At 43.5% G+C, this 136,525-nt stretch overlaps 1 protein-coding gene and 1 pseudogene across 7 annotated transcripts; both read left to right on the top strand.

Annotated features, from left to right (window-relative positions):
* The first annotated feature begins 27,857 nt into the window (after positions 1–27,857).
* MCHR1 (melanin concentrating hormone receptor 1) lies at positions 27,858–125,231 on the top strand. Of its 7 annotated transcripts, XM_033929686.1 has the most exons (4): positions 27,905–28,038; positions 33,216–33,260; positions 100,955–101,018; positions 117,020–119,408. In XM_033929686.1, the coding sequence occupies exon 4, from the start codon at positions 117,058–117,060 to the stop codon at positions 117,967–117,969; it is 912 nt and encodes a 303-aa protein (XP_033785577.1). In that variant the 5' UTR covers positions 27,905–28,038; positions 33,216–33,260; positions 100,955–101,018; positions 117,020–117,057; the 3' UTR covers positions 117,970–119,408. The 7 variants fall into 7 exon arrangements, 5 of the variants coding, with proteins under 5 accessions (XP_033785575.1, XP_033785577.1, XP_033785576.1 ...); XR_004537980.1 differs by lacking the exons at positions 33,216–33,260; positions 100,955–101,018 and adding an exon at positions 124,998–125,231 and having other exon boundaries at positions 27,858–28,038; positions 117,020–118,428; XR_004537981.1 differs by lacking the exons at positions 33,216–33,260; positions 117,020–119,408 and adding an exon at positions 101,916–102,791 and having other exon boundaries at positions 27,913–28,038.
* On the top strand, positions 71,571–73,767 carry LOC117355775 (annotated as a pseudogene).
* Positions 125,232–136,525: the final 11,294 nt, after the last annotated feature.

Genomic DNA, 136,525 nt, shown 5'->3' with positions numbered 1-136,525 from the left:
CTTGCAACGTAGTGCCGATGGTGCGTGTGAACGCATCAGTGTCTCTCTTTCCACTTTTGGCGCTTCTGTTTATTATATCTTCTGCTTGAGCTACTGGGCATGTGATGGAAGGACATTGCAGATGGTAGGAGTCTGATCAGCGGGCAAGACTTGTTGCCACATCAAAGGCAGACAAGACACAAGTGATGTCATTCAACATGACTTCATTTAAATGCAAAAGAAGCTTCTGCAGTTTATTTTTAAACATTGAATTCAGTTGCAAATTGTCTAAGATGTTACATATTGATAGTAGCATTTTATAGATGCTGTTCCATCTAGTTGGAACAGCCTGTTTATTTAGTTATTTATTTATTTAAAGAATACAGATTTATTTAAAGAATACAGCTCCGGAAGAGCGTTCCAGTTTTCTACCACTCTCTGGGTGAAGAAGAACTTCCTTACGTTTGTATGGAATCTATTCCCTTTTAACTTGCTTGTAGGCTGCAGAAAATAATGTATGTTGTATGTGGACAAGATATTAAATGTAGATAATGGTGGTTGGATGTCACTTTAATTTTATGAATGTTTGCTACTTGGAAACCACTTAGAGCTTAGGTGGTATACAGATACCACCTAAGCTCTAAGTGGTTTCCAAGTAGCAAACATTCATAAAATTAAAGTGACATCCAACCACCATTATCTACATTTAATATCTTGTCCACATACAACATACATTATTTTCTGCAGCCTACAAGCAAGTTAAAAGGGAATAGATTCCATACAAACGTAAGGAAGTTCTTCTTCACCCAGAGAGTGGTAGAAAACTGGAACGCTCTTCCGGAGTCTGTCATAGGGGAAAACACCCTCCAAGGATTCAAGACAAAGTTAGACAAGTTCCTGCTGAACCAGAACATACGCAGGTAGGGCTAGTCTCAGTTAGGGCGCTGGTCTTTGACCTAGGGGCCGTTGCAGGAGTGGACTGCTGGGCACGATGGACCACTGGTCTGACCCAGCAGTGGCAATTCTTATGTAGTCTCATACAATGACACGGGTTCACAGTTTGTCCCCATGCTTGCCACATTACATTACTGATTTCCATTCCGCCTCAACCTTGCAGTTCTGGGCAGATTACAAAAGAGACAACTGGACATTTCCAGGATAATTACAGAGAGAATTCTGGACATTTCCAGGTGAAGTTACAAGAATAATGGTGCTGTATATTTCAAGATGCTGTACAAATAGGAAATAGAGCAGGTCCAGTATATATACAGTTAGGGAAGCAGTTGACATGCTTGAGGCTTTGAAGAGAAGGGAACTGGTGAAGTGGGGAGGAAGGGGGAGTTGCGCTGAGGGGGGGTCCAGGTGAATGCTGTTTCCACAGCAACCCTTAATCCCATCCTCATCCAGCTAGCTTAGAGAGCAGGAGAAAGGCCTGTGAACTGAACCCAGATATGATGTTGGGCGGACTGGATGGACCATTCAGCTCTGCCTTCATTTGCTAATTTACTATTTACTTTCTAAGAGCCAAGTAAGTAATGAAGAAAATGAGAGCAGTGACCATGTCTGGATTTTAGCCAGCTATGTATGAAGAGACTTTGGAGAATTGGAGAGAGAGTCAATAAACTGTGAGTACCTTATGTTATGTTTTGTTTTCTGCCTATGGTTTTACTATTGGGCAATCTTTGTCCTTTTTTTTATTGAAAGAGTGTTTGTTAGGGCTCTGAACCAAAAGGTTTACTTAAAACAATCTTTCAAGCAAAAAAGACAAAACTAAGCACCAGTGGAAGAGAGGAGAATGTGAATTAGTTTACAAATGGCCTCCCAGCAATACTGGTTCTGAACTGGATCTACCAAAATTTAGAGCAACTAAATCCTGCTAGGACTAATCTTGTCTCCCAGGTGTGGTCTAGGTAAGGACGCCGGCTCCCGTCCTCCTCTCCACCTCCACTCCTTCCTGACCCCCCCTGCCATGTGCGTGCACCCTTTCCCTCGTACCTTTTTGATTTTCCATGCAAGCATCATTTAAAAAAAAAAAAATCTTTATTGATTTTCCAAACTTCAATAATGCAACACATAAATATATCATATATAATAAGTCAATATAAGCACGTTTAACTTTCAAATACACATAACCAACCATTTTCTCCCACCCACCCACCTAACGATAATTTAATAAAACACAGAAGCATAGATTTCCCCAATAACCTTAACCTATTCAATTAGTCCTTCCATCCTCCCACCCATCTCAATTGTAAATATTTAAAGATCAAATTATGACAGAAATAGCCCCCCCACCCTTCCCTGGATGTGTACCAAAATAAACAAAAACTGACACACAATCAAAAATGAGGTAATATAAGATGTCAACGGACTCCATACTAATTTAAATATATATATATATTATGAACTTGCTGTCCACATCAGTGTCGCCTCTCTCTGACATCACTTCCGGGCCCCGCGCCTAGGAAGTGATGTCGGAGGGATAGCCGACACGATGCGGGCAGCAAGTTCGTAATGCTGCTTATGCAGGGAAAATTAAAAAGGTGCGCGAAAACCAGCTACTCTATCTGCTCTTACCACAACCTCTGATAACGCGTTCCAGAGCTTAACTATTCTCTGAGTGAAAAAAGATTTCCTCCTATGGGTTTTAAAAATATTTCCCTGTTACTTCATCACATGATTTATGTTTATTAAATTTGAAATACCTCCTTTCCTGTCAAGAATAAAAAAGCAGATTACAACTAAAATATATGGAAAGCAAAGCCAAACATGTGGACAGGAAACAAATGCTCAGAAAAGGGAAAAGAAGAAGAAAAAAAGAGACATCACAGCTAGATAGAGAGGAGAGAGCTAAAGGCCCATAGACACAGGGGTTCATAGATACAGATGCCGATCGTTTAATGAGATCCACACTATTTCCTCAGATCCCTGAAAGTCTGAATGAAGTGAGTTCTAAGTATGACCGTTAACGTATTAAGGAATGGTTCTGTGCTCTAAGGATGTATGAGAGCGTTCAGGTTGTAGGACAGTGCAATAGGAAGCACGATCAGGCTGATGCACAGAACCAGGGCAGGATTAACCAATAGGCCAAGTAGGCACGTGCCTAGGGCCCAAAATGGTCAGGGGGGGCCTGATGAAGGAGGGAATCAACATTGTTTTTTCCAAACAGCAATGGGCCCCTCCAGCATCGATTGTCAATGCGCCCCCCCCCCCCCCGATCAGCAACGCGGGCCCACCCCGATCGGCAACACGCCTCAAACACCCCCCCCCCTCTCTCCATCGACGGAAAGTAAGACAAGCAAGCAACGCGGGTAAGAAAGACAACGGGAACTGTAATTGTGCAAGCGGTGCTGCTTGCCCAAAGCTTCCCTCTGACGTAGCTTCCTGTTTCCGCCTGGGCGCATGGTGGGGTGGGGCGGGACAGGGGGCCCAGTGCACTTGTGTGCCTAGGGGCCCTTGACGAATTAATCCTGCCCTTCTCAGAACCTAATGCCGGTGTTAGGCTGCGCACATGTTCAGCGCAGGGAACAATGAAGGTGCTGCTGAAGATCAGCGCAGATAGCATATAGATGTATTCAAAAAGATGTAAAGGAGGTGATTAGCATCCCTCCTGATGCTCAGAAACAGCACACAAATTAAACCCAGCCTTTAATGCCAGAAACCTATTGCCAGCTATGAGCTGGCATCAGGATAAGGTTTTCAGGGAACAGGGGCATCAGAAAGCTTTCTTTGATAAACTTCTAATTCTTTATGCATCTTGTAGGACTCCTCCATCTAGTAATCGACAAGAGAACTCTTCTACGACACTACTCGCAAATCCATAGTCTCGGTCACAGCTCCCACTTTGTGGAATGCCCTTCCTGCCGACCTTCATCTAGAAAACTCTGTAGACAAATTTAGAATCAAACTCTAAATTTTCCTTTTTAAAGACGCCTATACCTTGTGAACCCTGATTTTCACAACTATTGTTCCTCTTTTGTAGAACTTCTTTGACAATCAAAACACTTCTTTTGAAGCGACCCCCCCTACCCAAACGTACTTCCCTTTCCATTTTTCCTCCCTTTATTTTTATTTTCCACTTTGATGTATTTAATAATTTTCCTTTCCCCCATTGTTTCCCTTTCGTATCATGTACATCAATGCGTAAGTGCTTCCCTCTTTTTAGTTTAGCTATGCTTTTAATCTTAGTTTTTTAAATTTTTATATTCTATTTTATTGTTAACCATTTAGATCCCTGTAGGATAAACGGTATATCAAAAATAAAGAAACTTGACACACTTCAGCTGGGAGGGAACAGCCTAATATTCCACTCATTTGGCTGGAGGGATCAGCCCAGTATGGGCAGAAACAAGACGGGCTTCCTTCAGGAATGTTGCGTCAGCTGGTCAGAAGACAGAAGTGGTACAAACCATTTACATATGAGAGGACCAATAAACACCCAACTACTCACAAACAGGCCAGAGAGACACACAGCACGGACTGGATAGAAGTTGAATAAACGAGTGCATTACAGGACTGTCCTTTTCCCAGCTTCCTGCTTCCCAGTTTGACTGGGCATACTTTGCTTACTGCTCAGCTCTTGTGTGCGTGAACCAGGTGCATTCCTCCTCCTTACTGAGAAATAACTTCCCAGTGCTCATCGCTAATAGTGTGTATATGATTTGAATGCTATTGGTATTGAACACTGGGAAGCTATTTTTCTGCACTGTTCCTCACGGTATTGTCCTGTGCTGTAGAGAACAACGCAGGAGTTCTGAGCATCGGCCCATGTGACGGGCAGTATCAAGTCTGGCTCACAAAATGGATGGGATTGAAAGTCAAGAGTCACATACAGAATATAGGGAGCAAGCTGGCATATAAGGAGTCATTGATGAAGATAAATATGGAGGAATACCAGTATACCATATCTTTATATGTTAAAATCTTGAACTGTATTCTGAATCCAAATGGGGAGCCAGTGGTGACAGAACAGTAACAGTGGAACATGATCTTTTTGGTGTTACAGAGGATTCTTAAGTTAAAGCAGTATTTTGGACAGTTTGAAGATGTTTAAGCAACAAAAAGTTGATACCTGTATAAATTAAGATGGCGAAAAAAAAAAAAACAATTGGCAGAACCCTATATTGACCTCTCAAAGAACATATGCAGGTATATTTAAATAAAATTTAATAAAGGTGAGACACTTCAGTACGGGCCAAAGTTGAACACTTTAATGCTGCTATGTAAATTAAGATGGCTCATCCAGATTGCAATGCACTGCACCGATGCAGGGCATGGAGACCTGGAGAGTTGCTGATCCTCTTAATGTCAAGAGAATATTTATGATTTGGGGACCATTAACAAAATATTGTAATAATTGAATTTCATTTTCCCATAATAAGAAAATAGTTAAAGAAGAAAGGGAGGGAGGGGATATGGGAGGGGGGTTTATACTCTTTATTATAAATTATAAATAAAATATTATTAATAGATGGTATTCTTACATGAAAACAATTTAATAAAGGGAAGGGAAAAAGGTTAATAATTTAAAAAATAATTGATAAAATCATTACAATATATATGTTGTATAACTTTATAAGAAAAATAATTACAGTTATATGATATATAAAATCATAAGAAATATAAGATAAGAAATGTTATGTATAAAATACATTATAGAAATATCAAGTGTATTATTAAGATAATTGTATGAAAATTTATGACACTTGTTGTTAAATGAAAAAAAATCAATAAAAAAAAACTTAAACAAGAGAATATTTATGTTTTGACTTCTTATGACATGAATAATTGCTAGAAGCTAATACAGTGAGGATTATAAGGTATCTTTCTGTACTTTTCTTAATCTTTTTATTATGTATTTGAGCTAGGAGCTGTATATTCCTGTATATCCCTCTAAGAACCCAAAATGGATATCCTGTTTCTTTCCTATTTTGCCTGCTTTAAGTAAAATTAATCTTTGGAACAAAGACAAGGTGTGGAGTGCCTCTTAGCCATTTCTGATGCTACCCCATGTACTTGTCTCCAGACACTGCAGTGATTTTTACTGAAGCCTCTTTAAGCTCAAATGGACAAGTTCTTATTAAAAATGGGTAGTGAAGGAGTAGCCTAATATGGGTTTTGACACCGGTGAACTCAGTTTGATTCCCTCTGCAGCTCTTTGTGACCTTAAGAGCATAAGAATTGCCGCTGCTGGGTCAGACCAGTGGTCCATCGTGTCCAGCAGTCCGCTCTCACAGCGGCTCCTAGGTCAAAGACCAGCGCCCTATCTGAGACCAGCCCTACCTGCATACGTTCCGGTTCAGCAGGAACTTGTCTAACTTTGTCTTGAATCCCTAGAGGGTGTTTTCCCCTATATCAACCTCCGGAAGAGCGTTCCAGTTTTCCACCACTTTCTGGGTGAAGAAGAACTTCCTTACGTTTGTACGAAATCTATCCCCTTTTAACTTTAGAGAGTGCCCTCTCATTCTCTCTTCCTTGGAGAGGGTGAACAACCTGTCTCTATCTACTAAGTCTATTCCCTTCATTATCTTAAACGTTTCGATCATGTCCCCTCTCAGTCTCCTATTTTCAAGGGAGAAGAGGCCTAGTTTCTCTAACCTCTCGCAGTATGGCAACTTCTCCAGCCCCTTAACCATTTTAATCGCTCTTCTCTGGACCCTTTCGACGTGTTCTTCTTCATGTACGGCGACCAGTGCTGGACGCAGTATTCCAGGTGGGGGCGTACCATGGCCCGGTACAACAGCATGATAACCTTCTCCAATCTGCTCGTGATCCCCTTCTTAATTATTCCTAGCATTCTGTTTGCCCTTTTCACCGCCGCTGCACATTGCGCGGATGGCTTCATCGACTTGTCGATCAGTACTCCCAAGTCTCTTTCCTGGGGGGTCTCTCCGAGTACCGCACCAGACATCCTGCAATCATGTATAAGATTTTTGTTACCGACATGCATCACTTAAACCTACCTCCATTGCCCCAGCTACAAAACTTAGATTGTGAGCCCACTAGGGACAAAGGAAGTACCTGCTTATAATATGTACAACGCTGAGCCTAGTAGCATTACAGAAATAGTTCACAGACACACATTTTTCTTATTATACTTTGTGAAGAATGCCATCATCGAGCAGGATCAGGTCTAACAAATTTGCTCCCTTATCAAATCTTTAAATACAAAATGAGGGCATGCATCTCTCAATCAGACCACAATAAAAACTCAATAGGATATAAGATGCATTGCAGAAAAGAGTTTTTTCACAGTGGGTGAGCAGAAAGCACAGAAAAATCCCTAAATCTGAAACCCCTCACCCCTGTTGCTTGTTGGAATATGTCCTTTCTGCTTTGTTTCCAGAAGAGAGAGAATTCTTGGATCTATCACATAGACACTGCAGCACAGACACATACTTTCACTGCAGTGTCACTGCCCCCGCGAGAGCCACATTCAGAAAATTGGTTTCCAGAATTGATTTTTGTTTGTTTGAATAAACGCATCTATCCAATGTAAGTCATTCTCCTTTTTGATTTGTATTTCCCTGGTCGATGGTCTTCTCTGCCTCCCTTTCTTCTGTAATAACAACACCATGCAAAGAAGATAGCTGGAACAAAGCCCTACATGGATTCAAGAGTCAAAGTACAGTATAATTCTTGCACTGGTAAGAAAAGCTTTCAGAGTCTGCACTGAACTCCATGACAATGGATAAATTTAAGAGATAACATCCTTAGGCGGGGTCAAGCACATGCCCCTAGAGTTACTTAAAGGGTCTTTAGGGGGTCCTCTAGGGGACACTCGATGAAACTGCAAGGAAATACTTTTAAAACCAATAGGAGGAAATATTTTTCACTCAGAGAATACATAAGCTCTGGAACGCGTTGCCAGAGGTTGTGGTAAGAGCGGATAGTGTAGCTGGTTTTAAGAAAGAGTTGGACAATTTCCTGGAGGAAAAGTCCATAGTCTGTTACTGAGAAAGACATGGGGGAAGCCACTGCTTGCCCTGGATTGGTCGCATAGAATATTGTTACTTCTTGGGTTTTGGCCAGGTACTAGTGACCTGGATTAGCCATCGTGAGAACGGGTTACTGGTCTTGATGGACCATTGGTCTGACCCAGTAAGACTATTCTTATGTTCTTATGTTGTGACTGTTTCGGTGGGATCATTGCCGGCCCCCTTCTCTCACTTCCCCTATGGCAACAGGGATTGATCATGAAGAAGCATAGGAAGGAACTGAGCCATGGAGTACTCCCAGGTCTCACTTTCCCTGGGGAAGCCAGGAGTGGTCAGAACCTGGGAGTAGAGCACACACACTGGGTTCAGTAACTGTACAGGTTCTTCACAATGAGTATGGATGGAAGGACCAGCTCAAGGGATTATCGAGCCAAACTTTTAAATATATTTATTAAGATTTATACTGTAGGGTCATGAAATGGTTAACTGTTGTTTGAAATACTGCTCTGGCCTACATAGCTGGAAACAGTGTACAATCTGCTGACATCATCTGCTTGAAATGTATGTCCCTCCTTTACCACATTGTAAGCTAAATAGATAAGAGTTTGAGCCATGATGTACCCTGCCCTCCTGAACATGTAACATTTAGAACTGCAAGGCTTAGATAAGCAGGTAAATGAACTAGCTTCCTATAGGACTATAAGTTGTACCCCTGAACCTATCACAAGTGCTGGCTTAGGACCAATAATAATTGTAGAAAAGTTATAGAAGTAACAAATGAGAAGTTGTAGATTTTGCATATATTAATTTGTGAAAAGGGCATAAAAGTCAGTGCATTTCCTGTTTCTGGCACTCTTGTAAGCAGGCTGCTCACTGCACAAAAGTCCGGCATGCTGTAAATAAACCTCTTATACTTTCTTCATGCCTCTGACTTTGTGTGTTCAAGTGACCTTTCAATACCAGGGGAAGAAGGAGGACAGATTGCTTGGGATCAGGCTAAAGAGCAAGAGGAATGGTGGGTATTTGGCCTAGGGAGAACATAGAAAGAAAGAGAGGTAGGGGAAGAGAGTGATTAAGTGCTGGTTGTAAAAGAGTACTAGGGTTTGGTGAGAGTGAGTGTAGGGATCAGCTATATTAGGAGGAAAAAGAAAGTAAAGATGGTGGTCAGACTTGGAGAAGGGGAATTACTGAGATTCAAGCCTTTTGGCAGGGGAGGGCAGAAAGAGGAAGAGCCAGGTATGGGGAAAGGATATAGAGGGAAAAGAATATTGGGAGGTAATAAGTTAGATGAACTGATCTAAATAAGTGTGAATGTGGAAAAAATGTTTGAGCAAATTGACAAACTAGCAGCAAATCACTGGGCCCTGATGGTTTTCATCTCAGAGTTCTAAAGGAAATCACATATAAAATTTAGACCTACAACTGGCAATATGAAACATACAAACATTAAGGTTAGAGGGGGGTCGGGGGGATCCGGGGGATGAGTGTGCAGTCGGTGGAAGGGGGTTCGGGAGGGGGGATGTCCAGCAGAATAATTGGGCCCTCTCCTGCCGATGCTTGCAGTGGGGGAGGGGTTGTCCGGCAGGAGAGATTGGGCATTCCTGCTGATGCTTGCAGTGTGGGGGGGGTGTAATCTGGCAGGAGAGATTGGGTATCTCTCCTGCTGATCGCGGTGGGGGGGGGGTTGTCCAGCAGGAGAGATTTGGCATCTCTCCTGTCAATGCTGGCAGTGGGGGGGTGGTTGTCTGCAGTAGAGATTAGGTATTGGTCATCTCTCCTGCTGCGATCATTGCCGGGGGGGGGGGGGGGAGGACAGTTCCAGGATTCTATAACTGCCATTGTTTATGACAGATGCTGGTTAGAAAATCCTGCTTTTAGGCAAAGGGCTAGCCCCTCCTTTGCCTAAAAGGTCTTGTTTTGGGATTTGAGACTTGCCGATTTTTTGGTTGGGAATGTGTTGTAAAGATAGACATAATGGCAGTCTGGGCAATTAAATTGCTGAACATAGAGGTGGGCCATTCTAAAAACAACAACACCTCGTTTTGGACATTTTTTTTTTTGAGAATGGACATTTCCCTATTGCCTACTTTCTGCACCTAGGGACTTAGGCCAAAAAGGGACTTAGACGTTTCTTTTGATTATGCTCCTCATATTGTTTAATGTCAAAGAGCTATAGTTTGTCCCATTGCATTTTTTCTAGCAAACACCAGGCCATTCTTCAGGAGTGGGGTGATCTTTAAGGGATCCACCTATATATCAAACAGTGCTTTGTGTTCAGTAAAGTACTTCAGAAATGTGCTTACATAAAAGTTAAGTCTGTGAATTGCCTTTTGAGATCATTTTTGAGACTGCTTCACTAAGTGTTATTACTTGAAAGTTTTTCCTAATTCTTCCCTCAAGAGCTGACGTCGGCCATTCAGCGGACTGTGTGGGGGCAGGCCGGATGCTGAAGAGATCGCGGCTGCCCTGCACCACCAGAGATTCACCGTCTGCTATCCAGGGGGCTCTGATAAAGGTACCGGGGGTGGGGGGATGATGTTAAAAGGCAGGGGAGGTACCGGAAGATAAGCCGTGGCTAATACCATGGGGTGGCTTATCTTCCATTTTTTAAAACATGGGCCGCCCTTTTCTGCAGCCTATACATCGGTGTGGCCAATGCAAAGGGGCGGCCTATATGCGGGGAAATACGGTATATTGATCAGTGCATGCAATGTTTTTATTTTATCCCTAATACAAAACTCCTCTCCTATAGTAATTGTGGGATTGAACCAAAGATCAGAAAATAAAAGAAATCAAAACTTGCAGAAGCCAGTAACTGAAATACAGTAAAAAACTGTTCAAAATATATATGATATATCCTGCTACATATCACATATTTGAAACACTCAAGAAAGGGTAAAGTGTCTCTTAAACAATGAAATGTGTTCTCAGATCAGTGCTCAACCGCAGAGATATGAGAACAAATGAAAAAGCGAATATTTATAAAGGTCAAACAGCAGGCACCACCACCAGTGCTGAGAGACTCACTTAGCTGAAGTCATTCTCATAGAATCTGATGGCAGATAAAGACCACAAAACGCAGCCAATCTATCCACCCTCGTTCCTTGTTACAGTACTGTTTTACTTCAGAAAAAAATCAGCAAGTGAATCTGCCTTTCCCAGTGCATCAAACAATTTCTGCAATAATCTTTCTCTCCCTCTGTTTGTATGATGTGTAGCTAGGTCCCTAATGATTAGAGGGAGTTCTGATCGACAAGTTGATGAAGCTATCCAAGCAATGTGCGGCAGCGGTGAAAAGAGCGAACAGAATGCTAGGAATGATTAAGAAGGGGATCACAAACAGATCAGAGAAGATTATCATGCCACTATACCAGGCCATGGTGCTCCCTCATCTGGAGTACTGAGTCCAGAACTGGTCGCCATACATGAAGAAGGGCATGGTACTACTCGAAAGGGTCCAGAGAAGAGCAACTAAAATGGTTAAGGGGCTGGAGGACTTGCCGTACAGTGAGAGATTGGAGAAACTGGGCCTCTTCTCCCTTGAAAAGAGGAGACTGAGAGGATACATGATGAAAACATTTAAAATATTGAAGGGAATAGACTTAGTAGATTGTTCACCCTCTCCAAGGTAGGGAGAATGAGAGGGCATTCTCTAAAGTTGAAAGGGGATAGATTCCGTACAAACATAAGGAAGTTCTTCTTCACCCAAAGAGTGGTGGAAAACTGGAACGCTCTTCCGGAGTATCAGTGGTGTACCAAGGGGGGGAGGGGCGGTCCACCCCGGGTGCACGCTCCAAGGGGGTGCATAGCTGGCCGGATCTGGAACTAGAGAATGTGTCCATCATGGCTACAGGGACAAGACCATTCACCGCCCCATGGAGCGGTGAATGGCCTTGTCCCCACAGTTAAGGGATGGAACCCGCACAGTCACCTATCGCGCTCCCTCCCTCCTTACTGCCGCCACCGAGTTTAAAGCGTAACCTACTCCCTCCTTGCCCCTTACCTTCGTGGCCACGACGTCTAAACTGCCTTCTTACAGCAGCCAGAGCGTTGTAGTTGCGTGTGGCTGACGTAAAGGTCATCTCTGACGCAACCTGAAGTTGCATCAGAGACGACCTTTACGGCAGCCATATGTAACTATAACGCTCCGGCTGCTGTAAGAAGGCAGTTTAGACATCGCCGGCCACAGGTCAGGGGCAGGGAGGTTTGTTGCACTGGGCCTGTTGTCTGGGAAGGGGGGTGGGTGAAAGTGCCACGAAGGTAAGGGGCAAAGATGAGGAAATGTGGGGTGGAGAGGAAAAGGCGCTGAAGGGAAATGGGTAAAACAGAGTGGGGAGAAGGACGCTGAAAGCACATGGGGAAGACAAAGGGGGGAGAAGGATGCTGAAAGGACATGGGGAAGACAAAGGGGGGGAGAAGGACACTGAAAGGACATGGGGAAGACAGAGGGGGGAGAAGACGCTAAAGGGAAATGGGGAAGAGAGAGTGGGGAGAAGATGCTGGCAGAGAAGAAGACAGAGATGCCAGACTATGGGGGGAGCGGAGGGAAGAAGGGTGCCAGACCAATTTGGAAGGGGGGGAGAGAAAGGGAGAGGCACAGTAACAGAAATGGAAGACGCAGAGAGAAGAGAGACAGTGGATGGAAGGAATTGAATGAGAAGATGAGGAAAGCAGAAACCAGACAACAAAGGTAGAAAAAAAATTCTATTTCTTTTTTTTTTTTTTTGCTTCAGGATAAAGTAGTATATTAGTTGTGTTGATAAAAATTTATAAACAAAGCCCTGCCAGCTGAACATCTTTCTCCAGTTCAGCAGCCAAAACTTTGATTTATAAGGAAGGAATAAGCTAAATATTGCAGTACTGAGGCTTGTATGGATGCTGCAGGGATGGTGACGGGGTGGTGAATGGGATGGCAGTGATGGTGACGGGGCGGTTAATGGGATGGCGGTGATGGTGATGGGGCGGTGAAGGGGACGGTGGGCCGGGGACGGTGCAGTGAAGGGGACAGATTTTCTCCCTGTGTCATTCTCTATCTGGAACCTCCCGTGCTGCTCCAAATGGCACCTCAGCGCGGCTACCGTACTTATAACAGAGCAGAGTCAGCAGCCGCACTGAAGTGAACGAAGGTCCCGCGATGACTGCGCCGTCTACCGCCTCTGTTCTGGAAGAGGTAAGTGATGTCGGGGGGGGGGGCGTGGCTGGCAGCCGCAGTCATAGTGGGATCTTGCTGCAACTCCCTGCATCTGCCAGCCCAGCCCCCTCCGATGTCACTTACCACTTCCATCTGGAGCAGAAGCAGTCATTGCGCCTTGCTGATTTGGGATGGAGAAAGAAAGGAACATAGTAGGTGGTGAAGGGAGAGAAAGGAGGTCAAGGTGTTATGGAAGGGTATGGAGGATGAGAAAGGGGGGTCAGGGTGGTATGGAATCATGGTGAAGGGTGAGAAAGGGGGTCAGGGTGGTATGGAAGCATGGTGGAGGGAGAGAAAGGGGCAGATGCTGATGGAATTGCAGGGAAAGAGACATAAGGGGGAAGGATACTGCATGGAATTGGGTTGGAGGGAGAGAAAGTGGGCTATGCTGATGGAAGTGGGGGGATGGGAGAGGAGAGAGTGAAATGGCAGACCATGGGGATGTGGGAGAGGGAAGAAGAGGAGAGGAGAGAGATGCCAGACCACTGGAGGAGGGAAGGGAAGAAGATGGATGCCAGACCAATGGGGGTGATGGGAGAGATGGAAGGGGGAGGCATAAAGTTTATGGAAGGGGGAGGCATAAAGTTTCTGGAAGGGGAATAGAAAAAGAGAAGATGCCATATAGAAGGGGCAGAGAGAGGGTAGACAATTGATGAAAGGAAGAGAGTGACAAAAAGATGAGGAAAGCAGAAACCAGAGAAGACAAGATAGAAAAAAATTCTATTTATTTATTTATATTTTTGGTTTACGGGAGATGCATCGCTGTTTTTGTGGTGTTGCATTGTATACAGAGTCCAGCTTCTTGGTGCTTCAGTTTAACCTTTGTCTACGTATTTTTATTCTATCTCCCCATTTACAAAACTGTAGAGCGTTTTTTAGCGTTGGCATCTGAGCTGCTACCACCGTGGCTAAAAACCACACTACAGTTTTGTAAAAGGGGGAGGAGTTAGTTTGTGATGACATTCCATACTAAGCAAAGGTGTTTTCTGTGTTCTGTGTGTTTGAAAAGACATGGTTTTCTGTTAGGATTGACTTTGTAGGATTGATCTGTACTAGTCTGGCTTGTTTAGTTTTACAATGGGTTTATTGACGTACTGCTCACTGCAGTATGTAAGATGCTGCCTTTTCCTAGGTACATTCTTATGTGATGTGTGGATTGTTACTAAAAATCATGTTTTTCATACAGATGGGGAGGTGTCAAAAAATGATGGGCCCCGGGTGTCACATATGCTAGGTACGCCACTGCGGAGTATGTTATAGGGGAAAACACCCTCCAGGGATTCAAGACAAAGTTGGACAAGTTCCTGCTATACTGGAACATACACAGGTGAGGCTGGACTCATTTAGAGCACTGGTCTTTGACCTGGGGGCTGCCGCGTGAGCGGACTGCTGGGCACGATGGACTACTGGTCTGACCCAGCAGCGGCAATTCTTATGTTCTTATGAGTACACATGCTATTTTGTTGGTGATGGGGCAAAAACATCAAAATCTCCTCCTCTAGTTTCTCCCCATGCACACAGAACAGGTATAGAAAGTCCTTGCAGGCCTACAACACATGCAACCCACATGAGAAAAATAATTGAAGAAGGTTGATTAGGGTCAGTTTAGAAATACCCATTTATGAGTCCTCTCCAGATGCACAAAAATATATGAAAACAATAAAACACACAGGCCGATATGTTCTAAACTTATCGTGCCTTTAAAGATAAGACGCCAAACCAGTTTAGCGTCAAAGTATTTTACCTTCAGATGCACATAATATCTCTGCGTAGTCTTTTCCGTACTTCGTGAAAACCATGTCTTTTCAAACACACAGTAAATGTAGTACAACGAGGTCATTAATAGTAATATTAACATTCCGGGAGATGTCCGTAAATTGCCTGGTGAAGCACGAAATGAAGCGCTGACCTTTAACTTTCCAAAATTACCGACAGCACCGGGCTGCAGATTGCTTGAGAAGGAAGCTGAAGATGCATTTATGATACTCATGGGGTGGGGGGTCCATATATGCGTGTGTTAAAAGTGCCTCTCATGAGCAGGTCTTAAAGGCACGTTCATGAAAAGCATATGCTGGCAGGTCTGGGGCAATTAATTGCATGAGAGGTAAAAGTTAATAAGTACATAAGTAGTCGCCTCCGCCGGGGCAGACCAGAGGTCCATCCAGCCCAGCGGTCCGCTCACGCGGCGGCCCATCCGGCATATTGCCTGAGCAGCGGTCCCTGACTAATTTTATACCTACCTCTACACTTATCTCTAAACCTTCCACTGCTCTTATCTGTACCCCTCAATCCCTTTGTCCTCCAGGAACCTATCCAGGTCTTCCTTGAAACCCTGTACTGTGCTATTTCCTATCACGGCCTCCGGAAGGGTGTTCCATGTGTCCACCACCCTCTGTGTGAAAAAGAATTTCCTTGCGTTTGTTCTAAACCTGTCCCCCTTCAATTTCATCGAGTGACCCCTTGTTATTGTGGTTTCTTTCAAATTGAAAAATCTGTCCTTGTCAACCTTTTCGATGCCCCTCAGGATCTTGAAGGTCTCTATCATATCTCCTCTGAGTCTCCGCTTTTCCAGGGAGAACAGCCCCAGCTTCTTCAGTCTGTCAGTGTATGTAAGGTTTCCCATACCCTTAATCAGTTTAGTTGCTCTTCTCTGGACTCCCTCAAGCATTGCCATGTCCTTTTTGAGGTACGGTGACCAGTACTGTACACAGTATTCCAGATGGGGGTGCACCATAGCCCGGTACAGTGGCAGGATGACTTCCTTCGTTCTGGTCGAGATATCCTTCTTAATGATACCTAACATTTGGTTTGCTTTCCTCGAGGCTGTGGCGCACTGTGCCGACGCCTTCAATGTCGTGTCTACCATCACTCCCCTAAAAATGTGGGGGCAGCATATATATCCCTCAGAAGCAGTGTCAAAAAAAGGCATTTGGTTTGCTGGTAGTTCTCTGCCCCTCCCCTCCGCCTATGGCATCTGTGGACGCTTATGACGTGTGCTCACGATGTGCTACAATAAGGCTTGATTGATGCTCATGCGTGCCTATAAGGTAGCATTTCCTGGTGCACGTGCACATTTATGACTCTTTCTGTGGACTATTCTGCGTATGTTAGTCACTTTCTACAACTGATCTGATGGAATTTCCATGGAACTCTGCAGAACTCATTTGCATGCACTGCTTTTGCAGCATTGCTTGTCTTTTTGAAATCAGAACATTTACCAGCACTACATCAACCCACAGGATTTTAGTGGTAAGTTTAGAACATCGGGGCCACAGTCCATAAAAACGAATGTGATGGCAAGAAGAATTAAATATGTTTATGGAATGCTGTCAATTCTGTTCTCCTGCATCTCCCTGTATCTGCCTTCCCTCCTGTAGATGGATTTTTACACCCTCTCTGATCCTCAATAAGTGCCTTTCAACTGTGGGGGACTTCTGGTAGTCCTTATTGACCTCCATTTCCAATATTCTAGGTACTGTTCAGCTGTTAAAAGGGTAGTGCATAGAAAAATACTGTGGACCTCCACTTCTGCTTATACTCCATCTCCCTTATTTCAGGTTATAGAAACATAGAAAATGACGGCAGAAAAGGGCCACGGCCCATCTAGTCTGCCCACACTAATGGCCCACCCCCTAACTACCTCCATGAAGAGATCCCACATGCCAATCCCATCTTTTCTTAAAATCTGGCATGCTGCTGGCCTCAATTACCTGTTGTGGAAGATTATTCCAGCGGTCAACCACCTTTTCGGTGTCGCCAAGAAATTTCCCACCCCTGATTTTCAACGGATGCCCTCTTGTTACTGTGGGTCCTTTAAGGAAAAAGAGATCCTCTTCCACCTTGATATGGCCCGTGACATATTTGAACGTCTCGATCATGTCTCCCCTCTCTCTGCGTTTCTCGAGTGAGTACAGCTGCAACTTACCCAGTCGTTCCTCATACGGGAGATCCTTGAGTCCTGAGACCATCCTGGTGGCCATTCGCTGAACCGACTCAACTCTCCGCACATCTTTTTGATAATGCGGCCTCCAGAATTGTACACAGTATTCCAGATGGGGTCCCACCATGGATCTGTACAATGGCATTATGACCTCGGGCTTACGGCTGACGAAACTTCTATGGATACAGCCCATGATTTGTCTAGCCCTGGATGAACCTTTCTCCACTTGATTGGCAGTCTTCACGTCTTCGCTAATAATCACCCCCAAGTCACGTTTTGCTACAGTCCTTGCTAGGATCTCACCATTTAGGGTGTAAGTCCTGCATGGATTTTTGCCGCCAAGGTGCATGACCTTGCATTTTTTGGCATTGAAACTTAGTTGCCAAGTCTTTGACTAATGCTCTAGCAGGAGTAGATCCTGCATCATAGTATCAGGCATTGAGCTTTTGTCGGGCACTGTGCTTTCATCTGTTGTGCGGTTGCCTACTATGTTGCATAGTTTGGCATCATCGGCGAATAATGTAATTTTACCTTGAAGCCCCTCAGCCAAGTCTCTTACGAAGATGTTAAATAGGATCGGGCCCAAGACCGAGCCCTGCGGCACTCCGCTGATCACCTCCGTCGTATCAGAGAGAGTACCGTTTACCACTGCCCTCTGAAGTCTACCTCTAAGCCAGTCCCTAACCCATGCGGTTAATGTTTCACCCAGTCCCATCGAACCCATCTTGCTCAATAACCTGCGGTGTGGGACGCTATCAAACGCTTTGCTGAAGTTCAAGTATATGACATCCAGGGACTCCCCTATATCCAGCTTTCTTGTTACCCAGTCAAAGAAGCTGATCAGATTTGATTGGCAGGACCTTCCCTTCGTAAAACCATGTTGATGGGGATCTCGTAGATTCTCCTCGTTCAGGATCGTATCCAATTGGCGTTTGATTAGTGTTTCCATAAGTTTATTCACTATCAATGTAAGACTCACCGGTCTATAATTCTCAGCCTCCGTCCTGCATCCCTTTTTGTGGAGTGGAATGACGTTAGCCATTTTCCAATCCAACGGGACTCTTCCTGTACTTAGGGAAAGATTGAAGAGCGCGGATAACGGTTCCGCCAGGACCTCACTCAACTCCCTGAGCACCCTGGGGTGTAGTTTGTCCGGTCCTATAGCTTTGTTCACCTTGAGTCTTGATAGCTCCTCGTAGACACTGGTGGGCGTAAACTCAAAATTTCGAAACGGGTCTTCCGAGTTTTCCCTCGTCGGCAGGTCTCTGCACAAACTCAGTCAAATTTCTTCTCCTTGTACTGGGACTCTGCTTCTTCTTTCATACACCACATGCTAAATCTCTTTGGACTAAGCAGCATTATGCCCAGGGCGTGGGTCCTACCTTCTTTCACATAGGTCTCTTGCATTTGCAGCTCCACCACTTCTGTACCCCAGTTCTTTCTCTGATTTGGATTGCAGAGCTAACAGCAGCTTCTTTCTCCTTCTTTCTCTTTCTTAAGGGCACCTTGTACCCTGAAATTTAATTGTACTTCAGTCTTAATCTCTCTCCCCTTCTATATTACTGTGTAGTGATGAGCAGGTCCCACTTCTGGTCTTTCCTTATATTTCCACCTCCAGTGGCGTACCAAGGGGGAGGGGGCGGTCCACCCCGGGTACACGCCCCAAGGGGATACACAGCCAGCCAACCTCCCTATTCTGCCACTTTCCTTAACCAGCAGCAGTGGCAGTAAACTTTAAATCAGGGGTGTCTGCAGCCCAGCTTGTGATCCCTCTGGCGGGTGTATAGTTTCTGTCTGGCTCTTCTGCAGCAGTTTTACTGCTCAAAGCCGCAGCCGTTGGCTCCTTGCATGATCCGCAGATGCATCAGAAGCATTCCCTCTGACATCACGATGTTAGAAAGAATGCTTCCAATGCAGCCGCGGATTGCACAAGGTGTCGATGCCTGCGGCTTTGAATGGAAAACTGGCTGCACCAAGGAACCAGCCAGAAATGCTATTTCTGCACAGGGCAGTGAAGAGAAATGTTGCTGCTGCACAGGCAAGGGGTGGAGGAGAGAAATGCTGCTGCTGTAGCACCCAATTGGGGAGAGAGAGGGAAGGAGGGAGAAGGAAGACAAAGGAAAGGAACCAGAGATGCCCAGTCCATGGGAAGGAGGGAAAGGAAAGAAGGAAAGGAGATACCAGACCATGGAGGAGGAGGGAGAGATGCTAGGGCATGGGGGAGGTAAGAGATAGATGCAAGACCAGGTGAAAGGAAGGAAGGAGGGAGAGAAAAGAAGAAGAGGAGATGCTAGATAATAGAGGGGGAGGGGGAGTTGGAAGGAGAGGAGAGAGATGCCAGGGTATGGGGGGAGGGAAGGGAAATAAGGAGACAAATGCCAGACAAGAGGGGGAGGAGGTGCCAGAGCATGGAGGGAGAGAGATGGGGCATGGGGAAAGGGAAGGAGATAGACATGCTAGACCATGGTGTGGAGTGGGAAGGAAGGATAGGAGAAGAGAGAGAGATACCAAAGCAAAGGGAAGGGGGTGAAGACAGAAAATGGAGAGTGGATGAAGCTGAAATGAATCATATACAAAGGAGAGAAGGGGCACAGGATATTGAAGGGACATAGAAAGAGGGAAGATGCCATATGGAAGAGAGGGAGAGTAGACACTAGATGGAAGGGGCAGAGAAAGAGACAGAAGCTGGGTGGAAGTGGCAAAGGGGGGGGGTGCAGATGTTGCATGGAAGGGAGAGTAGACAAATGCTGTATAGAAAGAAGAGAGCCAAGAGAAGATGATTAAAGCAGAAATGACAAAAGGTAGAAAGATTTTTTTTCTTGCTTTACTTTATTATTTCTCATTATTTGTTTAATTTCTATTATTAATTTGTAAATTGGTGATTGTTATGTATCAGCACAGTATTAGGTGACGTGTCACTGTTTCTGTGGTGTTGTGGTGTTGCATTGTATGCAGAGTCTGGTTTCTTGGTGGTTCAGTTTAACTTTTGTCTATATATTTCTATTTTTAGTTTGTGATTATTCCATATTGGGCGAGGGTGTATCTCTGTTCTGGGTGTATGAAAAGGACATGGTTTTCTGTTAGCATTGACTGTACAAGATCAATTGATTGTGCAGGATCTGGCTTGTTTAGTTTTACAATGTATGTGTTGGTGTTCTAGTGCTCACTGCAGTGTTTAAGATGCTGCCTTTTCGTAGGTACACTCTTGTGCGATATGTGGTTTGCTGTTAAAAATCATATTTCTCATATAGATGAGGGAGGGGGGGGTGTCAAAAAATGATGGGCCCCAGGTGTCACATATGCTAGGTATGCCACTGTCCAACTCTAGTCTTTATGGTCTCTGAGTTGGTCCTTTGTGGGCCCCTAGTTAGGAGATCTCACCACCCTTCCTAATAGATGGTTATTGGACTTCACCATAGGAAGGGAGGAAGACCCGCCTAGGCAATTCCCCACTCCCAGGTTTTATACTTCCTTCTAAATCCTTAGGCACCTACTGTACTGTAGGGATTTCCCAGACTAGATCCCCGCTCATTAGTTTGACTGGCACCATTTTGGAGGAGGGACTCAGAACATTCCTCCTGTTATTACATAGAAAGGAATATTTCGATGTCCTTCTACAAATAGGTCATGTAATCAAATTGGTGGCTTTTCGGTATGTAAGGGGAACAGGAAAAGAATTCTCAAAGTTAAATGTCCTGTAGCTTTTAACACTTCTGAGTTGGTTTCTCTCAGCACTGGTCTCATGATCCAAGATGCACTAAGGCAGGGAGTGTATAATTTTGGCGCTTGAGGGCCACACACCGTCAGATTTTCAGGATACTGCTAATGAATATGAATGAGATATATTTGCATACAGTGGAGGTAGTGGGAATACAAATCTGTCTCATTCCTATTCAATAGGATAGCCTGAAAACCCAACCAGGTTGTGACACTCTAGGACCACAGGTTGACCCTCCCTGCAATATGACTATTCAGATAATGAAAAGACTGGATTGCTGTGATTTCTCATAAACTGATTTGAAGTAGCGTGCTAGTGTATGCTGGGGATGCTTCCCTTGCTGCATCAGAAAATAAATATAGCATAATAACATGTAACAACGTTGAGTATGAAATCTGAAGGTGCTTTATAGCAGTGTTCTTCAACCTTTTGACACCTATGGACCAGTGGAAATAAAATAATTATTTTGTGGACCAGCACCGGTCCGCGGACTGGCAGTTGAAGAACACTGGGCTAAGTCGTTCGCATCTCCACCCAAGACCCCACCCCCATAATAGTACTAATTGTAACACCATTTTTCCCATTCATTTTTCATATTTACACACAATATAATTGTATTAACAACACATAATGGTTAACCACAAAATTAAAATACACAAAGCACACTGTATGCTTTTCAACATTCATTCCTACCAGAAAACAGATAACCCCCATACAAATGCAGGACCACAAACTGAAAGTACTAATATTTACAAACAAACCCTAAGATGCAAGACTCTGCAAGCAGTACAACCCCCAGAGAAAATCAAACAAATTCATTTCTTCCTGAACAGACAATTAGGGCAGATGTAAAATCACTAAATAAAAAAATAAAAGCATTTCCCCCCTACCGTTGTCTCTCTTCCTCCATGTGCCTTGCCTTCTGGCCTGCACCCCAGTGTTAGCTTCAGGCCGGTCCACGGTGCGATCAATGCAGGGTCTTCGGGCCGGCTCCCTGAGTACTGCATTGAACAAAGCTGTGGGCAGCGGCTCCTCACACGCGTCCCATGCCTCATCTGGAAGCCTTCCCTCTGACGTTGCGACGTCAGAAAGGCGGCTTCCGGTTCAGGCGCAGGCCGCGCGTAGGAGCCTTTTTCCACGGCTTTGTGCACTGCAGCACTCAGGGAGCCGGCCCAAAGACACCGCCTTGATCATACTATGGACCGGCGGTTGAAGAACACTGCTTTATAGTATTACCTTATCCCGGTACAGGGTACATCTTGCTGGATAAGAGTATTAGGATTGTACATTTTAACATGCAGAGCCACTTGCCTAACTATAACTGCCCCCTTTTCTGCTAAGTGTACACTGCAGATGAAAGCACTCTTAGTGCCAGATGCACAAAACTCATGGTGCATTTAACAATCATCGCTAAAGCAGTTTAGCGTTGAAGTATTTCAGCTATTGATGCATAAAATGGCAAATCGCGGTCTTTTCCATGGTTTGTAGCAGCCTCCGATAATCATATGTAAATACATTACAATGAGCTCATCAATATTCAAATTAGCACAGCCGCCAGTGCTGTTTAGCACAATACCAACAGGACAGGCAGTCCTGCAGCCGACAGAGTCCCAGTCAGCTGGAGAAGGGCCCTTGCGGGGCTCTTTAATTGCAGTCATGAGCCTCGGGCCACGAGTCCGAAGGGACGTGGCCAAAGGGGCAGGACACGCCCCTTTTGAGCCCCTTCGGAGCCCAAGAGGAGCAAGGAGCTGGTTATTATCGATTCCTAACACCATGGGCAAAAGGAAGGCCAAAGTTGTTACATCCACTACAACAACGGGCTCAATGGATCGTCATCTTTTGACTCCCATTTTACTATATGTGGAAGAGCAGGTAACTTTAGATATTCAAGCTGCCTCATTATCCACAGGGGAACCGTCATCACCTCCTCAACCACTGCATCTCGTTGAGAAAGTAGAATGTTCCCCCTTACAGGAGGGAGCAGTCTCGCCCTTACAATTATCTATTGTGTCTGGACTGGAGGTTTCAGGATAATCTTTATTGGGAGTTAAGGGCCTGACTCCTGTGCAGATGGCTATGGAGCCAGACTCTAATATTCTCCCTACAGATAAAGTTATCACTTTGAGCGATGTATGGCTAAGCGTTAATAGAACTGAGTCTTCATTGCAGAAAACTGTTTTGAACTTATGTCAATTTTCATCTGATATAACTGTAAAAATTAATGAGCATGAAGGTAAATTAGGAGAAACAGCTAATAAGTTAGAAAAATTAGATCAAGTTGTGAGTACTTTACAGGTTAATGCTACTTCTAACATTGAAGATAGTATGATGGTTCATGCTAAAACAGAGAAACTGGAGAACTCCCTAAGAGCTAAGAACCTTCGCTGATTAAATTTTCCTATTACACATTATCTTTCTCCATTAGAACTCTTGAGAATGTATTTGAGGGAAATATTGCGGTATCCTAATGTGGAACCTTTTGAATCAGACATCTATTACATCCCAAGAGCTGCTAAGGAAACAGTAGAAGAAGGTGAAATGGATAAATTAGTTTCACTTGATAGTTTGAATGTATCAGAGTTTCTTGAATCCTCTAAAGACATAATAAATAAACGAGCAACACTCCTGTTGGCCTTCAAGATGGAGTTAGAGAAACAGGCTATTTTGAAGCTATACTTTGTGAAAAAGCAAGACCTGTTTTGTGGCCAACGGCTGGTAATTTTTCCTGATGTCTCTAGACAGTTTAAAAGGAGGCAGTTCCTACTGCTAAAGCCAAAGTTTGGGCAGTTGGAGCATCCTTTTTAAAATTTCCATGTAAATGTCTTCGCAGACTCCAGCTTATCCAGAATACTGCGGAATAAGCTGATTTTTGCTAAACGCAAATCTGACCACGTCTCCCCACTACTTACCAATCTTCACTGGCTCCCAGTACTTTCCAGAATTCATTTCAAATGCTCCTGCCTGGCTTTCAAGATCATTCACGGCATCCTTCCGCCCCTAATCCCTCTATCTTTCCTCGCCCTGTCGCCTGCTACCACCAGATCAGCCCACAGACATAAACTATCCTTCCCCTCTCTACACGGCATCCTCCACGCAGGTAAACTGGGAAAATCCCTCCTCTCCAAAATCACGGGCCTTTGGAACGATCTCACTGTCCCGCTGCGGAACCTAGGCTCCCTCCAACTATTCCGAAAACAACTGAAAACCTGGCTTTTCTCTAGCATATAACATCTCTTCTCCTGTTTACATCCCCTCTTTTTATATGCTTTTGTAAACCCTCTCTCCCCTCTCTTCCTATATTTTTAAGCTTTGTAAACCGTGTCGAGCTCCACTTCCGTGGAGATGATGCGGTATATAAACTTAAGGCTTAGTTTAGTTTAGTTTAGGAAGTGACAAATATGTGTTTTTCAATCCAGTCCAGTTGGAAGATTTTTATTAAGGATAAACCTATGCTGAAAGTTTAAGTTTTCATCTTTTTTCAGTTTAGGAGGTTTTTGAGTGACATAGTAAGTAAGCCACAATTATGCCTGTCCATGATGGCAATGAATAATTATACTGATTTGATTTCTTAGACTGGGAACTGGCGACCATCATAATGGGGACTAGATCACTGATGACTAATTTCTCTGTGCTTATTTAGTGTATTTATATGCTGAAATACTGTTGATATGCATGAATATTTGTTATTTAATTGTAACGAATAATGATAAAGAGATTAAAAAAAAAAAATACCACTTTGATGCCTAAAATGAAGTGCTGGTTTTTAACGCTCCGAAACGTTTCAAAATCTCCAACAGGTCTGGAGGTTCCAGTAGCGTTAAAAAAGAGTCCCGAACAGCAGCTTTTAACAAATTTTAATGGGCACAGAGGTTGTCTATCCCCATTAAAAGCAGATACTATTGAGAAAGGGGTCAGGGAGAAAGCAAGCCCATCACTATCGGCTCAGTATTCAAAACTCTTTATCAGAGTTACAGTTGTGGTTACCTGAATAAATGGCTAAGCTGCTTCTAGCCAAGGATATTCAGTGGCCAGCAGTGGTCTGAATAATGTCACTAAATATCCTTATAGACCAGGGGTCTCAAAGTCCCTCCTTGAGGGCTGCAATCCAGTCGGGTTTTCAGGATTTCCCCAATGAATATGCATGAGATCTATGTGCATGCACTGCTTTCAATGCATATTCATTGGGGAAATCCTGAAAACCCGACTGGATTGTGGCCCTCAAGGAGGGACTTTGAGATCCCTGCTTTAGATCCAACCTCATTAGATTGAGAAAGGAAAGTTGAACTTTGGGTTGCCATTTATCATGAAATTTAGAATATGGATTAAGAACTGGTTGAAAGATAGAAAACAGTGTAGGGTTAAATCAGGGGTGTCCAATGTCGGTCCTCGAGGGCCGCAATCCAGTCAGGTTTTCAGGATTTCCCCAATGAATATGCATGAGATCTGTGTGCATGCACTGCTTTCAATGCATATTCATTGGGGAAATCCTGAAAACCCGACTGGATTGCGGCCCTCGAGGACCGACATTGGACACCCCTGGGTTAAATGATCAATATTCTCAATAGAGTAGGGCAGGGGTAGGGAACTCCGGTCCTGGAGAGCCGTATTCCAGTCGGGTTTTCAGGATTTCCCCAATGAATATGCATGAGATCTGTGTGCATGCACTGCTTTCAATGCATATTCATTGGGGAAATCCTGAAACCCCGACTGGATTGCGGCCCTCAAGGAGGGATTTTGAGACCCCTGTTATAGACTATCTCAGCACCAGTTGGATAGTGCTGAATTGTTGCGTGGCAGAGTGAAGGCTATAGATATAGCAGGGCACCAAAATCTTTCTTTATATTCAAGAAGGTTTTGGAGCTCTTGCTCCTTGTGTGACTGATTATAGTATGATTGATCATTAATTGCCAGGGGTGTTTTTTCTTCCAGCAGGTTTAGGAGGAAATATAAGATGTGTTGCTTAGGTTGGCATTGAGGGGGATTTCCTATTCCGTCTGAAGCCCAAGAGGAAGCTGCCTCTCCGCATGGTCTTAGGACATAACCTAAGGAAAGCAACCCAGCCAGCAGATTAACTGTATCCGTGACATCCTGTTTTGTCTGTTTAGATTGTAAGCTCTTTCGAGCAGGGACTGTCTTCTTTGTGACTCTGTATAGCGCTGCGTACATCTGGTCGCACTATAGAAATTGATAGCAGTAGTAATAGTAGTCACCCCATAGACTGGCTCGAGCTAAAGGGGAGAGTGTGGCACAGGGGTTGTGGGTTCAAACCCACGCTGCTCCTTGCGACCCTGGGCAAGTCATTTAATCACCCCATTGCCCCAGGTACATTAGATAGATTGTGAGCCCTCCAGGACAGACAGGAGTACCTGAATAAATTAATGAGCTCGCCTGGGAGAACAGTATAAAACATTGAATAAACAAATATAATTGTGGAATGGAGAGAGGATCAAAGCAAAAGTATGGAGGAGAGTGGCGAACTTCTAGTTAAAGACTACAGCAGCTCTTTTGTACACTGGAGGAGCCCAAGCAGGGTCTGCTGTATGACAGATCTGCAAGCGAGTTTTGGAATTCTTGAGGAGGTTTAGGGGACAGAGAGTACATTCTTTTCAAATGCTTTCAGAAGCCCAAGCACAGGTTCTGGAGGGATTATGGCACATGTTTGATTATGAGGACTTTTGTGTTTTACCCCTGTGTCTTTCCCCAAAAGGTACTTCTGTGAAGAGTGTGACATTGTGGTACTCTCGATATTGGAGTCTCGATACACTGACAGTTTCGGTAATTACTTAAGGTGCTGATTAACGAGCTTGAGAGCTCGTCCTGTGACAATGTTTTGCAGGATCTTGCTGGAGGAATCTGAGAGAAGATGAAGAGTCCAATTAAGGCTCCAGAAAAGGAGGCTAAAGAACAGACAAGAAAAGGAGCTTGCTCAAGACCTGAGGACTCAACATAAAGGACTGTTGGTTGTTGATTTTACTGGTTCTTTATTACTTTTCTGCTTTTGCTTTTGTCTTAATTTTAAAATTTTTGTCTTGCAAGTCCTTTTTACGGGCGGGACAGGATGAGATTACTACGGTAAATAAAGATGTTTTCACTTCAACATACCTCTGGGTGTATGTGGCTTAGTTTATGTTTATTAGTTTGGGGCTATTAAGCATTCGTGTGTCATTCTAGTGAAGGCCTGTATTTCCCACCAGAACCCTTTGTGTTGCTTTACTGTTTTGTGTACCTCTCTGGGGCAAATCCTTACCATGCGGCAGAAGAGGGGCAAGAGCACCTCAAACTGAAAATATTTCAACCGCTTCTTCTTGGTGTGCTTTTAAGTCATTTTGCCTTCTATCTCTGCCTCGCGGTGCCACGCTGTGGTTCACAAATAAGGGGAAATGTTTTGCCACGTTGCAGGAACACTTTCTGGTCCTCCGTGCAACGCACTGTCTGTAAAGCATTCTGGGCTACCGTGTGACAGAAAGGCGTTATTGCACTTGTAAAGCAATGTGTGCATGCCAGCTGCCGTGTCAGGGTTGGGAAGCTGGGTACGGTATGTATAAAAGATTCTCTCTCTGATAATGCTCTCTCATTGTTCCTCTCTCTATAAATCACTTTGTCTATCTCTATAGAGCTGTGCATTAGAGCTTGAATAGCAGAATCTATAGAAATTTCATTTATTTCTTTTGCTGTTCTTGAAAACAAGGCACATGCATGATGCATCCAAAGCCAGGAACAGGACCATTACTTCTGACTAAAGAAGACCCTCTAGTATTTTCCTGCACATGTGTGCTGCCGGTGAGTTTAATGCACCCAGAGCCACGCTCTGCATTGTATTAGGGAGGAAGAGGTTAATACGGATGTCTTCTGAATATTAATACTGTACGCTGATGTCAGTGCTGACTGCAGAAGATGCAAGAGGGAGGGAGCAGAGTAAGAGATAGCCAGAGAGAGAGAGAGAGAGTGAACAGTTTACCTAGAATTCAGGCAGCATTTCCTGAGCAAAAGCTGTTAACTCGGGGACCAGATGCTGGCACTTTCACGATAGGCAGCGGTGGGTGGAGATATAGGAAGGAAGCAGCCGGTCCAGAACTCTTTTGGACTGTGGGCTTGTGACAGAGCCTGAGGAGACTGCCAGCAATGATGGGGAAGAGTGGCGAGGAGAGAAGTTTGGAAGAGCAGTGAGGAGAGTTGCAGGGGGTAGACGAGATGGACCTGGCTGTGGCATTGCTGCCCTTCGAATCCAATGGCAGCAACAGCTCAGCTCCCGGGACCAACTTAAGTCATGGCCGTGAGTATGATACTGGTGCGGATGTCATTTGGACCGTCAGGATACTAGGTGTGGGAGGCAAAGGAGTCTCACCTTACTTCGTTAGCTCCCTCCCGTGTCCCTTTTCCTTCGCCTCCTCTCCCATCTCTGTCCAGGTCTTTCTTTCTCTCTCTGTTTGTCTCTCTCAAACATCTAGATTGTGTGTTTAATCTAATTTCTTCTTTTTTTCCACATCTCTCTGTTCATCAATGCTATCAGGCAAGCTCCTCTTAAGATTTCTGCTATTGACTGGTTAGATCCTGCAGATGACAATCTGCCATTATAGGTGAAGGGGAAGAGAGGAGGGGGGTCATACCTGACTCTATAGATGAATGAGGGAAATACAGAGAGACACCTGTCGGACACCATTCATGAATTAGGCTGTGAAACAGAGACCCTACTTTGTGGTAGGAAAGAAAGGGGAGAGAGCAGAAGACCTGCAGCTATCATGGATATCCTGGACGGGTGGCATAAGCATAGTTTGAAGAGGTGGACATAGGAGGGAGGGAGTCCCCAAGTACTCCAGGTGCTGTTGCTGATGGCTTCCCTCTTCACACTGCTAATAGGACCTCCCTACTCTTTGTACCTACCCCCAACCCCCAAACAACTAAGCATGGAAACTATAACTGTGACAGGAGGTTCTATGGTACTATTGATAGAAACCAGAAATTAGAATAAAGACATTCAGTGTGTGGAAAAGAGGGAAGGAAGGAGAGAGAGGAAGAACCGGAAGGATAACTTGAAAGAGAACACAAGAGGAAAAGAGCAAGTGCACTTGTTATAGTGGTAAATCTAATGTAATTCTTAGGGGGTCCTTTTAATAAGGCGCGCTAATGTGTGTTAACGCATCCATAGGATATAATGGATGCGTTAGCATTCAGCACGCGCTAAAGCGCACTAGCACGCCTTAGTAAAAGGACTCCTAAGTCTTATATACTGAATCATCTCCTTAAAATAGGCGCTCGATTCGGTTTAGGTAATTAGACCACAAGAAAGATCCATTAACATTCATTGGAGCTATAGCCTACAAAGCGATGAAACATACTAATATGGGGGGGAAAAAGTCCATGAAACATAGACCTGGATAAAAGAGAAAATCCAAGCACATGGGTTAGACATCACTTTGTAACTTAATCATGGTAACTTATAAAAATAAAATAAACAAAGGAAATAAGGTAATACCTTTTTTATTGGACTAAGAAAGGTATTATCTTATTGCCTTTGTTTTATTACTATATATTACCTTGGAAAGTGGACTAACACGGCCACACATGAAAGGGCCCAATTGATCAAAGGTTTTCCCTGCCCAGTGGAGAATCCCTGTGCTGTAGTCGCCAAACATAAATCAGGATTGTAACAAATGCAGCAGCAGAGCAGTCACTGGGCTCAGCATAGTGGCTGCGCTGCAGAGAGGGTGAAAAGCCCAGTATCTCTCCTAAAGCAGACCTGATGAGGAAAAATGAGCCCAGCACTGGAACCCCCCCTCCCCCCTCCGTCATCTCCCACTTCCTCGCTCTCATCTTCTGTCTCCTGCAGTTCCTCTCTAAGGCTTCATTTCACCCTCACTGCATTCTAGCTTCTGAAGACAGTAAAATATTTAGGTGTTCCTTAAAAGGATTTTTGGTATAAATAAAATGCACGTGTCATGGTCTGAAAGAAAAATATCTGGGGGATGCAGGATAAGATACCACTACAGATTCTTCATCCACCCATATACCTGTCTACCCATATACATATTCCCCTTTAATTCATCTCCAGCATCCCTAAGATTTCCATATATCTGTTTCTACTTGAGGCTAATGAAAATCTAGATCCCAGAATTCTGCAGCCACCCAATTCCCTTTCATTCCTTTGGGAGCAATTAGGAGGGGAGGCGTACCTTAGCAGTTAGTGCAGTGGCCTGAGAACCAGGCAGGGCAATTGGATTCAATGCCTACCGCAGCTCCTTGTGACTTTGGACAAATTACTTGACTCTCCATCGTCCCAGGCACAAAATATGTTCCTGTGTGTAAAATGTAAATCCTTTGTAACCACACAATGGTGGTATATCAAGTCCCATCCCCTTTCATTTTAGGAGGAGAAATAGGAAACTAGGTGCAATACTTTTGGAGGCCGGAGCTCATTGGAGCTTTCCAAAACCCGGACAAACTGCCGGGTTTTGGAAGGTCTGTCCGAGACCCTGGACAGTCCTCTAAAAAGAGGACATGTCTGAGTTTTCTCAGACATCTGGTAACCCTAAAAAAGGTTCATACAATTACTTCCGCAGGGAGTAATTCTATAATGAGGGGATCAACATTTAGGTGCTATGAATGCAAGGGAGGCATTCACTATTCCAAACTGCAGAAAGTAATTCCTGTCCTTCTGGGACTCCTCGTATAACCTCTGTCCCCAACAGGGATGAGTTTAATTTTAAACAATTTGTGATGTAGAGATGTATTCACTATATAACAAAGGGATGACCCATCTGATTGCTGAGTACATGAAGGGTGGGGTGGGGTGGGGTGGGAGGGAGGGAAGGATGTTTTGTTGAAGAGTTTGATTTACTTTGTTTTTGGAGGGAGGAAAGGGGTTGGAGCTAATGTTATAAATGTTGGCAAATTCTGATCTTGTTCTTTTACACTGTCAGTAATGTTTGAATATAGGTGCTTTGAACAAGTGTAAACAACTCAGTGGCGTACCTAGCATATGTGACACCCAGGGCCCATCATTTTTTGACACCCCCCCCATCTATATGAAAAACATGATTTTTAGTAACAAACCACACGTCACACATGAGTACCTAGGAAAAGTCAGCATCTTACATACTGCAATGAGCAGTACAACATCAATACACCCATTGTAAAACTAAACAAGCCAGACTAGTACAGATCAATCCTGCAGTCAATCCTAACAAAAAACCATGTCTTTCGAACACACAGAACATAGAAAACACCTTCGCCTAGTATGTAATCACAAACTAACCTCTCCCCCTTTTACAAAACTGTAGTGTGGTTTTTAGCCATGGTGGTAACAGCCAACGCTAAAAAACGCTCTACAGTTTTGTAAATGGGGAGATAGAATAAAAATACATAGACAAAGGTTAAACTGAAGCACCAAGAAGCTGGACGCTGCATACAATGCAACATCACAGAAACAACGATGTATCTCACCTAAAGCAATAAATAAATAAATAAATAGAATTTTTTTTTCTACCTTGTCTTCTCTGATTTCTGCTTGCCTCATCTTCTTGGCACTCTCTTCCTTTCATCCACTGTCTACCCTCTCTCTGCCCCTTCTATATGGCATCTTCTCTCCTATTCCCCTTCCAGAAACTTTATGCCTCCCCCTTCCATCTCTCCCTACACCCATCTTCTTCCCTTCCCTCATCCAATGGCCTGGCATCTCTCTCCTCTCCTTCCCTCTCCCACACCCCTATGGTCTGGTATTTCACTCTCTCCTCTCCCTTCCCCCCACTTCCATCAGCATCTGCCCCCTTTCTCACCCTTCACCACCCTTCTATACCATCCTGATCCGCTTTCTCAACCTTCACCACGCTTCCATACCACCCTGAACCCCTTTCTCACTCTTCACCACGCTTCCATACCACTCTGACCCCCTTTCTCACCCTCCACACCCTTCCATACCACCCTGACCACCTTTCTCACCCTCCACACCCTTCCATACCATCCTGACCTCATTTCTCTCCCTTCACCACCCTTCCATACCATCCTGACCCCTTTTTCTCCTTCTACCACCCTCCTATGCTCCTTTCTCTCTCCATCAAAATCAGCAAGGTTCCGCGATGACTACTTCTGCTACCTCTGCTCCAGAAGAGGTAAGTGATGTCGGAGGGGGGCTGGGCCTGCAGACGCAGGGATTTGAGGCAAGGTCCCGCGATGACTGCAGCTGCCGGTTTACCCCCTCCCCCCAACGTCACTTACCTCTTCCGGAGCAGAGGCAGAAGAAGCAGTCATCACGGCACCTTGCTGCACTTCAGCGCGGCTGTCAACTCATATTTCAGAGCAGAGTTGGGAGCCGCATTGAGGTGTCATTTTGAGCAGCGTGGGAGCTTCCGGACCCAGCCGGCTGTGCACCACCTTGAAGCATGCACCCAGGGCGGACCTCCCCCCGCCCCCCTTGGTATGCCACTGAAACAACTAGAACACTAACATAAGAACATAAGAATTGCCACTGCTGGGTCAGACTAGTGATCCATCGTGAACAGCAGTCCACTCACATGGCGGCCCTTAGGTCAAAGACCAATGCCCTGATTGAGTCTAGCCTTACCTGCGTATGTTCCGGGTGAATCCCAGAGTGAGACAAAAAAAGTAACCCTCTAGACTACAGTGTTTTGTCATTTTCTCAGGAACCTCTGAGTTTCAATGAGAAATTTTACTTACTTTTCCCCTCCCCCCTTTTTACAAAACTGTGAGAGTGGTTTATAGTGCAGGCCAGCACGCTGAATGCACTGCGCTGCTCCTGACATTCAGAGTTCCTATGAGCATCGGGAGCAGCACAGAGCATTCAGCGCCGGCCTGCACTAAAAACCACTTCCATGGTTTTGTAAAGGGGGAGTTAGTCATCATACGTGCGTATTACTATTAAACAACACTGAATTATCTTAAGCGACATTGATGTCACTGATATTTTAGCCTGTTTTATTCAAGTGAATCACTAACAATCCTCCTAATGATAGGCTAATGCTAGAACAAGCATGTCTCTAATGAAAACAATGTTAGAGACTATGGACCTCAAGTGCCCGCGGTTATTTGCCTTTAGAACCAGTCTTAGCTAATAACCTATATGCGGGCTATCATTGGTCCAAAATGTCTCTTTTTCATTTCTAATTTTTAAATTTTATTTTTTATATATAAACTCTTACTCTCAGGGCTCCTTTTATCAAGCCGCGCTAGTGGGGTTAGCGCGCGCAACTTTTAATCGCGCACTAACCCCCACACTGGCCAAAAAAACTACCACCTGCTCAAGGCGGGCCTTAGCGGCTAGCGCAGCCGGCGGTTTAACACGCGCTATTATGCGCCTTAAATCGCTAGCGCGGCTTGATAAAAGGAGCCCTCATTCTTTAAATATGTTGCCTCTATGGGCACCTCCACAGATAGCTTGTGTAATTTTTTACTTTCGAAAATTAGAATGAAGAAAGCTTTTGTCCGTTTGTGTTCCAGAAATCTTCCTTCAACGGCTAGAATATGCCGAGGTAGTATTAAAAGGTAAGCGTGCATCTTTAATATGAAGGCTTTTACTTTAATAAGCTATTATTCTAAGGGTTTTAAGATATTATTACCATCATAAATTATTTTCGGTGTAGGCCTTTATTTGCACAGGTTCTTTGATTATAATATTATCCTGCATTTTTTTAATTATTCAAGTTATTTAAGTTATTTAACTTTAAGGTATTATGAAATACACATTATGAAATGACACAAAATTAAATCAAGCTAAACCGAATTGATATAAGGAATCCTTATGCGGCCCCCTTGAGTCTTCACTAATAGCAAGAATTAGTTTGTCTCAACTTCATCTTAAATTAAATAACTTTATAGTATCTGTAATTGCAAAATACCAGTTTCCTGAAGAAGCTCTTTATACATGAGCGAAACGGAGATCTTCCGTTGCATTACATTCCGGCGGCCGGGTAGAGAACTACACCCGAGCTAAGTATTACATAGAAGATAGTAAGAGTCTCCAGTTGGGGCGAAAGTAAAAAATTATACAAGCTATTTTTGGAGATGCCCATGGAGGCAATATATCTAAAGATATATAAAAAATAAAATTTAAACATTAAAAATCAAAAAAAGATACATTTTGGACCGATGATAGACCGCATATAGGTTATTAGCTAAGACTGGTTCTAACGACAAATAACCGCGGGCACTTGAGGTCCATAGTCTCTAACATTGTTTTCATTAGAGACATGCTTGTTCTAGCATTAGCCTATCATTAGGAGGATTGATATTTTAGCGTCACTACCTAGCAATTTTTGCGCGTTCAGAATTTTCAAGCTAAGGGCTCCTTTTACGAAGCCGCGTTAGCGGTTTAACGCGCGCAATAGCGCACGCTAATCTGCCGGCTGCGCTAGCCGCTACCGTCTCCTCTTGAGCAGGCGGTAGTTTTTCGGCTAGCACAGGGGTTAGCGTGCGCTAAAAATGTGCGTGCGGTAAAACCGCTAACGCGGCTTCGTAAAAGGAGCCCTAAAACAGTAAAATAGCATCATTCAAATCATACAATTAACAATGTGTCAGAATTTTGCAGTCTCTGCGAATGCTCAAAATGTCCATCCCCAGCTTTGACAGCAACCCATCTGATTTTACTGCAAATATTTGAGAATCTTCCCCTTAGATCGTGGGAGGTGATACTGACCCAGGAAGAAGGGAAAGGGTCAAGAGGACATGTGGTGTCATGTGCTGCATGGATCAATCTAGTAAAGTTTGAAGCGAGGGTAAATGATGACCAAGGAGTCTGCACTCTTGATGTAAGGTTCGTCACTGTGAGTTAGATGGGGGAATTTAGTTTAAGATCATGATCAGGACTGGACAAGTCAGAGTGATAGTGGAGGGGTCACCATAGATACAGCGATGGGCATTGGATGACTGCAGTGTAGTTATCTTTTTTAGTGAAATACTTGACATCAGCTCACAGTAGTGATGAGGAGGTGCCTTTTTCCCAGAAGTGAGATCTAATAGAACTGAGAAGTAGAGAATGACATGGGGACAAATTTTCACCATCCCCGCGGGAACACATTTTCCCATCCTGTCCCCGCGAGCTTTTTTTCCTGCCACTGCTCCATTCCTGCACGTGCCATCCTCATCTGCATAAGCCTCAAACACTTTAAAATCGTATGTGTTCGAGGCTTGTGTGGTTAAGGCCGAGCTTACAGGAATGGGACAGGGACAGTGACAAAACTCATGGGGACGGGACGGAGAAATCGAGTTTCTGCAGGAATGGGGACAAATTTGTCCCCGTGTCATTCTCTACTGAGACGTTTGGGGGAGGTTGTTTTTTTATTTTTTTTTTTTGGGGGGGGAGGTTGTTGTATATTAATGGAGTTGGCTATTAAAGATGTTATACATGTTTTTGCCTGTTTAGGCTTTTGAAGGTAAAAAGTGTAGTAGCTTTTATTTATATTGCCTGAAGGAATCTAGGGTCCTATGCTTTCTCCATGCTCTCTGAGTGCCTTATTTGATATTTCAGAAGCTAGAGAATGACACAGCAAAAAAATTTTCCCCATCTCCTCAGGAACTCAATTTCCCTGAACCCAGACCCTCCCCGTGAGTTTTGTCGCTATCCCTGTCCCGTTCGCCACAATGGAACCATGATTTATTCCAGGGGAGTGCAAAGGAACACTCTAGTCAAGCTGACACACTATCACACTATTCTTTGTAAAAGCTTGATCTGAAGGTGAGTAGGACTCAAAATCAGAAGGGAACAGAGAACCACAGTATGTGATGTGTGAATAGGTCTATACAGGCAAGGTGGGATAATTGAGAAAAGTGCTTAGAAAGGGGCACAGGAACCTTAACAGTTATAAGAAAGTGAAGAGCACAGATGTTGGAGTAAGGATTAAATCTAATGTGTGTCCAGCAATATTAGTAGGGAAAGATATATGCTGTACTAGCTGATGCCCCGGCGTTGCACGGGTATTAAATTATAGCAATAACACTGTAAATGGATTCAAATAAAGATACTTTATAGTGGTGAATGAAAGTATTTTTTTACAGCTTAATAAAAAGTACAATATTCAAATTATAAAGTGAAATATTTGACAAAATGAATACAATACAACTAACGCAAAACGTGATTATAAACAACAATTTTAGTTTCACCTCCTGGAGCAAGAACATATAAATTCTTGGGTGAATCCACCCTTGAGCAAGCAAAATAGAGTTGTGGGCCGTGAGACCCCCAGAACATATCACCCCAGGTAGTGAGGGATCTGCATACCAAGTTTCGTCCAAATTGGTCACAGTGAGAATGGCAGCTTTTTACATTTTTTCCATTGACATGAATGGGTGAAATCTGATTTTCTGTTTTTAGCTCCGCCCACGTGTGCGGGAGGGCCGCGAGACCCCCAGAACATATCACCCCAGGTAGTGAGGGATCTGCATACCAAGTTTCGTTCAAATCGGTCAAGCCGTTTGTGAATTACTGTGAGAATGGCAGCTTTTTACATTTTTTCCATTGACATGAATGGGTGAAATCTGATTTTCAGTTTGTAGCTCCGCCCACGTGTGCAGGTGGGCCGCGAGACCCCCAGAACATATCACCCCAGGTAGTGAGGGATCTGCATACCAAGTTTCGTCCAAATTGGTCACAGTGAGAATGGCAGCTTTTTACATTTTTTCCATTGACATGAATGGGTGAAATCTGATTTTCTGTTTGTAGCTCCACCCACGTGTGCAGGAGGGCCGCGAGACCCCCAGAACATATCACCCCAGGTAGTGAGGGATCTGCATTCCAAATTTCGTTCAAATCGGTCAAGCCGTTTGTGAATTACTGTGAGAATGGCAGCGTTTTACATTTTTTCCATTGACATGAATGGGTGAAATCCGATTTTCTGTTTGTAGCTCCGCCCATGTGTGCAGGTGGGCTGCGAGACCCCCAGAACATATCACCACAGGTAGTGAGGGATCTGCATACCAATTTTTGTTCAAATCGGTCAAGCCGTTTTTGAATTACTGTGAGAATGGCAGCTTTTTACATTTTTTCCATTGACATGAATGGGTGAAATCCGATTTTCTGTTTGTAGCTCCGCCCACGTGTGCAGGTGGGCCGCGAGACCCCCAGAACATATCACCCCAGGTAGTGAGGGATCTGCATACCAAGTTTCGTTCAAATCGGTCAAGCCGTTTTTGCGTGATCGTGGCACATACACACACACATACATACACACATACATACCTCCGATTTTATATATATAGATAAGGCTACAGTCTGAAATGAGAGACAGGAAATGTTTTTATTCTGGGGTCAAGAAATTGAATTGCACCATCTGACAAGGTTTGAGAGAAAGTGGCACAACTGATGAAAGCCAAAGAAAACAGAATGTGCTTCGGAAGGAAAAGCCATTGAGAAATAGCAAGTTCTGAGATGAGTTTTAAATTTAAAATCTGAAGGCTGAGATCAGAAGGCAGAGAATTCCAAAGGACATTTTACCTTTATTACCTGAATGTATGCTACTTCCATAGCTTTCAGTCTTGCAGGCAGTATATTTTTAAAAAACAAAACATTTTAAATGAATGAAATAAGTAAATTCCAGCTGAATGATGGCCAGAGAAAGCGCAGTGAGAAGATTACACTGAGCTGACATGAGGGACTGTGAAAGGCAATAAGTGATAAGAATCCTAGCTAAATAAAGAGGGGATGTCAGCATTGAGAAAATGAGAAAACCAAAGAGAATTGACCCCAAAGTATCCACAGCATTGAGAACATGAAACATAAGTAGAAGGATCTTAAACTGGATCCTGGAAGCCAATGAAATGAAAAAAAGAATCCCCCTAGTCCTACCTCCAGGCTTTAGCCAAAATTTTGGTGGCAGTATTTTTAGAAGTTGCAGTCTTCTTAAGAGATACCAGCTTCAGGCTGTTATACACCAAATTACAATAATCACACGTGTTCAAAGCAAGAGTGTAAGTGTCAGCATTTAAATCATCTTTGTATGCTCTGTAAGGTATGGAAATGAGACCCAGTCACAGATAAAATCTAGACATTTAAATTATGCTTCAATCAGTTCTAATCCCAAGAACTGCTAATGTTGTCTTTAACGAGACATGGGTTCCGGAAATCAGAGGAGCAGCTGAGAACCCTATGACCTCAGACTTCAGTGGATTCAAAATCAAATGGTATTGACTTAACCATTTGGCCACTGCATCCAAGCAGTTATGAAGAGATGATAAATCAAGTGAGTCAGCATCGATGGTAGCCTAAAGCTGAAAGTCCTCCATGTAAATGAAGCAATGGACGTCAAAACTCTGAATAATGGTAGCAAGAAGAGGAAATAAAAAAGATATTAAGCAGTGTAAGGGCTAAGAAAGCCCCCATTTTTATCACGTAAAATTTATTTATTAAAAATTTATATACTGCCTAAAAATCCTAAGCACTTTACAATCAACATACAAAGTAATTAAAACCAATATATCACATATTCAATAAAATCTGTCCTGTCGCCTACCCTACTGACCATTCTTATTTATTTTTATTTTTTTTTAAATATCATGTTTATTAAGACAAGAAACATTGGGACAGCCACTGCCGTCTACAATACAAAGGTAGTACAGGTGCGCAGGAAAACATAGCAGAGAGCATGCAAAGTTATACAGCGGAACACTGTGCAGAATCAGAAGCATACAGAAACATGGGACTACAGATTAAATTGAGGCAACGCACTCCTGCAAAGAACTTATAACTAGCTGTGAGAGAGAACAGTACACTGACCAGCGCCTCTCGCCTATAATTTCTATTAAAAGAAAACAGCAACATTCAGGATCCCCAAACGATCCAAAGCATCCTCTTATCATTCACACCCCAGTCAAATCATGCAAATCGCCAATCACTCCACACTCAACTCAACAGACTCACACACACCGTTCAAACTCACACGAGCAAGGGCGTATTGGTACTCAAAATGCAGATACTCAAATACATAAATGTTCTGACACTCGAACCCGTGGCAAGAAAACAAAGGGAACAAGATACAAGGTAGAAAGAAAGAAGCGTAAACATGGACATCCAGTGTATGAACCAATCCTACAAAGTGTCTAGGCAACCTGGGTTAAGGTCTTCCTCCAGAATGTACAATAAAGTTTCCAGTGGGGCTGGGGTCGTGAGGCATAAGTGTCCAGTTCAAAACGTGCTTGCAAATGCATCTGGGATATCCACATACTATATGTCGGTACCTCCTCAGCAGCCCAATATTTCAGGATGAGTTGTTTGCCCACAAGGATCGCGTGCAGTAGGTACTTATGAGCAGGGAAGTCCAGGCCCTGCTGTTTGAGATCAGTAACGTCTCCCATCAACAAAGCGATAGGGTTCCAAGGCACTGTGCATTGTAGGATGTTCGCTAAACAGAGCTTCACAGAGTCCCAGAAAGTCAGTTTGGTACAAGCAAAGAATGAGTGGACATAATCACCCCTGTGAGAGTTACATTTGAAACAGATATCATCACGCCATAATCCCATATGACAGTCCCGGGTTCTAGTGATATAGGACCGATGCAATATTTTATATTGTGTTTCCTGCAGGCCCGCGGCCTTCACATGCATGTAAAGTGTTTGAAAAAGGAGCCTGAGATCATGGATGGAAACAGTCATCCCTAGCTCTGTAGACCATTCTCCCCCCAGAACATGGAGACATCCCTCCCCTGAGCTATCTCTCCCCAACTTGTACCATGTAGAAATCTTATTAGAAGCAGTGGGTGTGGAAAGGAAAACCAGATCCAAAGGGCCATATTTCCATCAATCCCCATGAGCACGTACTAAAGAGTGAAAATAGTGATGAATTTGCAAAAAAGTATACATGTGCGCAGGTGGCATTCACCAAGCAGTCCGCAGTTGTGCAAAGGATGGGAACTCCCCCCCTCTCAGAGCCAAGACATCACCCACAGTCGTGGTGCGTGCAGTGCGGTCTCTCAGTCCCGCCAGGCCCCCCGCTCCAGAAGCAAAATCGGGGTTACGTAGAAGAGAAAGAAACGGGGATACGGCGGGCAACCGGTTCTGAAGAATACGCCACCAGCGCCACGCTCGTCTGAAAGGAAGGAGGAAAGGCAGAACAGTGGAGCGGGGCCTCGCGCCCCCACCTCTCGCTCCATGAAGAAAGGAAGAGAAGGACCAAGGCAGGCAGCAGTCCTCGAGTAGAGATTCAGGGGAATATTGGCGCGAGGAAACCAATTGCTCATGAATCCAGCGAAGGAGCGCGGCAACGTTATAGATACGCAGAGCGGGCAGGCCTAAGCCCCCTCGTTCAAGGCTCTGGGACAATTTAATTGAATTAATACGTGCTTTCTTCCCCCTCCACACGAAGGCGCAAATGATGGATTGGTAGGCGCGCTCATCCGAACGGGAAATCCATACAGGTATAGTCTGCAGTGGGTATAGTAATTTCGGGAACATCACCATTTTGACCAAGGCCACGCACCCTAAGAGCGATAGAGGCAGCGATTGCCATTTAAGACAGAGAGTTTTGATCCGTCCGATGGCAGCAGAAATATTAGCCTCGTACAACTTGGGCGGGTCTCTGTAAAGCATGATACCAAGATATTTCAACTTTCCCGGGGCAATACCCACGCCAAGGCCCCTACACCAAGGCTCCGTCGGCGAACCCCTCAACAAAAGAGCCTCCGTCTTATCGAAATTAATTTTCAAACCTGAAAAGACACCATAGGCTCGAATTATGGACATCAGAGCAGGCATATTCCGGTCTGCATTATTGACATATAAGAGCATGTCATCAGCGAACATACTTATGCGAAATTCATTGTTGCCCACCTTAAGACCCTCTAACTGAGCATCTTGACGAATTCGAGCTGCCAAAGGTTCGAGCGAGAGAAGAAAGAGGAGGGGCGAAAGGGGACAGCCCTGACGCGTGCCCCGTCCCAAAGGGAAGGGGTCAGAAACTCCACCATTCACCAAGAGTTGCGATGTGGGTTGATGATACAGAGCCAGTAACCATGCGAGAAAGTCTCCCTGGATCCCGAAGCGGGTAAGCGTCCTAAATAGATGGGGCCAAGAGACCATGTAGAACGCCTTTTCTACGTCCAGGCTAGTGATGAGCGCCCTGTCGGAGACGGCGCGAGGGTGTTGTAACACTGCTAGAACCTTCAGGAGATTCATGGACGCGTGCCTACCGGGTACGAAACCGACTTGGTCTTCGTGGATGAGTGAGGGCAAGAATTTATTGAGACGCGCCGCCAGAATACTAGCCAAAAGTTTATCTTGGTTAAGAAGGGAGATAGGGCGGTAAGACCCTAGAGCATCAAGCGGGCGCCCGGGCTTAGGGAGAACAATAACGTGCGCTCTGTTATGAGAATCACCTGGGGGAGTAGAACTACGCAGTCCTATAAAATATTGTTGTAGGGAGGCTAGAGCTAGTGGATTTAGTAACTTATAGAATTCCGGGCCAAAGCCATCGGGGCCCGGCGTTTTAGCTAGCTTGAGCTTTTTAATAGCAACCTGCATTTCCTCTCCCAAGATAGGTCCATTAAGAGCGAGACTTTGATCATCTGTCAAGGTGGGGAGACAAAGACCCCGAAAAAACTTATCGCTGGCGTCCGCGTCATAGGGTTGTGCCGCGTACAGCTCAGAGTAGAATTGCACAAACTGCTCCGTGACGGCCGAATGGGTGACATGCGTGACGCCCTGTTTATCCTTAATGGAAGTAATAGTATGACGAGTTTTATGCGGGCGCACCAGGTTAGCCAGCAACCTCCCCGTTTTATCCCCCCAGCGGTAGAGTTTGTATTTGTAACAGTATATATTACTTCTGGCCCTTTGCTCCAAGAGAAGATTGATCTTTTCCTTGATGGCGCACATGGCCTGTTTAGAGTTATCATCGAGTCGGGAAATGTGAAGGGATCGAAAGCTAGCAAGATCCCGCGACAGAGCCAGTAGTTTCCCGTCTCTCTTTTTATGCAGGGACGCCGAGTAAGCCAGGACATGTCCTCGCATAACCGCTTTAGCCGCCTCCCAATAAACAACGGGGTCCACATCCGCCACTGAGTTAGTATTTTGGAATTCATCCCACCGCTTTTGAAAGAATTTACGAAACTCCGCATCCTTGTAAAAGAAAGGGGACATCCGCCAGACACGTCCCACGTCTTGGGACCCAAAATGTAAGTCAAGGCCCAAAAGAGCATGGTCTGATACTAGTGGTGGCGAAAGGCTCGCAGCCGACAGGTTCGGAAACAGAGAAGCAGAGATGAGAAAGTAATCAATGCGGGAATGAGACAAGTGAGGGTGAGAGTAGAAAGAGAAGTCAAGTTCGGTGGGATGCAGTGTGCGCCAAGAGTCCAGCAAGCCTAGCTCCTTAATAAGGAAGTGTACCCCCTTGTTGAAATGGCCCTTTGGCACCGGCTTAGCTGGCCTGCGGTCCCACCATCAAAACAGAGAAAGCACTGGCAACAAGTCCTGTTCAGTAGTGGAGCACATAGAGTTTGAGAAGAGGAGCAGCAGCACAACGAGTGCCCGCTGACTCAAGCTGCCCCTCAGAACACCCCGTCTCCACAGTGCTGGAGCACCGTACGCTAGGTCTTACAGTATCAGAGGAGCATGCTTCAGCGGCATATCAGGTATACAGGAGAAGCAGCGGGCACCGTCATACCAGCTCTTATGGCTTATCATATCAATCCAGCTTGTGAGGCAGAGCCCCCCCTCAAGGAGGTGGGAGAAGAGATCCTCCGAGTCCACCGCTCTCCCTGTAGGTCTGTACTGTGCTCCCGGAGGGTCAGAAAAGTCCAGCAGAGGGTGAATCGAAAGGACAGGAGGCCGGGGGCTCCCAAATGCCCCTGCAACCTACGCTGATCCCATCCGGTCGCACACAGTAAAAGACGGCGTAGGCATGGGGACTCTGCATCAAACCAGGTAGTGTAGGGAGCCATCAGGAATCACATGAAAAAGCCCCTTAGGATCGCCGCATATTCTCCTCATTCCATCAACATGTAGAGCTCCATAGTCGCCCCGCACCACAGGTAGTGGTGCTAGATGTAGATGTAGAACACACCAGGGGGGAGTCAGGCAGTCCCAGGTTCCTCGCGTAGGGGCGCCGGCAGGCTCTGAATGAACCGCTCGAGCTCAGTCGGTGTCTCAAAGTAATGAATCTTATTGTTGAAGGAGACACGAGCTCTGGCTGGATACAGCAGGGACACCCGTATGTTTCTTTGGTAAAGGGTGTTACAGTGTGGCGCCATTGCCCGGCGCCTAGAGGACACTTGTGGAGAGAAGTCTTGGAAGACTAAAATCTTCTGCCCCTCATAAACAAATCCTGCCCCACGCCGAAAGCGAGCAAGAACATGCTCCTTCAGGGCAAAGTTAAGAAAGCGTGCAAGGACAGGACGGGGCCGCTGCTCGTTTTCTCTCCTGCTCCCCACCCTGTGAGCGCGCTCAATTAGCACTTTCTCCCCCGAGGCGTCCAGCTCCAAAGCGGACGAAAGCCACGTTTCCAGGCACGCTCGCAGGTCAACGTCCCTAATGTTGCTAGGCAGCCTGATGAATCTCAAATTGTTCCTACGGCTCCTGTTTTCGTGGTCATCCAGGCGTTCAAAGCAGGCAGTCTTAGTGGTCTCCAGGGCCCGCAATCGTTCCTCAAAGCTGGCGGTGCGATCTTCTTGCTGGACCACTCTATCCTCCACCCTCTGTAACCTGCCTGCATGGGTTTCAATCGTTTCTCGAAAGTCCTCCATGAATGTTTGTATTTTCGCAAGTTTGTCTTCCATGACGAGGGTAAGCGATTTAGTTAGTTCTTGGATGGCCGCCTCCTGGATCGTAAACATTGGCACCTCGTGGCCTTCCGCCATTTTTGTTTCAGGGAGCTTTACTTTCCCATGGGTGTCCTGCTGTGCTCTCGCCGTCATTCCGAGCACGGGGCCCTTCAAATATCACTCCGGGAGCACCCCACAATCCCAGGAAGTCAGCGGGGGGAAGAGGACATCCAGATGACATCCAGCTGCTCCTCCCACTAGGCGAGAACCGATCGTCCCAAATTACTAACCTCCAACATTGCCTCTCTGATATGAAAACTTGGATGTCAAACAACAAACTTCAACTAAACGCCACTAAAACAGAACTCTTATGGATCAGGAAAAAAAGCACCAAATTCACACGTCCTACCCTAGCATGGGACTCCACTCTACTAACGGCAACAGATCAGGTACGCAGCCTAGGAGTAACTTTAGATGGACACTTATCCCTATCTGCCCACATATCCCAAGTAATCTCCACCTCCTTCTACTACCTCCGCCAACTGAAAAGGATCAAACCCTACATCTCCACACCTGACCTCGCCCAACTCCTCTACGCATATGTCCTCTCCAGAATGGATTACTGTAACTCCCTATTTAATGGACTAACCAAAAATAATCTCAAACGCCTCCAACGTGTCCAAAATGCAGCTATCCGCCTCCTACACAACCTCAACTACCATGATCCCGTCTCCCCAGCACTCCGCGCTGAACACTGGCTCCCAATTAGCCAGCGCTGTGCTTTCAAGGCCCTAGCAGTAGCCCACAAGAGAATTTATGCCACCACCCCCTCCTACATAAAATCTAAGCTTCCCATCTACACCCCCACTCGCTCCCTCCGCTCAAAATCGGAAATACGCCTATGCATTCCCCCTGGAAGGTCCCTCCTCTCAGAAACTGCCCGCAAACGATCCTACAGCCACTTCATCCCACATCTCTGGAATAAACTCCCCCCCCAACTCAGGCAACAGAACTCTTTATTGACATTCCGTAAAATGGTAAAGACCCTCCTCTTCAACTAAAGATCTCCCTCAGTCTACACCCCCCCTTAAACCCCACCTCACTCTTCTCTCCCCTATTTAACTTCTCCTAAATTTCAGTATAGTCCTCTCTTAGTCTGTACTCTGATAAATTGTCTGTACTCTGAAAAATTGTTTGTACCCTGATAAATACTGCACAATTTTGTATGTCCAAGCACCTAAACCTATTGTACATCTTATTTGCCGAATTACTTCTACTGTGTATGTTTACTTGTAGACCGTTCTGAGCTACTGGGAGAACGGGATATAAATCTAAATAAATAAATAAATAAATAAATAAATAAATAAATAAAAGGAGAAGTATAGGATAGCGATTTTGTGCTAAAATGCAGAAATCAGGGCTGCATGGCCCGGTGCTGTGCAGAGGCACGTCCGATCAGTTACTCGGCATCACGTGACTCCCGACCATTCTTATTTTACTCACATAAACGCATCAACAAATAACTGTGTCTTCAAAAGATTTTTTAAAGGTAGTTTTAATCTTGCATAAACGCAGCTGACCTGGCAATGCATTCCAAAATTTCACCCCTGCTACTGAACTAAATGAAAAACAATGTACCAAGTCTAAGTAATCCACAGATCAACTCTATTGTAGACTGGTTTAACTTAAGGTTTAAGATACCAAAAGTATTTATGTACTCTCAGATACCCGTTACACGGATCATCAAAGATCTCAATGGGTTTGTATATGCGGGTTCAGATATCAATCATAGAGTACCGAAAATGCAAAATAGTGCTCTAAAGTGCTATAAGTGAATAAATAATCAAAAATAAAGATATTAATGTGAATATATTGCACTTATCTTAATACACCCTACGGGACCCGTTTCACCCGACTTGGGCTTCTTCAGGGGTCAAATATCTAAAAGTAAATACAAAAACATATTAAAAACATCTTAAACCCTTAAAAGTAAAATAACATGACAACGTGCCTACAATGTTCAAATATTAAGAAGTTAAAACTTACTAGTGTTGTCTCGGATTAACAAGACAAAAATGGCGCTTTAGCATTGAGAACGCCAGCGCATGCGCTCTTTTATGCTAAATTCATACTCAATATGCGCATGCGTAAAAAATGTAAATAATTTAAATATTTTAAATATGTTAAATATGTTAAATGTAATATCACAATCAATAAAACACCCTCCAATCTATGGTGTTATTTAAACCCTTAGGTGTCATGGTTTGAAGTCTGTAAATCCACCTGATTTCTCTTTGCGCAAGACGTTTTCTCCTATCACCCCCTCTAATGTTAGGTTCCTCCCTATCAATGCAAAAGCATTTTAGATCTTCAAACTTGTGTTTAGCAGTAGAGCAATGATCTACAAGAGGAGCTGTCATCTTATTGTGTTTTAAGTTAGACTTATGTTCAATAATGCGAGTTTTGAAACTTCTAGTCGTCATTCCAACATATATTTTTTTACAGGGACAGAGAATAGTATAAATCACAAAATCAGAAGAACAAGTCAAAAATTTTTTAATAAAATATATTTTACCATCCACTGGGTTGGTAAAAGAATTTTGTGTGATAGTCAAAACACAAATACTGCAGCGACCACATCTATGAAAGCCATTCGGTAACAAGTTTCTATGAGGATCTTCTACGCTTGTATCTCTGGTTGACGAAAACAATTCCTTCAGATTACGTTCCCTAGAAAACGCCATTCTTAATTCTGTTTTTTCAAAAATTCTGTTCGACTGAACTATTTTCCAGTTGTTTTTAAAGATCTTAGCTAATGCACTACCATCATTAGAATACTTCAACACACATGTCATTATCTCGTCATTAAGATCGTTGGTTTTGTTTTTCATTTCATCCATAAGCCACTCTCTGTGTACATATTTAGCTCTTTTCTGTGACTGTTTTAGTACGTTCTTAGGATAACCCCTATATTTTAGTTTTCTTAAAAAATTCTTTGAATGCATGGAATAATCCGTATCTTTGGTACAATTTCTTTTGATACGCAGAAGTTGTGAGAATGGTAAGTTTTTCTTGAGGCTGTAAGGGTGACAGCTATTGAAATTTAAAAAAGTATTTCTATCAGTAGGTTTGGAATATAAATCAAATTCAAACTTATTGGAAGTTTGTATTATCTTCAGTCGAACAGAATTTTTGAAAAAACAGAATTAAGAATGGCGTTTTCTAGGGAACGTAATCTGAAGGAATTGTTTTCGTCAACCAGAGATACAAGCGTAGAAGATCCTCATAGAAACTTGTTACCGAATGGCTTTCATAGATGTGGTCGCTGCAGTATTTGTGTTTTGACTATCACACAAAATTCTTTTACCAACCCAGTGGATGGTAAAATATATTTTATTAAAAAATTTTTGACTTGTTCTTCTGATTTTGTGATTTATACTATTCTCTGTCCCTGTAAAAAAATATATGTTGGAATGACGACTAGAAGTTTCAAAACTCGCATTATTGAACATAAGTCTAACTTAAAACACAATAAGATGACAGCTCCTCTTGTAGATCATTGCTCTACTGCTAAACACAAGTTTGAAGATCTAAAATGCTTTTGCATTGATAGGGAGGAACCTAACATTAGAGGGGGTGATAGGAGAAAACGTCTTGCGCAAAGAGAAATCAGGTGGATTTACAGACTTCAAACCATGACACCTAAGGGTTTAAATAACACCATAGATTGGAGGGTGTTTTATTGATTGTGATATTACATTTAACATATTTAACATATTTAAAATATTTAAAATATTTAAATTATTTACATTTTTTACGCATGCGCATATTGAGTATGAATTTAGCATAAAAGAGCGCATGCGCTGGCGTTCTCAATGCTAAAGCGCCATTTTTGTCTTGTTAATCCGAGACAACACTAGTAAGTTTTAACTTCTTAATATTTGAACATTGTAGGCACGTTGTCATGTTATTTTACTTTTAAGGGTTTAAGATGTTTTTAATATGTTTTTGTATTTACTTTTAGATATTTGACCCCTGAAGAAGCCCAAGTCGGGTGAAACGGGTCCCGTAGGGTGTATTAAGATAAGTGCAATATATTCACATTAATATCTTTATTTTTGATTATTTATTCACTTATAGCACTTTAGAGCACTATTTTGCATTTTCGGTACTCTATGATTGATATCTGAACCCGCATATACAAACCCATTGAGATCTTTGATGATCCGTGTAACGGGTATCTGAGAGTACATAAATACTTTTGGTATCTTAAACCTTAAGTTAACCCCTGCTACTGAAAACATTGAATTCCCAACCCTTGTATGCATCACATTCCTCTCTTTCTCCATTGATAGTCTCATACCATTTTCAGATCTTAATTCCCTCCCTGGACAATACAACTCTAACAAATTTTAAAACCTTATAAAATTATTCAGCAAGCCCCTGTTTTTAAAAACTAAAATTTTCCAAGCAGAAGCTGTTTATTAATGGCTAGCAGTCTTCCCCACAGAGAAGGGCAATTCTGTCACTGACTAGAGTAACGTGAACAAGAGTGGGCCTAGAGCAGCAGTTGCAGACAATGAAAAATAAAATTTATTAAAGCTCTAGGTCAGGGGTATCATAGTCCCACCTCGAGGACCGCAATCCAGTTGGGTTTTCAGGGTTTTCGCAATGAATAAGCATGAGATCTATTAGCATACAATGAAAGCAGTGCATGCAAATAGATCTCATGCATATTCATTGGGGAAATCCTGAAAACCTGACTGGATTGCGGCCCTCGAGGAGGGACTTTGACACCCCTGCTCTAGGTCAAGGCCCTTTTCCATTCACAGGTAGGAGAAACAAAAGCAACATATTTCAAGTCTGGGTACCTTACTGTCGCTCAGCACAGTAGCACAATTTACTGGTCCCTGATCTGATTCCTCAAGTACTTAGGGCAAAATGCAAAAGCGGCAAGGTTCTGAGTGAGGTTTGACTTGCCTGACTGTAGCAGTGGCAATTCACACATAGATGAAGCGGGAATATGCCCTGGATCATTGCTGCTTCTTCTGGGCCTCCTTAAACTAGCTGTGGCCCTAACTTCTGTACTTCCTAGTTCAGTGTCCCACAAACTTTGTTGAGCCATGGCACTTTTTTTTTTTTTTTTTATTGTATTTTTTCTTTTTTTCCTCCTTTCCTATTGTTTCATGTGGTTTGTTACCCCGGTTTGTTTTTTAATTTTAAAGTAATTATTTTTATTTACGATGTATTTGTGATTTAAGAAATCCAATTTTATTTCTTTGTAAAACGCTTTGTATCCTGAAAAGTGTTCAATCAAATAATATAATAAACTTGAAACTTGAAACTAAATGTAGTGGCCGCAGCTCGAGGCAAACAGAAGTGCACAGACGTCACCATGATGATGTCACACGCATGCATGATGCCATCACATCAATGTTTGCGCGTGCGCAAAGGCCCTTCAGAAGGGCCCTAAGCCGGCAGCAGGGGGTGCCAGCAGGGGAGAGGGCCAGAGAGAAGAAGTGGGAGTGTGTGGTACACTGGTTAGAGCTACAGCCTTGGCACCCTGAGGTTGTGGGTTCAAATTCTGCACTGTTCCTTGTGACACTGGGCAAGTCACTTAATCCCCATTGCCCCAGGTACATTAGATAGAGTGGGAGCCCACTGGGACAGTTAGGGAATAATGCTTGAGTCCCTGAATAATTTGTAATCCACATAGAATTGTAGGATATGTGGAAGATAAATGACTAAAAAAAAAAGAGGCATTGGCCACTGGCTGATTGCCAACAGGACATGCCTCTCGCCGCGAGAAGCACATCCTGTAGGCAGTCAGCAGGTGCCTCTCCTCCTCCCCAGTGTGACGCGGCACACCTGAAATCTCAGGAGACACACAGTTTGTGATACACTTAAGAACATAAGAATAGCCTTACTGGGTCAGACCAATGGTCCATCAAGCCCAGTAGCCTGTTCTCACGGTGGCCAATCCAGGTCACTAGTACCTGGCCAAAACCCAAGGTGTAGTAATATTCCATGCTACTGATACAGGGCAAGCAGTGGCTTCCCCTGTGTCTTTCTCAATAACAGACTATGGACTTTTCCTCCAGGAACTTGTCCAAACCTTTCTTAAAACCAGCTACGCTATCCACTGTTACCACATCCTCTGCCAACGCGTACCAGAGCTTAACTATTCTCTGAGTGAAAAAAATTTCCTCCTATTGGTTTTAAAAGTATTTCCATGTAACTTCATCGAGTGTCCCCCTAGACTTTGTAATTTCTGATGGAGTGAAAAATCGATCCACTTGTACCCGTTCTACTCCACTCAGGATTTTGTAGGCTTCAATCATATCTCCCCTCAGCCATCTCTTTTCCAAGCTGAAGAGCCCTAACCTTTTTAGTCTTTCCTCATATGAGAGGAGTTCCATCCCCTTTACCATCTTGGTCACTCTTCTTTGAACCTTTTCTAGTGCCGCTATATCTTTCTTGATATAAGGAGACCAGAATTGAACGCAATACTCCAGATGAGATCACACCATGGAGTGATACAGAGGCATTATAACATTCTTAGGCTTGTTAACCATCCTTTTTTAAATAATTCCTAGCATCCTATTTGCTTTTTTGGCCGCTGTCGCACATTGGGCGGAAGATTTCATCATATTGTCTACGATGTTACCCAGATCCTTTTCTTGGGCGCTAACCCCCAAGGCGGACCCTAGCATCCGGTAACTGTGATTCAGGTTATTCTTCCCCAAGTGCATCACTTTGCATTTGTCCACATTAAATTTCATCTGCCCCTTGGACGCCCAGTCTTCCAATTTCCTAAGGTCCGCCTGCAATTTTTCACAATCCGCATGCGTTTTAACAACTTTGAACAGTTTAGTGTCACTGTCCTAGTTCCTACTCTTCTGGCTCTACCCCCCCCCCCCCCGTCACTTCCTCCTTGGGCAGGACTATGGATCTTAAGGTGATTCTGACACTGTGAGGCAGTATCCTTAAGGGGAAGGGTAACATCCTATAGTCTCCCTCACCCTGGCTTTCTCAAGTTTCAAGTTTATTTATTATTTGATTAATCACCTATTCCAAATTCTAAGCGATGTTCAAATTGGTAAAATAAATTGTCTAAAATATACAAAAAATAGATCATATAATTAACAAGGGGATAAGTCACAAAACAAACTAATTAAGATAAGACAAGAATACAATAGGACAGGTGGGATAGAAATATAATCTTAGATAGGAAAGAATCAACAATTAAAGGTAAAACACAACAGGAATCGAAGGACAAATAAATAGGTAAAATAAAAGTAGACAAAAGAGCAATTGACGAAAGAGCAAATTAACATTTCAATTAAGTATTGAACGCATCTTTAAAAAGAAAGCTCTTAAGTTTGCTCTTAAATTTTTCCAAATTCTTCCTCTCTCTTAAGTATAGCGGGAGTGAATTCCAGGTCTGAGGCGCCGTAACAGTAAAAATAAATTGCCTTCGAGTATTGATAATTTTGAGAGTGGGGATGACCAACAAGAGTTGGTCTTTGATCTCAAAAATTTGGGAGAATTATAAGGTATCAATGCTTTATAAATAAAAGCTGGAGTTTTATATAATAGAGATTTAAATGTAAGTAAAGATAATTTGTATTTATGCACCACTTGATTATGTAAATGTACAGAATACCAGTACTTTTATGGATAAATGTACACTTACACCCCAAAGTGACAGCAAAGAGACTAAGCTCTATATTGTAAGGGTACGCAGAAGTATCATAGTGTATAAATGTAAGTGTGGCTTTTACATGGGTAGGGTTACCGGCCAACTGGATTTACCTGGACATGCCCCCTTTTTTAGAGGACTGTCTGGGTGTCTGGATGGTTTTCTAAACTGCCCAGGGTCTCCCACATATCCCCTCCACTGAAATTTAATCTTCAGGTCGGCTGGCCAGCAGCGTAGGTGAGGTAAGACTGCTGCCATCGGCCTACCCTGGAATCCTCCTCTCTGCAGTGTCCCGCCTAAGCAGGAACAGAAAGTCACTGCAGAGAGAAGGTTTCTGGGGCAGGAGAATGGCAGCAGGATCACCTTGCTGACAGTGCTGGCTGGCTCGAAGATTAAATTTTAGTGCAGGAGATAGGTGGAGACAAGAAAGAGCCATACTTGACTTTGGAATAGGCCGGAGCTGGAGACAAAGAGAGCCTGCGCCACTGGATCCTGCCGGGGGGAGGGGGTTGGAGGGAGAGAGAAAAGCACTTGCAAGGGGTTTGGAGGGAAGGAGGGAGAGAGAGAGAGAGAGAAGCACCCATGGGGGGTTTGGAGGGAAGGGAAGAGAAAGAGAAGCACCCACAGAGGGATTGGAAGGAGGGAGAGAGAAGCACACGTGGGGGAAAGGGGTTGGAGGGAGAGAAAGAGAGAAGCACTAAAAGGGCACAAAGGATGGGATGGGGGGACTAAGGAAATGGGTGAAGGGTAGGGGGTAGGGTGGGGCAAGGGTGAGACTAGTAGGAGGTGGGGGGAGGCCGTGGCAGGAGCAAGACTGGTAGGAAGGGGGGTGGGGTAGAGGTGGGATCATGTGTCCTCTTATGACTTCACAAATATGGTAACCCTATACATGGGGAATTACAGAGCCACCACTTATACACCTGCTCTTGCCATATTTATTTATGTTCTGTATATTTTATTGTAAACTGCTGTGGTTGAGGTGGCACATAAATGTGGCAAATAAGTATTCATATGTTGTATTGCATCATAGCTTATGAGTTTATCTTGTTGAGCAGACTGGATGGACCGTCTGGCCGTCATCTACTATCTTACTATTTTACACAACTGTAGTTGCAACAGTTCTATAGTGGGCATAACTAGGGGGGCATAAACGTTAGGTGTGCCAAAGCTGGGTTACGTATTTAATAATGGAATTTGGGCACCTAGATGCCATTATAGAACAGGCTCTCACCATACAACATCAGGGCACCTGAAAGAGTGTGGTCAGTTATAGATGGCATTTTTTGTTTTAATTTAATACTAATCTGACTATGCTTTACTATCATTGTATTGTAATTTTTTTAAAATAACTTTTATTGATCTCAGATACAGGCACAAATATCACACAAAAGCACTAGATATATCAGCAACCAATCAAATGTAGCTTGTGGCTTGCCATGTACAGAATTCTTAAAAAAGAACTGTCTAAACCAGTGTATAGTAAACTGTGTGCCGTGGCACACTAGTGTGCCTTTTGTGATTTTAAGTGTGTCATGGCTCACTGGGCAGGAAGAGAAGCTCTGACGCCTGTGTCAGCTGACTTCTTCTATCATCGCGATGGTCACGTATCTGCCGGGACTCCTGCCTTCCTCGTCTCCGTACCCCAGACCAGCAGCGGCAGCTCTGTGTGCTTTTAACTTCAGCACACAGCTGCCGCTAAGCAGTAGTTTAGCCACTGTTTCATCAGGCAGCTTCAGGGCCTTTGCTAGGCTGGCCCTCATCACATCATCGAAGTGGGCCGGACTAGCAAAGGCCGCGAGGCTGCCTGATGAAACCGCGGCTAAACTACAGCTAGCAGCAGCTGTGTGCCGAAGTTAAAAGCACACAGTGAGCTGCCGCTAGGCTAGACAGGAGGGGTATTGCTGGACAGGGAAGGGAGATGGGGTACTGCTGGACAACAGGGAAGGAGGGAAGGGAGAAGGGGTACTGCTGAACATGGGGAGCAGGGAAGGGGTCAGTGGTACTGCTGGACAGGGGGGAGGAGGGGAGAAGGGGTAATGCTGGACAGGGGGGGAGGTAAAATGAAAGGAGAGGAGGTGCTGCTGGACCTGGCAGAAAGGGAGGGAAAGGAAAGGTGCTACACACTGGAGGGGAGGGTAAGATGGTGCATGGGGAGAGAGCATGTTGATTTGGGGGTGGGAAGGAGGGATGGATGCCACTCGAAGAAAGAGGAAAGACAGAGAGAGAAAGCATGCAGGAGGCAGAAAGTGTTGAACTCATGGAGAAGGCAAGATTGATGGGGAGGACAGAAAGGAGGGAAGGAGAAATGTCATACTCTGGGGAAGGGAGAGAGGGCAGAGAGTGAAAAGTTGGACTCATGGAGGGGGAGAGAGAGAGATGTTGATTGGGAGAGGGAAGGAGGACCAGAAGAGAAGCATGCAGGAGGAAAAGAGAAAAAAATGTTGGACTGGTGGAAAGGAGGGAGAAATGCCCTTTATAAATGCATAATTGAAAAAGAAATAAGAATACTCCAGATAATACAGAACACCGCTGTAAATATTATATTCAATGCAAAGAAATCCGACCATGTTTCCCCCCTCTTGCAAAAAGCCTAATGGTTGCCAGTGGAACACAGAATCACTTACAAAATTATTCTGTTAACATTTAAGACCAGACAAAACAATCAACCCGAATTTATTAATAATCTTCTTACCCCTTATAATCCTTCTAATACTCTAAGATTGACAGCCAATAACCTTTTTTCTATTCCGTCACTGAAATATACAAATTCAATGAGGTCTACTATCTTCTCTGTTACTGCCCCTACTCTCTGGAATAGTATCCCAAATTACTTAAGCGAAGAATCAATTCTTAATAATTTTAAGACAAAGCTAAAGACATTTCTCTTTCTTGATGCCTTCGAAACCTAACTGTCCTTTTAAGAGCAATTGAGTTCAACATTATTTATACCAGCCCCTCCTATTGTTTTTTTCCTAATTGTTCTCTTTTACTTTGACTATTGTAGTTCTTGCCTTTTTACCTTTTGTTCCTGTTTGTCTTTGTTTTTAAAAGTCATCATAAGTTATTGTTACTGTTTGGTGATGCTTTGTCAGCTTAAATATGTATTTTAACTAAAGTATGTTTTTATGATTTTGTACACCACCTAGAAGGTTGATTGGGCGGTATAAGAAATTTTAAATAAACTTGAAACTTGAAACTTGACTGGGAGGGGGGCCAGAAAGGAGGAAGGGAAAGAGAAATGTTACACTGGGGGGGGGGGGGGAAGACTAAAGGAAGGGAGAGATACCAGACTAGAGAATGGAAGGGAAGGAGGGGAATATGATAACGCAATAGAAATAATAATAGTAGTGGTAGTAGAAAGAGATGCCAGATTTTGGAAGGAGAGGAGAGAGATGCCAGACTGAGAAGGGGGAAAAGAAGGAGAGAGATGTTGGATCACGGAGGGGAGGGGGGGAGGAAAGGAGAGAGATGTCAGACCATTGAAATAGGGAGGGAAGGAGAGAGAGATAAGAAGGGAAGATAAGACATGGAAAAGTAGATTTTGAGAAGAAAGCAGAAACATGGAAATATTGAATGTTAAGTTAATGCCAAAGATTGATGCAAGGCAGAAAGTGAAGACAGAGAGAAAAACAGTCAATGGATAAGAAGGCATTGGAAACATAGTTAAAAGCACAGAAAAATAAAGTCACCAGACAAGAAAAGGTAGGGAAAATGATTTTATTTTCAATATAGTGGTAGAAATGTATTAGTTTTGAGAATTTATATCTGCTGTGTATATTGTGTGTATATGAAAAATGAATGGAAAAAATTGCATAACAATTAGTAAAGGGGGTTGGATTTGGGGAAGAGCTTGGGTGAGTCTAGGGTAGAGTTTGGGAGGTCTGTGGTTGGGGGTACTCAGCTGATATTTGTTAGACTTCCCTGCTGGCATGACCTACTGGCATTTCAGGGCATGTCTGGAGGGCAGTGGCGTACTAAGGGGGCGGGGGGACAGTCCGCCCCGGTTGCACGCCTTGGGGGGGTGCACAGCCGGCCCGGTTTTGAAGGCGACGTTGGACGCTTAGCTGTCCGGTTCTCACTGCCTCTAACGTCGGCCCTGCAGCTCCGGACTTCCCCACACCTGCCCCCCCCCCCCCCGAATCGCTATTATTTTAAATGTTATGGCAGCCGCGGCACTGTATCCGTCAGAGGAGACTTCTAACCTCGGCCTGCCCCGGAACTCTTCCTGCAACAGTGACTTCCTGTTCCTGCCTAGGCGGGCGGCTGTGCAGGAAGAGTTCCAGGGCAGGCCGAGGTTAGAAGTCTCCTCTGACGGATACAGCGCCCGGCTGCCATAACATTTAAAATAATAGCGATCCGGGGGGGGGGGGGGAGCAGGTGTGGGGAAGTCCGGAGCTCCAGTGCCGGCGTTAGAGGGAGTAAGAGCTGATGGTGCCGCAGAGGAAGGAAGAAGAGGAACCGAAGCATGGCAATTTTGGGGGAGCAGGTGTGGGGAAGTCCAGAGCTGCAGGGGAGAGTGTTGCTGTACTCAGCTGGAGGGAGAAGGAAGATGAGGGAGGGAATGAAAGGAGATGCCAGGGCTTGGAGGGAATGAGGAAGGTATGCCAGCCTAAGGGAAAAGGAAGGGGGCGATGTCAGAGCATGGAGAGGGAAAAATAGAAGAAAAGGAAAGGAGAGAGATGCCAGAGAATCAGGGAAGGGAAGATACCAGACTGTGGGGGTGCGAAGGAAAGAAAGGAGAAGAGAGAGATGCCAGAGCATAGAGGATGGGGTGGTGGCAGAGAGAAAAAAAATAGAGAGGTGGCAGAGCTAAAATCAATCATGTACAAAGGAGAGAAGGGGCACAGGATAGGTAGTTATGAAAGGAGCATAGAAAGAAGGAAGATGTTGTATGGAAGAGAGAGAAGGTAGACATTGGATGGAAAGGGCAGAGAGGGCAGTGCCTGGAAGGGGCGAGACAGAAGGTGAACAGTAGATGGAAGGGGTAGAGAGAGGAACAGACACTGAATGGAAGTGTGGGGGAGAGGGGGAGCAGACGCTGGAAGGAAGTGGAGAGGAGATAGAAAAAAGGGCACATGCTGGATTGAGTGACGAGGATAGAGTTAGATACTGGAAGGGGTGAGGGAAAGAGGTGGCAAGCTATAGGTAGACACAGTAAAAGAGGGAAATTGAGGACTGAATAATAAAAAAGAATTTAGACAGAGACAGAAAATAAATTGAGAAGGAAGACCAGGGAAGAACGGGAGGAACGGAACGGAGAGAGAGATGCCAGAGCAGGGGGGAAGGGGAGGAGACAGATACCAGACCTAGAAGGAGGAAAAGAGGAAGGAGACAGATACTGGATCTGAGGGGAAAAAAGGAGGAGATATGCTAAAATCTGCTGGGAGGGAGGAAGGAAAGAAGGAGAGAAAGAGGCAGAGAAAGGGGGGGGGGGGTTGTAAGCAGATTAGAAAGACTACAGAGAGAAAGGCCTGTACAAAAGGGGAAAGACAGGAGGAAGATGCAGGACTATGGGAGGTTCAGACAGAGAGGGAGGGAGAGAGAGGGAGACCAGGAACAACGGTACAAAGGAGAACTGACACTGGATCTGGGGAGGTTAATAGAGGGAAAAGAGAGAGACCTGGACCCAAAGGGGATGGGGCTGGATTGTGAAAGAAATGTTGGATGCAAAAGAAAGAAGGGAAGAAAGATTGGATGCACAGTCAGAAGAAGGAAGTTCAACCACAACCAAGAGACTCATGAAATCACCAGACAACAAAGGTAGGAAAAATGATTTTATTTTCAATTTAGTGATCAAAATGTGTCTGTTTTGAGAATTTATATCTGCTGTCTATATTTTGCACTATTTGTGTCTATTTTTCTATAATTACTGAGGTGATATTGCATATTTTAAAGTAATCTGTTTGACATCTTTGAAAAAATCCCTGAAACTCTTAAATCAGTGGTTCCCAAACCTGTCCTGGGGGACCACCAGCCAGTCGGGTTTTCAAGATATCCCTAATGAATATGCATGAGAGAGATTTGCATACCTGTCACATCCATTATATGCAAATCTCTGTCATGCATATTCATTAGGGATATCTTGAAAATCTGACTGGCTGGTGGTCCCCCAGGACAGGTTTGGGAACCACTGTCTTAAATGATAATTAACATTTTCTCTGCGTACCGTGTGCTTTTTTAATATATTTTATGTTTACCATTATGAATTAATAAGATATTGTGTGTACATGAAAATGAATGGAAGAAATTGGGGCGGGGCTGGGGGTGGGCTAGGGCGGAACTGAATATTAATTGATGTCCCATTTTGATGAAAAAAATAAATGGTCACATTAGTCTTACCTCCCCGCTGCTGCTGCTAATCGCCGACAAGAAGTCTTCTTTCCGATGTCAATTCTGACATCGGAGAGGACGTTCTGGGCTAGCCAATCACTGCCTTAAATCTACAAGTTCAATTGTGAGGGGAAAGGGGGGGTATTTTTATTGTTACATGTTGTATAAGGTATTGATTATATGATAGATAAGGGTGGGTAGGGTGGGAGATAAGAGAATATCATATGTACCATTGTTGATTATTAAGTGATATATTTATGGTTAATTTGTTTGGATATATTATCACATTTATTGTAAGTTTGAAAATGAATAAAGAATTAAAAAAAAAAAGAAAGAAAACACAGTTCCAAAAAAAAAAAAAAAAAAAAGAATTGACGTCGGAAAGAAGACTTCTTGTCGGCGATTAGCAGCAGCAGCAGCGGGGAGGTAAGACTGTACCGATGCGGACCGCGGGGAAAAAAGGAGAGAGGCTTTATTTTTCTGTGGCAGGGAGGGAAGGATGTAGGCAGGCAAGCTGGCTGGCTTTAGCACAGCAGGGAGGGAGATAGGTAGGCAGGCAGGCTGGCTGGCTTTGGGGGTGGACAAAATCTGGAAGGCACTGGGGGCACTAAGGACACAGGAAGAAGGCACTGGGGGCACTATGGACACAGGACGGAGGCACTGGGGGCACTATGGACACAGGACGGAGGCACTGGGGACACTATGGACACGGGAAGGAAGTACTGGGGGCACTATGGATACTGGACGGAGGCACTGGGGGCACTATGGACACAGGACGGAGGCACTGGGGGCACTAAGGGCATGGGAAGGAGGCACTGGGGGCACTATGTATACAGGACGGAGGCATTAGGGGCACTATGGACACGGGAAGGAGGCACTGGGGGCACTATGGACACAGGACGGAGGCACTGGGGGCACTAAGGGCATGGGAAGGAGGCACTGGGGGCACTAAGGACACAGGACGGAGGCACTGAGAGCACTAAGGACACGGGAAGGAGGCATTGGGGGCACTAAGGACACGGGAAGGAGGCACTGGGGGCACTAAGGACATGGGAAGGAAGGAGGGAGGGAATAGAAAGGGACAATTGTTGGGCCTGAGTGCAGAAAGAAAGAAATGAAAGAAAGGATACACAGTCAATTAATAGATGTCCCCTTTTGATGAAAAAAATAAATGGTCACGTTACCTCTGACTTACTTTCTATGCAGCAGAGTCAGCAGCCGCGCTGAGGTGCAGGAAGGTCCCGCGATGACTCGTCTGCTGGCTCTGCTCCGGAAGAAGTAAGTTACATCGGAGGGGGTGGACCCGGCAGACGCAGTCATTGCGGGACATTGCCGCAACTCCCTGCGTCTGTCGGATCCACCCCCTCTGACGTAACTTACTTCTGGAGCAGAGCCAGCAGACGAGTCATCGTGGGACCTTCCAGCATGCGGCTGCAGAGTCCGCTCCAGAGCAAGTACATCGGAGTGGGGTGGACTGGCAGCCGGCAGCTACAGTCATCGTGGGACCTTGCTGCATGAAGGGAGAGAAAGGAGCAGGACTGCTGGAATAGAAGAGTGGTGGAGCGAAAAAAAGGGGGCAGGATGTTATGGAAGGGTGGTGCTGATGGAATTGATGTACAGAGAAAGGGGAGAGACATAAGGGGGAAGGATATTGCAGGGAAAGAAAGGGGGCAGATGCTGATTGAAGAGGGGTGGATGGAGAGAGAAAGGGCAGACATTGGATGGTAGTGGGGAGCCTATGCTGGATGGAAGTTCAGAAAGGAGAGATACGGGAGCAAATGCAGGAAGGAAATAGGAGAGAAAGAGGGGAGCAGACGCTGGATGGAAGTGGACAGAGAGAGGAGAAGGTACTAGATGGAAGGGTTGGAGAAAGAGGGTACATGATGGAAGGAGGGGATAATTAAAAGGAGGGCACATGATGGGGAGAAAAGGATCGAGTTAGGGAAACACTGGAGGGGTGAAGGAAAGAGGTGGCAAGCTTTAGGTAGACAGTAAAAAAGGACATTGATGAGAGGGTAGTACGAAAGTAATCTAGACAGATGCAGAAAATAAATTGAAAAGGAAAATGAGGGAAAAAGGGAAAGGGATTGCAGAGGAGAGGTGTGGGAGTGGGAAGGAGAGGAGAGAGATGCCAGACCAATGAGGGTGAAAGGAGAGATGGAAGGGGGAGGCATACAGTTTCTGGAAGGGGCATAGAAGGAGAGAAGATGCCATATAGGGGAAGAGAGACGGCAGACAGTAGATGGAAGGAAGAGAGTTACAAGAAGATGAGGAAAGCAGAAACCACAAAGGTAGAAAAGAGAAGACAAAGGTAGAAAAAAAATTTCTATTTATTTATTGCTTTAGGAGACATGTGTCACTGTTTCTGTGGAGCATTGTATGCAGAGTCCAGCTTCTTGCTGGTTCAATTTAACCTTTGTCTATGTATTTCTATTTTATCCCCCCTTTTACAAAACTGTGGAGCATCAGAGCTGTTACCACCGTGGCTAAAAGCCACACTACAGTTTTGTAAAAGGGGGAGGGATTAGTTTGTGATTACATATTCCATACTAGGCGAAGGTGTTTTCTGTGTTCTGTGGTTTTTTGTTAGGATTGATCTGTACTAGTCTGGCTTGTTTAGTTTTACAATGGGTGTATTGATGTTGTACTGCTCATTGCAGTATGTAAGATGCTGCCTTTTCCTAGGTGCTCACTCATGTGTGACGTGTGGATTGTTACTAAAAATCATGTTTTCATACAGTTGGGGGGGTGTCAAAAAAATGATGGGCCCCGGGTGTCACATATGCAAGCTACGTCACTGCTGGAGGGCCTCTGCACATGCATGGATGTCAGCATGATGATGTCACGCATGCGCTTGATATCATCACAGTGGGAGCCTTGAACGGTGGCCACTACCTTTAGTGTGCCCTGGCTCGAGAAAGTGTGAGAGACACTGGTCTAAACGAAAGAGCCCTTAAAGACAATAATGCAAATATACCGTATTTTCACGCATATAACGCGCGCGTTATACGCGTTTTTACCTACCGCGCATACCCCTCGTGCGTTATATGCGTGAGCGCGGTATACCAAAGTTTTAAAACATAGTTCCCACCCCGCCCGACGCCCGATTCACCCCCCCAGCAGGACCGCTCGCACCCCCACCCCGAACGACCGCTTGCACGCGCTCCCATCCGCACCCGCATCCACGATCGGAGCAAGAGGGAGCCCAAGCCCTCTTGCCCGGCCGACTCCCCGACGTCCGATACATCCCCCCCCCCGGCAGGACCACTCGCACCCCCACCCCGAACGACCGCCGACTTCCCGACAATATCGGGCCAGAAGGGAGCCCAAACCCTCCTGGCCACGGCGACCCCCTAACCCCACCCCGCACTACATTACGGGCAGGAGGGATCCCAGGCCCTCCTGCCCTCGACGCAAACCCCCCTCCCCCCCAAGAACCTCCGACCGCCTCCCAGCCGACCCGCGATCCCCCTGGCGACCCCCACGACCCCCCCACCCCCCTTCCCCGTACCTTTGGTAGTTGGGCCAGAAGGGAGCCCAAACCCTCCTGGCCACGGCGACCCCCTAACCCCACCCCGCACTACATTACGGGCAGGAGGGATCCCAGGCCCTCCTGCCCTCGACGCAAACCCCCCTCCCCCCCAAGAACCTCCGACCGCCCCCCAGCCGACCCGCGATCCCCCTGGCGACCCCCACGACCCCCCCACCCCCCTTCCCCGTACCTTTAGTAGTTGGCCGGACAGACGGGAGCCAAACCCGCCTGTCCGGCAGGCAGCCAACGAAGGAATGAGGCCGGATTGGCCCATCCATCCTAAAGCTCCGCCTACTGGTGGGGCCTAAGGCGCGTGGGCCAATCAGAATAGGCCCTGGAGCCTTAGGTCCCACCTGGGGGCGCGGCCTGAGGCACATGGGCCCAACCCGACCATGTGCCTCAGGCCGCGCCCCCAGGTGGGACCTAAGGCTCCAGGGCCTATTCTGATTGGCCCACGCGCCTTAGGCCCCACCAGTAGGCGGAGCTTTAGGATGGATGGGCCAATCCGGCCTCATTCCTTCGTTGGCTGCCTGCCGGACAGGCGGGTTTGGCTCCCGTCTGTCCGGCCAACTACTAAAGGTACGGGGAAGGGGGGTGGGGGGGTCGTGGGGGTCGCCAGGGGGATCGCGGGTCGGCTGGGAGGCGGTCGGAGGTTCTTGGGGGGGAGGGGGGTTTGCGTCGAGGGCAGGAGGGCCTGGGATCCCTCCTGCCCGTAATGTAGTGCGGGGTGGGGTTAGGGGGTCGCCGTGGCCAGGAGGGTTTGGGCTCCCTTCTGGCCCAACTACCAAAGGTACGGGGAAGGGGGGTGGGGGGGTCGTGGGGGTCGCCAGGGGGATCGCGGGTCGGCTGGGGGGCGGTCGGAGGTTCTTGGGGGGGAGGGGGGTTTGCGTCGAGGGCAGGAGGGCCTGGGATCCCTCCTGCCCGTAATGTAGTGCGGGGTGGGGTTAGGGGGTCGCCGTGGCCAGGAGGATTTGGGCTCCCTCCTGGCCCGATATTGTTGGGGAGTCGGCGGTCCTTCGGGGGGGGGGGGAGGGATGTATCGGACGTCGGGGGGGGGGCATCAGGCTTTCAGGATGGGGACAGACCTTCAAGGGGGGACAGTGCACGGAAGTCAGGGGGGGTGAACGGAGAGTCGGGACAGCGCACGGAAAGTCAGGGCGGGACGAAAGGAGCGTCGGGCAGCATGCGCGGTATACCCGTGAGCGCGGTATATCAAAGTTTTTGTGCAAATCATCGTGATTTCTGCGCGCTATATCCGTGTGCGCGTTTTATACGGGTGCGTGTTATTTGCGTGAAAATACGGTAACCCACAGAAGTCATCATCCTCTCTAGGCTGAGTCCTTTATGCCCGGGTTGGGGGGAAGGGTGTTCCACATTGCTGTTTCCAAGTTTTTATAGATTTATATTATAATTTCATTTCCCTATTTGTTGTTTTTATGTAAGTGAATGTATATTTTTATTTATGTAAACTGTTCAGGTGGTACTACCGACGGGTACTATATCAAGATGATGTGTGTGTGTGTGTGTGTGTGTGTGTGTGTGTGTGTTTTGCCCTGTGTTAAGATATGACATATTTTGACACTACGCTTGTTATTCTAGTTTGGCTATGGCTAACTTTTCTGATTCTTCTTTTCTCAGGTTTGCAAGGAAATCATCTTGGTTTCCATTTATTCTCTGTTCCACAGCCTGTAGCAAGTCTGGCTCCCTGGGTCTTTCAGTCTGATTTGTGCCTCACAATTTTGGCTTCCAGTTGCATTTATTGATTCTGTGTTTGGTGAGGCTCTGTCTATGCTTGGCTTTTCTGTACTAGGATGTTGAAAGGATTTTTTTTAGCTTTATTTAAAAATTTCCATACACATAAGACATAGAAAATCAATTTGATACTACTGGCTCGACTTTCAACCCTTGGTTAATCAAGCACAGTTTTCAACTGGTTCTCATATATTCTCAAACATAAGTCTTTTAGTGTCAAAACATGTTCATCCCCCCTCCTTTCATTAACCAAAATCTTCAATGTGAAGTCCCACAGGGATCTATCCCCCCCCCCCCTTTTACTAAGCCACGCTAGAGGTTTCTACCGCGGCCCAGGGCACTGAAGGGCAAATTCTATAAAAGGCATCCTGATTGTAGGTGGTGGTAGGCACCCTACCGCTGTCTAGCCAGCCAATCAGGATGTAGGTTTTTAAAAAAAATACCTGAAGGAGGGTCTCCTAAATTATAGGCATTTTCGCGAGCCTAGGGAGGCACATAGGGCCGCCAAAGCTCACCTAAGGCTAGGGGTTGGTGTTGTTTCCTATGAGCATCTGAGCTTTTACCGCAGCGGCCGGCAATAAAAACCCTTAACGTGGCTTGATAAAAGGGGGGGCCTATATTTTTAGACTGTAAACCTTGCTTTGCTTTGTTTTTGTACTGTTAAAAGTGGTATTGAAACGCAAATGAAATAATCATATGAGAAAAAATACCTCATGTATCAAGGAGGTTGGGAATACCACATACTAGATAATCTAGACCAGTGATTCCCAACCCTGTCCTGGAGGACCACCAGGCCAATCGGGTTTTCAGGCTAGCCTTAATGAATATGCATGAGAGAGATTTGCATTATGATGGAAGTGATAGGCATGCAAATTTGCTTCATGCATATTCATTAGGGCTAGCCTGAAAACCCAATTGGCCTGGTGTTCCTCCAGGACAGGGTTGGGAACCACTGATCTAGACTTCTAGATAGTGTTCATATCCATTGGGGGGGGAGGGGCTCAGTGGATGGATTTAGGTATCATCATTTCAGCATTCCTACAGGAGTCCGAAAGTAGGGGGCCCTTACCAATGCAATGACTGGAGTAATCTAAGTTGAGAAGGGATATGCAATAGGTGAAAAATCTCTGGGTAGTTGTGAACAAAGTCCTATGGCAATAGATCCCAGTTCTGGTTTCTGCAGGAAGAAACCAATGCATAAAAAAAAGATAGAACAAAATATTTATTTATTTAAAATATTTCTTAACTGCTCTATATAATTGTTCTAGCAGCATGGTTTGATTCCAATCTCACTTGTTCTACTGATGGAATATCCAATAATAATTTCTCTGATGATCTTAGACCATTGTGCAGGATGATAAAATCTCAGTAATGCTATCAAAGCAAGTGGGGCTTCATTTTTCCTTTTACATTTCTATATTTGATTTAATTCTTAAAATTATTTTCTATTTAATTAGTTTCTTTCCATTACATTATTAATTTGGAATGTACGTTCTTGTTTTTAACAGTATGGTATTTGAGAGTTCTATGTATTCTTGTTAGGATGCTTCATATCTCATTTCCTCTATCTTTATTTTCCTCTCTATTATTTGCTAATTTGTTTGTTCTTAGGTACTTTAGTTAGATTGTGAGCCTTCAGGACAGAAAGGGAATTTCAAAGTACCTATTCTTTATTTATTTATCTTATTTTATTGTATCCTTTAATATATATCTCTCTGTAAACCGCTTAGAACTTAACGGATTTAGCGGTATATAAGAAATAAATTACATTACATTACATTATTCGAGGCTTTAAAAATTAGTACAAGTATTTTGATCTAATATGCCAGTATACTGGCAACCAATGCAACTCCTTCAAGGTGGAAGAGAGATGTTCAAATCTAGATAAGTGTAATAGCAATGTGGCAGTGGAATTTTAGATAATCTGTGCTGAATAGACCATGGTTTCAGAACAACCTAAGTAAAGTGAATTATAATAAGTCAGTATGAATAAAGTCAACGCCTGTAACACTATATGAAAATTCTTTACAGATAATGTTTTCAAACGTCTCAATAATCTCAATCTAAAGGAAACTTTTTACTTTTGCCTTAAAAGATCATTTTGAGTCTAGGACTCCAAGATATTAAACACTATCCCGCTGCGGAACCTGGGCTCCCTCCAACTGTTCCGAAAACAACTGAAAACCTGGCTTTTCTCTAATATATCACAAAATTATAGCACAAAAACTCGGATATGGTGAATATCACTAATAATCACAAGAAACACTTTCACCAAAAGGAAAAATTGAAGGTATAGTAAACAAAAGACACAAGCAGAGACCAGTCTTAACGGAGGAAAAAGCCTCAGACAGGGGCCCACCCACCTCCACAATGGTGGAATAACGGTGTTCAGGCGATCACTTCACTGGCATAAAACCTCCTACTATAATGGTCATAGCAATGTGTCAAAAAATTGCTTTCAGAATTGAGTGATGTGGAAGAAGATAATAATAACTTAACTTTCTCCTTAAGGATCGGAACACCAACGATGGCCAGCGTTTCACTGTCAAGCTGCCTCAGGGTGTAAACAAGTCCGATCACACTGCAAATATAGATAAGAAACACTCAAATCAGAATAAATTTTGAAAAAACCGGTGTGTATTGTAACTACATATATCAAAAAAAACCGGCTACATACCTCTCATACGGATGCCACTCGCGTCTCAAAAGATCCTAAGATGGCGGCATGGTTAGCGAACCAGATTAAATCATACCGGTGTATGACGTATACTTGCGTCAGCACCGGAAATGACAAGCTGAAAGCAATTTTTTGACACATTGCTATGACCATTATAGTAGGAGGTTTTATGCCAGTGAAGTGATCGCCTGAACACCGTTATTCCACCATTGTGGAGGTGGGTGGGCCCCTGTCTGAGGCTTTTTCCTCCGTTAAGACTGGTCTCTGCTTGTGTCTTTTGTTTACTATACCTTCAATTTTTCTCTAATATATAACATCTCTTCTCCTGTTTACTTCCCCTCTTTTCATATGCTCTTGTAAACTCTCTCTCCCCTCTCTTCTTGTATTTTTAAGCTTTGTAAACCGTGTCGAGCTCCACTCCGTGGAAATGATGCGGTATATAAACTTAAGGCTTAGTTTAGTTTAGTTTAGTTTAGTTTAGAAATTGCAATCTCAATACCAGATATGCAAATAAGCCTACAAACTTTCAAATGCTGAACTCAGCTTGCTGTCATTCTGAACTATTTTCCAGGGTATAGTTTCTCTATAAGGATCCTACAAGTTTGGTTTATAACCTGAACCTTCCAACAGGAGATATATTAGCATTTTAGCCCCTGCCACAATGCTTTTGTGGAGAATGGAGAATGTGGTGCAGTGGTTAGAGCTATAGCCTCGGCACCCCGAGGTTGTGGGTTAAAACCCCACACTGCTTCTTGTGACCCTTTCAGTTTCAAACAAAGAAAAATACAATGTAATCACAATAAGCCATAAGATCAAAATATAGGAATTTAACAAAATATTACAAAGTATAGTTAGTCCACAATTAAATAAAAGCGGAGCTGGTGGTAAGCTGATATTTAAAATAAATAGGCAAATGGCATAAAGGAAAATAAGAATGCAGTCTGATTGCTCTTAAACTATTCTTTCTTTTTATGTGAGCTCTAAGAGCCTGCTATACTCATGATTAATCAAAAATTGCTCTTAGAAGATATAAATTTAGATAACTGCTGTGGATCATAGAACACGTGCACAGAGTCGCAAAAATCAAGAGTTCAAGGAAGACCTTTAACGGGTATCAGACACATACCAACAAACACCATAGGTTTGTCGGAAAATTCCTCATTTACCCAACGGTGCCTCCACCTCCTATTTTGTTTATCATTGATCTTTTTCCTTATTTGCATTGCTTTTCCTATTGAACTTCTTATAAATTATGCATAGCTAGTATGAAAAACTTTTACTTAGCTTTTTCATCCCCAAACGCCAACGCATTTCGATAATCTTTATCAAGACGAAAACTGGGGAACTAGAATACCAAACAAACACATACACCACATTAGAGATAACATTAGAGCACACGCATACACCACATTAAACAAAATCATTCCCTTATCTATGCTTAACTTACATTTATGCAGGACAAACGTCACATACCAACCATCGGCAAAAAAAGCACGCCGAGGTTCACCGACTCTGAGAACTAAATACCCTACCCCAAAATACGTCATTTCCGGGGAATTACACTCCTGACCCATACGTAGTAAAAGGGGCCAAGCACTAAAAAAACCACTGAAAAAACCAACACCCCTTAGCTAACCAAGGATCTAAAGATCCGCTTGAGCTAACCAGTCAGAAGTTTGATTTAACCCATTAGGGGCCATAGAGTCTAATCGGAACATCCACCGGAGTTCACACCGGTTGAGCCTCCGGGCAGTGTTCCCTCCCTCCCACCCTACAAAAATTTGGTCTAGGACCCGCCACTGCAGATCTTCTAACGTATGCCCGCACTGAATCCAATGATGGACCAGCGGGGACGATTCTGAGTGAGTACGGACTCTGGACTTATGTTCTGTTAAACGAACCCGTATAGAACGGGTGGTTCTGCCTACATACAATTTGGCAGAAACTGAAAAAACCCGAAAAGAAATGGGAGCTACAATAATCGAAGAACTAGAAAAGGCTCCCAAACCCCAAGATAAAAAACTGTAATCGGGGGTAGAGACCACTACACAAAGAGAGGGGAAGGAACTAACGTGTTCCTACAAATAACCTTAAGAAAGAATAACTGAAAATTATAAAGAGAGCCCTCAGTCACACAGCCACCTCCCACAGGAGGCAAAGGCTGTCACTGGCTTACACCAACAGGTGTCAACTGTGAAACATCCTAGGGCTCTCTTAGTGAAATTTGGTGCAAAATAACACAAACGGTGCTTAAAGTGCTTTTTATTTTGAATTTTTAAATTCCCCACGCTATGTGAGTAGTCTCTACCCCTGATACAGGGAGGTTAGAAAAAACAAGTGTCCAATTTCAACCAGCGAAAAGAATGAAGGTACTTAGCTTCTTCAGAAAGGCGAACAGCGTATCACCACAGTCCTACGGGACTCCGTTTCGGGGGAGTACTCCCCCTTCTTCAGGAACAGCTGACGCTAGGCAGGAGCCGATCAATCTTGGGGCTGCTGCTTGAAGGCAATAGAAGAAAATGGCGCTTGACCAGAAAGGACGCCTCCGATTTAAACCAACAGACTGAAAGGCGTGATCCAAATGAACGATCACGTGATGGTGCACAGGTGAGCCACCAAAACAAATTACTGTCACTTATATCAGACCAGACCTTAAATTCAAAAACAAAAAAATTAAAAAATTGTTTAAAAATGATGAATGATATGAATAGATAAATACATAAATGCGACCGAAGCCGAATCAGAATGTATGATGCCACTCTTGTACCCTGCGCCCTGGTATCGATACATCAAAACATGGCTCAGATTCATAGACGACGTGTTCTGCGTCTGGACAGGTCCTCAGGAATTATTAAGTCACTTTTTGGAGTGGTTGAACACCTTGGACCCCAATCTTAGATTTACCATGTCTTTTGATTATAACAAAATCCCTTTTTTGGATGTTTGGGTCCAAAAAAATGATAACACACTTGTGACCACTTTGTACAGAAAATCTGTTGAAGTAAACAACTATCTGGACTTCACAAGTTGTCATCCCACCAAATTGAAGACGTCCTTACCCATCAGCCAATTCCTCCGCATCCGCAGGTTATGCACTGACGTGGAGGAATTCCGGAGGCAAGCCCGAGCATTACATGCTCGTTTTAGAGAGCGGGGGTATCCACATAAAGTTCTTTCCAAGGCCTATCACAGGGCCCTGTACGCCAATAGAGCCTTGCTGCTCTCTCAAGTTCCTACAGGGGAAGACTCTAAGATCATCTGTGTACTAACCTTCTCTGATCGAGCCTCTGAGGTAGCCCGGAGTATTAGGACCCATTGGCATGTTCTACAGTTGCACTCAGAGTTTCAGGATTTTCCGTGCATTGCTTATGCTCGGCCCAAAAACATTGCTGACCGGGTGGTCCGATCCAGATACTCCTCAGTGCAAGCACAGAACCACCAGGGAGGCCACCATATCAGATGTAGCAATACCTGTGACATATGTGCCCTTACCATGGAAGGTACCCATTGGGAACATCCAGTGACTCACAAACATATATTCATAAATCAAATACATCATGCACATCTAAGTGGGTCATATACATTATCACCTGTCCATGTCGGATGAGTTACGTGGGGCGCACACAAAGGACTATCAGAACGCGCCTGATAGAACACCGTAGTCGTATTAACACTCAGTCTATTACTTCTCCGATGGTGCCCCATTGTTTACAACGTAATCATATGTTTCAAGATCTTCAATGGACTATCATCGAGCAGGTTTTTCCGGATTATCAAGGGGATAAGGTGGCTTGGTTACAAAGAAGGGAACAGTTTTGGATTTATGAGCTCCAAACCCTTACCCCTGCAGGACATAACGATTTCATTGAGTGGCATCATACATTCTGATTCGGCTTCGGTCGCATTTATGTATTTATCTATTCATATCATTCATCATTTTTAAACAATTTTTTAATTTTTTTGTTTTTGAATTTAAGGTCTGGTCTGATATAAGTGACAGTAATTTGTTTTGGTGGCTCACCTGTGCACCATCACGTGATCGTTCATTTGGATCACGCCTTTCAGTCTGTTGGTTTAAATCGGAGGCGTCCTTTCTGGTCAAGCGCCATTTTCTTCTATTGCCTTCAAGCAGCAGCCCCAAGATTGATCGGCTCCTGCCTAGCGTCAGCTGTTCCTGAAGAAGGGGGAGTACTCCCCCGAAACGGAGTCCCGTAGGACTGTGGTGATACGCTGTTCGCCTTTCTGAAGAAGCTAAGTACCTTCATTCTTTTCGCTGGTTGAAATTGGACACTTGTTTTTTCTAACCCCCCTGTATCAGGGGTAGAGACTACTCACATAGCGTGGGGAATTTAAAAATTCAAAATAAAAAGCACTTTAAGCACCGTTTGTGTTATTTTGCACCAAATTTCACTAAGAGAGCCCTAGGATGTTTCACAGTTGACACCTGTTGGTGTAAGCCAGTGACAGCCTTTGCCTCCTGTGGGAGGTGGCTGTGTGACTGAGGGCTCTCTTTATAATTTTCAGTTATTCTTTCTTAAGGTTATTTGTAGGAACACGTTAGTTCCTTCCCCTCTCTTTGTGTAGTGGTCTCTACCCCCGATTACAGTTTTTTATCTTGGGGTTTGGGAGCCTTTTCTAGTACATACAATTTGGGGCATGGGCATTGCAACACATATACCACATTCTCAGACCTACAAGTGGTATTATGTCTCGCCCTGTACATAACCCCAGTAGTGGGATGAGTCCAATATTCACCCGGAATCGTATACTCGCACCATTGGCAAGAACCGCACGGGGAATGATTCCCACTGGAAAGGGGGATTCTCTCCTGTAATTTGTAATGATTTAACATCTCCCCCAAGTTTTTTCTCCTGCGGTACGAGCACAAAGGCGCTGCATCCAGGTCAGGGATTAACATCCTAGGAATATGCCAATGTTTTTTGACAATATTGGATACACTATGGGCTAGGGAGGAAAATTCCTGCACAAAGGCCACTGTGTCCTGGGACTGTACACCCCGCTCCCCCTCATACAAAAGCCAATCTCTATGGGCATTCTTAGCTCTTTTATACGCCCTTTTGACTACATCATAAGGATAGCCCCGATGATAGAATCTTATTTTCATCTGTTTCGCCTGGCAACGAAAGTCATCTAAAGTGTGGCAAATCCTGCGTAGCCTCAAGAACTGACTTATGGGCAAACTTCTTTTCAAGCTCTCCGGGTGAAAGCTGTGAAACCGTAACAAACTGTTACGGTCTGTCTTTTTCCTATACAGGGACGTTTGTAAATGAGTAATCCCTTTTGTAATCAAAATATCTAAAAACGGGATTTCCCTATGATTTATAGTAGCAGTAAATTTGATATTGTTATCGAGCCTATTTAGTTCTGCTATGAATAATTCCAATTCGTCCTCTGTCCAATTCGCCGATCAGCATAAAGTGATTTCTGTTGTTGACGTGGATCATAGAAGACATACCTGTCCTCCTTAAAAACCAAAACACATTTACAAGGGAATCGTAGAAAAGTTGCCCCCATCTGAGTGACCTGTGGTCTCAAAATAAGAAATTGTTTTCATCTTTTCTGGGTATAACGAGATACATCTGGAAACATTCTGATAGTATTAGTCAAAAATGGAACATCTTTAAATTTAAAAAATAACTTTAACATCCATTCTCTATCAGAATCAATGGCAAACTGTACCAACAATGTTGCGGAAGCCTGAACCTCAGTCTCCGACTTCTCAAGGAAATTAGTTGAAGTCCAGACTATCAGCAGATAAATTCTGCTGGTTTGGACTTTGAGACTTAACTCTCTTTGAAAGGCAATATATCTTAGAGAGAGGTGGATAAGAGATTTCTGGCACCTTCAAAATCTCATTCATGTATCTTTTAAACATAACTAAAACTTTGGGAAAATTAATAATCTACAAATTACATCCCCTGATGGAATTTTCCAACATTTCTTCTTTGAAATGTAGACTCGCGGGGGGGCGTGGCTTGGCGCGCGCAAGAGATGGAAGTGTAGTCGCGCTGCTCCGCTATATCAGGCAACAAATTGAATATAAAAATTTACCTTTTGACTTCTTTTGGGCTCTTAAGTATCTATATTATTGGTGTGAAAGATGGCTACTACGCGGCAATCAAAAATTGAAGCGGCTTTTATGGCGTCGGGCACGGCGGAGCATGTTAAACATGATCAGGCGACGTCGTCGAAAGCCCCGTTGCCAAAAGAGGAGGAGCTGGACAAGAAAGAAATTATGGTACAGCTCAGGAAAATACAGCCCATGATTCAAAGTAATGCAGATAGTATACAGGAAGTGAAGGAGGAGGTGGTCCACACTAATAGACAGATGGAGGTGGCTAATCAGAGAGTGGCTGTGTTAGAATCTAAAGTTGGAGCAGTTGGAGATAACTGCTGCACAGTGTAAGGAAGATAATAAAACCATCAGTGAGCTACAAAAACAACTTGAAGATTATGAGAACCGTGGGCGCAGAAAGAATGTGAAAATTATTGGTTTAGCGGAGAATTTGGAGGGGGGAGGAATCCTATTCAGTTTTTGGAAACCTTATTACCTAAGTTGTTACAGTTGAGTTCAAAATTCCCCCTGGAAATTGAAAGAGCTCATAGAATTCCATCTCAATGGTCCGCAAATCAAGCAAAGCCAAGACCACTTATTTTTAAGCTTTTGAGATTCCAGCAAGCCTTTGAAATTTTAAGCTTGGCCAAAGCAGATAAAAACCTTAACTATAAGGGGTCTAAACTACTTTTCTTGCCAGATTTTGCTAAGAACACTGCAGCTACAAGGCAGCAATTTCTCCAACTTAGACCTCAGCTGAGAGAAAAAGGTTTCAAATATAGATTACCGTATTTTCACATAGATAACGCGCACCCGTGTAAAACGCGCACACGGGTATAGCGCGCGAAAAACACAACTTTATGTACAGAAATTTTTATATACCGCGCATGCCGCCCCGACTCCCCCGTCGCCCGATTCATCACCCGGAAGGAGCGCTCGCACTCCCACCCCGAAGGACCGCTCGCACCCCCACAGCTTCCCCCCCCTCCCCCATGGAGAAGCTGTCTACCTTGTTTCCGGATGCCAGCGAGCCCAGCTGTTTCCTCTACCGGCGGTCCCGCCCCTTCTCTGAGCCCTGCTGCGCTGCTTCTTCATCCGGCGGTCCCGCCCTTTCTCTGATGTCAGAGAAAGGGCGGGACCGCCTGAAGAGGAAGCAGCGCAGCACAGGGCTCTGAGAAGGGGCAGGACCGCTGGCAGAGGAAGCAGCTGGGCTGGCATCCGGAAACAAGGTAGACAGCTTCTCCATGGGGGAGAGGGGGAGGCTGTGGGGGTGCGAGTGGTCCTTCAGGTGGGGGTGCGAGCGGTCCTTAGGGGGGGAGTGCGAGCGCTCCTTCCGGGTGATGAATCGGGTGTTGGGGGGGGAAACTATGTAAAAAAATTTTTGTACAATGCGCTCACGCGTATAATGCGCAAGGGTATGCACGGTATGTAAAAACCATGTATAACGCGCGCATTATATGCGAGAAAATACGGTATACTATCCTGCCAAGATGAGGGTTACATCTGGAAATAAATCCATTTATTTTGAGGATCCAGAGAAATTAAAGGATTTTCTGCTTACTTCAGAGCCAATGGTTACTTAAAATTTAATTTAAGATTAGGAGAACAGAAGAAGAGGAACAAAGTTTATGCTTATTTTATTATTGTTTTGGGAGATCTTTGTTTCTTTTATCCTATTACATTGTTAATTTGGGATTAATCTTTGCTTATAAGTGGTGGTATCTAGAGAGGCACGAAATAGAAGATAGTGAGACCCTGGAGTACCATGAGAGGCAGTGGCTCGAGTTATGTGCCATTCATACATTAAACAATGTCCTGCAAGAGAAGCATATCAGTAAGGAAGCGGCAGATGATATCTGAAAGAGGTTCGCATCAGATTTATGCTGGAACCTACACCGCAGTGTCCTGGGCATAGGCAGTTATGATGTTTAATGTGATAATGACAGCTCTTCAGTCTCTAGACTTTGCAACTGTATGTGGGATAAGTGCAGGTTCTTGGTTTTAATGTGAATTTCCTGTTAAGAGTCTCCTTGGGCATATTTTCATTACACTGGATTGCTGTATGGAAGATTAATTGACTTTATTATAACTTGGATTCCAAGTTGAAGGTGTCACTAATGATTGGAGAGGTCACAAATGTCGACTTTTTCTTCAGGAACTTATATCGTAAGAACTATGAGAAGTTTTGCTTGATGTACAGAAAGATGTTGAGACTTTTGGGACTTGGCTGAATTCTGAATGATGAAAGTTTTGGATAGATTTATGCATGAGAATTGAACAGAGTAATAACTTTTTAATCTTCTTAACTCTCTGTTTTTACAAAACTTTATGCAAGCCGAGCTGCCATTCATATCCCTCTTATGGAACTTGATAAATAGAGATGCTGCCTTTTCACTTGAATGCCTCTTGAGGATAGCGCATGTTATTACTTGAAGAAGAGTTTCTACCATGGCTTTTCCAGATAGGGCTTTTGAAAACCATACTGCTCACCCTATAGCCAGACAGGTTTTCTGGGTAGTTCACTAACTGTATAAGGGAAGAGCTAGCATTGTTCAGTGTATTGAATATTAATTACATTTCTTGTGTCTATCTTGAAGATCTGATTTAAGGTTCTTTAATTGGATGGAAAGCTACTGCCTGGGGATTATCTTTGCTTTGCTCATTTTGATCAATAGGTTTCTGCCAGGATTTAAAGAAGATATTTGAGAGTTTTCTTTATTAATATTCTATGTTGCAATATGAAAATGCGGATTATTAGGTATATATTTTTGGTTTATTAGGGCTCTGATATTATGATTAAAATGATATATGATATTAATTAAATGACAAATATTTAATTGTGAGGATTAATTTTATATAGTTTAATGGGTCATGATTTAAAGAAATTTGACTTAAGCTAATGTTTTAATTGATTTTATTTAAAATATTCTTGTAGATTGATACAATGAATTGTATTTTAGATTTGATTGTAAAATATTAACTTTGAACTATTTTTAGTATCTTTTTAAAGGGGATTCAATAGATATATTGTAATTACAATGATTATTGGGAATAATTTATGAGTTTATTTTATAAGATCTCTTTTGATGGTTTTATGAAATTTTGAATTCCTAATGTTTAAAAGTGTACTTTATCAAATGATTAATTTAATTAATTGGTTGATTTAATAGGGAATTTTATGTTTCTTTTAACTGGGAATATAGTTGAATTATTAATTAATACTTATGTTTATTGAGTGTGACTGTATTTGATAATATATATGGTTGATTGGGTGATTATACTAATTTCAGAGATTATAAATTACATTATTGATGTTTAGGGTATTCATGAATTAATATCATATTATTATTATTTTAAAAGATGGATTTGTATATTATGTTGCCTGGGGGGGGTATTGTGATTATATGTCCTATGCATGTTCCAAGACAATCATTTTTAGGGGGAGGATAGGGAGGGTTGTGGGGTGGGGGTTTTGCTGGAATTAGGGGTAATGAATTTATAGATGATGGGGGGGGGGTATTGCTTCAATTCGAGTTATTATTAAACATACTAGTTGTGATGGTGTCTGGTCATTTTAATAGTATCAAATCTATATATTATTGTTGGTTTCTATATGAGATTTTAGATGGAGATTAAGGGTTTTTTTCTTTAAATGTCAATGGCCTAAATCATCCAGTCAAAAGGAGGAAAATGTTAGCTTTCCTTCAGAAGCAAAATGCTGATATATATTTTGTCCAAGAGACGCATTTGTCATTAATAGAATCTAAGAAACTGAAAGGGGGTTGGGTTTCTAAATGTTTTTTTGCCCCAGCAGTGGGGAAAAAGGCTGGGGTTGCTATTTTAGTTAATAGGAAGTGTTTAGCTGATTTTCAATTAATTGCTTCGGACCCTTCAGGAAGATGGGTACATGTTAAAATGGATATGGGAAATACTACCCTGGATTTATTAAATGTGTACGCTCCAAATTCGAATCAAATGGAGTTTTTAAAACATTTACAGCAGTTATTACTACCACTGGCTACTTCTAATTTAGTAGTGGCTGGAGATTTCAATGCTGTAATGGATCCAATTATTGCTAAAAGACCAAGCAAAATTATAAAATTGTTAGGGCTAGATAATTTAATACAATCTTGTGATTTAATTGATATATGGTGTATTCTTCATTTTAATGATCAAGAATTTTCTTTTTGTTCACAGGTCCATAATTCCTTTTCAAGAATTGATTATATTTTTGTTTCTAATAGATTAGTCCAGCGTGTGACGAAAGCCATTATGGATCCTATTATTTTGTCTGATCATGGGGGAGTGTGGATTGAGTTACAATCTGATGAACAAGTTTGTCCTAAACCAGTTTGGAGATTTAATAATGCTTTGCTTGCTGACTCAAAATTTCTTGAAGATTTTAAGTTGAAAATGATTGAATTTTTCCAAATTAATACTTCTGTTGATATAAGTATTGAAACTTTATGGGATGCATTTAAGGCAACTATGAGAGGTAATATTATTTCTTATTCAGTATATATTAAAAAACAACTTAAAAAAACAATTTTCTGACTTAGAAAAAGAAATTAAGATTTTGGAAAATAAATTAATAGGTGGGAACAACATACTTTACAAATCTTATTAAAAGCAAAAGCCAAATATAATGAGATATCTTCTCAATTTGTAAGGAAAGATTTGTTTTGTCAGCAGGCTCAGTATTATGGTAACTCAAATAAGACAGGAAGATTATTAGCAAACTATCTCAAAGCAAAAAAGAGGAAGACTAAAGTTATTGCAATTAAAGATAAACAAGGAGGTACACATACTGAAATTGAGCATATTTTAAAGCAATTTTTTACTTTTTATAAAGATTTGTTTTCTTCCAAGTCTTATGAAAACAGAGAACAGGATGGTTTAGAATTTTTAAATTTACTTAATGGATCGAAGGTTCCTGATCATATAAAAAGGAGTTTAGAAGAACCTATATCTTTAAAAGAATTAGAAATAGCATTGAGATCTCTTAGAGTTGGATCCGCTCCAGGTGGTGATGGTTATACTGTTGAGTTTTATAAATCATTTCAAATTACCCTTTTGCCATATTTGTTAAAGTTATATCATTATCAACTGAATAGAGGTTGTATTACAGGTACTATGGCCGATTCTTTAATTATTGTCTTGCCAAAACCAAACAGAGATTCTACTTTGGTTTCAAACTACAGGCCTATCTCGTCAATAAATGTAGATGGAAATCTTATTGCTAAAGTATTGGCTTTGCGTTTGGCTAAAGCTCTCCCTTTTATTATTGATACTCACCAAACAGGATTTGTTGCTAAGAGACATTCTTCGAATAATACTAGATTAGCTTTTCACTCTCTAAATTTAACAAAAAACATGAATGATCCGGCTTTTTTGATCTCTTTGGATGCAGAAAAAGCCTTTGATCGAGTTGAGTGGACTTTTATGTATCAGGCTTTAGAGTGGTTTGGAATAGATTCTGGTTTTATTCAAATAATTCAGACACTGTATAGCTCTCCTGGTGCAAGATTATATATTAATAATAGTTTGTCAGATCGATTTAACTTGCTAAGGGGGGTAAGACAGGGTTGTCCTTTATCTCCTTTACTCTTTGATGTTGTTCTTGAACCCTTGTTAATAGCCATTAATCAAGCAAAGGGGATATGAGGCATTCCCTATTCGAATTGGGAATATATACTCTCTGCTTATGTGGATGATATACTGCTTTATTTGAGGGAACCAGAAATTACCATTCCATGTTTACTTGAATTAATAGAGAAGTTTGGAAAATTTTCTGGATATAAGATCAATTGGGGTAAGTCTGAAGTAGAGAATGACATGGGGAAAAAATCTGTCCCCGTCACCGCCCCGTCCCCGTCCCACCATCCTCTGCACCGCCCTGTCACCGCCGTTCCCTTCACCGCCCCATCACCGTCACCGCCATCCCTTTCACCGCCCCGTCACCGCCACTGCCATCCCATTCACCGCCCCGTCACCGTCCCCGCTGCATCCATATAAGCCTTAGTTCTGTAATATTTAGCTTATTCCTTTCTTATAAATCAAAGTTCCTGCTGCTGAACTAGAGTAAGAGATGTTCAGCTGGCAGGGCTTTGTTTATAAATTTTTATCAACACAACTAATATACTACTTTATCCTAAAGCAAAAAATAAATAAATAGAATTTTTTTTCTACCTTTGTTGTCTGGTTTCTGCTTTCCACATCTTCTCATTCAATTCCTTCCATCCACTGTGTGTCTTCTCTCTGCATCTTCCATTTGCTGTTACTGTGCCTCTCCCTTCACCCCCCCCCCCCCATTGGTCTAGCACCCATCTTCTTCCCTCCGCTCCCCCATAGAATGGCAACTGTCTTCTTCCCACTCTGTCTTCCACATTTCCCTTCAGGGTCTGTTCCTCTCCACCCTCCTTCAATGTCTGTCCTATTCCTTTCCACCACCACCCTTCCCTCTCTCCTTTACCATCTGTTCCTTTCTACCACCCTTCAGCTCCTCTCGCGTGGCCTATCTATCTACCTTCCTCCCTCTTATTTTCATGGCACGTTACAATGTAATTTGTGCAAGCCACTGGAGCCTGCGAGCTAGGTTCCTGTCCCATCCCCACAAACCATCTCGCTTCTGTGCTCCTATTTTCCCCATTTCTAATATCTCCCCTATGTATCTGCCATTGCCCCCCCCCCCCCGGTGTCCATATACCATCCCCTGGCATGTCCCCTTTATGTCTCTGTCCCTATGCCCCATGCACATAATTTCCCCTCTTTCTGTTACCTTCCTGTGTCCAGATTTCCCCTATCTTCCTCTTCCATACCAGTGTGTCTCTTCTTTTCAACCCCATCTAGCTTTTTTCCCTCGTTCTTCCCCCCCCCCCCCCCTGCTTCTAGCAGCTGGCTCACCTGCCTGTCCTTCCCTTTCTTTCCTGCTGTGGGTTTTTCTTTCTGTCTTCATCCCCTTGGCCCAGAATCCTTTTCCCTTTCACTCCCTCCTTCCAGTTTGAGCCGGGAACACGGACGATCGCATGGTCCCCGCAGCCCCCACCCACCTGCCTAATCGATCCTAGTGTTTAGCCAGCTCTCTCCCTTCGCCTCACCTTAGTTTGCAGGCTTTCTTTTTCGGTGACCTGCACGCTTTCCCAAAGAGCCGCGCATGCGCGGCTGCTCAGTGTTCAATCTTCTGCTCTGCTGCAACTTCCTGTTTCCGGTTGCGTCAGAGCAGAAGATCAAAACTGAGCAGCAGCAGGTGCGCGGCTCTTTGATAGCGTGCGGGTCGCCGAAAAAGAAAACCTACAAACTAAGGTGAGGAGAAAGGAGAGAGCTGGCTAATCACTAGGATGGATTGGGCAGGCGGGTGTGGGCTGCGGGGACCGTGCGATCCTTCATGCCTCACTGCGGGGACAAGACCATTCACCGCTCCACGGGGCGGTGAATGGCCTTGTCCCCGTCCCCGCAGCGACTGCTAGTTTTCGTTCCCCGTTTTGGCGGGTTACCCGCGGCTAAACGCGGTGGCCGCGGGTAAACCGCCACCGTGTCATTCTCTAGTCTGAAGTTCTTCCGCTCAATGTTCACTGTACCAAAGGATTATTTGAATCATTCTCATTTGTTTGGAAAGAAGATGGATTAAAATACTTAGGTATTATTATCAAAAATTAAAAAGAGGACACAATGAAGGAGAATGAAAAATTTTTATTAAAGAAAATATCAGAAATGTGTGAGCAATGGAATCCTTTACATCTTTCTTGGTGGGGGAGAGTTCAAACTATTAAAATGATGATATTGTCTGTGGTTTGTTATCAAATGAGTATGATACCAATTTTTTTTCAGGGGTCATTTTACAAAAAGTTAAATGGTATTCTTACTAAATTTGTTTGGTTGGGTAAAAGACCTAGAATTGCTTTAGTATCTTTACAAAAGACAATTAGGGAGGGAGGGGTAAATTTTCCAAATTTTTATAGGTATCATCAAGCCTATATTTTAAGACAGGGTATGTATTGGATCCTCCCAGATCTCATGGAGACTGTCCCAGATTGGTTATATTTAGAATGGCAACTCCTGTTTCCTTTGCATTTGTCTCATCTTATAAGTATAAAATTGCCCAGAAAATATAAATAAAATCGAATTTTGCTTGATATTTGGAGAACTTTACGTTATGTTAGTAATCTGTCACCAAATCCAATTTCTAAATCATTAAATCAATCCGTTTGGCTAAACTCCAAGATTAAAGTTGGCAGATTTAAAATCGTTTGGAAGCATTGGATTATTGCAGGTATACGGACTTTAAATGATGTTGTTGTAAATGGTTCACTGCTTAGTTTTTCACAGTTGCAATATAAATATGGTTTAAATAAATCACAAAATTTTAAGTGGTTGCAATTGAAGCAGGCTATTCAGGAAGGGTTCCCTGAATGGAAAGATCTTAATACTCAGTATAGTTTAGAATTCCTATGCTTTCAGGCGGATTTCTTGGGTCACCAAGCCGCACAGTGGTATAAATTGTTGTATGGATATTTGAATAAAAAGCACAAAACTGGTCTTAGGGATATTTGGAGCATTGAGTTTGGGCATCAAATTTCTGCTTCTCAATGGCCACGACTTTGGTCTTTGAGAATAAAAACTATAAGGTCAGCATCTATGAGACAAACTTGGTTCTTTTTGGTGCATAGAGCTTTTTGGACCCCAGTACGTTTGCAGAAGTTGGATAGCTCTAGGTCTAATAAATGCTGGCATTGTAATTTAGATGCTGGGACTTTAGATCATTTACTTTTTTTCTGTCCCTATATAAATGCCTTTTGGAGATTAATTTGGTCCCAAATTAATTCATTGTTAGAAAATCATGTTGCCCTATCTTATGATACTATTTTATTTGGTACATCTATGAGATTAAAGAGTCAAATTTCAGCAAATAACAATAAACTTTTGCTAATACTGATGGGGATTGCCATTCAACATATTACTGGAAATTGGAAGGATTATACTAAACTTAATTATACCTTTTGGTGGAATTCAATCTGTCATATTTATAAAATGGAGAGAGTGCTTTCTATACAGCAAGGAAATTATAACACTTTTAAAAAGATTTGGGGGCCATTGATTACATATTCTAATGACTAGACACTTTAAACACCTTTTTATTATATAGGAATATGATTAGTGTGGGATTGGGATGTATGATATATGTTTTAATTGGTTGATTCCTAATGGAAGGGATGGGGAGGGAGGGTTTCTTTTTTATGCTTTTGAGAATAATATATAAGAATATCAAGTGATTTGTAAGAATTCTCTGATTAAATATTGTACACTTGTTGTAAGATTTGAAAATGAATAAAGATTTTTTTTTTTTTTTTTTTTAAGAAATATAGACTCGCACTGTCTTTAACCCAAGTTAAAGCTTGCGCTTCCAAAGATTTCATCCGGACTTCCAAATCATCAGTCTTATTTTCCATAGTCACTTTATTCTTAAGTTCTAAATTCTCTGAAAGTACTTTATTACACTGTGTAGAAAGTTGCTGTATTTGATTCCCCAGAGAGACTTGCAAATTAGTAATAGCATTCCAAATTGATTACCTCAAGTCTCTGTAGGGGCAAAAACTCAGTTCCAGTAACCCCTGTAGCCATCAAAGTACCTGTATCCAGAGTTACTACCATAGGAACTTCATGAGCTGGCTATGCTCCCCCCATCAAGCGCTGTGATGGCAAAACAGGCAGCTTCTCCTGCCTCAAACCAGAGCCGGTACTTCCGCTCTGCACAACCGGCAGGAAAACGTCCCGGGCTGATGCCTCTTCTGCTGCCTCGAGGCGGGTTGGTGGAGTACACTCAACCGGGGACAGAGTGGCTCCCTCGAAGGAGAACTCCTGCGCTTCAGCCTGCGCTCGTTCTCCGGCCAAGGAAGTCCCCGGCTGTGGTGTTCTCGAGCCTCACTCGACGAAGACATCCATCGGGCCAGTCTGCACTGAAGATTCATCCGGGAACACCCGGGGTTTTGATTTTCTTTTAACCATCAGGTAGGAAATGAGATACTATCAGAACTTCCACGATGGCATCTCCCCGATTGCCTCAAACCACCATCTTGGTCAAGCTTCAGCTTCTAACCGACTAGTGATCCATTTGGGCACTTCTTATAGAATTTGCCCTTTAATCCCCCCCATTGCCCCAGGTACATTAGATAGATTGGGAAAATGCTTGAAGAACTTGTATGTAAAACCGCTTTGAGTGTGATTGTAAAACTAGAAAAAAGGCAGTATACAAGTCCCAATTCCCTCCCCCCCCCTTTTCTTAGTCACCCAGATTTTGAAGAGGCCTTTAATAGATTTAGCTTCTTTGGAAAATAGAATGGGTTGATCATAGAAATAGAGAATATGGCAGTGGATAAAGAGCATAACAACCATCTAATTCCGCTCCTCTCCTCTCCATACTATTCCAAATTCATATTGTACTTGTTCTCTTTTCTAATTTTTATAAACCGTGCCGAGCTCTATTGTTATAGAGAAGATGCGGTATATAAGCCTAAGGCAGTGGTTCTTAACCCTGTCCTGGGGACCCCCCCAGCCAGTTGGGTTTTCAAGATATCCTTAATGAATATGCATGAGAGAGATTTGCATACCTGTCACTTCCATTATATATAAATCTCTCTCATGCATATTCATTAGGGATTTCTTGAAAACCTGACTGGCTGGGGGGGTCTCCAGGACAGGGTTGAGAACCACTGGCCTAAGGTTTGGTTTAGTTTAGTTTCATTCCTAATGTAACACCATAGAGCAGCGGATCCCAATCCTGTCCTGGAGGACCACCAGGCCAGTCGGGTTTTCAGGCTAGCCCTAATGAATATGCGTGGAGCAGATTTGTATGTCTGGCACCTCCATTATATGCAGATCTCTCTCATGCATATTCATTAGGGCTAGCCTGAAAACCCGACTGGCCTGGTGGTCCTCCAGGACAGGGTTGGGAACCACTGCTTCATAGAGCCTAGCTGAGCTCAGGCTTTATCCTAACATCCTCTTATCTCAGGATCCTCAGTGCTTGCCACTAGTTTTCTTGAATTCTCTTACTCCTCTCTATGAACAACCGTGATGTGCTCCCAGGAGCACCTTGTTAAATTATTGTATGATGGCAAAAAGCATCTCACTGACTGGCTCAGAGTCCCTTGATAAGAAAGAATCATTTGATCAAAGTTGTACATTTACAGTCCTGTGCCTGAGAATAATTGTAGGAAAACTTTGATATATCTGCCAAAACTGTTTTCTTCCTCCGTTGCTTCTCACTTCTGCCTGAAGCTGGCTGCCCAGATATTGCTTGTCTGGAAAAATAGTGGATAAATATATGGATTCGATTTTGTCAAAATAAAAAAAGAGTATTGCTTCAGTTTCAGTTTGCAGGAGCTTGCCAGGATTCTCTGCAGGTTGCTTTTGTTTTACATTCTTGCTAAACAATAGGATAATGAGACTTGTTAATTAGTGGCTCAACTAGGGTGAACCTGCAGTCAGGGGTTCCTTTTGATTTGCTTTCCCTGCAGGCAGGCGCTGCTGGTGGTAAACTGTAGGGTAATATACAGTATAAACATTGTTGTGGATATGGTTATCTGTGTATTTATAAACTGGATAATTAGCCCCTCTGACCCCGTACACAACCCGGTACGGATATTACCAAGTGTACTGTCACTTTAAATTTGTTAAGGCAGTGCCCATACCGCATGGATGCTGATGCCTTCCCTCCCACCGTCGGCTGGAGGGATCTGCAGTTTAGTAACAAAACTAAGAAGCTAACTAGAGAATGTTGGCGGATTGTGAGAATATATGCTTGCTGTCCTTGGAGAACAGCTGCTACAGGTAAGTATCTTTGCTTTCTCCGAGGACAAGTAGGCATATATTCTCATATGTGGTGGTACTCCCAAGCTGCCAGGTTCATGAGAATTATGCATATATTGAAATGATCCTGCCAAAACCCAGAGGGTTGGAGGGAAAGTTGGTGCTCGGGAAGAAAACATTTTGCGGAGCTGCTTGCCCATGGAGTTTTGCTCTAAACAGTAGTGAGAGGTGACAGTATAGATTGAGGACCAAGTAGCCGCCTTGCAAATGTCTTCAATAGATGCAGGATACTAAAATATATTCATGAATAAATAATTAATTACTCCAGGTGCATTAAACTAGAAACAGATAAGTGAATATGCACACTAGTGCTGCCCGATTCACCAGTTCACTTTGGGTGAATCGATTCGAATCGATTTACAACAACAAAAAATCGGCCTCCCGATTGGGTGACTGACCCTCCCCCCCTCGCCCCTAAAGCAGGAGCTGTCTTCTCTCTGCCGTGGTCCCGCCCCTCCTCTGACATCAGAGGCAGGATCGTGGCAGAGGAAACAGCTCCGAAGACCTATGGCAGTTTGCAAAGATCGCTAGCACCAGCGATCCTATGCAAGCTGCTGAAATTAGGTAAATTGATGCCGGGAGGCCAGGGGGAACACGCAGGCCTCCCGGGGGGGGGGGTGCAGTCCTTCGGGGGGGGGGTACAGGCCTTCAGAGGTGGGGTGCAGGCCTTCAGGGGTGGGGGTGTAGGCCTTCAGGGGGGACAGGAAAGCCTTCAGGGGTGGGTTGTAGGCTTTTTTGGGGAGTGCAGACCTTCAAGGGGGGGGACAGACCTTCAGGGGAGGGGGCCCTGGTGTAGAAGTACACGGAGAGAGGGAGGGAGGGAAGGGGGGGTTCAAAGAGACATGCATATGTTGGACTTTGGGGGGGAAGAAATAATGGGTCTAAAAACAGAGGCGAGGGAGAGAGATGGTGGACAGTGGGATTTAGGAATGAAAGGAACAGAAAGGGAGAGATGGTGGACCCTGGGGTGGTGGTAAAGGAGGGAGAGATGCTGGATGAAAGGGTAGTTGAGAAAAGGTGGATCTGTGGATGGAGACAAAAAAAAAGGAAAGATGCCAGACCTCCAGGGGAGGGAAGGGAAATGGAAGGGGAGAACAGAAATAGAAGATTGATGGTTAGCAAGAAGAAAGAAGTAGACCCTGGCAAGCAAGTTATCAGAAGACAACCAGAGCCTGGGACCAACAAGATTTGAATAATGACCAGACAACAAAAGGTAGAAAAACTAATTATATTTTCTGTTTTGTGATTACAGTATGTCAGATTTGAAACGTGTATCCTGCCAGAGCTGGTGTTAGACCGCAAACGTGAGCTAGGATTTAACAGAGAGAGGAAAAGTCTTTTTTGTTTATTTATTTTGTTTACACCACAGCACCAGTGTGGTTAGGAGAAGACAAAGGGGGTGAAGAGGCTATAAAATAAACCCACCAGGATGTTTGAAAAAAAACAAAAACAAAAACACACCCAATTGGGCAGGAAAATCGAATCAAATCGAAAAATCGATTCAATAGGCTGAATCGAATCAAAATTTTTTTTTCCTGAATCGGGCAGCACTAATGCACACACTGGTATAATTAGCACCATAATCTTTATAACACTACTTAGTGCTCAGAGAACCGTTTGTTGCTTACGAGACCGATGGGTAAGCATAATTTAGCCCACTACTGACACGGCTCAAATTCTCAATCATTGCACTACAGTTTATATGCTAAACCTCTTAATAAATTTCCAACTTTAAATCACTTCTTTTGAATAACTTTAAATCTTCAACTAGTTAAGTAAACAGACTTAGCTATTAAATGAAGGGGTTTCAACGGGTTCTGACGCATTTCGCCATGCTGCCTCAGAGAACCCGCATCAACACAGGCGCAACTCAACAAGTATCAAGAGTAATCTTACCAACTTCTTATCGTAGTTTTTACACAACTTCTGGCACATGCTGACACACCTCCTTTATACACCCAGCACTCAACTCTGATGTGACACTCCTAAACTCCTCCCATCACCCACCCAGAGTTGAGTGCTGGGTGTATAAAGGAGTGCTGGGTGTGTCCGTGTGTGCCAGAAGTTGTGTAAAAACTACGATAAGAAGTTGGTAAGATTACTCTTGATACTTGTTGAGTTGCGCCTGTGTTGATGCGGGGCCAATCTGTTCATTGCAATGGCCACTGCCGATATTCTGGAAGAAACATTGAATGCATCAGAAGCTGCTCTAGTCGAGAACTCTCTAGTAGTGAACAAGTTTATCATGTTCTACGTTCACCTTAGATTTACAGTCAAACATAAAAGGCAAGGGTGGTGTCTTTTCAACCAGTAATCAAACCTTTCTTAACCAAATAAAAGTCCCAACAGGGGTCCCTGTTTCGGCGTATGGGAACACCTTCCTCAGGCGACACTGGAGATAATGTTGCTGGAGTCCAGTTGGGACTTTTGCTTGGTTAATAAAGGTTTGATTACTGGTTGAAAAGACACCACCCTTGCCTTTTTTGTTTGACTCCTTTCCCGAAGGCGAGGTGTTCTTCTGGTTGTTTGCCTGTTCGCCTTAGGTTTACGGACATCCTGATAATTTTAGTTATCAGTACTTTGTTTATCATATCCTCAGCAATTCTGGGTATCGCTACTGTGTTCGCCCTATTGTGTGAATCTTTTCTGACTACAAAATGAGTGGCGGGAAGTGCACACACGCTAATTATTTTTAATGGCCATGTGAGAGTGGCAACATAAGTGCATGACCATTAATATAGAAAATAGGAAAAGGTCATTTTTATTGCTGGAGTAAAAATAGCATGCGGGGAAATCCTGCACAAGGGCACGCTAAGGCCACTTTTTGCCATAGGTTTGTATAAGGACCCCATAGGTAAATGGTGAATAAAATTAGAATATTAAGGAGACAAAACTCTGCAAGTGAGCATCGCACTAAGGAATCACTTTCTGTTATGCATGAGATTGTTGGACCACCCTGTCTAAAGCTAGTTCTCATTGATTTGCAAGTTATGGGCAGGATAAATCAAGATGATTTTATCATTTCTTGCTGGCCCAAGGGACATGCAAGTAGGCTTGCAGATTTTCACCATGCTAGCTCCTACAGATGACAGTGGGAGAAATATGGGAGAATCTTTTAACCTGCTATGTGTGGTGAAATGGCTGATAACAGCAGTTTGGTGAAGGGAACATAAGAATATAAAAGTTGCCATATTGGAACCGACTGAAGGTCCATCAAGCCCAGTATCCTGTCTCCAACTGTGGCCAACCCAGGTCACAAGTAAAACAGATTTTGTGCTGTTTATCCTAGAAATAAGCAGTACATTTTCCCAAGTCCATCTTAATAATGACTTAGGCCTTGTCTTTTAGAAAATTATTCAAACCGTTTTTTAAAAACCTGCTAAGCTATCTCCTTTCACCACATTCTCTGGCAATGAATCCCAGAGTTTAATTATGTGTCGAATGAAGAAATATTTTCCCTGGTTTGTTTTAAATCTACTACTGTAGGGCCTCTTTTATCAAGCTGTGCTAGAAGTTTTTAGCATGAGCTGATGTGGTAAATGCTCCGACACTTTGGCCCACGCCAAAAACCTCTAGTGCAGCTTGATAAAAAGGGGGGGGGGGGGTAGTTTATTACCTCTTATATGTAAGAACACATCTAAAATAGAAAAAATGAGCATTTTCTAGTTAAGCTCCTTAACTGGAACCCATTAGACTCCCAGTTTGCTAAAATTCAGCACTTCTGCATGTAAGTACCAGCACGTGTACATAGAATTGCATAATCACCGCTTATATGTGTACATACCAACATTTATGTGATGCCACTTTTTCCTTGAACAAGTTCCCTTGTAAACTGGCTGTTCCCGCAGTATTTTCTATGTCCTTATATGTATTTTACAAAAGCTTCAATGTTCATTGAGCATTTTGTAAATGCCTCAGGAAACCCTGCAGGCCAGATTCTGTATAGGACACCCAGGCTCAGAAGCCACCTAAGCGGCTTTTGAAAATCGCACACAGGCATGGTGGCAAGGGATCTCCCTGCAGTGATAAGTTTAGTGGCAACCCCCCCTCTCCCGCAAAGACTACCGGCAGGAGGAATACTCAATCTCTCCTGCCAGAACCCCCCATGGCAAACATCACTGGCAGGAGGGATGTCCAGTCCCTCCTGCCAGACACCTCCCACCCCATAAAGTAGCCCCCCTGGACCTCCCTCCTCCACCCCCCGCTGGACCCCCCCCCAGCCCACCCCCCCGGACTCCCCCTCACCCACCCACCAGCCCTCCTAGAACCCCCCAGCCCTACCTTCTACTGATGGACAGCCAGAGGCATCCTTCCTGCCTCCAGCTGGCTGGCCCACCTTCATTCAAATGGTGATGCACCAGGGAGGGGCCTTAGGCCCTGATTGGCCCAGGTGCTTAAGGCCCCTCCCCTAGGGCCTATCAGGGCCTAAGGCCCCTCCCTGGTGCATCCCACAATGCACTGGAAAGGGACAGGCTTGCCATTTGAGTGCAGGCGGGCCAGCTGGCTGAAGGCAAGAAGGCTGCCTCTGGTCAGCCATCAGCATAAGGTAAGGGGGGTCCGGGGATGCTGTGAGGGTACAGTAGGGGATGGGGAGGTCCGGGGGGGCCTACTTTATGGAGTGGTGGGATCCAGCAGGAGGGATTGGGCATCCCTCCTGCCAGTAGGTCTTCATGGGGGGTATGGATTGCCGCAGCCCCTAAACTTATTGCGGCTGGGAGATCCCTTGTTGCGATAAGCTCAGTGGCTGCTTGAAATGTAGATGCCTACTGCAGGCCTAGGGAGGAGCGTAGAGCCACCTAGGTCTGCCTAAGGTCACCTAAGACCACTTCTGGGTGCAGCAACGCCCACACTAGCCTTGGGCAAGCTTAGGCGGGCATACATGCCTCCCTAGGCTCCCAGAGATGCCTATAATGTAGGCGGCCTGCCTCATTATGGTTCCTAAAAAAAACAAAAACACTGATTGGCTGGCTAAGCAGCAGTAGGCCGCCTACAATCAGGATGATGTTTATAGAATTAGCCCCTGCATGTCTAGACTTGGATATCATTTTTCCTACCAAGACACTCTATGCACAATTGGACTTCACATGCACTTTCATTGGCTTTCACAAAGCCAAGGTAAATGTTCCGATGATCATAGAATTCCCAGGAGCGTTGGAGCATTTAGCTTGCCAGCCCATGGTAGAAGCCTCTATCGCGACTTTGTAAAAGGAGCCCTTTATTTGTTAATCTATATTCTATATCTAGAAGTTGTAATTTGCTTTGGAATTCTGTTGAACATAAAGGTGAAACATGTATTTTTTTTTTTTTTTTAATAAATTTTGAATACATTACAATATCCAATAATTCCAAAGGATAAACACATAAAACAATACATAATCAAACCATACATACATAATTCCTTTTAAGCCCACATTAATGGGGAGCACATATTGCTATTTCTAATCAAATAAATTCAAGAAAATAAAGGACAATAATTCTCGGTTCGCACTAGAGAACCTTGAATCATTCCTTAAAATGGGATATTATTTTGAATGAATTCTCCTCATATTCTCAGCTAGGTGAAACAAATCTCATTTCTGTTCTCTTGCAACTAAAAATTGTTGTAGTTGTATGGGATCCCAAAAGGCGTACTCAATATCTTGTAACTTAACCAGACATTTACAGGGAAATTTCAGGTAAAAGGATGCCTCCAGGGCCAAAACTCTGTCCTTCAATTTCAGAAATTCTTTCCTCCTCATTTGAGTGGTCCTAGAGACATCCGGAAAAATCCTAACCAAATCCCCACAAAATTTCATTAACCTATTTTTGAAGTAAAGTCTCATTATCAACATCTTGTCCATCTCACTCATGCATGTTATTACCAGGGTGGACAGACTCTGAATCACATCCTGTGTATCTTCCAAAAATTCAGTCAAGTTTACCTCTGGTGTGGTCAGATGGTCCACCTCCTTGGCAAATTCAACTTTTTTTGGAGGAATATAGTAATAATTATTTATTGGAAAATTCTCCGCATTGGCCATTCCCAGTACTTCTTTAAAAAACTTCCTTAATAAAATTTCAGGTGACAATAAATGAGTTACTGGAAAATTGACCAAGCGTAGATTTTTTACTCTATTCATATTCTCCATAGATTCAATTTTAGAATGTATCACTGTAGAAACTTTAACAGCTGATACCGAGACAGCTTGTAGATTATTACATTGAGTTTCAATAATATTTAGTCGTTTATCCAAACAACCTAAGTTAGAATCCACATTTTCTAATTTAGAAGAAACTGACTGAGAAAAATCCCCCATTTGTTTGAAACATGTATTTTTTATTTCTCGTAAATGAAAAGAAAAAAAAATTTTTTTTTAGTTGATTCTGCACTCCTAAATCAGGGTTGTGTTTATATTTCCTCCTAAATGACCTAAAATAAATTGTTAAATATTACTGCCTCAATATGAGACAGCTTTTAACTCATTCTTCTGTTTTTTAACTCTCCAAAGACTACTTTGTAGTTCTACCCTCTCTGTATGATGGTATGTGCTGCATTAGTTTTTTTCAGGCATTGTTTGAGCTGTAAGATAGTTTTCTCACTTTGGGCCCCTTTTATGAAGCTGTGAGACGTTTTTAGCCAGTGTGATACATGCTCCAACACTCATCAAATTCCTATGAACGTTGGAGCACTTACCTTGCTGACCCACACTAAATTCCTCTAGTGCAGCTTCATAAAAGGGGCTATGAATTAGGATTTAAAAGTCCCAGTCAACCTAGAGTTGCTTTAAGGCTTTGTGTTTGTTTCAGTCTCTCTCATAAAAATTACATTTCAAGTGTCTGACCACTAGGCCGAAGTCTTACGCAGCTAAAGCTTTTATTCAAGAAAGAAATATAAAACCTGCTTACTTCGAGCAGTTGTAGAGCCCTTTTATATTTTCGTTCTATTTTACAGTGTCTTATGTGCTTAAGGGGAAATTTACAGATGTTTCGGGAAAGGATCTTGTCTGCTGGTATTTGCTTTGATCTGTACAGAACATTTTATCTACAGTATGATACCTAGAATTGTGGTTTTGATAGGAGTGCATTTATCACCCTGAACTTCCAGTCACTAATGGCATAATCAATTACACTGTGCTGAGCTGAATGCGAATCTTCTACAAAAAATTCCAATAGCTTACCTGTTGAGGATAGAAAACTTTGGGTTGTTTTTATTTATATGGAGCCAGTATAGACCTTACAGTGCTGTGACCCAAGGCACTACATAGTAGATTAATGTGTTGTCTCAGCTATTAACTCAGTGTCTGATGACCATGTGTTTTATTGCTGGAGAGGAACTACTTTCCCTGGGAGCCGTATAAAATAGATGCAGATGTGGAAGACAATAAATCGGTGCTTCTCATTTCTCTTGACCTTTCAGCATCTTTCGACACTATTGATCATTCTATCTTACTAACCCGCCTCCAACACATTGGCATCACAGACACTGCTTTACAGTGGTTCACGTCTTACTTATCTGATTGTCGTTACATCATTTGTTTCAATCAGTGCTCAAAACAGTACACTCTGCCATGTGGAGTTCCTCAGGGCTCCATTCTAGCACCTTCTCTCTTCAACATATTCATGGCACCCCTCCTTACTTTGGCACAATCCATTGGCTTCACTTCTTTTGTCTATAGTGATGATATCCGGCTATTACAACAACTCGATCCCACTAACACCAGTGACATTCAGGAAATTAATCAGAGTCTTACCTGATAAATCAAGAGCACTTCTTTTCTCCACCAGTGAATCTTAAGACATTACTTCTCCGATAGTTCTCTCAAATAAGACCATTCAGCTTGCACCAACCCTAAAACTCCTAGGCATAATTTTTGACAGGAAACTCACCTACCAGACATAAATCTCATTCATTGTTCAGTGGAATTTTTACAAGCTATGTATTATATGCTTTATTTTATGCCTCCTCCCCCGTCCGCAATCAATGTTCCAGTCCACTCATTAGTAATCTCTCACATCGACTAACTGCAATTCACTCTACCCATTCAAAAGATTTTCACCGCTTACAGATGATTCAAAACACAGCCATCAAATTAATCACCGGGAAAAAGAAATTTAACCACATCATTCCATTAATTTAATCGGCCCACTGGCTACCAGTTAACCACAGATTAATTTGGGGGGAGGAGAGGGTGTTTAGCCCCGTTGACTGCCCTAGGTTCATCAGGGTCCGAACCCTGGGGGAATCATGTGTGATCTTTTGTTCCCTTTTTGGGACTGCATCCCTCTCCCTGCTTGTAGGGTAAAAAGGGGGTTGGGGGGTGGGTGGGAGGGTGATTTGAAAGAGATTTCTGGGGTTTATGGGTGGGTATAAATGACACATGATTTTGTACTGTTCTGAATTGTTCTAGTGGATATCCCGCCTCTGTTTGCTGTCTTTTGTATACAACTGTTTTCCTTTGGTTCCGCCTGTTTTCTGTCAATAAAAAATTGTTTATAATCTAACCATAGATTAAAACTTGTCAATCAAGATCACCGCCTTATCTAGACTATCTATTAACCCCGTATTTACCCGCTAAACAGGAATCTATACTATCCTGTCTAAACAATGCCCCCATTGTTTTTTTTAGTAATTGCACAGACACGCTATTGCCAATTAAAATATTTTATTTAACAGTCATTTCATGACATTTTTACATTAGTCAGGCTCATGCATATGATTATATCTGTACAATGGGAACTCTTTCTACAGCAGTGTAATGCCATCTTGCTGAAGGGAAGAATTCCAATTTACCATAGCATTTTTGTTACCAATATATGACATCATTTTCCCTACCTTCATATGATTGGCTAAAATATTCCTCCTACCATATATGGCATTTTTTATACATTTCATACATGGTAAGGGACGTGGCTTTCACTCACAAAGACATTTAGCTTTTACAGGGAACAGGCTTAAAGAAAAGGTTTACAAGATATAACGGTTATATTTGTTTACAGTTATTTACATGAAATATGCATTATAATGTTTATACAGTATTTTAATTCCACTTAGGTTGAAATTTACCATAGCAATGTAAAACTTATTTATTGTAGGTAAACAATAATTGTACCCTTAGACAAATAATGTATCCTTTTAACCAGCATCCTCAAAAGTTTGAATCAAAACGGTTCTGTGACTAAAGGAATTCGTTCTCTGGAAAAGCTGACAATTTCACAGCCACTAAGCCCCCAAGAAAGTCCCCCTTCACAATACAGAGATGTGTTTAGAAAGTAGCCTGAGATTTCAGATGCTTAAACCAACACAATTAAAGAGACTTCTTGCATTCCTACATTGTTTCACTTGCTTAATTATTGTGAAAAAGAAAACCCACAGATCATTCTTCCTAAGACTTAATACAGGATTAAAAAAATTAAAAGAAAGTTACCATACTCAGGATAGGAACAGTCCAACCCCCTCCCACATGGTAACAGTCCCTTCAGCCTTAACATAAAGGTCAGCTAAGGTCAATTTCCACATGTTGTATCTGGGTTTTCCAAAATCTGTTTTATAGTACAGTACTAGTTTTAGAAAACATTTCCTATTTAAATACACACACACACATCCAATCACAATCTGGGATCCCAACATTCTCTCATATTTCATTCATATTCAATAATTCTTAGAGCACATTTAAGAGATTTAGGGCTCCTTTTACAAAGCCACGCTAGCGGTTTTTGCGCACGCACCAAACTAGCGCGTGCTATAGCGTGCGCTAACCGAAAATCTACCGCCTGCTCAAAAGGAGGTAGTAGTGGCTAGTGGGAGAGTGCGGCGCAGTGGTTAAAGCTACAGCCTCAGCACCCTGAGGTTGTGGGTTCAAACCCACGCTGCTCCTTGTGACCCTGGGCAAGACACTTAATCCCCCCATTGCCTCAGGTACGTTAGATAGATTGTGAGCAGAGACAGAGAGTGAAAATCTGCTTGAGTACCTGAATAAATGCATGTAAACCGTTCTGAGCTTCCCTGGGAGAACGGTATAGAAAACTAAATAAATAAAAAAAATAAAAATAAAACTGCTAGCGCGGTTTTGTAAAAGGAGCCCATAGGCTTCCTTCTCTACCAAGTAATGGAATGTGAGATCAAATATCATCTGAGCCAGCCACGAGGTTTCAAGCATGAAAACGTAAACAAAGAAAAGAAGGCCAAAGAAGCCTTATAATTCTTACCTTCACCTCTACAGATATTTTATAGATGCAACCAATTATAATTTTGCTTATCCAGCAATTTACATAACTACTAAATTCCCATTTTCCTTTGCTATATAAATTCCTGGTCTGTTACCTATCTTTTAAAAGTTTTAATTGTGTTTACATATAAGACCCTCTGACCAGAACTTAGAAAGGCTTCTGTCATGCCCTATTTATTCTGCGCTGTTTCCGCTAGACTGTGCCTTCCACACCGCACAAAATCTTACCCGCTCTCAACATCAAAATCTACTTGCAATCTCAACTTCCAGACACATTCCTTATAAAGGAATGTGTAGCAGCATCTTCTCTGTAACCAGACCCACACTCTGGAATGCCCTTCCCCTACAACTCAAGGCTCAAAACTTCGCTAGACAAATTTAAGACAACACTAAAAGCCTTATTCAGGGATGCATTTGGATAAGCTGTCGATTCCTCTTCCGCTCTCCAAGACCTACCTGAGATGCCAGTCTACATAACTGTACAAACTCATCCTAACCACTATCTTTCCATCCCTTTTCTATCATTTATTGTATTTCAATTTTTCCTATTGTCCTTCTCCTTGCCTTCTAAAATCCTCTTTGTTATAGCCAAATACCATGTAACCTGTATTGATACCACATATATATAGTACATATAATTAGTAGAAATGGGTCTTTCAGTAAGGTCTCTGTGATATAAAATGAAAACAAGAAGTTTATTTAATTGCTATTATTTGAAATGTAAGAATGATTGTGTATTTATCTTTGTTTTCTATATAGGTCTGTCCTATTTAAAATGGAGTTCTGTTATATACAGTCAAACCTCGGTTTGCGAATAACGCACTTTGCGAGTGTTTTGCAAGACAAGCAAAACATTCTTGCAAGTCTTGTCTCGCAAACCGAGCATTGACTCGATTTGTGAGCACCCCCCCCCCCCAAGAACCGGCATCGCTCCCCTCCCGCTCGCAAATGCCCCCCCCCCCCCGCACGAACCGGCACCCACCACCCAAACAGCATTCAGCCTTACCCCATCTTGGCATCTTGGAGAGAGCGAGAACCAGAAGGCCTTGAGCATGCGCAGATGCTCATGGCCCAGGCAAGAGGCAGGAACCTCTTTCACCGGTACCAGCACGTCCTGTGGGCTGCGTGCCGGTGCCAGATAGGGTAAGGCTGAATGCTGTTCGAGCGAGCGGTGCCAATTCGTGTGGGGGGTGTTCGCGAGCGGGGGGGAGCGATGCTGGTTTTCCAGGGGGGGAGCAGCGCTGCTGGCCTCGGAGGGGGGGAACATATCAAGCGAGTTTCCCTTACTTCCTATGGGGAAACTCGCTTTGATATCCGAGTAATTTGGTTCACGAGCATGCTTCTGGAACGAATTATGCTCGTAAACCAAAGTTCCACTGTATATTTTATATTTGTAAACTGCTTGGACCTGTTGTAAGAACAAATGGTATAACAAGTTTTAATAAAACATAAAACACATGGACTGCGGTATATCAAATTAACTTGAAAGGAAAATAAATGATATCAGCCAAAGGCATATAGGAATAGGAGGCAATTTGGCACCTTCATTTGAGCATGCTGAAGCTGAGTACTGGGCACCAGTTCTATAATGGCATCTGTGCATCAAGATACTGTTGGAGAATACTAAGTCTAGGTTGGCATGGACACACCTATGTTTGGACGTGACCATTTGCACCATGTCAATAACAAGTATAAATGAGCATGCCTACATACACCAAGGGCTCCTTTTATTAAGGTGCGCTAGCAATTTTAGCGCACGCACGAAATTACTGTGCGGTATGCTTCTAGAATAATGCCAGCTCAATGCTGGCATTAAGGTCTAGCGCGCGCTATTCTGCGCGTTTAGGCCCTAATGCACCTTAGTAAAAGGAGCCCCAAATGATAGCTGTTACTGATAGGACTCTAAGTTTTGCACATCAACTTGAAAGGGAAAAGGGATGGAACTTGATACTTTACTTTTCTGTGGTTGCAACCAAAATGGGTTACATATTATATACAGGTCCTTATTTTGTTTAATGACTTGCCTAGAGTCACAAGGCGCTGCAGTGGGAATCAAACCCGGTTCTCCTAGTTCTCAGGCCACTGCTCTAACCATTAGGCTATTCCTCCATGCCTGGTTCACTATGGGGTATCTAAATATATTTTTTATTCCCCTGAACTGCTGAAGGCTTTTCTTGAGTTGAAGAAAATTGAATGAAGAGCAGTGTTGGAATTAGAAAATAGTAGTATGAATGGTATCACATTAGGCCTTTTCCCTTTTTTTGTCTTTATATTTGAATTGATGAGTCTCTACTAGTGCTGCCCGATTCACAATTCGAATCGATTCAATTAAAAAAAAAAAAAAATCAGCCTCCCGATTCATTGGCTGACCCTTCCCCCATGCCTTCCTAAAGCAGGAGCTGCAGCACTGCCTCTTGCTGGCCGTCCACTGCTGCTCCTGCTTGAGGGGGAGGGTCGGTCAGAAAGGCCTCCCCCAACTTGCCCGCTCCCCCAGCTTGCCCCTTCCTATGTCCTTAGTGCCCCCTTCCTCCCTTTCCCCCAAGCCAACCTGCACCAGCTTCATTTAATTACTTCCTGCCATCCCCCGAAACCATGCCAAAGCCTGCCTGCCCCCAAGTCGACCCGCTGCCGATTCCTCCTTCCCCCTCCCGGTCCAGCACCCGCCCATCTGTCCATCCGCTGGCTCCCCGCCCATCTGTTCACTCGCCGCCACTGCTCGCCCACTATATTTTCTTACAGCCCCGCTAGTGCCGCAAAGAAAGGAAGGACCAGGCGCATACCCACAAGCCTTCTCCCGACGTCAATTCTGATGGAGATAAGGTCCAGGCCAGCCAATCCCGGACCTTCTCTCCAACGTGATTTAATAGAGAGAGGAAAAGTCTTTTTTATTTGTTTATTTTGTTTACATCACAGGACCAGTGTGGGTAGGAGAGGGCAAAGAGGGTGAAGAGGCTATAAAATAAACCCACCAGGATGTTTGGAAAACCCAATTGGGCAGGAAAATTAAATCGAATCAAATCGAAAAATTGATTCAATAGGCTGAATCGAATCGAATCGAAATATTTTTTCCTGAATCGGGCAGCACTAGTCTCTACGCTTTCTCTTGACTACTCCCCATTATAGCAGTCTAATGAAGAAATAAAGTTGTTGACTTTAAGCGTATTTTACCTTTTTCCTTATATTTTATTTTATTTCTGAGTTTCTTGTAACAAAAGTTTTGTCTTGTGATTTCTGTTTGAAATTCTAATAAAGATACAATTTAAAAAAAAAGTTATACAGAAGAAAATGGCCAATAAGTCTTTTTGCAGTCATTGGGGGGGGGGGGGGGATTGTATTATATCAATTGTGATGGCAGGGAGTGATATTAGACATTTAGGATAGTTGATTATCTGCTATGTACAAAAAGCAAAGAAAAGAAAGTGGAAGAGGAGGCTCTTCATGTGAAAATACTGGCGATTACTTTGTTTCTCAATTCGATAGTTTAAGAAATAAGTTGTTCTTGTGAGACCTGGATATTGGTATGAAGTAGAGTAAGGGTCAGGAAAAATTGCATGACACACACACGAGTTTAGTTTAGTCGAAGTGTTTAGGATGAAGGAATTACTGAAAGATGTACATATTACTACCAATTTATTGCATCAAGTTCAATCATATTTACTATCTTTGAGAACTGAGCAAGTCATGCAGTGGCTTTGGGATGTAAGGATTTTTGTTTTCTGTATGGAAAGAGGTAATTGCAACTCCAGTTTAAAAAAAAAAAAAAAAGGCTGACCTGGGTTGTGTTGTAGCTGGCTCTCTGCGGACAATTCAGTACAGCTGTTTCTGACAGACCGGTTCAGCAAGGCTGTTTAACCCTGGTTGTTTCATTGTGGGCATTGTAATGGCAAGCACTTACTTTGCAGAAGCAGCGAGGTTTGAAAAAAGGGGGGGCATAGCTTGCCCCCTCCCCCACTGGTGCTTCTTTCCTTTCCCTTCACCCACCCATGGTCTCCTTCTCCTGCCTCTGCATCATCTGGTGAGTTTAAGGTTTTAAAGGGAGTGGAGGTGGGGGGCATCTTCACAGATCAATCGGGCAGATTATAAGATTTCCTTTTATATTGGAACAGAAAATTGTCCAGAGGGAAGACTTCTGGGGTAAAAGGTTGACTTTGAGAGGGTGTCAATTAGAGAATGACACGGTGACAAAATTCATCACTGTTCCCGTCCCCGCGGATAACCGCAGGAAATAATCCCATGTCATTTTCTAGTGTCTATTTCAACCTCAGTCCTTCTACACCAGCATTCTTCAAAGCAAAGCTTGTGGGTCAGTGGCTGTGCTTATGGGAGCCAAGGATAATGAAGCCATTGTGACATCACTGATGTGATTGGCTCTTAGGCACTGGTGGAATGAGGCATTATGACATCACAGTATCTGCTCTGGATACCAGAGACTGTCATTCTTTAGTGTCTATCTCAACCTCAGTCCTTCTACACAAGCATTCTTCAAAGCAAAGCTTGCGGGTCAGTGGTTGTGGCCATTCATACTCTGATTCTTATGTGAGCCAAGGATAATGAAGCCATTGTGACATCACTGATGTGATTGGCTCTTAGGCACTGGTGGAATGAGGCATTATGACATCACAGTATCTGCTCTGGATACCAGAGACTGTCATTCTTTAGTGTCTATCTCAACCTCAGTCCTTTTACACCAGCATTCTTCAAAGCAAAGCTTGCGGGTCAGTGGTTGTGGCCATTCATACTCTGATTCTTCCCTCTCTCCTTAAAGAATGACATGAAGATGGTTTCCCGCAGTTATCTGCAGGGACGGGAACGGTGATTAATTTTGTCACCATGTCATTCTCTAGTGTCAATATTAAAAAATGAAATGGCCCACCCTGAAAGGGCCATGATGAAACACTGCAATGAACTGTCCCATGTTAAAAGGACCGCTCTGAAAATGCCCTGCTGAACTGGCCATGTTGAAATGGTCAGGCTGAATCGTCCCATTCCCAGATCTAGGATGATTCAGCATAGCCAGTTCAGCATGGCTGTTTCAGTTAGCCCGGTTCAGCAGGGCCATTTAACCGTGGCTGTTTCATTGCAGCCATTATAATGGCGAGCGCTTACCTTGCAGAAGGTGCAAGGTTTGAAAGAGAGGGAGGGAATAGCCCCCTCTTGCCCCATTGGTGCTTCTTCCCTTTCCCTTCGTCCACTCGTGGTCTTCTTCTGCCTCCACATCATCTGGTGACTTCAGGGTTTGAAAAAGGGGGGCATAAAAGGACCACTCTGAACTGGCCGTGCTGAATTGTCCCAGTCCCTGAATTAGAGGCCTATAGCGAATTTGCTATTTCTGGCTAAGCTTATGGAAAAGTAAGTAGTAACTCAAGTTCCTGAAAAGGAGTCTTACATTTGTGAACATTTTTAGTTTTCTTATTTCACAATATATTTCAACAATACACTTGTGCCAAAAGATAATGATTGAAACAACAATCCAAAATGCACCAATCCCAGCCACTTCAGGACCAAGAAAGAGGGGGAAAAAAATCACCAAAGAAATATATAACCATCACTAAAACCATCAGTGGAAAATAAGAAAGATTAAGGAGGAAAACAAAAGAAAAAAACAAATTATAGGAGAGATTAAAGAACAAATCCAATATGTGAGCTCTATTTGCAATTGGAAATCTAATTAGGAGAACTGGGACTTCCTGAACTACCGTATCATTCAGGAACAATACCAATTGAAATGGCTCATTAAAAAAATAGACAAAAAACACAAGTGTGGTGGAAACTAACAATATAAACAATGCAAAACACATCGTGCTGGGTAGAAGAATGTGCTAAGGCACTATCCACTCCTTTCATAACAGTGAGCTCAAACTATCGTTATATAAATATAAAATATACATAATAAGCACAAGCTATTCAAAAACATAAGAGGAGGAAAAAGCCTCAGAACCCAGCTTTTGCCATCCAGTGACTTGGCTTAAGGTACAAAGGGAAGTGAATATAAACAGCAAAGCACACAACTATATTCTCGCTTAAAGGAAAGAGCTTATCTTTCCATAACCCTCAGAGACGCATACAAAAGAGCAAAACACCTTAATAGAGATTAGTTATTTTCATCTCGTAACAAAACCTCTGATGATGAAGTTGTTAGGTGCATCTTGCAAAACTCTCCTAAAATCAACAGTGTGGTAAGTGTGCTTTGAAAACATTGGAATGTAATGGAAATGCATCCTACGTCCCTCAGACATAGAAACTATATCTTTTACCCATGGTTCGTACAGGGGGGTCACCATAAATGTCAGAAGTGTTTAACATGTGAGATCACTTTAGAATTTGATGAACTCTTCTTGCACCCGCGAACGGGTGAAAAGTTCAGTTTAATACACAGAACATCGTGCACTACATCTTTTGCCTGTGTCCAAGAATATACGTGGGGCAGACCACATGTCCCTTTAAAACGCGGGTTACTGAACCCCAAGAGTTGTTTATTACATAACAGATTACAAGCCCTGCTGGTGCTACATTGTCTAGAGCACAATCGCAGCTTTGATGAGTTATGTTATTGTATCATCGATATCGGTTCATAGACAGTAACGCGGAAGACAAAGGCGCGTGCCGACAACTGAGCGCAAGACGGAGGCGCGCACCGAAGAAAAAGACTGTTTTTAGGGGCTGCGACGGGGGGTTTTGTTGGGGAGCCCCCCCCCACTTTACTTAATACATATCGCGGCGGCGTTGTGGGGAGTTTGGGGGGTTGTAACCCCCCACATTTTAGTGAAAACGTAACTTTTTCCCTAAAAACAGGGAAAAAGTTAAGTTTTCAGTAAAATGTGGGGGGTTACAACCCCCCAAACCCCCCCACAATGCCCCCACAACGCGGCGCGATCTGTATTAAGTAAAGTCCCACACACACTCCCCGTCGTAGCCCCTAAAAACAGTCTTTTTCTTCGGCGCGCGCCTCCGCGCTGCGCTGTTGTCTGCTCGCGGCTTTGTCCCGGCGCGCTTTTGACCTGACACCTCTAAACAGTGAGGAACCTGAGGGTCTCAATTTAAAGTTAGACTGAAGTCAGTTTTTCTGAATGTCTCAATATAACTTTTGAATGATCAACAGTTTTTGAATGATTTACAGTCTTACCAATGATACCCGGTCTTTCGTCTGAATGGTTTTTCTAATTCTGTCGGGTCGTACTTCCGGGATGTGATGTCATATATTGATGATTTAAAAACCCAGGCCGGTATGTGTGTCTGCCAATTTTTGAGTGTATGGAGAAGCAGTTTTTTGATGCTCCCACAGACAGGTACGCTGTTAATTGTCCACACCGCAGAAGTTAAAGGGGGCTCATCTATTCACGACATGTTTTTTCACTGTAGGATCGATCGGCAGCAAGAATTGTGAAACGCTGGCCATCGTTGACGTGCTGATCTTCCTTGCAAGGTAAGTAGTTTTGATCATACCTTGTTGTGAATTATTGCACCGCATAGAGCTTTTTCACAAACAGAGGAGTTTTTTTTGCCAGAGAGGTTCACTACCCTTTGTACCTTTACCAAATCACTGGATGGCACTGGACGCTTTTTCCTCCTCTTATGTTTTTGAATAGTTTGTGCTTGTTATTTATATTTTAGATTTATATAACGATAGTTTGAGCTCACTGTTATGAAAGGAGTGGATAATGTCTTAGCACATTCTTGTACCCAGCACGTTAAATTGGATGTGTTTTGCATTGTTCATAAATAAATATATTCTGATATCTGCCTATACATTTGCAAAGATATTTTAGAAAAAAAATGACTCCAATCTGAAAATCTTTAGGATGCATCAACAAAAACGGTTTGTGCCTTTTTGGGCTTTTTCTGCAAGAAAAATGGAAATTTTCAAATTAAAGAACAATATATAATGATGGAAAAATAATTTTAAGAACCAATTCTAGTCCGAGTCCAAAGCCATAGTCACCAAAAGAGTTGATGAAGTGGCCAGTTTCTCCTCCATTGTTTCTATATAGGTTGTAAAATCCAAACTGTCCTCAGAATAGAGCTGAGGGCATCTCCTTCGTTTAGAATCCCTTTCTTTTTAAATGGAGGCAAATAATAAACTCAAGAGTAGTGCTTTGAGGACCTCTACAGAGTACCTTTCGAACATCTGTACAGCAGAAATTATCTGTATTAGTGTAAAATTGTAAAAGCACAGATTTTCTCAATTCTCAGTTTTCATCTACTATTAGCCTCATGTTGCCTTTTGGGCTTCCCTAGTTTAATCACATTCTCTTCCATAATAGCCATTGATTTCTACAAGTTCCCAATTCCAATTCCATCATGACATTCCTATCTTTTACAGAAGCTAATCAAGAAGTCAGGAACTAGCCCAAACTCCACCAGCTTCCAAATTTCCTCCATGGTAAAAGCCTTGGACTTCTCACATTGAGTTCACCATCACTCTTCCTGCAAACCTTGGGGATGCCATTGAAGGACTGATTTGGGTCAAGCAGGGCTTTTATTTGGGTGTGGATTCACTTTTGTTGGCAGTAATGAACTTGGCTTAGAAGCAGTTGGACAAAAAATAGTTTTGATTGTGACCCTGGATTAGTCAAGTGCTTTTGATCTAGTGTCTCTGGATATTTTGGTGGCCAGGTGCACAGATATGGGACTAGGGGAAATATTAGGCAATTTAGAGTAAAGATAGGCTTGACTATCTCTGGCAAATGGGGTGTGAAATGTGGAATTCCACAGGAGTCCTCCTTCTCACCCCTGTTATTTAATGTGTTTCTAAAACCACTGATGGGGCTATTTCCTTTCCTTTTATGTATGCCAATGATAGTTCAGATTACCGGTAATCACAATCCAAATGAGACAATGGAATCTCGTATTTGATGTTTAGCTTTGGTGGTACAGCGGTTGGAAGCCAACTGGTCGGTCCTTTTGCATACAAGATAGAAGGGCATTGGATTGGTTCATTGGATTGGTCTTTGGGAATGATAAAACCTGAGATTGCTTTGCAGATAAGTATCACTCTATTCCAGAGAATGGGAGGCAGCAGAAACTCTCAATACAAGAAGATATAGAAAACAGGTGGAGAAAAAGGCTTTAGTTAAAGCCCAAAAGGACTGGGGAATGCTATGATTCATGTACACTTCATTACAAGCCAAGTAGACAGTCCCGTAACAGTCATAGGCCATAAAAAAAACTCTGTTACGGGACATGCTGCTGGAGGGAAGACTAGGTTGGAGGGAGGGGGGTTGGATGATGGGGCAAGGGGGGAGATTTGTTGGGGGGGGGATTTGTTTGTAATTTCAAAATTTTGCATATTTCTGTATCTTTGCTATGCTGAGCTCAATAAAAATTATTTGACAATAAATTATATTGTTTAAATTTCATTATGAAGCAAAAGTACAATATTAGCTTGCTTAAAAGGCGTAAAATCAATTTCTTTCAGATTTAGTTAGTCTGTTCAGCTCTAGAAAAAAATTAATTAAGCGTTGGTTTGCTTAAAGGATCTAAAATTAATTTCTCCTAGGTTTAGTTAATGTTTTCCCTCCCCTACTCTCCTCTCAAATTTTACCTACCCCAGGCAAATCCTTTAATTTATAGTCAGTTATCACAGTTCAGAGGACAGGAGGGAAATTTGTCACAGTATATTTTCGATAGCAAGGATTTAACCCTTATACGCAGATTATTGAGAAGCAGACACACAATAATAGCATAAAATGTACCAAATAATATTAAGGACCTTTATATTAATTTAGGATCCCTGCTCCCTTACTATGTACTCATGTCTCATTCTTAAACTTCCCTCTTCACTGTTTAAATACTCAGTGAATCCTATTGCAGTCCACTTTCTATTTATTGGTACTTATTAGATTCAGCAAACCCCTTATTTTGGAAAACCGGGCAATGCTTCAATGTTTGGACGCCTCTTAGCAGTTTTTTTTTTCTTTGCTGATACAGGGGCTTTCTCTGCACTGTTAGCTTCCTGGTTTGAAGGGTGCTGCATCAACATAAGCACTGTTAGAGCTGGTTTTCGATCTAACAACAGTTGCTGCCAACCTTTCAGCTATGATGATTTGTAGTATGGAGTATATTAGCTACTGCTTCTGCCTGTTGTGATATTTTGAACTATTGTTCAAACGTCTCAGCAGAGGCATAGCTAGGTGGGGCACAGGGGGAGTAGTCGTTTCCCCAAACAGATTTTTTGCCCCATACTATTAATTTCTCCTGCCATTACTGCTGTCATCATTGCACTGCACTCTTCTGAACTTGCAGGATACCAGCAGCATTAGTGAGGTAAGTGATGCCTTCTGCCTGCCACTTCCTGTTCCTGCATAGACAGGATGTTAAACACTAAGGACCTGATTCTGTATACTGCGCCGTAAAAATGCGTCAGTAAAAATGCGTAGGCGTCAGAATCATATCTATAGTAAGTTGCCTAGTGGCGCCTAAGGTTAGGCGTGGTTAGGGACAGAGATGACCATAGGTGCTGTTATGCCCAATTCTCATAGAAATATAGAAACATAGAATCATAATGGCAGATAAAGGCCAAATGGCCCATTCTGCCTGTCTATCTCCAGTATCCCCTATCTCCTCCTCTCCCTAACAGATCTCATTTGCCTATCCCACACTTTCTTGAATTCAGACACATTCTTTATCTCCACCACCTCTACCGGGAGACTATTCCACGCATCCTCCACCCTTTCGGTAAAAAAGTATTTCCTTAGATTACTCCTGAACCTTTCACCTCTTAACTTCATCTTATGCCCTCTCATTCCAGAGCTTCCTTTCAAATGAAAGAGACTCACCTCATAACCATTTATGACATGTAGGTATTTAAGCATCTCTATCACATCTCCCCTCTCCTGCTTTTCCTCCACAGTACACATATTGAGATCTCAGTCCCCATATGCCTTATGACAAAGACCATCAACCATTGTAGGAGTCTTTCTCTGGACTGACTCCAACTTGTTTATATTTTTTTTAAGGTGCCATCTCCAGAATTGTCTCACCAGAGTTTTATACAGGGGCATCAATACTTCCTTTTTCCTACTGGCCATACCTCTCCCTATGCACCCTAGCATCCTTTTAGCTTTCACTGTCGCCTTTTCAACCTGTTTGGCCACCTTAAGATCATCACATACTATCACACCCAAGTCCCGCTCCTCTTTTTTACACAAAAGTTCTTAACCCCTTAAATTGTACCATTCTCTCAGGTTTTTGCAGCCCAAATGCAAGATCTTGCATTTCTTAGCATTAAATCTCAGCTGCCAAATTTCATACCATTCTTCAAGCTTTGCTAGGTCTTTCCTCATGTTATTCACACCATCAGGGGTGTTTAATGCAGATTTTGGTATCATCCGCAAAGAGTCAGATAGTTAGGACTAGGGAGGGAGGGTAGGTGAGTGAGTGAGTGAGTGAAGGAGCAGAAGATCTATGGGGCTAGGGATTGTATGTGGAGAGGTGGAGAATGGAGCAGGTTGATGGAACTAGGGATTGTGAGAGGAGAACCGGAGCAATATATTCTCTCCCTCCTTCCCTCTCCCCCCCCCCCCCCCCAGTGATTTCAAAATACCTTTGCTGATGAGGATGCCAAGGTCCTGCCAGTCAAAGAAATTTGCTACTGAGCCGTTCCCTCCTTCTCTTGCTGCTGCAGGAAACAGGAAGTTGATGGTGTGCCTCCAGTCCAGGGGTATATAGCCAGACATCCAATTTTGGGTGGGCCTGTCCAAAGTGAGTAGGTATGAGATCCCCATCTCCTGTCTGGCACCTCTTTCTCCAGGTGACCGGGAATCTCTCAACTCAACCCCCCCCCCCCCCCCCGCCTCCTTTGTACCTTTTAAAGCTTTCATTTCTTTGCTGGTAAAATGCCAGACCCAAGCCTTCTCTCTGACCTAGTCCTGCCTATGCAGAAACAGGAAGTCACATCAGAGGGAAGGCTTGGGGTCAGTGTGAGCAGCAAGTTTGAGTTGCTACTGGCAAAGAAATGAAGACTTTAAAAGGTACTGGGGATTGGGGTGGAGCTGAGAAAGACTGGAATGTTTGCGGGGGAGGGGAGGGAGAGATGCCAGGAGTCTTCAGTTGGTGAGGCTTAAGGAGCCTCCCAAGTCTTATCAGAGATGTGCCACTGCTGAGTGGGTCTGAGCCCACCCAGACCCACCCATGGCTATGTCACTGCTCTAGCCATTGACTATAGGGCACAAGAAGTCCCAGTCTCATTGGCTGGAGGCATACTGCCAACTTGTTGTTTTCTGCAACAGCAAGAAGAGGAGGGAAACAGCCGTGAATATCTTTGGTTGTCAGGGCTTCAGCATTCCTGCCAGCCATTTAATGGGTGCTTCAGGTTTGGAGGGGGCCTGAACCCAAAGTGAGGAAAGGGAAGCAGACCCCCCCCCCCCCGGCCCCTCTGTGGCTAAGCCACTGATCTGAATTTTTATGAGTCAGCCTAGCAAGGACAGGGATGTGGCAGCAGAGAGGGTACATGGTGGGATAAGCATGTGCACCATGCTTCATGGAAATATTTTCTGTTCATCTACATATGTAAGAGTCTCTGTGTTTGCTTGTATCTGTATATCTGTATATATGTATCTATTTGTGTGCGATGAATGTGTATGCATATCTCTGGGTATAACTATCTGTGTGCATGTGTGACTATGTGGGTATGCATTGGTTGTGTATGCGCGTGTGACTGGGAGACAAAAAACAGAGGAGGCGCATTTTGAAAGAATTCCCTACTTACTATGTTTCAAAGTACACTACCCCCTTCGTATTCACAGGGATTAGGGGCAGAGCCAGCCCGCGAATATGGAAAAACCGCAAAAATATTCGGGCCAGTTCTGCCCTTATCCCCAGCTTCCCACGGCTATTTTTAGCCCTTTAAGCCCCCCTTAAGCCTTACCTGGTGGTCTAGTGAGTTTTCAGGCAGGAGCGATCTTCCCATGCTCCTGCCCTGTGCAGATTGCTCACAGGAAATGGCTGCCTTGAGCTCCTGTAGTCTCTCGAGCCATTTCCTGTGAGCGATCTGCACGGAGCAGAAGCATGGGAAGATCGCTCCTGCCCCCAAAACCCGCTAAAAAAAAGCCCAAAAAATTAAAATGTATTTTTTGGTCAAAAATCACGAATAATGGAATCCGTAGATACGGAATTCGCAAATACGGAGGGGGAAGTGTACTAATGTTTTCATGCTGCAGCTGCTGGAATTGAAACTCCTACTGAAATGAATTGGGTCATTTGGGGATTATATTTTTCTTGAACCTCCTGTCCAATCTGCCCCATTTTCAATTCTGATGTCTCTTTTCTCTGGATTTCTTCCATGCCATATTTGGTCCCATTCTGCTCGGTTTTTGGAGAAGATTCTTGTCCTTAGACAAATGGACAAGCTTTTTTAATCCCTAGTATACAATTTATTTCCAACAATCTGTTCAGATGCAAAGAATATGTGGAGAAAGGATAAACAGTAAAAGCATGTCAAGAATAGTTCATGGAATTCTCTTCAAATCCCTCTCTATATATGTGTGTGAATAATTCACACTGATCCCTATGGAACAGTGTAGGTAAGGGCATACAAATAATATTTTCTTAAGCACTCTGGAATTAGGATAATGACATCACATCTCCTAACTTGGCAAATCTAAGTTTTAACTCCTTCACTAATAAACCAATATGAAAGTAATCAAATTTAATCTAATCTTTAATTTCTGGGTCGCTCTATGCCTATCAAGGTTCAAGGCGACTTACAATATGTATTTGAAAATGAATACACCGCTTAAAATCTAAGCAGTTTACAATTGACATACAAAATAGATTAAAACCAATACATCCAAAAAATCTAGATAAATTTAAAGGGGCATTAAAGACGCCTTTGAACATTGATTTTCCCTTTTCTTTTTCTGCCTAAAAGGTACACAGCAGTATTGAAACTGTTCCCCTTCGTTCCTATGGCTTTTCACCATTAATTTTCTCTTTCCTAGATTTTATTGTAGTTCATCCCTCTTCCCTTTCATGTTATGTTAACATCAAATTTTAAATAAAGCTTGAAACTTGAAACTATTAAACAATAACATGAATTAAAATGGATCAACATTGTTTGTTGCCATTCTTAGTAACTAAGATAAATCAACATTTGGATAAAGGAATGTTTCCTGAGAGCTGGAAACATTCATATATAACACCTATACTTAAATCCACTAAATTGGATCCAACGCTTCTGCAAAGTTATAGGCCAATATCAAATTTATGATTTCTTAGTAAAGTAATAGAACAATTTGTATTGGAACAACTTTTAGAGTTTATAGAGAAAACTAATGTATTTCATCCAAGACAGGCAGGATTCTGAACAGGTCGTAGTACAGAAACTTTGGTGTATTGTTTCCTTGGTGAAACATTACAAATATTGGACAAGGGTTATTTAGCACTAGCTGTTTCGCTTGGCTTAGCAGCTGTGTTCGACTTAGTAGGTCATGAATTATTGATAAACAGATTGAGAATTATTGGACTATCCTCTACAGTTCTGGATTGGTTTAGATCATAGAGCAAACAGCAAAAAAGGAACAATAATAGTTATTAATACAGTTTCAAAAATGGCGTTTAGAATCCAAAAGTAGAGTAAAATAACTCAGCATAGGGGAAAACCCTTTTATAAACTTTCAGTTTATAAAAGGGTTTTCCCCTATGCTGAGTTATTTTACTCTACTTTTGGATTCTAAACGCCATTTTTGAAACTGTATTAATAACTATTATTGTTCCTTTTTTGCTGTTTGTGCTACATTTCCTTTGGAACAATATTCAATTTATTCAATTACCCAGTTGTATTATATTAGATCATAGAGCAACAGAACCAAAAGAAGGGAGGTCCAACCTCGTCTGCAGTAAAAAAAAAACAGCCAGGAACAAACAAACCAAAACTGCAGATATGTACAACGATGTAGGCGAATTTTATTGTGACAAGCAAACTATATATTAAAACCTTTTTACCAAACGATTTTTACTATTTGCAGAGACTCTCGGCGTGACACATCATCTGTTTGGTTTTATATTATCTTTTTCAATATTTGTTGTGACATATGTTTTTTCCTTTATCTACCATGGACCCCTGATGAAGGTTGTCCGAAACACAGACCGTGTTGGGTCCCCCGTTTGGTAAAAAGGTTTTAATATATAGTTTGCTTGTCACAATAAAATTTGCCTACATCGTTGTACATATCTGCAGTTTTGGTTGGTTTAGATCATAGTCACAAAATAGAACCTTCTCAGTTAAAGGTATAACAACTGTATCAAAAAAAGATTCAGTTATTATGTGGAGTTCCATAGGGTTCTGCACTCTCGCTGATGTTGTTCAATATTTATATTACACCATTGATTATCATTATTCAGGAATATGGATTTGGATTATATTGCTATGCTGACAACATACTTATCGTTGCTAAAATTGATCCAATTCAGCTTGATCTGACATTAATTAAAGATGGCGTTAATGCAATAGTCCCAAAATTTAACTACAAAATATTACTCACTAGAGATGGGTTACACTCCCCCGATAACCATTTCACAAACCAGTGGAGAAAAAGCCTCAAAAATTTCAATGCAGCAGTAAACAACTTCAATACTGTTTAAAGTCCAAGCTGCTTATGTACTATCACTGGCAAAAAAAACTCCACCACCACTAAAATGTAATTATCAAAAGGGTAATATACCCATCACTATGCAGAGGAAAAGCAAAAAAAGTTTTACTTAGCTTGGGACCATGGTCTGAAACGTTGTGCTGTGCTGGTAGAACATGTCTGGCCAGACTATAGATGAAAACACCACGGCATCATTCAGATGTACAATCCAGAATCCATGCCCAATCCTCCAAGTGCCTAGTTTCGCCTCTCAAAGGGTTCCTCAGGGATTGTGTCAGTGGTGGTGGAGTTTTTTGCCAGTGATAGTACATAAGCAGCTTGGACTTTAAACAGTATTGAAGTTGTTTACTGCTGCATTGATATTTTTGAGGCTTTTTCTCCATTGGTTTGTGAAAGGTTATCGGGGGAGTGTAACCCATCTCTGGTGAGTAATATTTTGTAGTTAAATTTTGGGATTTTTCTATTACTCTTAGTTTTTTTCTTGTGAGACAAAGTTAGTGCAATAGTCCAATGGCTTATTGAACATAAATTAGTTTTCAATATTGAAAAGTGTACCTCTTGTTGGATAACAGGTCATTCTGGATTATCAATTAAGTTTTGAAGGTCAAGTTTCAGCTTTAGTGAAAGCGGGTTTTTATTCCTGAGAACATTACTGGCAGTTAGAGCATTGGAGTACCTAGCAGTACCTATCAGTTATTTACTCATGAGTGAAGCCCAGCTCAAGGCTCAAGTTTCCAATATATTTTGAAGGTTTTTTGCCAGTGAGGTTATCGCTTGACCACCTTTTGCAAACAACTTCGGTGGAGGTGGGAGGGCCTGTTCTGAGGCTTTTTCCTTCATTTTTAATTGGTGTGCAGCCTATGCTATCCGTACACTTTACTTTAGGACACTACAGCAATCTATATTGAAAGTGTTTATCATTTCATACATTTTGTTTTCATGATATTTGAGTTTTTTGTACCTAGCATATGTGACACCCGGGGCCCATCATTTTTTGACACCCCCCCCCATCTGATTGAAAAACATGATTTTTAGTAACAATCCACATGTCACACAAAAGTGTACCTAGGAAAAGGCAGCATCTTACATACTGCAGTGAGCAGTACATCAATACACCCATTGTAAAACTAAACAAGCCAGACTAGTACAGATCAATCCTACACAATCAATCCTAACAGAAAACCATGTCTTTTTAAGCACACAGAACACAGAAAACACCTTCGCCTAGTATGTAATCACAAACTAACTCCTCCCCCTTTTACAAAACTGTAGTGTGGTTCTTAGTCATGGTGGTAACAGCTCAGATGCCAACGCTAAAAAACACTCTACAGTTTTGTGAATGGGGAGACAGAATAAAAATACGTAGACAAAGGTTAAATTGAAGCACCAAGAAGCTGGACTCTTCATACAATGCAACACCACAGAAACAGCGATGCATCGCCCCTAAAGCAAAAAAAAATAAATAAATTGAATTTTTTTCTACCTTGTCTTCTCTGGTTTCTGCTTTCCTCATCTTCTTGTCACTCTCTTCCTTTCATCCACTGTCTACCCTCTCTTTGCCTCTTCTATATGGCCTCTTCTCTCCTTCTATTCCCCTTCCAGAAATTTTATGCTTCCCCCTTCCATCTCTCCCTTCACCCCCATTGGTCTTGTATCCATCTTCTTCCATTCCCTCCTCCAATGGTCTGGCATCTCTCCACCTCTCCTTCCCTCTCCCACACTCCCATGGTCTGGCATTTCACTCTCTCCTCTCCCTTCCCCGCCACTTCCATCAGCATCTGCCCCCTTTCTTTCCCTCCAACCCAATTCCATGCAGTATCCTTCCCCCTTATGTCTCTTTCCCATTTCCCTGCACACCAAGTCCATCAGCATCTTCCCCGTTTCTCTCCCTCCACCATGCTTCCATACCACCCCGACCCCTTTTCTCACCCTCCACCCCCTTCCATACCACTTTGACTCCCTTTCTCACCCTTCACCACGCTTCCATACCACCCTGACCCCCTTTTTCTCCTTCCACCACCCTGCTTTGCTCCTTTCTCTCTCCTTCCAAATCAGCAAGGTCCCACGATGACTGTGGCTGCCGGTCCACCTCCCTCCGATGTCACTTACCTCATTCGGAGCATAGGCGGTAGACACAGTCATCGCAGGACCTTCCTGCACTTCAGCGCGGCTGCCGACTCTACTCCGGAATAAGTATGGCAACCAGTGGTCCAACGGTGTATCAGCAGGAGTGAGCTTTCCACACTGAGCCCCTCCCTCGCTGGATGACTGCCTCAGATCTCGCAGCCTGCAGTGCATAAGGCAGGAGCAAGCTTTTTGTGCTTCAGCCTGGCCCTTTGCCGCTCCCTGAATGGATGCTGTGAGTTCTCGCAGGACTCACTCCTGCTTTATGCGCCACTGGCCGCATGATCTGAGGCAGCGGCTCAGCGCGGAGCAGGAGCACGGAAAGCTCACTCCTGCTAATATAACGTTGGACCACCAGGATTTAAAAAGGCAAAAAAAGGTACTGTATATAATGTAAGTTTCCCTGGCAGACAGCTGAGTGTTCACCTAAATTAGCAGGGCAGAGCGCCCAGCTAAAAGACACTATGGAGAATACTGCTACTTTAAACATCTATGATTTGCCATATTTCTGGAAAGAGAGTAGATTTGTACTCCAATATCCAACAGTAAATTATTCTAAACTAGTCTTTCTTTCTTTCTCTCTCTCTCTTTCCTTTGCCGCTTTCTATCTGTCTGTCTTTCTTTCTTTCTGTCTCTCTAATATCCAACAGTAAATTATTCTAAACTAGTCTTTCTTTCTTTCTCTTTCCTTGGCCGCTTTCTGTCTGTCTGTCTTTCTTTCTTTCTGTCTCTCTCTCTCCTTGGCTGCTGTCTGCCTTTCTTTCTTTCTGTCTCTCTTTCTCCTCAACTGTCCACCACCACCCCTTGCCTGCTCCCCCTATCCAGCAGTAGCCCTTCTCCCTTTCTCTTACCTCCCCCCCTATCCAGGAGCACCTCTTCCCTGCTCCCCCTGTCCAGCAGTAGCCCTTCTCCCTTCCTTTTACCTTCCCCATGTCCAGCAGCACCACATCCCTGCTCCCCCTGTCCAGCAGTAGCCCTTCTACCTTCCTTTTACCTCCCCACTGTCCAGCAGCACCCCTTCACTGCTCCCCCTGTCCAGCAGCAGCCCTTTTCCCTTCCTTTTACCTCCCCACTGTCCAGCAGCACCCCTTCCCTGCTCCCCCTGTCCAGCAGCAGCCCTTCTCCCTTCCTTTTACTTCCCTCCTGTCCAGCAGCACCTCTTCCCTGCTCACCCTGTCCATCAATACCTACTCCCAAACCACAGCTGTTTCTATTGCAGGTCTGACTTCGTGCTGAGGCCTGGACATTTGTGGAAGTATCCCTTTTCCCTTACCTTCTCTCAGTCCTTGCGTCCGTGGTCCTCTTAGACTGAGTGAGGGCGGGAGGGGGGAGTCGCCGGCATGTTCTCCACCTCCTTGTGTCCGTAGTCCTCTTAGATGGAGTTAGGGCGGGAGGGAGGAGTCGCCGGCGTGTTCTCCGCCACCTTGCATCTATGATCCTTTTAGACTGAGTTAGGGCGGGAGGGGGAAGTGAAGTGAGGGCAGGATGGGGAGTCACTGTCATGGTGGTCGCCATTTAAAACTGCATGCCTCCGCATGTGTAGTAGGAGCCAGAAAACCGCCACACACAAAATGCCACAGGCTCGTTCTACTGGCACGGAGCTACAGATCATGGATGCAGGGATCACGAAGTTTGAAGTACGCATGCACGCTTAGGGCTTTATTATAGCGGATAATAAGCCAAATACAAGAAAATGCACCAATACAGATATACATGCATAGTACTTGTCAGATTAATACCATCAGGAATTTTCAAAATAACTTGCTGAGAAGAATGTAAAGCCCTATGAGGAACATACTGTTGTAGTAAAGCCATAAGGTAAAAAGGTTTTTTCCTGTAAAATTATCTAAATCAGCATTAGGATTTTAAACTCAATTTGCTGAAAAGGCAGCCAATGTAAAGCATACAATGCAAACTGACAATAATCTTACAATTTTGTATTGGTCAATAAACACCCAGAAGTATTTTGGACCCGCTTAAGTTTTTGTAACACCAATATATAATGCATTACAGTAATGCTGGCATGACACCAGAATCACCATGTTTAATTTCACTAAACCTAAATAAAGATAATGAATATTGCAAAAATGAAAAAAGCATGTGTTCACTACTGAGATAATCTGTGTTTTCATATTCACAAATGAGCCAAGCCAAATTCCTAAAATTTTACCAGTCAATATTCAGCCCATGGAAGTCAGCAGTGGTAGCCCTAAATATTCAATGCTGGGCCATGTCCAAGCACTGGCATCGAATATCTGGGGCCAATTTGTTAGGTGGTAGCCACTGGATCTTGTGGCCTTCCGGCAAGTATTCAACTGGGACCTGCCTTCATATCCCAGCTGAATATAGGCCAGGACCCACATAAAGATATCTGGCAACCTCCCCTCACCTTCACTGAGTCATATCCCCCTCCTGCCCTCTGGAACATCCAGACAACCCCATTCCAATCCTAACACCTCCAGAAGAACAGCCTCCCCCCTTCCAATCCTCTTCAACCCCTGGAACATCCCAAACCCCTAGGATCTCTCCTCCCTCCTTACCACCCCTCTTGATCATCCCAAACCCTTCCCAGGATCTAGTCCCCCCCCAGGATCAGTCAACCCTACCTGTCTAATCCCTGGTGATGAGGGGGGGGGGGAAATGGGCAGATATGATGCCCATTCGCACCTGCCCAGTGCGATGAGTGCCATCACCTCTAGCAGCAGCCTTACAGTACTGCCAAAATACCCTCTCTCCTGCCCACTTAAATTGTCTTGAAAATCAAATGGTTAATTTCTGGGCATGTGAGAATCATTGTAGTCCCTACTTTTACCTCAGGATGAAAGAATTGCATGGATGTTCTCCTCATGCATAACATCTTTAGCATGATTCACTGTCAACCAAACTTGTCTATTAAGCAGCAATAATCTCATCGTCATAAAGTTGGACAGCATCTGCACACATTGCTAAAGACTGAAAATCAATGTTAAATAAAATGGATTAAAATTAGGAACTCTGAGGCTCTCCTGATTCCAAGACCTGCACTTTTGAGAAAGCAGTGCCTGGATGCACTCTGCTCTATTAGAAAAATATCATTGTCTACTGTGTCAAATGTAGCACAGAGATCTGATGATATGATAACACAATCATGACCTTTGTCTATATTTCTATACATTTGTCATGCATAGAAGTGCAGATATTGTGCTGTATCTTGCATGGAAGACAAACTGGCTAGCTGCCAGAACTTGGCATTCTTCCAGGTAATCAGACAATTGGCAGGAAACCACTTTCTCAATTCATTTACTTAAGAAAGGTAAGTGAGAAATTGGTCTGCAGCCCTTAAAGTCATTTTTACTTGCGCTAGGCTTTTTCATAATAGGTTGGATCACTGCCTCTTTTAAACATGTTGGAAACAGCCCCTCACTCAAAGAGCGATTAACCATGATTGTTAATGATGCATGAAAAAGCATCCCTCCCTCTTTATTGAGTCCGGATAGATAACATGCTTTGAGAAGACCCCAAGAAATTTAGAGAGGCCTCCAAGAAAAATTAACCAATGAGGCTCACTCCAAAGGCACCTCACACAAACAGCACATTTGGGAAAATTTTCCATTACTATCTGCGCATCATCTAGCCAAAGTAGCAATTACTGAACAGTTCAGTGAAGTTCAAATCTGCACTACTACTGGATGAAAAAAGTAATCCAGCACACCGGCTCTTTGTTAAGCAGATGGTAATTTGTCTCCATTGCTATCATCCTCCTTTTTAAGGTTTCTAGGGGTCCTCACAATCTGAAAAAGATCATGGCTCTTTACTGTGTAAAAAGAGCCAGCTGAGTTGCAAAGTGCTCATTTGGGCCATGACTTGAAATAAGTGATCGCGGGAATAATTATACTTAGCATTTTGCTACTTTTTGAGCCTTTAAAATATAAAATTTTAGATTTACGAATCCTAACAGTCTAGAATAGGGGTGCCCACACTTTTTGGGCTTGCGAGCTACTTTTAAAATGACCAAATCAAAATGATCTACCAACAATAACATTTTTAAAAAACACAAAGCACACTGTGCGCAGAGAAAATGTTAATTATCATTTGCATTCGGGGGGCTTTTCAGAGCTCAAGGCAGATGACTTTAAAATATGCAATGTCACCTCAGTAACAACTATACAAAAATAGACAAATATACCCTCTCCCCTTTTACTAAACCGTGATAGCGGTTTTTAGCACAGGGAGCTGCGCTGAATGTCCCTCGCAGCTTCCGATGCTCATAGGCTCCCTGTGCTAAAAAACATTATCACGGTTTAGTAAAAGGGGCCATAGTGCAAAATATAGACAGCAGATATAAATTCTCAAAACGGACACATTTTGATCACTAAATTTAAAATAAAATCATTTTTCCTACCTTTTTGCCTGGTGATTTCATGAGTCTCTAGTTGCACTTCCTTCTGTAAATCCAATATTTCTTTCTGCCTTTCTTTCTTTCTGCCCCCTCCCCTTTTCTTTCTGTCTCTTTCTTTCTCTCTCCCCAAGCCCCCTCTTTATTTCTGTCTTTCTCTCTCCCCCTGCCTGCCTGTCTTTCTTTCTCTCTCCCCCTGCCCCCCCTCTTCATTTCTGTCTTTTCTCTCTCTCTCTTCCCCTGCTCCCCCCCCAAACCATTGCGCCGATTTCTACTCTTCCCCGAGCTAGGCCTTGCACATACAAGCACCAGGCTCAAAAGCCTTCCCCCCCCCATCCCCCCAACACCAATTCTGCCGTCAGAGAGGAAGCTCCAGGCCAGCCAGGCAGCGATTGGCTGGCCCAGAACTTCCTCTCTGATGTCAGAATTGATGTCGGAGGTGAAGGCTTATGGGTCCGGCACTTATACGCGCCTGGCCTGGCTCGGGGACGCAGGAAGAACAAGATTGCAAAGGCAATGCGATCGACTCGCGTTGCCTTTGTGATCTACTGGTCAATTGCGATCAACCATTTGGGTACCCCTGGTCTAGAATATGGCTCTTATATGTGGAAGTAGGGAAAATCAGTATTTATATGCATAACATAACAAAAAAAATTGTATTTATATACTGCTATACACCTGGTTGTTCAATGTGGTTAACAGAATTATCTACAGGATGAACAAAGCCAGCACATAGTACAAGAACAGTGATATAAAGGCTGGTAGTTATACACGGATGATACCAAGTGATGTTCTCTTTTCTGCACATATAGGTTCATGAAACTGCTGCTCCCACTGAAGTGCCAGCAAATATGAGGGGCTGCTGAAAAGTTCTCAACCCAACCAAGAAGAGAATGATGTGAGGCCATGAAACTTACAAGTTATTCCACACTTTTCGTTTCATTTCATTGAAACGAAAAGTGCCAAGAAAAGTGTGGAATAACTTGTAAGTTTCATGGCTCTACATCATTCTCGGTTAGGCTGAGAAATTTTCTGCGGCCCCTCGTACATGTGTATTTGCTGTTGTCATGTGTATTTTATGGAAAGCTCTGTGTTTACCAGAACCTTTAGTAAACTACTGAGGGAACCGTGAACATCCTGATCTGGATATACTAATTACTACTTTGACATCTTATGAAAAATGTAGCTTCACATGTTCCATAATACTCATGAGTCACACTGATCGTGATAAAGAGATGTTTCCTACGGACCTTTCAAATACAAGGAAAATGTCTTAAACATCTTCATTACTATAAAATACACCTGCGGCTAACCTCTTTCTTTTTTCTATCCCATTAGATTTGCCACAAGGAATCCTGTACACCACCAACATAATCATGCCTTCAGTCTTTGGCATAATTTGTCTTCTTGGCATTTTTGGAAACTCAGTGGTCATTCTTACTGTGGTGAAGAAGTCTAAATTCCACTGGATGAGCGTGCCAGATATCTTTATTGTCAATCTCTCCCTGGTGGACCTCCTGTTCCTCTTGGGCATGCCCTTTCTCATTCATCAGCTAATGGGTAATGGGGTCTGGCATTTTGGGGAGTCCATGTGTACCATTATCACTGCTATGGATGCCAACAGCCAGTTCACCAGTACCTACATTCTTACTGCCATGTCCATTGACCGTTACTTGGCCACTGTCCATCCCATCTCCTCCTCTAAGTTCAGGAAGCCTTCCATTGCAACCCTTGTGATATGCCTTCTCTGGCTGTTTTCTTTCATTAGCATCACTCCTGTGTGGCTCTATGCTAGATTGATCCCCTTCCCCCAAGGGACAGTGGGCTGTGGCATTCGTCTCCCCAACCCAGAGACTGACATCTATTGGTATACCTTATACCAGTTTTTTCTAGCTTTTGCTTTACCTTTTATGGTCATCACTGTTGCCTATACACGGATCCTCCAGCGCATGACATCATCTGTGGCTCCCATCGCTCAGCGCAGTGTACGACTGAGGACCAAGAAAGTGACACGGACTGCTATTGCAATATGCCTAGTCTTTTTCATTTGCTGGGCTCCGTACTATGTACTGCAGTTGACCCAGCTAGCTATCAGCCAGCCAACCCTACTCTTCTACTATACCTACAATGTGGCTATCAGTTTGGGCTATGCCAACAGCTGCTTGAACCCTTTTGTCTACATCATCCTTTGTGATACCTTCCGTAAGCAGCTAGTCCTTTCAGTTAAGCCAGAACATAGACATAGGCAAGCAAGTAGCGTGGAGACTCAGACGACAAGCTTAAGGTAAAGAGTATTTGTTCATTTAATCATAAGAGAAGACTTCAAAACATGGAAAAAATAATAGACTGCTCTTTCCTGAAGACTGATCCCTCTTTCACCATCACAGATAAATATTCATTTATCACATTGTGGCATCATATAGGAGACCGAGATCATTCTCAAAGAGAATGAGATGATAGACCTACCAGAATATGAAAACAACATAGAACAGATGGGAAAGACTTTTACAACTTGAGTGTAGAGTGTTTACAACATCTGAAAGATATCCAAATGGAAACATTTCAAGTAATACTGTATATTGGCAAAAGAAAGAGATGTCTTTTCCACACACAGACTCGTATGAGCCTTCTTTGAGAGGCATGTCAGAAAATTGGTCACTTTTTACATAAATGAGAACCGAGCATCTTATTTCCTTGATCCATTGAAGAATGTTATCACAGCCTTGTCAGACACTGGTGTAATTAGGGTAAACCTTTATAAGAGAGTGTATTTTGCATGGAACTAACTGCTTTGCATGTGCTGTCAACATGTTCTAGAACAAGAAGCTCCTTCAATAAGAGCGAAAGGACTACACAGCATTTTTTTATCAGAAGACACAGCCTTATTCCAAAGCTCCTGACAGAGTTCAATTATTTTAGGGCCAATACTGAGCCTGCGGTGGGAAGTGATTACAGAAATGCTGACAAATCCTGTGAGCAAACTTTGACATGGGTAGTCAGTGTTAGGCCTAGTCTCAGCACTGGCGCTGGCTGAAGGTAGGGTTACCGTATGGCTCCAGAAAAAGGAGGGGAGATTGAGACATCCGGGTTTTACTTCCATTGCATTCAATGGAAGTAAAGCCTCCTTTTTCTGGAGCCATATGATAACCCTAGCTGAAGGACATTATCCGGGTGCCAGCTGATATTCAGACTGATGCCTGGATAAAATTAGAACAAGCTTTTTTGCTGTCCTAACTTTATTCAAACTGCTCTGGACTGCCCTGGCACTAACCAGATAGTATAATATACTCAAGAGGGTAGAAATCAAGAATCAGATCTGTAGATAAAATCCTTTTAGGCTTTTTTGAGCTGTATTTAGTGCTTATGACCCAATCCCTATTGGTTTGGTATGATTTACACATATGCACTTTCTAAGTTTTGCACACTGTTTAGTAGATATTATTTGCTTTTGATTGGCAGAGGAGTTTGTCTACTAACCAGCTAGTACCATGGTGGGCAGTACTGATATTCAGTGGCACCATCTGCTTACATGTCACTAAATATCAGCAGGAGAGCTAGTGGGATTTAACTGAGTAGGAGCCTTCCTACTTGGTTAAGCCCTTTTATGTAAACACATACATTAACTTTTGACTGAGATCAGATGCATGGTCTAGGAGGGAGCTCTTGAAACACTGAACTTTCATTATGTTTTAATAAAAAATTTCAACTTAATTCTTTCTACCGTGTTTCCCCGAAAATAAGACAATGTCTTATATTAATTTTGGGCCCAAAAAATGCACTAGGGCTTATTTTTTTCATGTACATGATCATCTCTCCCTTCCTCTCCTTCACCCCAATTCTTCCTCTTTCTTTTCTCTCCCCCACATGTGCAGCATCTTTCTATCCCTCCCTCCCATCCCTCCTGCAGCAGAACCCTTGAGCAGCCCCCGCCGCACAGCCGAACCCCCCACTGACCCTTCCATCCTTCCATCTTTCCCTCCCATCCAAACCCCGATGACTGCAAGACCTACATACCTTTCTCCAGATAGCAGCGTCGGCAACACTCTAAACAGGCTGCTTCGTGGCTTCCTCCCGCCGGGGCTTTCTGTGCGCCGTGTTACTAATGACATCATCAGTGATGGGGTAGAGGGAATGCTCCGGTGGGAGAAGGCTGCAAAGCAGCTGGTTTAGAGTCCTGCTGACGCTGCTTTTTGTAGGTCTTGCGGTCGGAGGGTCGGCGGGGTTCGGACGGGAAAGATGGGAGGGTCAGTGGGGGTTTGGCTGCGCAGCAGGTGCGGGGGGAAGCTCTGCTGCCGGCGAATCCAGAGACATTCGAGTTAGACTTCCAGGGACTAGGGCTTATTTTTGGGCTAGGGCTTATATTAAGACCTACCCCCAAAATCATGCTAGGGCTTATTTTCGGGGTAGGTCTTATTATTGGGTAAACACGGTATAAGCTTCCTATGTGACAATGGATCACAGATTAACCCAACTTACTAGTGTTACAAAGTATTTTTCATGGGGCAAACCATCTCAAAGACACCACAATATATACGAGGGGCTGCTATAAAGTTCTCAGCCCAACCAAGAAGAGAATGATGTGGAGCCATGAAACTTACGAGTTATTCTACACTTTTTTTTTTGACACTTTTCATGTGAAATGAAAAGTGTCAAGAAAAGAGAGTGGAATAACTCGTAAGTTTCATGGCTCCATATCATTCTCTTCTTGGTTGGGCAGAGAATTTTTCAGTGGCCCCTCGGAGGTAAGCAGTAAATATACTCGAGTTAATGCAGGGATCAGCAGGAATGGAGCTGGGTGCAGGCTGCCTTCAAGAATACAAACTGCTTTAGAATGATCAGTATTTGCTTGCGCTAATTATGTGTTTGTGAAAAGGGGTTAGGTGGAAAGTAATGAATGTGTTTCTGTTCCTCAGGGTATGTGCTCTGATTTTTTAAACTGAATCTTCTCCCTACTTCTGCTATGGTCTAGCACTCAGTTTGCATTCCTAATGAATAGAATTTTCTGGGTCCTTTTACTAAAGTAGTGTGTGCTGAATGTGGTAGCTTGACACTTAGGGGGGTGAATTCATTAAAGGGTAATAAACATGTTAGCATGTGCTAACCGCTAAGAACACTCATTATATTCTATAGAAAGCACTAATGCAGTTGAGTATGTTAACGCAAAAGTGCGCGCTAACACACTTATTGCCCTTTGACGAATCCCTCCCTTTAGGAAGATCACACACTGTAAAGATGACCAAGAAGAACAATAGGACGCCAGAGAGATAAATTTCAGAATATAGTTTTATTTTGTTTGGGTTGAATTCTAGATTGTTTATAATGAGAACTATTATTTATTTGTCAAGTTGAGTTGTGATTAGTGATACGCTTCATTGATGTTTTAAATATGATCCTATCCATATGTTATAATTGATATTTATTATATGGTATTGCATATGTTTATGTAGACTCCTGTTGCAGGCCTAAAGGTCGAAACACGACTGTGCCAAGTCTGATGGCAAATCAATATTACAGTGATTACGTTGCCTTCGGCGTCCTGTTGTTTTTGGTCATCTGCACTGTGTGTGGTGTTCTTTGTGTACTGTAGAGGTGTGTTCTTCTGTTGTGTTCTTCAGTTTGACACTTAGCACGTTAATTCCCATTTTAAGTGCATTACATGGAAAGGGGTGGGAAGTGGGTGCGGAATGAGAATGGGCTGTGTCTTGCTGCACACGGTAATTACCATGTATTAATGGTTACCATGGCAGATAATGCAGATCACTAAGGGTAAGATTTTCAAAACTTTAAAGCCGTCGCTGGTGACGGGACAAAATCTCGCGAGACAAGGGCGCGCCGACAACTGAGCGTAGACAACTGAGCGCAAGGTTGACGGTGCGCCGAAGAAAAGCATTATTTTAAAGGGCTCCGACGGGGTGGGAGAGGGGGACCCCCCCAATTTACTTAACAGACATTGCGCTGGCGTTGTGGGGGGTTTGGGGGGTTGTAACCCCCCACATTATACTTAAAACTGAACTTTTTCCCTAAAAAACAGGCAAAAAGTTCGGTTTCAAGTATAATGAGGGGGGTTACAACCCCCCAAGCCCCCCACAATGCCAGCGCAATGTCTGTTAAGTAAAATAGGGGGGTTCCCCACCAACACCCCCCGTCGGAACCCTTTAAAATAGTGCTTTTCTTCGGCGCGCCGTCAACCTTGTGCTCAGTTGTCTGCGCACAGTTGTCGGCGCGCCGTTGTCTCACGCGATTTTGTCTATGAACCCCGTCGCTAAACTGTTTTCCGGCGGTTTAGCCTGCACGCATTTTAGCAGCAGAGTATCAAAACGGATTATCTCTGTCTTTAGCGAGGTTTCTAGCAGTCTCCGATAATGGCATGTAAATAGGCTCTTTAACATTGAAATGAACCCTCCGGTGGATTCTTAAAAATTGCTGAGGCATTTTTGAAGAGTGGCATCGGCTTTTGGGGTACCGTTACAGTGCTAGCCCTTGTGTTTTGACTATGGCTAATGAAAAAAAAAAATGTGTATTTATATATTTTTAGTGAAGGGTGGTAAAATCATGCTTCTTTTGAATTTTTCGGAGAGACAGCCATGTTTCGTGTGCGCTTGTTAAAGCCAACGTTTCTTCCTGAGCGCGTGTATGATACCGTTGTCTTGTGTGTTTCGGGCTGTGGGTCTTGATTAAATTTTACATTATAAACAAATTACTAGATATACCTGAATTAGAGTAGTTTTTTGGAGAGAAATGCATGTTTTATGTGCGATTGATAAAAGTTGACGTTGCTTCTCCCCTCTTCTCCCTTCCATTCGTCCAATAGTGCAGCAGGAGAGAGTGGGCATCTCTCCTGCTGCAGGGGGGGGGGGGGGTCACGGCCAGGATTTTAGGGAAAGGGTGCTGTGATGCTGTGGAGACAACGGGCATCTCTCCCGCTGCAACACAACGCAGGGGCAGCAGAAGAGTGTGTTTTTGTTTTTATGGCGTTTTTCTGCACATCTGCCCGTCAGTGATAAGCACATGCAAATGTAGGAAATCTTCACTGCTATCCGCCGATCTTATTTGCATGCGCGATTTTTAAAAGAATGTCTCGGGTTTTTAGATTCGGTATCAAAATGGCTGCGTTAGCAGACCGTCGCTTTTTAACGCGGGTTTTTGAAAATCCTGGTCTTAATGTCACCTCGAAAGGTGAAGTTAAACGCATCTGCTCTATCTGTCATGAACTTAATGCATACTAACTGGCTTTCTTTGCATTGACTGTATAGGCCAGGGGTAAGGAACTCCAGTCTTCGAGAGCCGTATTCCAGTCGGGTTTTCAGGATTTCCCCAATGAATATGCATTGAAAACAGTGCACGTAAATAGATCTCATGCATATTCATTGGGGAAATCCTGAAAACCCGACTGGAATACGGCTCTCGAGGACTGGAGTTCCCTACCCCTGGTATAGGCAAATGCAGAGGCTTTGCAGTTACTGCAGGGGTGTCCAATGTCGGTCCTCGAGGGCCGCAGTCCAGTCGGGTTTTCAGGATTTCCCCAATGAATATGCATTGAAAACAGTGCACGTAAATAGATCTCATGCATATTCATTGGGGAAATCCTGAAAACCCGACTGGAATACGGCTCTCGAGGACTGGAGTTCCCTACCCCTGGTATAGGCAAATGCAGAGGCTTTGCAGTTACTGCAGGGGTGTCCAATGTCGGTCCTCGAGGGCCGCAGTCCAGTCGGGTTTTCAGGATTTCCCCAATGAATATGCATTGAAAACAGTGCACGTAAATAGATCTCATGCATATTCATTGGGGAAATCCTGAAAACCCGACTGGAACACGGCTCTCGAGGACTGGAGTTCCCTACCCCTGGTATAGGCAAATGCAGAGGCTTTGCAGTTACTGCAGGGGTGTCCAATGTCGGTCCTCGAGGGCCGCAGTCCAGTCGGGTTTTCAGGATTTCCCCAATGAATATGCATTGAAAACAGTGCACGTAAATAGATCTCATGCATATTCATTGGAGAAATCCTGAAAATCCGACTGGAATACGGCTCTCGAGGACTGGAGTTCCCTACCCCTGGTATAGGCAAATGCAGAGAGTTACTACTGCATGGTAATTTGGGCAATTATGTGTGGCAACTTCAAAACTTTATCCCACTTTAATAAAAGATCCCTGAGAGTTAGCTTTGCAATTTGCCAATTTTATATCCTGTAATGCAGGGCTGCCCAAGTCTAGTCCTTGAGATCTACTGGCAAGCCAGGTTTTCAGGATATCCACAATGAATATGCATGAGAGAGATTTGCCTGCACTGCCTTCATGGTATGCAAATCTCTCTCTCATGCATATTCATTGTGGATATCCTGAAAACCTGGCCTGTCAGTAGATCTCGCGGACTGGACTTGGGCAGCCCTGCTGTAATGAATTTTTTTGTTTACATTGCCTGTACAAAACCTGGTGAACTGTCAAGCCATGCTGTCCAATTACCACTACACACCGGAGCCTGGTACCTAGCAAATTCACAGCTGCTCTCCCCAAATAACACCATTTCAAGGGCTAATCACCCTAGCTGCTGCTTTTTACTTAGGCCCTCTTATACAAAGGCGAGCTAAGCGTTTTAGCGTGGATTGAGCACGCGCTAAATCAACGTGTGCGCTAACCGCTAACGCGTCCATAGGATAACATGCACACGTTAGCGTTTAGCATGCGTTTAGCGCGCGCTAAAAAGCTTAGCGCACCTTTGTAAACGAGGGGGTTAGTTTATGGTTAAAACCTGAAATCTTCATTTGCAGAAGAACTTCAGAATTAGGATTAACCTAATAAAATCTGAGCAAACTGTCTTCCAGATTCAGTGAGAAGTTACAGCTCTATGGAAAATAAATTTCTGGGGTTTTGCACAACATACACTGTACAATAAATGGATTCACCCAATACCCAATTCAAAAGAAGTTTTATGAAACAAGATTTTTTTTAACATGATCTGCTCTGAAATCAGAATTTTGTTATAGCAGAGTCACTTCATTTTTAAATAATAAAATTTAACCTACAGGCTATTTCCAATTATTTTACCAAAACGCAGTATGGTTTTGTACTTACTGCATACTAATATTAAAAATTAGCACTTGAAACAGGAGAGAGGCTCTTCTTGAACTCGGTTACAAACTTACCTCCTTCTTTATAAAGCCGCGCTAGTGTTTTTAGCGCTGGCCGTGGCAGTAACAGCTGGCGCTAAAAACAGTAGTGTGGCTTTGTAAAGGAGGGGGGGTTAGAAAATAGCTAACTATTTACATCTGTTATTTGTATTTCAAGATGATGAACTGCTATATTGTACTCCAATTATTTAGGATTCTTTGTAAATTGGAATGCTGATCCGATGGTGGAGATTGCGCAAAAGACAAACTCCGGCCGAAGACAGGATCTTTTGTCAACTTTGATGATGTCACACATTGTTTACAATGCAGCCTCCATTCAGAAATCTGTTATGAACCTTGAGTTCCAGAAGGTGCCGGAACTCAAAGGCTAAACAACCAACTTAGGGACTTTTGCCGTCGGGATTATTTAAAATATGCTGAGACAACAGAGCTGCTTCAGGAAACTGGACTTCTATCAGACTTATTTGATTTTTTTTTTTTCCAGTTTATGAATTATTTTAAATTTTATTCCATTGTTTTTATCCCTATTGTTTTTATTTTATTAACTGAATTCTATTGTTTAACGGTTCCTCCCTTCTATTCCTTTTTACATATTCCTCATATTCATTTAGATATCATTTACATAGATGGTGCTCCTATCTGTAAAGTTAGGAATGTCTATGAAATATTCTAGAAGTTTCTCTCCCCTCCACTCCTTCCTGCCCTCCATAGTCCTCCCTACCCTCTTCTAACTTCCTCTGTAATGTCGCCTAGAGCTTATTTCTTCCATGTGTGCGACGCACAAATGGAAGAAATAAAATATATAAAAATATTTCACATCATATTTCACATACTTCAAGTAAGAATGACAGAGATAACTTTCTGTAGACTGTAAAACTAACACAACCTCTTCACTTAACCTCACAGTGGAATGTACCTGCAGCCCTTGTTCAGGAACTGCTGCTTAGTGCTAGGGAAATTCATGCACTTAACCTCACTACTTCTGGTGCATGAATTTACTCCTGGCTACACTGGTAAGTGCAAAGTTTGTGTGATAAATGCAGGGAGAGTGCCCAGCATTTAGTACAAAGGGCAGAGTGGTACCGCATGGTACTGCTTGTCATGCCTGAGCAGGTAATGTGAGTCTGTGCTATGAGTATTTGCCTAAGCATGTAATGTGGCCCAGAACCAAATGTTAGAAAATGTAATCTTACCCAATACCCATGCCCTCTGCTTTCCCTCCGCCAATCCTTTCATTCCGCTCTCCTCGATCTAATCTCCTTATAAGAACTCCTCCTGATCTGACTCTGATAAACCCTGCCTTCCTGTTCCCAGGGAAACCCTCTCCCAGGCCTCCTACCACCCTCAGAACTGGGGTAGGAGCAGCTCTGGGTGCAAATATAGCAACAATGGCTCCTGAAGTCTCATGAAACTATTGCTACAGGCCAGCCTTCCAGATAAAGGCAAATTGGAAGCTAGATTGTAAGGAATCATTAGGGGGGGAAGCTTTCATAAAAGCATTTGGAGGGACAGAATCGGGGTGAAGGAAGATTGGAATAGGGAGAGATGTGAGCTTTGATCAAGGAGCCTGAGGCCCATATCCCACTCTTAACTACTACACTTATGGTGGAATATATCCATCCAAATCCCACTGTACCTACAAATAGGTGACACCTGCAGGCATAATGGCTATTCCAGTAGATTTTTGAGAACTCACCATACAATATAAAGGAGTTATGGTGAAATGTGTACCTGGGCCTCTTTATGTGATGTTCACCGCAGTGCCCCCTAAGGTGTTCACTGCTCTGCTGGGATGTCAATTTTAGTTTAATACATTGTAAACCGCTTAGGTCAGTAAAACGCAGGAGTAGAGAATGATACGGTGACAAAATTCATCACCGTTCCCGTCCCCACGGATAACCGCGGGAAATAATCCCATGTCATTTTCTAGTGTCTATCTCAACCTCAGTCCTTCTACACCAGCATTCTTCAAAGCAAAGCTTGCGGGTCAGTGGTTGTGCCCAATTATACTCTGATTCTTCCCTCTCTCCTTAAAGAATGACATGAAGATGGTTTCCCGCGGTTATCCGCGGAGACGGGAACGGTGATGAATTTTGTCACTGTGTCATTCTCTACGCAAGAGCGGTATATCAAATCTTAAATAAACATAAACATATCTGTGTGGTCAGTCTACTAAAACTGCTGGCCTCTCCTACATCCCAATGGCTTGTTTTGTGTGTTTTTCTTTTAGATGTGGGTTGGTTTTTATTTGTGGGTGGGTGGGTGGTTTTTTTTAATGGTTCACAACGATAAATGCACTGAGGACAAACACATCTGAGAAATGGCCATTTTTGAAACAAAAAGATATTTTTTTGTTTCAAAAATGGTCATGTTCACTACTGGATTTGATGTGCTTGGATTTGGAAGTCATATCGAAAATGTCCCTCCATGTGAACAAAGTTAGGAGTTGAATCAGGTTGGGCAGACTGGATGGACCATTCGGGTCTTTATCTGCCGTCATCTACTATGTTACTATGTTAGAGCAGACTAAAAATCTCCACTAAGTCCTTGCTTCATCCTGACTTTGCCCCCTGTCTGCCCCAGCACTAACAAGATGTAAGAACTGTTAAAGGGAGTGGGATTTGATGTACTGCTTGGACGAGAGATGTATTAAGCAGTTTACAATCAGATACTCAAGCATTTTCCCTATCTGTTCCGGTTAGCTCACAGTCTATCTAGTATACCTGGTGTAGTGGAGGATTAAGTGACTTGCCCAGGGTCACGAGCAGCGCAGAGCTTGAACCCACAACCTCAGGGTGCTGGGCCGTAGCTCTGACCACTACGCCATAGCTGATATTCAGAGGCACTGCTCCAGTTAAGTACCACTGAGGGCTCCTTTTACTAAGCTGCGATAGCTATACAATTCTGCACGCTAAAAACGCTATCGTTGCATAGTAAAAGGAGCCCTGAACTTCAGTGGCAGAGCAGAGCAGGCCACGTTGATTTAACTAGGCAGGAACCTCTCTTGCCCAATGAAATGGTTTTGAATTGAATTATCTGCCTTGTTTAACTGTATTCTAGCCTGGTTCAGACACTTCGCCAATGAACTAAGTTAAAAAGAGCAAATCCAATTTTCTATTATCAAACAATTTTCCATGATGAAACTGCTTTGTTAATATGAAAAACGTGAAAATATTTTTAAAATTGTTGATAAGCAGCCAACCGCATTGAACATGTTTTGAGCATGAAGCCAATTTCAGCTCTATGAAAATAATCCCTGTAGAGCTGTTCTAAGCTTCTTGAACAGTTCATTTTATGCTGTTGTTAGATCATTTTATTTTTAATTAATAAGCTTTCCCAATATAAAGCATGTTAAGGTAAACAAAAATCAGCAATACGAGGCAAACAAGTGGGGAAAGTATGCAGAGCAGGACTCAAGGGATTCTTTCCAATCCGTCTGTGTGCATGTGTGTACACACGCATACCTCTGTTTTTCAGAGTTTTCCATATGTGGTATCTCTGGTTTGGATGTTTATATACAGTATATTATTTATGTGTGTATATGTGTTTATGTATGTATGTATGTGCATGCATGTTTATATGTGTGTTGGCATGCATTTGTATGCATGTACATGAGTATGTTTGTATGTATGTGTGTAAAATTACCTGTGTTCGATCTCTGTGTGTCTGTGATTGGGAGAAGAGATGAAAGAGAAGTCCCATTTAAAAGGTACAATTCCTTACTCGCTATGGGCTCCTTTTATCAAGCAGCGGTAGAATGTTTAACTGTGGGCCGACAAGGTAAATGCTCCGAGGCTCATTCAATTCCTATGAGCGTTGGAGCATTGACCTCTCTGGTCTGCGGTAAAACACTCTACCCCTGCATGATAAAAGGAATCCTATATTACATTGTATAAATGTTTGTATGCAGCAGATGTTGGAACTGTTTCTTCCATAGCAATGCATTGGGGTATTTTTTTTCGGTACTCTTACCACATGCAAAATAACTGTACAGCACAGGAGCTTCACCAAGCAGCCTTCCAGGGTCCTGGTGCAGTGTTCCCGCTAAGCTGCGCTGGGGTGCGTTGGCGCACAAAATATTACCTCGCAGCGCACATGTTTCTCGTCACAGCGCACACAGTGTAGAGCACAGTTCTTCAACCGCCGGCCCGCAAACAAAATCTTGCCGGTCCGCGAAGGATTCGGTCCCCGCCGCAACGAAAGGCCGGCGTCAGCTGACTTGCAACTTCCTGTTGCAGTCGCTGTGCCGGGACTCCTGCCTTCGCCGGGACTCCTGCCTTCCACCGCGTTTGCCTCCTGCCTTGTCTCCGCACCTCCAGACCAGCAGCGGCAGCTGTGTATGCTTTTAACTTCGGCACAGAGCTGCCCCTAATCAATAGTTTAGCGCGGTTTCATAAGGCAGCCTCGGGGCCTTTGCTAGGCCGGCCCACATCGCATCATCGAAGCGGGCCGGCTATCAAAGGCCCCGAGGCTGCCTCATGAAACCGCGCTAAACTATTGATTAGGGGCAGCTCTGTGCCGAAGTTAAAAGCATACAGAGCTGCCGCTGCTGGTCTGAACTCTTGGGCCGCTGAAGGAGGGCAAAAAGCAGCTGTCCTGGAGGTTTCCCTTCCTCTCGCCTTTACAGGTTCCTTTTTTCCACCTTTTTTTTTTTCCTTCAAACGGCAACGGGCCCCAGCATCGACATCAATCAAGTAAGTTCCACTGTTAATCAAGCGGTTCTGCTCGGCCAAAGCTTCCCCTGTGACATGAGCCACCCTCAGGGGAAAGAAAGTGACCCACAAAGGTGAGGGGAAGGGGGGCAGATGATGGAAGTTGGGGGGGGGAGAGAGAGAGAGAGTGAGAGAAGGGGCAGATGATGGAATAGAGGAGATGAGAGAGAGAGAGAAGGGGACAGATGATGGAAGTGAGAAGAAGGGAGAGAGAGCAGAAGGCAGATGGATGTCAGTTGAGAAGGGAGAGCAGATGCTGAATGGAAGTGGGGAAAGAACACATACTGGATGGAAGGAGGAGATAAATAAAGGGGGAAGAAAATAGTAAGATAATGGAGGGGTGAGGGAAAGGGGTGACAAGCTGTGTGTAGACACAGTGAAAAGAGGGAAACGGGACTAAATAGTAAGAAAGAATTTAATTTAGATGGAGGCAGAAAATAGAGAAGGAAGACCAGAGAAGAAAAGGGAAGAGAGAGCAGAGAATGATCAGATCTGAGTGGAGGAAATGAGAAGAGAGATATGCTAAAAACCACAGGGGGGAGGGAAGGATAGAGATGCCAGACCATGAGGGGAACAGAAGGAAGATGATGGATGCTAGACCAAATTGGGGGGTGGGGGGGGGGCAGGAGGAGAGATGGCAGGGAAAGACAGACAGTGAATGGAAGGGGCAGATGCTGGACTGAAGAGACAGAGAAGGTTATCATGCTGCTGTACCGGGCCATGGTACGCCCTCACCTGGAGTACTGCGTCCAGCACTGGTACTTTAAGAAGGACACGGTACTACTCGAAAGGATCCAGAGAAGAGCAACTAAAATGGTTAAGGGGCTGGAGGAGTTGCCGTACAGCGAAAGATTAGAGAAACTGGGCCTCTTCTCCCTTGAGCAGAGGAGATTGAGAGGGGACATGATAGAAACATTCAAGGTACTGAAGGGAATAGACTTAGTAGCTAAGGCAGGGAGAACGAGAGGGCACTCTCTAAAGTTGAAAGGGGATAGATTCCATACAAACGTAAGGAAGTTCTGTGGTAGAAAGCAACATATTTATTTGGCTCATAACTTGCTGGCGCCCGATATTTTTAGCTCACAGTGAAAAAAGTTTGCTCACAACACCCGCCCGCTTAGAGGGAACACTGGTCCTGCCCCTAAAATCTTTCCGTCAGAACTGGGGTAAGGATAGTGGGTGCCCTCAATTAACCTTCAGGCCTCTAACCTGCAGCCCTTTTCCCCTTCCCCCATGATTTTAAGCCATGAGAGAAGCCACTGCTTGCCCTGGATCCATAGCGTGGAATGTTGCTACTCTTTGGGTTTTGGCCAGGTACTGGTGACCTGGCTTGGCCACCGTAAGGACGGGCTACTGGGCTTGATGGACCATTGGTCTGACCCAGTATGGCTAGTCTTATGTGAACCTAGAATGGAACAATGAAGCCACTGTGACATCTCTGAGGAAGCTGGCTCTTATACATTGGTGGAATGAGGCATTATGACATCGATACATAGACGAAACCGCGTGAGACAATCGCGCGCGGACAATTGAGGGCAGACAATCGCACACAAGATGTCAGCGCGCTGGATTCAAACAATAACATAAGAACATAAGAATTGCCGCTGCTGGGTCAGACCAGTGGTCCATCGTGCCCAGCAGTCCGCTCACGCGGCGGCCCCTAGATCAAAGACCTGTGCCCTAACCGAGACCAGCCCTATCTGCATTCGTTCTGGTTCAGCAGAACTTGTCCAACCTTGTATTGAATCCCTGGAGTACCGACCCACTTGTACACTCTGCCCATACTCAATCTAAACACTCTAGAACAATGGTCTCAAACTCAAATCCTTTGCAGGGCCACATTTTGGATTTGTAGGTACTTGGAGGGCCTCAGAAAAAATAGTTAATGTCTTATTAAAGAAATGACAGTTTTGCATGAGCTGAAACTCTTTATAGTTTATAAATCTTTCCTTTCGGCTAAGTCTTAATAATAATATTGTAATTTATAGCTAAAGAGACATATGATCAAGAAACTGTTTTATTTTACTTTTGCGATTATGATAAACATACCGAGGGCCTCAAAATTGTACCTGGTGGGCCGCATGTGGCCCCCGGGCAGCGAGTTTGAGACCACTGGTACAGAACAACCGGTGAATTCTGGGCTAGACTTGGTTAAAAGGTTCGTTGTTGTTACAGTGCTTCCTGAGGTGAGAGAATGAGCACACCGTATCTGAGTGTAATATTTCCCATCACGCTTCAGAACTTTCATCGAAAGGTCAAGAATCAGTCGTAGGAACTCCCAAGTAGAATTTTACAGTAGTCCAAGGAGTATGTGCGGGGAACCCCCCCCCCCTCCAAGTTTACTTAGAACTGTTGGCGCTCCTGTTGGGGGGAACTCCCCTACTATAAAGAGGAAACAGCCTTTTTCCCTGCTTTTTAGGGGAAAATTACAGTTCCCTCTGTAATGGGGGGGGGGGGGAGTTCCTCCTCCACCCACCCCTACGGGAGCGCCAACAGTTCTAAGTAAAGTGTGTGGGGGGGGGGTTCCCACGCACACACACACACCCTCGGACCACTGTAAAATAGAGTTTGAATCCAGTGCGCTGACGTCCTGCACACGATTGCCCTCAGTTGTGCACACACAATTGTCTCGCGCAGTTTTGACTCATCACCTATGACATCACAGCCTCAGGTCTGAAATGTTGCTACTGTTTGGATTTTTGCCAGGTACTAGTGACCTGGATTGGCCACTGTGAGGACGGGGTACTGGACTTGATGAACCACTGGTAAGGCTATTCTTATGTTCTTAATCATGATCACACAAACATCCTATAAAAATGTAGGTTAAAATATGTGCTGATGATTCTTTGAGTCTGTGTGGCTGTCAGGATCAACTGACTTGATCTGATTACAGCTGTTTTTTGCTGCCCTCAAGATTACTAGTTAGGCAAGCCCTGCTTCCCACCGACTGAATCCTACCCACAGTCTCTGCTGCTAGTAACACTGGAAGCAAGCGGGGAGATTCACTCACACAGAAGGGAGAATTCGAGAATTACAGATAGAGGTTTTAAATTATGAAAAAAGTGCAGACACATTAGCCATCCTTGTAACTTCAGTACATTGAAGCAAAAATCTGTTCAATCCTGAAAATAATGCCAGACTTGTTCTCATTCTTAACCTCCTGAGCCCTGAGCACATCTCCCAAGGCCCCTTAAATATTTGGACCTAAAATGTGTGCATAGTTTATCAGTGTTTTAATCTGATCCTGCCCATGGCAAAAGAAATTAGTTGGCAGTTTACATAACAACTAATAAGAAAACTATATATAAACATAGAAACAGGATGGCAGATAAAGGCCAAATGGCCCGTCTAGGAGGTGAAGGTACAGCCTTATTCTCCAGGGTGCGCAGGCGAGACAGATAGGCCATGTGGCAACAGATACCGCCAAGAAAGCCTGAAAGCCCAAAGCAGCCTCATCAAAAAGCCTCCAAAGGACAACATCCACACGGCGATCCTACAAATCTGTAAGCATCACAGCACTTTCCCTGGGTAGAGAGGTGCAGTCAGGCACCTGCGTAGCCAAAGAATCCACTCTAGGCTGATCCTTGACCTGCGGGCATTCCAGTGCCAGAGGGTACAAGCAAGACATGGTCTTCGCTAACATAAGAGCACCTTCAGATATGACCATTTTAATATCAGTGCAATGTGACTATTAGGGTGCCAGGGAAAGGTGTGAGACTGTGAGTGCGCACCAGAAATCCAGGAGGAAGAAGAGGATGGAGTCGGCTGAGTGACCAAATGCAATTCCTGCAAAGACTCAGAATCAGAAATAAGATTCAGTAAAGCTGCAGACTGAAATAAGCGCAGAACTGTGGGATCGTCCCCAGGTCCTACAGCTCCATACAGTCCCTGGTTCCCCATCCTTGGAAGCATTGCACTTTGAAATAAGGGGTCAGCAAGCTAGACATCAGCATAAAGACCAGGATCAAGCAGATCAGGAACAATGGCTTACTGAGACAAGTGCTGTTGAATGGACTAATACTTTATCGATGGACATTCAGAATCCACCTTTTTATAATAGAATTGGTGATAATATGTGGTACTCCTCATCATTCCATCTTTATATTAGAATTATTAATCTTTTTTTATAAAACTTTTTGTTATAAATTAGAATAACTTATCTTTTTCTTTTATCATCTGTTCCCCTTCCCGACGCGTTTCGCATTTCTTTTTCAAGGTCGGGGGAACTGCAAGACAAAATATACCCACATTCAAAACTGCCATACTGTAGTACAATATCCTTCTATATTATATTAAGAACAGCTTCACTCACCAAAAGTTAAGAGTAAACTTTTTCCATTTTTCTGCTGCCGCTTGCTATCAAAAAGATGGCCGCGGCGTTCTCCCTGAGTGTTAAACACCACCCCTCCCATGACGTCAATCTCCCTAGCAACCATTCTTACAACCTCGCGTCCCAGCTGATTTAAAAAACCCCTTTACGAGTCCACTTGGGCCATCCAATCTGAAACATCCATCGGAGCTCCCTTAAGTTTAGCGTGCGCTCGATGTTACCTCCCTCCCACCCTACTATAATCCTATCCAGGACTCTCCACCTTAAATCTAAGAGACCATGCTTACATAGCCTCCAGTCCCTAACCAAAGGGGAGACTTCACTACTTGTATTTACCCGTGATTTATGCTCCGTTAGGTGCACCTTAATAGCCCTAGTAGTTCTACCCACATATAGTTTAGGGCAGGGACACTGGATAAGATATATAACATGATCAGAGTTGTGATGGCTGGAGAGAGTTGGATCCATCCTAGTACGGGCATGTAATATATGGCTAAACACAATACAGATTGCAACTCTGATCATGTTATATATCTTATCCAGTGTCCCTGCCCTAAACTATATGTGGGTAGAACTACTAGGGCTATTAAGGTGCACCTAACGGAGCATAAATCACGGGTAAATACAAGTAGTGAAGTCTCCCCTTTGGTTAGGGACTGGAGGCTATGTAAGCATGGTCTCTTAGATTTAAGGTGGAGAGTCCTGGATAGGATTATAGTAGGGTGGGAGGGAGGTAACATCGAGCGCACGCTAAACTTAAGGGAGCTCCGATGGATGTTTCAGATTGGATGGCCCAAGTGGACTCGTAAAGGGGTTTTTTAAATCAGCTGGGACGCGAGGTTGTAAGAATGGTTGCTAGGGAGATTGACGTCATGGGAGGGGTGGTGTTTAACACTCAGGGAGAACGCCGCGGCCATCTTTTTGATAGCAAGCGGCAGCAGAAAAATGGAAAAAGTTTACTCTTAACTTTTGGTGAGTGAAGCTGTTCTTAATATAATATAGAAGGATATTGTAATACAGTATGGCAGTTTTGAATGTGGGTATATTTTGTCTTGCAGTTCCCCCGACCTTGAAAAAGAAATGCGAAACGCGTCGGGAAGGGGAACAGATGATAAAAGAAAAAGATAAGTTATTCTAATTTATAACAAAAAGTTTTATAAAAAAAGATTAATAATTCTAATATAAAGATGGAATGATGAGGAGTACCACATATTATCACCAATTCTATTATGAAAAGGTGGATTCTGAATGTCCATTGATAAAGTATTAGTCCATTCAACAGCATTTGATTGAGTGTGGAGTTTAAAGTGGGGAAAGATTTATTTATTGTATGGTGAGTCAGTTAATTGTTACTGAGACAAGGACATACCCAGAGAACCAATGCCACTGGGAGAAGCAGCGGATGCGGAGTGGGACTGCGCAGGGGAAGAACACCTGTTTTGAAAAGTTCTTTTCTTTTTTTTTTTTTTGTTTACAACTGTTTCAGAAACTCTGAGAAACTCTGTGGCTCCTGGGGCACATAATCACCTTCTGATGACTGAACCATGCGTTTCAGAGGATGCGGAAGAACCAAAGTCATGTGCATGGATCTATAAGCTGTGCTGAGCCCCCCAAATAAAAAAGGCTGCCCCAATGGGCTAGTTGAGTGTTTTGTCATCTGCTTGATCTAGGGGAGAAGCTAAGCTTTGCATTGCCGCTTCTACCAACTGTGCCACGTGGTACGTGGTGCAAAAACGTTCCTGAAGCACCTAATTTGCTCAATACTGCCAAGAATTCACATTAGGAGAGTCTAAGGACTCCATCCCAACAAGATTTGAGGCAAAAATTGCATTTTTGGGGAAGCAGGAAGCTTTTGAATAAAAGATCGCTAAAAATCCACCACAGCTGTGAAATTTGCACCAAAATCACAATATTTTCCACACTTAGCAAAGTTTAAAAAAAAAAAAATGGTGATTTTAGGATTTTTCAGGTGGGGGAACACAGAGGGACATGAAGAAACCTTGAAAACCTCCCTTTTCAGACCTCCCTTAGTCCATCTCACAGCCTATACTCACTGTGACCCGTTTGTGGATCTTTACTGTAGCCTGCCTCAGCTCTCTTACAGTAGTAGCTGAATTAGAGAATCACTGCCTTATGCTGAAAATGGCTCTGCGTAGCTGATCTTAGGGCTGCCAATCAAACTCCATGCCTGACTGTACTTCCACCCCTGTGGACCAACAGACATGCACTGGGAAGGGCGGAGGTGAGAAAATGCAGCCAGCACCTTGCGAGACACCACCAAGCCTCCTAAGGGCGTCTAACAGCCTGTGCTCAACCCCCTACTTAACAGTAGGTGAGACAACTTCAGGGACTGGCTAACTAAGCAGGCTGGCTAACAGGTACCCACTAGGATTGGCCTGTCAACTAAAGACAGAAGTCTGTGTGATCTCAATGCAGGCAAAGCAAAAAAAAAAACATGCCGAGCACATGAATCCCAAAGAAAAAAGGACTAAAAACACTGAATAAAATAAAATGTGGAGAGCAGAACAAACACACTCCTGCAGGCACGCATGCAGAAGGGATAAACTGTAGGTGGAGCTATGGAATTCAGTGAAGTACAGAAGAGGCACAGGGAAAAACGCAAACCGGATTCCTTCTGAAGATGGCACACGGCCATGGGGGAGACTACCTACTTGTCT

The sequence above is a fragment of the Geotrypetes seraphini genome, chromosome 2 (assembly GCF_902459505.1).
Source record: "Geotrypetes seraphini chromosome 2, aGeoSer1.1, whole genome shotgun sequence".
Classification (NCBI taxonomy): domain Eukaryota; kingdom Metazoa; phylum Chordata; class Amphibia; order Gymnophiona; family Dermophiidae; genus Geotrypetes; species Geotrypetes seraphini.
Note: the sequence above shows the minus strand (reverse complement) of the source record. Positions and strands in the feature narration are given on the sequence as shown.

Bases quoted from the DNA above. Each gene is read 5' to 3' on its own strand.
- MCHR1 (XM_033929684.1), top strand. From the start codon at position 27,957: ATGGACCTGGCTGTGGCATTGCTGCCCTTCGAATCCAATGGCAGCAAC. The intron at 28,039-117,019 runs GTGAGTATGATA...CTATCCCATTAG, and splicing joins GACCAACTTAAGTCATGGCC to ATTTGCCACAAGGAATCCTG.